The 144,179-nt window shown below is 41.4% G+C and overlaps 4 protein-coding genes across 4 annotated transcripts in view; 2 read left to right on the top strand and 2 right to left on the bottom strand.

The window, feature by feature from the left end:
• Window positions 1-11,591, top strand: part of LOC143283429 (putative ATP-dependent RNA helicase DDX10) — a 54,833-nt gene extending 43,242 nt beyond the window's left edge. The window contains exons 16-20 of the mRNA XM_076589665.1: window positions 1,264-1,419; window positions 7,651-7,704; window positions 8,474-8,577; window positions 9,489-9,656; window positions 10,784-11,591. Of these exons, the coding sequence (XP_076445780.1) occupies window positions 1,264-1,419; window positions 7,651-7,704; window positions 8,474-8,577; window positions 9,489-9,656; window positions 10,784-10,838 (537 nt within the window). The 3' untranslated portion in view covers window positions 10,839-11,591. The remainder of the gene's footprint in view (window positions 1-1,263; window positions 1,420-7,650; window positions 7,705-8,473; window positions 8,578-9,488; window positions 9,657-10,783) is intronic.
• Window positions 11,592-38,358: 26,767 nt separating this feature from the next.
• Window positions 38,359-65,266, bottom strand: LOC143283551 (uncharacterized). Its single transcript, XM_076589796.1, has 3 exons — window positions 65,024-65,266; window positions 40,518-40,806; window positions 38,359-39,767 (listed from the first exon to the last, which is right to left on the bottom strand). The coding sequence occupies exons 1-3, from the start codon at window positions 65,264-65,266 to the stop codon at window positions 38,359-38,361; spliced, it is 1,941 nt and encodes a 646-aa protein (XP_076445911.1).
• Window positions 65,267-99,259: 33,993 nt separating this feature from the next.
• LOC143283122 (radial spoke head protein 3 homolog) lies at window positions 99,260-119,506 on the bottom strand. The gene is made up of 7 exons (XM_076589259.1): window positions 119,293-119,506; window positions 116,496-116,592; window positions 115,729-116,016; window positions 114,683-114,886; window positions 113,564-113,726; window positions 110,645-110,883; window positions 99,260-103,270 (listed from the first exon to the last, which is right to left on the bottom strand). Exons 1-7 carry the CDS (start codon window positions 119,394-119,396, stop codon window positions 103,130-103,132), a joined length of 1,236 nt encoding a protein of 411 aa, XP_076445374.1. The 5' UTR covers window positions 119,397-119,506; the 3' UTR covers window positions 99,260-103,129.
• Window positions 119,507-119,753: 247 nt separating this feature from the next.
• Window positions 119,754-135,985, top strand: LOC143283121 (guanine nucleotide-binding protein subunit beta-like protein 1). Its single transcript, XM_076589258.1, has 3 exons — window positions 119,754-119,785; window positions 123,430-123,723; window positions 131,752-135,985. The coding sequence occupies exons 1-3, from the start codon at window positions 119,758-119,760 to the stop codon at window positions 132,420-132,422; spliced, it is 993 nt and encodes a 330-aa protein (XP_076445373.1). The 5' UTR covers window positions 119,754-119,757; the 3' UTR covers window positions 132,423-135,985.
• The last annotated feature ends 8,194 nt before the right edge of the window (window positions 135,986-144,179 follow it).

The following is a 144,179-nucleotide window of genomic DNA, read 5'->3' as shown; positions in this document are numbered from 1 at the left end:
TCCCCTCCCAGTAGAGTGATGTCCCCTCCTTGGACTGATGTAACTTCCTGCACAATATCCCCTCCTTGGACAGAGTCACAGAGCAATGTCCCCTCCCTGCACTGAGTCATGGATGTCCCTACCTCCACTGATGTCACCACCTTGGATAGAGTGATGTCCCCTCCCAGCACAGAGTAATGTCCCCTCCTTGCACTGATGTCCCTCCCTGTGCAGAATAATATCCCCTACTTGGACATAGTAATGTTCACATCCACTAGTCTAAGAATAGATGGTTAGCTCATTGGCCAGGAAAGCTGAAGCCATACTGACAATTATATCTGGCTGTCAGTCCATTGAGAAGTTGTCTGCTAACTGGTAGTAGTCTCTGAGCAGTAACCATGCATCTTTGATGAAATTGTGTTCTGCTTGCACCCACAACATGCCATATGTTGTGTCTTGATTGATATCTGCCGATGGTTCACTTAAGTAGTTATTTCAGGAAAACAGTACAGTAACACGTAGCGCAAACTTGCTGAGGAGGCACACAGGAATGTCAGCTTAACTAACACTGCAAGCAAGTGAAAGCTTGCCGTGAAGCAGTCATCATAGCCAGCTGAGTGCTTGGCAACATACATGAAGTTACTGCTTCGTGCTTTACTGACACGAGTAGCAAAATGGCTGATTGAACACTTCCACTGGCTTCAGTTAGCAAAGGGGCTCAAAGAAGGCATGCGCTATCCACCTATTTTTAGAACAGTGGTTCACACCCTGCACAGAGTGATGTCCCCTCCCAACACATAGTGTGTACCCTCTTCTGTGTGTCTGAGGTTGACAGATGTCTTTTCGGGGTGAGGATAGAGGGTGGGACGTTACTGGGGTCAGTATTTCATGTGTGAGAGAAAAATACATGCACACAGAGACTCACTCACACACACACACACGTGCACACAGACACGGACACAAACACACGCACATGCACACGCACACAGACACAGTCACACACACACACACGCTCAGCGACTCATACACTCAGAGACAAACACACACTCAGTGACTCACACACACACACACACATTAATTTCAGCTTTTTGTTTTGTTTTGATCAATTATTTTGTCTCATTTTATGATAATGTTTTACACAAACCTAGGGTAGGCTGTCAAGTCCTGACCAGCACTTTAGCTTATTCAAAGGTCAAGCATCACTACTCCTTTTTTTTTCTTTCTTTTTTCTTTTTCTTTCTTTTTTTTTTGACACCTCCTGGAAACTAAAACTGATACTTTCAGCCCATCAAAGACGTGTACAAACGACGCCACGTTGATGATGATGAGGAGGAGGAGGAGGAAGGGGGCATCAACGTGCAGGCAGCATCCAAACGTCTGCGCCTGGAAGACTCCATAGACAAACAGATTGAAAAAGAAAGAGTCAAGCAGAAACACAGGGTGAGTTTGATGATTGTTTGGCGAGTGGTGAAACTGAACTGTTTGATCCTACATGTGTGTAGTTGGGAAGGAAGAGAGGACTGGCTTGAGGCCCGGGGCTCTTTCCTGGGTTCACACAGTCACGGAAGCCTGGAAAAGTCTTGGGAAAATGACAGAACTGTTTGCAGGGCTGGAAAAGACTTTGGAAAAACATGTTTTGCCCTTCAGGTTTTGGAAAAATCTTGGAATAAAAAAAAAAAATCCTGATTCAACATTCAACAAACGGTGTAGTACATTAAAAAAAAGAAGGAAAAAAAGATGAAAACTGAATATGGATACAGATAAGTTTTTGATTCAGTTTGGCTTTGTGTTTGGTATGGAAAATGATCAGTCTGGTATGGAAAAGGTCAGGAACAAGTCTGGAAAGTGATCAGTCTGGTATGGAAAGTGATCAGTGTGGTATGGAAAGTGATCAGTCTGGTATGGAAGGTGATCAGTGTGGTATGGAAAAGGTCAGGAACGAGTCTGGAAAGTGATCTGTGTGGTATGGAAAGTGATTTGTGTGGTATGGAAAGTGATTTGTGTGGTATGGAAAGTGATCTGTGTGGTATGGAAAGTGATTTGTGTGGTATGGAAAGTGATCAGTGTGGTATGGAAAAGGTCAGGAACAAGTCTGGAAAGTGATCAGTGTGGTATGGAAACTGATCAGTCTGGTATGGAAAGTGATCAGTGTGGTATGGAAAGTGATCAGTCTGGAATGGAAAGTGATCAGTGTGGATCAGTCTGGTATGGAAAGTGATCAGTCTGGAATGGAAAGTGATCAGTCTGGTATGGAAAGTGATCAGTCTGGAATGGAAAGTGATCAGTGTGGTATGGAAAGTGATCAGTGTGGAATGGAAAAAGGTCAGGAACAAGTCTGGAAAGTGATCAGTTTGGTATGGAAAGTGATCAGTGTGGATCAGTCTGGTATGGAAAGTGATCAGACTGGAATGGAAACTGATCAGTCTGGAATGGAAAGTGATCAGTGTGGTATGGAAAAAGGTCAGGAACAAGTCTGGAAAGTGATCAGTTTGGTATGGAAAGTGATCAGTGTGGATCAGTCTGGTATGGAAAGTGATCAGTCTGGAATGGAAAGTGATCAGTGTGGATCAGTCTGGTATGGAAAGTGATCAGTCTGGAATGGAAAAGGTCAGGAACAAGTCTGGAAAGTGATCAGTCTGGAATGGAAAGTGATCAGTCTGGTATAGAAGGTGATCAGTGTGGTATGGAAAAAGGTCAGGAACAAGTCTGGAAAGTGATCAGTATGGTATGGAAAGTGATCAGTCTGGAATGGAAAAGGTCAGGAACAAGTGTGGAAAGTGATCAGTCGTATGGAAAGTGATCAGTGTGGTATGGAAAAGGTCGGGAACAAGTCTGGAAAGTGATCATTCTGGTATGGAAAGTGATCATTCTGGTATGGAAAGTGATCAGTGTGGTATGGAAAGTGATCAGTGTGGATCAGTCTGGTATGGAAAGCGATCAGTCTGGAATGGAAAGTGATCAGTGTGGTATGGAAAGTGATCAGACTGGAATGGAAACTGATCAGTCTGGTATGGAAGGTGATCAGTGTGGTATGGAAAAAGGTCAGGAACAAGTCTGGAAAGTGATCAGTGTGGTATGGAAAGTGATCAGTGTGGATCAGTCTGGTATGGAAAGTGATCAGTCTGGAATGGAAAAGGTCAGGAACAAGTCTGGAAAGTGATCAGTCGTATGGAAAGTGATCAATGTGGTATGGTGGTATGGAAAGTGATCAGTCTGGTATGGAAGGTGATCAGTGTGGTATGGAAAAGGTCAGGAACAAGTCTGGAAAGTGATCAGTGTGGTATGGAAAGTAATCAGTCAGTGTGTTATGTGTGTGTTTTGGTAAGTGTGTGTTTATGTGTGTATATGCATGATGAGTGTGTTGGGGTATATGTGTATGCAGGGCTTGACATTAACTTTTTTTCCCACTTGCCCAGTCGGGCAAGTCACTGGAAAATTCACTTGCCCGGACAGGATTTGCACTTGCCCAACTTTCAGAAACTTTCATGCATCACCAAATGCTCACATGCACGCGCACACACAAACACACGCACATTGATGGCTTGATGTAAAAAAAAAAGCAATTATTGCTTATTCAGTTTACCATCATGAAATAAAATCTTGACTTGACTTTACACAAAGAAGTAGTCAAACCCTTTTCTTTAACTGATGTTTGTTTTGTTGGGTTTCACCAAAGATAACAAGTTTTATCTCAGTCTCACTTGACAAAACACTGCCTTTGGCATAATTTTGCAGATGACTGTCAGCCACAGAAATTATTTCTATTTTTAACCTCCAGTGCAAACAGCAACATGCAGAGTTAACACCTTTCGCTGTCAGGAAAATAAGATTTAAGTGAAATCTATTTGCCAGGGTTTTTTTTCACAAAAAACGGGTATAAATTTTCAAAAAATTCTGTGCTCTTTGTTATTGGAAAAAGACCCATAAAAGTATATATTTTCTGAAAGTGAAATGAATAAAGAATACAAAACACATGATGTTTTCCCATTTTATGTATTTTTAGTGACATGCTGTTGTTTTGAAAACAGTGTTTTGTTTTTTGTCACATTTTCAACTTGTTCATTACAAACATTAGTCAGGTAATTTGCACTAAAATATAATATTTTTTGGACAAATGGATATCTGCACACACAAAATCATACTAGAACAACCACAATATAAAAAAAACTGAAAATGAAATAGATACATAATGCATTGTGACTTCTGCAAGTGATAATATGGATGTGAGGCCACGCCCCCTCAGTCTCCACCCCCCCTCCTCTTCACCCCTCTCACATGGTCACTTCATCTAGTTCTCATCAGACCGCGTTGGCTGAGTGCCAAGAAAATAGCTCACACTGCTAAAAATTCGGTGACTTCTGTCGTCTGCTAGAGCTGAACAGCCGGAATCACTCACTGATAGTCGAATCTTGGCCACTCTCTTGATTGCTCCCTTTATTTTCTATCAAATAGTCCTATAAATGTTCACCACTGTCTTCTCCTTCAAATTTATGCTTCAATTCTTTCTGAGCATCAGCTAAAGAAAGTAATCTTGGTTGATTTAGTTCACCACAATCGCATATCTTGAGCACGGAGTCAGTCGGACATTTTGTTGAGTGAGCGAGGAGAGGAGCCAGGCAAAGACTGCGGCCAGTAACCCAACCAAAACGTTCAAATAAATTATGACGCAGATGGTGTTTCTAGCTATGAATAGAATCTAGAAAGATTGCCCAAGCTAAAGCTACCATCATTTTTGTCAACGAACTGAATGTAAAGCAGGGAAAAGTCAGAATATTTCGATGACGAGTTATCTCGTCATTGTGGCAGCAAAGCATACATGCTTTCCATGACGAGTTATCTCATCATATAGGCAGCCTAGGGGTTAAAAAGAAAAGTCAGCATTTGCACTGTGAGACAATGTTAGGATTTGACAGATCCAAGTATGATTCTGTTAGATGGGGTCAACAGTTACTGTTTCTCACTTGCCTGGTATGGCAACTCTGTTGAAAATTCACTTTCCAGGAAGGCCACACCAGGATAGTTTTCAGTAGTTCTCACCCAGCATCAGAGACACAGAGAGAGAGAGAGAGTGTGTTTGTTTGTGTGTGTGAGTGAAAGGGGATGGTGAAGGGTCACAGTTCCAGAGAGGGAAGGTGGTACAGCTGTTCATCTACATGGATGTTGCTTTAGCTTAGCAACGGAGCTTTCCACAATGTCCTTTGATATGTGTTGATCCCCTCAGCAAAACTGGACTTTGACCCATACCCTGCCTCCATCCTTTCTGCTATTCCCAGTCTGACCATGTAAAAATAACAAAAGGGGGGGGGTAAGGGTAAGCAAGTCTGCGATATGGGATGTGGTCTCAGGAGGGGACAAAGAGAAAGTTAGGGGGGAGGGGGGTGAAGGAATGAGAAGGGGGAAGGGTTGTGGAGGTCATTGTTGACTTGGTTTAAGTTATGATTCTACAGAATAGCCGTTTCCTTTTGATTGACGAACTTGACCTTCACACTGAGATGTGAGGGAGAGAGAGTGAGAGACTGAATGAGACAGAAAGGCAGACAGATCATGGTCAAAGAAATGGAGGGGAGGGTGGTGAAGGGATAGCGCGGCAGTGATTTTGACAACCTTGCCAGTGGAGGGGTGAGGTTTACATGCAGGAAGAGGGGGGGGGAGGGCGGGGGGAGATGGGCACAGCCATCCATGTAAGTTGCCCTCTTGGACTGACTACAGACAGGCCTGGCTGGCTATCATGTAACACCAATGGGCAGGTGCCGGCAGTGAAGTTTTCACTTTCCTCCAAAGAACCCATTGCCAGGCAAGCAGCGTCATAACTCCCCATTTTGTTGTTGTGGACCCAGAACTCTGGTTGCCCAAAACATTTTTTAATTTCCTCATAAGTTGTACTGAAATCTATTTTCACATACTGGTGTATTCTAAGTCAAAATGATGTACAAATTACCCCAAAATGGTACTGGTAAACAGGTCTGTCATAGAAACAAACTGTATTCTCAGTCAAAATGATGTACAAATTACCCCCAAAATGGCACTGGTAAACAGGTCTGTCATAGAAACAAACTGTATTCTCAGTCAGAATGATGTACAAATTACCCCTCAGTCAAAATGATGTACAAATTACCCCCAAAATGGTACTGGTAAACAGGTCTGTCATAGAAACAAATTGTATTCTCAGTCAAAATGATGTACAAATTACCCCCAAAATGGTACTGGTAAACAGGTCTGTCATAGAAACAAACTGTATTCTCAGTCAAAATGATGTACAAATTACCCCCAAAATGGCACTGGTAAACAGGTCTGTCATAGAAACAAACTCTGTTGGGTTTTTTGTTTAACCTTCGCTGGCTGTTGCTTTGGACTACACACGGAAGCTCATGTGGGTCGTCCACAACCCATACCTTTTAAAGAAACAAAAACCTGTATATTCCTCCAAAGCTTGTGTGGATCGTGCACAACCCATACTTTGTAAAGAGACAAAAACCTGTATATTCCTCCAAAGCTTATAACAAAGTATAGAAAAGGAAAACATATCGTAACAAGAGTGAAGAGTAGTGAGGCTATTGAAAGTAAAACTTATTTATTTTCCTTCACTACTTGCAAATTAAACCTTCTGAAATCACTATTAAAAAGGTATGGGTCGTGCATGACCCACACGAGCTTTCGAGGGGTGACCACGTTTTTTCCTCTTTAAAAAGCATGGGTCATACACGACCCACACAAGAGTCCGTGTGTAGTTAAAACGCCACCTATAATTACTCATTAACTAATTAATGAATTTTTTTGGGCAAAAGTTGGCCTTTTAGGTGTAGGAAGGATTTCTGAAATTTCATAGAAAAATATTAAGAATTGGCTGAGATATTTGCGTTTTTGTACCTTTCTGGGTTGTGTACGACCCACGATAGCCAGCGAAGGTTAAAGTGGAATGACATTAGAGTACATTGCAATGTGATTTTTTTTTTTTGTGATGTGATGGGCAGAAGATGAACTACGCTATAATAAAAATTACCATTGGCTGTCCGAAAATAGAAACCAATGGCAAATCACCTTTTAGAGCTGCATGATAGCTCTCTTTTTCTGGTGACCACTTGTCAGTCAGACTCAAAACATCGTCTGCTAGAGGAAGAGTGTCAGACGATCGGGAGCATGATGGATATTTTTGAAAACATGCTAGTCTTGGAAAATATAACTTGCCCAGTCGGGCAAGTTCGGTAAGGGCAATACTTACGATGATCTACTTGCCCCGGGGTGTCAGGCAACCGTTAATGTCAAGCCCTGGTATGTGTTACATGTCTGCATGTTGCTTTGTTTTCAACTGTGGTGATGTGAGGATGCTGTTATATGCTGAAAAGAAGTGATGGAGGGAAGACAGAACACAGAGAATAAACATGAGGTGGAAAAAGTCAAATGTACATCGCTGCACATCCTGTGATTGAAGAAAGTTATTACCTTGTCAAATAAAGTGTGGGGTTAACTCAGTTCTCTCACTCTCTCTCTCACACACACATGCAGTCTCTCTCTCTCTCTCTCCACACACACACACACACACACACTGTCTCATACTGTCATCCCCCACCCCAACCTCACACCCACACTAACACCCAATGGGCATTTGTGGGGCATTGGTGAAGAGCAGAGGACAGAGAAGTGACTAACGAGGGGTGGTGTCTCTGTGTGCAGGAAGAACGACTCAAACGAAAGGAGAAGAAGCGTGCAGCCCAGCAGCAGAGGAGGGTGAGTTCTGTTGTGTGCTGATTCATCTGTCTGTGTGTCTATTTGGTGTGTCTTTTTGTCTTAAAAAATTCAAGCAGATCTTGTGTGGCATGATTTATATGGATCAGTCTGCATGCTTTGACACATCCTTGAGACTGAAACTAAAATGGTGTGAATGATGGAGAATATTGTAGAAATGCCTTAACCTGAACAACCCACTATCTTGGAAGGATTTATTTTCAAGATCTGTAAAAATCTGACATTCACAACCCACTTTCTGGGAAGGGATTTGTTTTTGTACACACCCAGTATAGTTCCGTGACTTTCACAAACCACCATCTGGGAAAGGTTAATTTTTCAGATTGAACTTTTTCAAGACAATATACTTAGGTTTTTTGTTCAGGGTGCACTTACTGCACGTTAAAGACCCCATGGCAACAAAAGGCTTGTCCCTGGCAAAATGTTAAAAAAATCCACTTTGATAGGAAAATAAATACACTTGCAGAGAGAAAAAAGGAATGTTGGTGCTACACTGTAATGACGCGCTCTTCCCACGGAGAGCAGCCTGAATTCCCCACAGATAAATGTGTTGTGACCAAAAACTGATACATTGCAGTGCAGCACAACACAATACAGTACAGTATGATATAATACAATACAATGCAGTGCAATCAATACAATATACAACACAATGTATTTGTGTATGATTATATGAAAGAGTTATGTTAATAATTCCTTTTCTCAAGTGTTCCCTCGTTCATTTTGTTCACTGAAATGTGTTTGTTTCCAGGCGGCAGATGAAGAGGAGGAGGAGGAAGAGGGGGCAGTGCTGGAAGGTGGGGAAGATGACGATCCCTTCCAGTACATTCCGGATCCTGACAAGCTGGCTGCAAGGTGAGTGCAGGGGTGGTGTGTGGAAGTCATACAGGATAGAGGAGAGGGAGGGGGGTGTACAGTGGTGTGTGGAAGTCATACAGGATAGGGGAGAGGGAGGGGGTGTACAGTGGTGTGTGGAAGTCAGACAGGATAGGGGAGAGGGAGGGTGGGGGTGTTTTGGGGGAGGCGTGTGCAGTGGTGTATGGATGTCACATAGAATAGATATATGATAATGTATTAACTTATGGCAGCGAAACTGGGTTGAGTGTGCTCGTAAGAAATTTAAAAAATGATTTATCCTCAGATTGGAAATACATAACACCAAAAAAAACCACCCCAACCTTTTTCATTTATTGCATTGTCAATTATTGTCATATCATTGTCAGTTGGACAACAGTTAACAGCAGATACTGAATTATTTGATGAACCAAATAAAAAGGAGAAGATTTGCCTGTGCCAAGCCCTAGACACAGTGGACATGAATTCACTGCCCACATGACAGCAAAAGGTTATGGGATCTTGAACTTTTTAACCTTTTTTCACAGAGTTTTCATGTAAATGTTTTTTTTCCTCATTTACAAAAACAGCCAAATTTGGTTAACATAGTGTTTCACCACTTTTGATATGCTGTTCATGTCAAGAAAGTGGGAAAAAAACTGAAGAGATTTTTAAGTATCAGTCTTGTCATTAAACCGTGTCAGCCCCCACCCTGCCTGCTGGCACTCCATGCCCCACCTGCAGTCACATGATGTGTGCCAGACTTTGGGCTGTGGAGACACTTGCCTGTCCACCACTGATGGCACAACGCATCATCATTCTCCGTTTCTAAGAGACAACCATGGTGATGTCATTAAACTTGATTTGTCATCAATATGCAAATATTCATGTGGAATGTGGCAATAATTTGTCATACTGTTTATCGCTGACAGAAACGAAGATGAGTCTGATGATGATGTTGACGGTGACAGCAGTGATGATGACGATAGCGATGACGATGATGACCATTTTGACAACAACCCTGGTGATGATGAAAGTGAGGCAGACGAAAGCAGTGACAATGACACTGATGAGGAGCATGATAACCAGGAACATCGAAGGTTAGTATGCTTGTATTGTGTTATATTGTGTTGTACTGTATTGCATTGTATTGGATTGCATTGCATTGTATTTTGTTCTATTGTAACATTGTTTTGTCACAACATGTTTGCCTGTGTGAAGTTGCTAATCCGCCCAGGGAGAGCTCATCGCCACAGTGTAGTGCAGCCCTTTTGTATCTGTCTGTAAGTGTAGTTGTTCTTTTCAAAACAGAATTTTGCCACGGAGCAACCCTTTTGTTGATGTGGATTCTTTTACATCAGTTAAATGCATGCTGTCCTATCTGGATGATTGAGATATTTATTGCATGTTCATTTTTAAATGTAGGTGCTTTGGCATTGTTGGTTAAGCACTGGACTGTCACTTCTGATCCACTGGTCACCAGTGATCAGGGTTCGAGGCCCCGTTCTAGCATGGTGCTGTGTCCTTTGCATTTTACTGCGGTTCTCTTCAGCCCACCCAGCTGACTGTGGTGTGAATGGGTGCCTGACTTGGTTGGGAAAGGTTGAAACAGCAAAAAGAGAGGATATGGCTGCACCTTGCTGTGCTCACTGCTACACACAAAGGATAGGAATTCACTGTCATTGTGGATTTAAAATGCTTTGGGACCTTTAACCTTAATGGATTTTTAGAAAAGAACAACATTGTTAATGCAGAGAAGGTGATTGTGTTTGTCCATTTATAAACACTTTGCTTTGCAGGCTGGTGCGGTATACCAAAACCATGATCTTCACCTGCTCAAAAGTTGCATTTCAGCCAACAGAAAATTAATTCCATACTTTAAAAAACTTAGGAGAAATAATTCTCTTGCAATCTTAACTGTTGCTTACTTGTTTTGTTTGGTTTTTGGATTGGTTTTTTTTTTGGGTGGGGGGTGGGGGGGGCGGGGTTAGTTATCGACATGCCTTTTGAGTGTCTCGTTTGTATATTGCTTTGTTTTTAAGGTTCTTTTGTGAGATTTGTTGCATTCATTGGGCATCTTAAACCCTTACCTGAATCAGTGCTTTCTGAGTTTTGGTATGTTAGCTTTATCCCATGTCATGCATTTTATGTATGCGTGTGACAGATTTTCTTTCTCTTTTTATAAAATGTTGAATTTTTCAAAATGTTTTGTTTGTTTTTATTTCAGATGTTTGGAAGATGCAGCCATGAGAATTTTAAAGGGTGGCAGATTGAAGACATGAGAGAGGAAAAAAGAACATAGGAAAGAGAGAAAAAGATGTTGAAACTGCTACAACCAAACACCACAGAGGCACATTGCCTGTGTTGATATGAACAGAGTGAAAGGATCATTAGTGTGTATGCATTGTGTGTACATGTGTTTTGTGTGTGAATGTGCAAGCATATATGCATGTGTGCGCATGTATGTGTGTGTGTCATGTACATTCTTGCATTGTAAGCTAATTTTAACATGTTGGACAGAAGATCGACCACTGTACATAGCCCAGTAAGCGTGCATGCAAACGTGATATTTTGGAAGTGGGGTTGGGAGTGGGTCAAAGTGCACAGTGAATGGACAAAGAATCAGGACAGGGTTGTGTCCCTTCGATGTTGGTTGAACTGGTTGTGCATCACCAAATAAATCGACTGGAAAAAAAAAGTGTGGTTGAACGGTATCTGTGTATGTCTGTCTTTACTGTACTTACGTATTTATTTATCATGTTTATTTTACTTTCATTTCATGTTAACGTTTTGTACAAACCTAGGGTAGGCTCTTGAGGCCTGACCATATGTTAGGTGTACGTGAAGGTCAGGTAAATGCCCCTTTTGGAAAAGTCTGTGTGTGTGTGTTGTTTTAATACTTTTTTTTTAATTCATATTTTACATTACAGCATGCATACACATACATACATACATACATAATACATACATACATGGGGAACACACACACACACACACACACACACACACACAGGAAGCTGGCAAAAGTACCTCAAAAAGTACCTCAAATGAAAACTGATATACATATATATGTCAGACACAATTCTGAAAGTGTGGTTGATCACAGTTGCATGTCACAAATAATATAACATGCAACTGTGATCTACCAGTACCACACTTTCAGAACTGTGTCTGACAGCACAGATATGCACTGAGATCCAAGATACAGAATAAAGTTATATCAATATCACAATTGCAGAATGTATTGAAAACTTATTACTGACTTTAATTTCTATTCATAAACAGGGCTGTATATGGTCTGGAGACCATCTAGCAACAAAATCATTATAAACAAAGTTTGTCTGAGCAATATATTCCTTGATTGTGTATAGATCTGTGTTTCAATCTATTATTAAAACATTGTAGATCAGGTATTGTTTTGTTTAACTTGCATTGGTACAAGTATTGTTTCACAAATAACATACAGTTTGTATTTTCAATGCTTTGGTTATTTTCAAACATTATTCATCTAATCGTTGCCTGTTCTTTGATTGCTTGAATGAGGTGATTCCTCGTTATTCCATAGATTTCTGAAAAATTCTTCCTGGTTTCTTCTTCTGGTTCGTCAGACTTCCTGGCTTAAAAACTGGCAGTTCACTTTTGTAACATGTGAAATGCTTCTTTTTCTGACTAATCTTTAGAAAAAGAATAGACTTATGTTCATTTTGAATTTGCTGTTAAATTAAAGAAAATAGGTACATCTGTTTATCATCTAGTAGTTCAGTATAATCATTCATATTTTCCTGAGTCTTGAATATGTAGTTTCAGAATGGATTATATTTATGAATGAATGATATGGATACTTATATAGCGCTTATCCTCAATTGGAGACCAAGCTCTAAGCGCTTTACAAACATGGAGTCATTTGCACAACAGGCTGCCTACCTGGGTAGAACAACTGACAGCTGCCATTTGGCACTCATCATTAATTTCCTGTGTCATTCAGTCAGGATAAGTCACGTTCACATACACACTCGTGTAACATATTATGTGTATGACCCTTTTGATTCCTTTCCCTGTTATGCAGGCAGCCACACTCCATTTGCGGGGGCGTGCATGCTGAGCATGTTCTTGTTTCCATAACCCACCAAATGCTGGTATGGATTACAGGGCCTTTTATGTATGTATTTGATTGTCTGCGTGCCTATATTGTTACACACCAAGGGGGTTCAGGTACTAGCAGGTCTGCATATATGTTGACCTGGGAGATTGGGAAAAATCTCTACCCTTTTACCCACCAGGCGCCTTTACCGAGATTTGAACCCTGGACCCTTAGATTGAAAGTCCAATGCTTTAACCACTCAGTAATTGCACCTTTTCTACTGATAAACTTATATAGAATAGAGATAGAATAACATGAAATAAAAAAGTGAAAATGTAACATGGTGAAAATTAGACTGATAACAAAAAGAAACTGCAGAGCATATCATAAAGTAAAATTGTTTCCTTATAACTACTCACCTCTGAATGCTTATAACTACATATCGCCCAATTGGTGATTTGCTTTGATTAAATCTGTGACTAAACTGTGTTGCACGGGCATGAATGTAATTCATGTCACCATTAAAAAAGAATGAAAAATTTGATATAAAAAAACCATAAGTGTATCATCGTCATTCTCATTATCAACACAAGTGACAAAGTATATGCTGACCAACTGGCCTGCACAGAACATACATATCATTTTATTATATCACGCTGGTCTTTCATGAACTGAGGATGATGCGTTGTCATTATCAGTGGACATCATCAATGGACAGGCATGTGGCTCGGAGCCCCAAGTCCGATGCAGACAAACAGTTGCAGGTCGGGCATGGAACGCCAGCAGGCAGGGCACGCCTTCTGCAGTGCAGCACTCCTACAACCATAGCAGGTTTCAGGACCTGTGACTGACGGTGACTCCCACATCATCTTCTGCATCCTCAGACATTTTTCTCTGTTCTCACATTTAGCTGTGATATCACTGTCCACTAACAGTCATCTTTTGCTCTTTCCATGGTCAGTTCTCTGTGGTCACTTTGTCATCACAGGACAGAGCAATGGAAGTATGTTATTTGTTTTTATGTTGATTTTCAGGCTTCTGCGTTTTATCTGCCCAGGTTTTTACTCATCAAAATCAACTGTAAAAAATGTGCGCGTGTGTGTGTGAATGTCCATGCACATCTGTGTGTGAATGCATGCGCGCGCGCGCCGTGTGTGTGTGTGTGGCTGAAGAGAGTCAGAGAGAGATGGAGAGATCTGACATTTTTACACCTGAATATCATTAGCCATAAGATAGTTACGAGTGGGTGAATGCATCAACATAATTATTTCTTTGCATAACCAAACATTAGAATAAATGAATGAATATGGTGGAAGCGAAATTTCGTTACGAGTGGGTGAATGCATCAACATAATTATTTCTTTGCTTAACCAAACATTAGAATAAATGAATGAATATGGTGGAAGCGAATTTTGAAACAAAACAAAAAGAAAGTTCTTCCCTCAAAGGAAAAGAGAGTGTAGTCTGATGGATCTTTCCACTCCCAGTAACATTGAACGTAGTTGTCGTGAGTACGAAAGGCACAAAAGCCAAAAACCATCACTGAAGATCCATTTCAATTTACTGTATTATAATATGACTGTGGCGGTACAGCTAGTCGCCACTGATGTCAGCCAGGCCTATCACGTCACCAGGACCACGTAAATATGGCGGCATCTCTTTTGACATGGAACAACTAGCCGCTTGAAGTGGAGGGGGACATTGGACGTCAAACAACGGGTTGACACACCAGTTCAGTTTGGCAACACAAACTGAGGCGAATAGCAAGACTTACTGTGTATCCATTTTTATATCCGCTGTCGCCAGTAAGACCTGCTAATCTGCCCACACATGTCCAGCACTTCATGGAATCAGTGAAAAAATTCTGTCAGAGCTGACATTTGATGACTTTAACTCTTTCACCGCCAAATATCCGTGTGAAAAGCACTCCCCAACGCCAAATATTTTAGAAACGATGCTCTCAGTCACAGGCTTGGGTTCATGTCAAACAACACATTGGACTTGTTTACTTCAAACTCTGTCAGGGGGCAAAGGTTAGTCATTGTTCTATTGGTGGGAAACTGGTTGCAGCTGTCAAGCTTTGTTACAATGTGAAAAATGGTCTCATCAACATGACCCGTCGATGTCAACAAAGTCGCCTACAGCTGTGAATTAGTTAAGATTAAATAAATCTCAAACTAACGCTGAGCTTACGATGGTCGAGTCAAAAATGCGAAAAATGGTGTTAAGTGCCAGTAAATCAACACTGTGTGGTCATTCTAATTAGTTGTTTATGTCATTCATTCAGTGGAATGGCACAGATCTGCTTGATTAGTCACGTTTGCAAACTAAAATCGATCTCAAGTAACACACACACACACACACACACACACACACAAATACGAAGGTTTATCATCTGCGTGTAAAACGCACACAGAGAAGAAAATAGTGCTTTATACAGTGATCCCTTTCCGCAAAATGACTTGTGGTTTAATGCTCCTATTACATATGAGGAGTTACAAACCGCTATAGCTTCCCTTAGCAATAATTTAAAAAAAAGTTCAGTTGGCATCAATGCACTGTCTAATGAGATGCTAAAACACATTCCCCAAAAATGTATCGTTTTCCTACACAAAATATATCTGAAATGTTGGATATCTGGAACTGTACCACAAATACGGAAAACATCAATAGTTGTACTGGTTTTAAAAGCAGGAAAACCTAAACGTAATAAAAATAGCTATAGGCCTATTGCTTTGACCTAGCATGTCGGTAAACTAATGGAAAAAAATGTGAAAAATACAATATCATTCCAGTGAACCAGGCTGGCTTTAGAAAAGATTACAACTCAAATAAAACGTCAGTTTGCCCACAGAAAAAGTGTCCTTGCAACATTTTTTGACGTGAAAAAAGCCTACGATCAGGTTTGGGACAAACGTCTGTTATACAAACTGAAATCAGTTGGAATATCTGGTAATCTATATGGGTATATAAAAGGCTTTTTATCTAATAGAATTATTCAAGCAAGGGTGGGAACACATTATTCTTTGCCACATAAACTTGACATGGGATTTCCACAGGGCTCAGTCATAGCCTCTATTCTCTTTGATATTCAGGATCTCCCAAAGGCATTGTCAAATCGTGTAGTTTTAGTACAGTATGCTGATGATATATGTATGTGGATGGGTGTCAATCTTAAAAAGTCAACCCCACAAAGAGCACAGAATTATGTACGTAGTTTGTATCAATCTGATCTTGATAACTATATGTTTGAAAATGGTCTAGCTTTGTCAACTGAAACAACATGTATGATGATGTTTAATTCAGGTGGTAACCCATCTAGCATACCCATTTTAAAATTACTTGGTGACGTCATTGATTATAAAGAGGTGGTGAAGTTTTTAGGTGTTTATCTTACTTCAAAGCTGACATGGAACATTCACTTTAATTACATCTTCAGTCTTAACAAAGGCAAGGAAAAGTATCAATTTTATTAAAATTATAAGCCGCTTACCCTGGAGAATGGATACAAAAACACTGATTCATCTTTCCATGGTCCTTGTAAGATCTAAGATAGCCTATGCACAAGAAATATTTTTCAGTGCACCTAAATATCTATTACAAAAGATTCAAAGTGTAAACTGTAAGCCTATCAAAACTGCCCTCGGAGTGCCCTCTCATGCATCCAACCAGGAAACATACAAAACAGCCGGAGTTCTTCCCTTAAATGAACATCGTGAGTCAGCAACAGCAAAATTCGCTGTGAGATACACTTCAATGACAAAAAATTTCATTGCTGATGAACTGATAGTAAGATCTGACATTGATTTTCCTAAAAGAAACAGTTGCAACTTACGTTTCAAATTTGGTAAAAGAACCTGATGTTAACATGAAAGAGTTAGCTGCAAAACCACATCATACTCCTGTTCCTTTTTGGGAAATGTTGAGAGCAGATTTTTATATCAGTTATTCTGAAACAAAAAAAGGAAGAAAACATCAATATCACGACAAGTACTGCCAGAATTCATACAGCAGAAAAATATCAGAATCATCTCCATATATTTACACATAGATCTGTTCTTGATGACAAAAATGCTGGCGCGGCTTTCTATATTCCTGCCTTTAAAGTTGAAAAGTCTTACTTTAGTGGAAAACATCTTTCCGTATTCACGGCTGAGCTAATTGCTATTATACAAGCTTTGAACTATTTAGTGAGCCATCAAATAGTTTTCTCGAAAATAGCATTCTTTGATTCCAAATCAGTACTTTATGTTCTAGAATTATTTAGCCTTGAAACAAGACCTGACTTAGTTACTGAGGCAAATCATTTGGTACATTGAGGATTAAAGGGACTGAGGTCAGTTTTTGTTGGGTGCCTTCTCATGTGGGCATTCATGGCAATGAAACTGCTGATAAAGCCGCTAAAAGAGCAGCACAAGATTCAGAAAAATCGACAAAAACACATGTTCGTCTTTCCGTAAAAGAGGCATACACTCTGTTAGAAAAATCAGCATGGGGTCGATTTCATAACCGGTGGAAGCAAAAGTTTTTGAAATATAAAGGGACATTATTCCCCGAGAATATTATTAAAGAAAAGATACCGAATCCATCAGCTTGCTAAACAAAATTAATAACCTCTACTTTCTTCCATATAATACTTGATGCGCTGAAGACAAAGTATAGTATAAAAAAATTAAAAAAATAAATTAAAAAACACACACACATAAAAATAAAAATGTTGCATGCATCTGTGGCATGCAGTTCAACTTGTATCATTGTTTCACTGTCAGCAGTTACGTACCTTCTTGCCCAAGTATTTCAAGGAGAACAACAACTCTGCAGATGATTTGCAACAGTGGCAAGCAGTTCAACTTGTATCACTGTTTCACTGTCAGCAGTTACGTAGCTTCTTGCCCAAGTATTTCAAGGAGAACAAAAACTCTGCAGATGATTTTTGGAAAGTTATTTCTGACGAGGTTCTTATGGTCGAACTTTCACAGGCATTAGTTCATAGCCCTATTTCTACATTCCTTTAATGTACTTCAGAATTGTGTTCATGGTTTCTGATTATTATTATCATTATTGAATTGTTACTGTTAAATGTAATTGCATGTCAGTTATACAATTTTTGGTAGTTTTCTACCTTTTCTGTTTTCCTCTTTCCTCTCCCTCCCCTAATTGCAAACTACAAAACTCCCCTTGTTTTGGTGACGTTGAGTGACTGATTGACACAGTCACCACTCCATTCTGATTCACTCTTTCCAACACTGCTTGATCCGATTCGCTACAATTTAAAACCTAATTCTGTACACATTATGTGACGACAACACATTCACATTACGTCACAAGGAGAGCAAAGGGGGGGGAGGAAAGGTGTGTGGAGGGATAGGGGGACAGCGGTTTTGGGACTTTGGAGACAGACAAGCCCACGGTAAATGTTTAAACTATAGTCTACATTTGCATAGGGTTTCCAACATGCCGACATCTACAAACGAAAGCGGGAATCCCGAGGATAGAAAGGCGGCAAGTTAAAATTTCAATGCCACTTTTTCAGGCCAAGCATAAGGTTTTAATTTGTTTGGGGGGAAGATGTATTTTAGTACTTGTTTTAGAGGCTAAGTGTTTTGTCTGACCTGATCAATGAGGCATCTGGATCCCAGGGACTCTGCTACCATCATTCCTGGGGGCCTCAGACCACCTGCACAGGGTCAGTGTGATGCTGCACACTTATCAGATCAGCATTGCTACACATAAACTAAAAGGGCAGGAATACCTTCCAGTCATAATCATTTAGGTTTCTGGATCAAGAAGGGCCGGAGGAAACAGACCCTAGCACACACTAGAGTCAGACTGAAGCACCAGTCTACACTGTTCACTCTCTTATGTGTTTGTTAAAATATTTTTAAACATCCCAAGGATCTGTTTAATGAATGTGCAGTGCGTCCTTTCCTTTTTCAAAATGTCTGGGATACACACACGCACACACACACACACACACACACACACACACAGTTGGTTCGCTGTTATAGTTGTTAGTTCTTCATTAGAAATATATTATGTTGGTTTTTGTTGTTGTTGTTTTTTAAACAAAACTTAAATCAATCATTTTCTATATGTAACACACACACACACACACACACACACACACACACACGCACACACGCACACACACTTTCACTTACTCGCATGCGTACACAGTAATTCCCCCCCCCCCCTCCTCCCACTCGATTTTTTTTCCTACCCTCGTCTAATATCACTTACAGTGAAAAGACGTTAAACTAAAGAACAAACACACACACACACACACAAACACACACACACACACACACACACACACACACACACACACACACACACATATATATATATATATATATATATTCAATAGTTCATGCTTTAATAATAGTATTTGATATTTTATTTTTATATACAGCTATGATACAAGCATAAGCAAGCTCTAAGCGCTTTACAATCCAGTACCTAAAGTGAAACAAGAAAGCATATAAAAAGTAGCAGAAACATAAAACAAGATCATTAATATTATTAAAACACAATGCATAAAACTCACAAAGTAACATACTATCAATACTACAACTGTTACACTCCAACACTCACACTAACACACACGCACAGACACACACATGATTTAACGGCTGAGATGACAGCAATTTTCACTTAAAATACATACATGTAAAAAGGAACATAATTGTAATCTGCATGCCACAGATTTTGTAAAAATTGTAAAATAAAATTTTGGGTAGAAAAGGTAAAAGGGGTAAAAATCGGGTCATTCTCCCTTTCGAACCACACCACCACCATCCATCTACCCACCCCCATTCTCTCTACTCTCCCATCACACACACTCACATTGCCATGGGCCTGGGACAACAGCACTGTTTGAGTTATGACAAGTATTTTTTAAAGAGATAAGTTTTAAGATTTGCTTTAAAGGTAGATAGATGAGTTGTTTGTCTGAGAGCAATAGGCAGAGAATTCCAAGTTGTTGGGCCGAAGACGGAAAATGACCTCTTTCCACAGGAGTTAAGGAAGTATCGGGGAACAGTTAGCTGGGAGGAATCAAGAGATCTCAATGTTCTGTTTGGCAAGTACGGGTTAATAAACTCAGAAAGATATGAGGGTGTGGTATCACAATTCAGGCACTGAAAGCATAGGCAGGCAACTTTATATTCAATTCTGGCTCGAACAGGCAACCAATAAAGTGTCCCCAGGTGAGCAGTAGCGCTCTCTCTCCTCGACTTTTTAAGGACGAGTCGAGCTGCACTATTCTGTACTTTCTGGAGCTTGTAGAGTTTATCATTGGGAAGGCCAGCTAAGAGAGAATTACAATAATCTAGGCGGGATAAAATGAAGGCAACAGCAAGTTTGTTGGCGGCATCAACAGACAGGAAGGGGCGGATTTTACTAATCTTACGAAGCTGAAAGTAAAGAACTTTACACAGGTGGTTCACATGAGTTTCCATCGTGAGGGATGAATCGAGGTAAACAACAAGATTGTGGACAGAACTAGAAAAAGAAATTTCTATGCCAGATCAAATGATAGACGTTGTATTTGTCTGCTTGAGCTTATTTTTTATTACCAGTCTTTATGAGTTCTGTTTTGTCGTCATTCGTTTTTTTAGTTTGTTTTGTTTCATCCACTTTGCTACATTTTCCATACCAGTTTTAAATTTAGAAGCTAAACATGGAATTTCAGAGGGAATAGTAAAATCATGCAGTTGAGAATCATCAGCAAACAGATGATAGTGAGGTACAGACTGTTGAATGATCAAACTTAGACATTGTGTGTACATTGTAAAGAGTACAGGTCCCAGGACGGAACCTTGTGGTACCCCATATCTGAGCACAGACGGAACAGACTGGTTTCCATTTACAAGGACATAGTGTGTGCGACCTGATAAGCAGGAATGAAACCATTTCAGAACAGTACCATTGAGTCCGAACATAGCACACAAACTTCTGACCATAATTTCATGGTCTATCATGTCAAATGCTGCAGAAAGATCCAGCAGTGACAGAATGGATACCTTGCCTGCATCAGATGCTAGCAACAGGTCATTGACCACACGTAATAAGGCCGTTTCCTTGCTGTGTCCCCTTCTGTACGCTGACTGAAATGGCTCCAGGAGACTGTGCATCTCAAGGTGTTTCATAAGCTGGCCAAGCACAATACGTTCTAAAACTTTAGACAGAAATGGGAGGTTTGATACTGGTCTATAGTTTTTCAGGTTTTCGGGATCAAGACTAGCTTTCTTCAAAAGGGGACACACCAAGGCATGCTTGAAGGACTGTGGGACAACACCTGAGGTCAAGGACATATTCATGATATTGGTTATGATAGATAGTAATTCTTCTAAACATTGGTCAAATATATAATGTGGGATAGGATCGAGACTGCATGATTTCTTTGGCATCTTGAGGATGACATCTTTGACCTGTTCCTTGGTAACTGTCTGGAATGTAGTGAACTGTGTTCCATTAAAAGTATCAGATTCACCAAAATCAGTCGGAGAAACGAAGCTACTTCTAATCATCTCTATTTTAGTAGTGAAATAATCAATAAATTGCTAGGCAGAACAGTTCGGACATCCTTCCCCATCATCTGACTGGCCAAACGAAACAGAACTCTGGAGGAATCAGCGTCAGTAATTCTGTCGCACACGTATTTCTTTTTCGCATCGCGGATCATTTGATTTACAACATTGCGTAAGTGAGCATATATCTGCTTGAAAATTTCCAGACCAAACTTTCGCCATTTTCGCTCAGCGGAGCGATGCTGCTGTTTTGCCATCTTGATTTCAAGAGACATCCAGAGTGCACATAAACGATCAAACACAACACGCATTGTGAGAGGGGCATGCTTATCAAGCAGTTCCTGGAGGGAAGCGTTGTAAAATGTGATCCGGTCACTGGTATACAGACTGGTGGCAAATACTTTTTCAACATCAGCTTTTTTTTTTTAACCCCCCCTCCTCCGCCCCCCATGCGGGTAGCCATACTCCGTTTTCGGAGGTGTGCATGCTGGATAAGTTCTTGTTTCCATAACCCACAGAACGCTGACGTGGATTACAGGATCTTTAACGTGCGTATTTGATCTTCTGCTTGCGTGTACACACAAAGGGGGTTCAGGCACAAGCAGGTCTGCACACATGTTGACCTGGGAGATCGGAAAAGTCTCCACCTTTTTATAATAATAATAATAATGGTATTTATATAGCGCTGGATCTTGTGCAGAGACAAATCAAAGCGCTTTCGCACCAGTCATTCACACGCATGCATAACTCTAATACTGTAGAAACTAAAGACAAGGAAGGGCAGGCAAGGGAGGCTATTTTGGGAAGAGGTGGGTTTTAAGGCCAGACTTGAAAGAGCTGAGTGTGGAGACTTGACGAAGCGAAAAAGGAAGTTCATTCCAATCGCAAGGTCCAGAAACAGAGAAAGAACGGCGGCCAACAGTCGAGTGTTTGAATCTGGGTATGCGTAAACAGAGTGGATCCGAGGCCGATCGTAGTGAGCGAGATGGAGTGTAGAGGTGAAGGCAGCCGCAGAGATAGGAAGGGGCAGTTTTGTGAATGCATCTATAACATAGAGTGCTGATCTTGTACTTTATTCGGTGTGAGACAGGGAGCCAGTGGAGATGTTGCAAAAGAGGAGTGATGTGCTCAGATCTTTTCTTTCTGAGGACGAGTCGGGCAGCAGAGTTTTGTATGCGCTGAAGGGACTGAATGGATGAAGCAGGCATACCAGACAATAGAGAGTTACAGTAGTCAAGGCGAGAGAGAATGAGAGAAACGACAAGTCTAGATGTTGCGTCAGTGGACAGATATTTCCGGATGGCACTGATGCGTCGCAGTTGACAGTAGCAGGACTGACATGTCTGACTGATAAATTTTTGCATGGACAGTGTATTGTCAAGGACAACACCGAGGTTCCTGACTGACGTGGAAAGAGGGATGGATGTACTGCCAAGTTTGATTGTGTCAATTGTGATGGAAGAGAGTTTTTGTTTAGTTCCTATGATCATTGCTTCAGTTTTGTCCGCGTTCAATTGTAACTTATTTCGAGTCATCCAGTTTTGAATGTCCAGGAAGCAGTTGGATGTTTCTTGCAAGAGCGACAACAATTTTTCAGGGGTATCACTCTTCTGGAGTTGAGTGTCATCAGCATAAGAATGATGACTGATATTATGGCGGTTGATAATTTCAGCGAGAGGAGCAGTGTACAGTGTGAAGAGCACTGGGCCTAAAACAGATCCCTGTGGGACTCCATGTTCGATTTTAACGGGTTCAGATTGGAAATGATCAACAATGACAGATTGGAATCGATCAGTGAGATAAGATTTGAACCAGTTTAAAACAGTGCCGTTGATACCAAATGTAAAATGAAGACGGGAAAGAAGGATTGAATGGTCTATCATATCAAAGGCGGCTGACAAGTCGAGAAGAGTGAGAAGGGAAATTTTTCCTGAGTCGGACGCTATCAGTAGATTGTTCAGAATGTGGAGGACGCCATTACTGAGATTCGAACCCAGGACTCTCAGATTGAAAGTCCAACATTTTAACCACTTGGTTATTGCGCCCATCGATTAGTCTTTTGAGACACTGAACTTTCATCAACACACAGGCACATCACAGTCACACACACACACACACACACACACACACACACACACACACACAGAGAGAGAGAGAGAGAGAGAGAGAGAGAGACAGAGAGAGGTAAATCAATACAACATTCTATATTCCTGAAATAATGGAAATAATGCCAGCACATCATGTGTCTTGTGTTTTGGAGGATGCATTGATTTAAAAAAAAAATATATACAGAATCTGAAAATGAGTGTCTTGTGTTTTGGAGGAAGCATTGATAAAAAAAAAAAAAAAAAAATCCATCTCTTTAATCTGTAGTTTCAGTTTCAGTTTCAATGAGGTGTCAAAGCGCGCAGACATGCTGTACCACATCTGCTTTTGAACAATCAGACAATAAAACAAGCTTTGCTTCTTCATTTAAAAAAAAATCTTTAATTACAGTTGATTGCAGCATGGAAACTCAGCTAAAGTGTTGATGTAAAAAGCAGATCATTTGACACCATAGGGTGTTAATGCTAGTGCTGTTTGATGTATACTGTGTTATGTCCACCTGCCTCACCAGTCCCGGAAGGGAGCAGTGGGAGTGCCGGTTTAGTCGCCGGCAACCCGACCCTGAACAGGTTGTACTAGATTACAGGTTACCAGTAGCAGATCTAATGACCTGACCTGACCTGACCTGCACTTGTCAGCAAGCTAGCTGGAATCCCAAAGGGAGTCAACGATAGGCTTATGACCATGAAACTCCCACTGGCATCTGGCCAGAAGCACCTCACCATTGTCAGTGCCTACGCCCCAACCATGACCAACCCGGATGAAGTGAAGGCGAAGTTCTACGAGGACCTTCACTCTGTCATTGCTGCTATCCCTAAAGCAGACAAGCTCATCATTCTTGGGGACTTCAATGCTAGAGTTGGCTCTGACTACATCTCCTGGGATGGAGTGATTGGAAAGCACGGTGTGGGCCACTGCAACCCAAATGGATTGCTTTTGCTTCATACTTGTGCAGAGCACGAACTGCTGATAACCAACACAGTTTTCTGCCTCCCTACCCGTAACAGGACGTCATGGATGCACCCTCGCTCAAAGCATTGGCATCTCATCGATTACGTCATCATCAGGAAAAGGGATAGGCAAGATGTACGTGTAACAAAGACCATGTGCGGCGCCGAGTGTTGGACAGACCATCGCCTTGTAGTCTCGAAGCTGAATATTCGAATCCAGCCCAAGAGACGCCCCCAAGGCCAGAAGGCTCCAAAACGGCCCAACATCGCTAAGCTGAATAACATCACCATCAAACAGTCCTTTGTGGAGCTGCTGGAAGATCGTCTGGAATCGGCCTCTCTGGACAACCAGAATGTGGAGTCTGACTGGAGGACCCTGCGTGAGCTGATCTATAGTACAGCTTCAGAGACCCTGGGACCCATGACCAGAAAGCACAAAGACTGGTTTGATGAAAACTGTGATGAAATCAAGCAGCTTCTGGATGAGAAACGCCGTCTGCATCAAGCCTACCTGAGCAACCCAAAGTCCACATCAAAAAAGGATGTGTACGATGCCATCCGCAGGACTGTTCAGCAAAAGTTACGCCAGATGCAGGATAAGTGGCTGAGTGACAAAGCTGATGAGATCCAGGGATATGCTGACAGGCACGATATGAAGAGGTTCTATGATGCCTTAAAAGAAGTCTACGGCCCCATATCCTCAGGATCATCCCCCCTCCTCAGTGCAGATGGGAATACCTTGATCACCGAGAAGGAGAAAATTCTCGAACGCTGGGCTGAGCACTTCAACAGTGTCTTAAATCGCCCTTCCTCCATAAATGATGAAGCCATAGACCGTCTCCCACAAGTCCCCATCAACGAAGCACTGGACGATCCGCCAACACTTCTTGAGACCCAGAAAGCAATCCGTCTGCTATCCAGTGGCAAAGCACCTGGCTCAGACTCCATACCAGCAGAGGTCTACAAGGATGGAGGCACTGTGCTGACTGAGAAGCTCCATCAGCTGTACTCACTCATGTGGAAAGAAGAGACGATCCCCCAGGATTTCAAAGATGCATCTATCATTCACTTGTACAAGCGAAAGGGGAACCGGCAAGTCTGTGATAACCATCGGGGCATTTCCTTGCTCTCCATCACAGCCAAGATACTTGCCAGGATCCTACTAAACCGCCTCACAGCACACCTTGACCAAGGTCATTTGCCTGAGAGCCAATGTGGATTCCGGAAAGAGCGCGGAACCACCGACATGGTGTTTGCTGCAAGGCAGCTGCAAGAGAAATGTCAGGAGCAAAATGCTGATCTGTTCTCCACCTATGTCGACCTCACTAAGGCCTTCGACACCGTGAGTAGAGAGGGACTGTGGAAGATCATGGCCAAGTACGGATGCCCTCGGAAATTTATTTCCTTGGTCAGCCAATTCCATGAAGGCATGCAAGCTCGAGTCCAGGACAATGGCGAAACATCTGCTCCTTTTGCTGTCACAAATGGTGTCAAGCAAGGCTGCGTCCTGGCTCCAACGCTGTTCAGCCTCATGTTCTCTGCAATGCTTACTGATGCCTTCAGAGATGGCGATGTTGGAATCGGCCTAAAGTACCGAACAGATGGTAAGTTGTTTAACCTCAGAAGGCTTCAAGCAAAAACGAAGGTCATGACAGACATCATCAGAGACTTTTTGTTTGCTGATGATTGTGCCCTCAACGCTGGATCTGAAGCTGACATGCAACTCAGCGTCGACAAGTTTGCCACTGCCAGCAGGAACTTCGGCCTTACCATCAGCACGAGGAAAACTGAAGTTCTCCATCAGCCAGCCCCAGGGAAACCCTACGTTAAGCCCAACATCACAGTCAACGGTCAGAGACTCAGTGCGGTGGAGCGGTTCACATACCTTGGCAGCACACTGTCACGAAATGCGACCATCGACGATGAAGTGAACGTCAGGATTGCAAGAGCAAGTGCAACTTTTGGCAGACTCAGTGCAAATGTCTGGAACAGAAGAGGCATTAGTCTTGAGACCAAGCTAAAGGTCTACAGAGCAGTAGTTCTCCCCACACTACTGTACGCCTGCGAAACTTGGATAGTGTACCAACGACATGCCAAGAAGCTGAACCACTTCCACACAACATGCCTCAGGAAGCTACTGAACATCAAGTGGCAAGACAGGACCCCAGACACAGAGGTGCTCGCAAAAGCCACCCTTCCCAGCATCTTCACCATCCTGATGCAGTCCCAGCTTCGCTGGGCTGGACACGTGGCGCGCATGCCAGACCATCGGCTGCCCAAAAGGCTCTTCTATGGCGAGCTGCAACAAGGGAAGAGATCACACGGAGGTCAGAAGAAGCGCTTCAGAGATACTCTGAAAGTCTCTCTGAAAGCGTTTGATATCAACCCTGACTCCTGGGAGGAATCTGCAGTGGACCGTGACAAATGGCGCGCTGCTGTGCACAAAGGCGCCAAGTTGTGCGAGGCCAACATGACTGCAGCAGCTGTTCAGAAGAGGCAGGCCAGAAAGTCACGGGCAAACAAGCTCCCTGACAATGATATGCCTGTCTTTGTCTGCCCCAACTGTCAGCGAACATTTCGTGCGCAGATTGGACTATTCAGCCATCTGCGCATTCACAGATAGATTCATGAGCATACTCCCCCACACCCCACCACCACCCTCCCCCCATCCCCCAGCTGGATGACAACGATGGTCATCATCGATCTCGATGGACACACCACCATTATGTCCAAATACTAAAACACATTTGTTTCACTCAGCATGAAAGGTCGACTGGTAAGCAAGAAGAATTGACAATTTCACTCCATTGATCTTCTGGGTGTGGGATGGTGGTGAAGTAGATGTGACTTTGTGTAAATGTGTCACAGTGACTGAGAGGGGCGAGGTGCATTGTGACTTGTTTTCTGTGTGTTTGTGTGCGTGTTACGAATAAATTGATGGGAGTATTTATGATCAAATGTGTGCGTGTATGACTGTGTGTGGGAAATGTATTATCTTCTGTGAAGATTGTAATTATTATTCTTTCTGTGAGTATCCATAGTTTTTTTTGTTTGTTTGTTGTTGTTGTTGTTTTGGTGTGTTTTTTTTTTGCTGTTTTTTTTAGCTGTTCAACAAAGAAGAAAATACTGTTATACATACCTTTTTTTGCAAATGTGTTTTCACTTCCATGAATGCAGCATGGTACATATGAATTATATACATGGTATATTGTACATAATTATAAATATCTAAAAAAAAATTGTATGCTATCTTAAACAGTTTAGCAGGTATTAGTGAACTAAGCATGGTATTTGATTTTTTTAACAATATCTCACCGTACGTAATTGTAAATTTGTTAGCTGTGAAAGTGTTATTGAATCCTTGAAATTCAAAAAACCAGACATAAAAAATGAAAGGCATCCTCAGATCCTGACTTTGTCTTGGGTCACTGAAAGAGTATAGCACTGGGGTTTGTTTGGTTATGGAATGTGGTATGTCATGACTACATTTTGTACTATTTAAGATATGTAGCTATGGTTGAAGGTAACAGTTGAACAAAGGTCACGGTAACTAGGAAAGGATAATCACGAAAAGTGGAAAGAATGAAAGACTGGCCAGTAAGTAAACACACACACACACACACACGCGCGCGCGCGCACGCACACACACACACACACACCAACAACAACCCAACAACAACAACAACAACAAAACAGCATAATGTGATTTTATGTTTTTGTCTTGCCTTTAAATCAATTTTCTCATTTGTATGATTACAGAGAAAAGGTTTGTTGACAGACCATCACAAAAAGATCACTGCAGCAAGACAAGAATGAAGGAAGTAATGGGGAAAAGTATGAATCCTTGCACTGACAGTTCAACTGAATGCTCAGAACAAAGTTACAGTGACAGTTTCTGTGAACACTCTGAACATACTGAGAGAACTGTAAATTTGAAAACAGAAGAGAGCATGGATCCTCTTGGCGAAAGCTCTGAGTTTTCAGTTCACATGGATTATGATTGCAAACCAAATAATTTGCTGGAAAGTCATCATCCAGAAGGCAAAGATTTGCTGCCCATACAATGTACAGAAGATAATTTGCAGACATGTCATGATACAAAAATTTCTAGGTCTGAGCCTGAAAGCTTTCGACAATCACGGCATTCACAAATTGCTGTTTTTGCCGATGACAATGATTTACCACACAATACATCTGAAATACAAGCATCAGAGAATAGCGGTTCATGCAGCAAAGTATCTAGATTGAAGTGTGTGACTAACACTGAAAAGTTCGTTGACAAAGAGGATCTGAAATTAAATATACTGCAGAGGAAAACAAGGATAGAAAACTGTCCATTCCAATTCAGATGGGTAGTGACGAACCAAGTCCTTTGGACAGACTTCCTGTATCAAAAATACACCATGACAGATTTCCCTGGTGCCCATTGAAGCGAGGAAAGGGTTGTGGAAATTTGCTATTGCCCAGGATGGATGGAAATGGTCCTGGTTCAGATGACCCAAGTCATGGAACCAGCAGCAGAATGAACACAGTCAGATCTGACGGTGACTGATGGATCCCTTGGCAGTCATGAGGAAAGACAAGAGAATTCAAGCTACCATGCTGGTGACGCCGTTTTGCAGCCCTCACCTGTCATTCACCATCAGCCCTCACCTGTCATTCACCATCAGCCCTCACCTGTCATTCACCATCAGCCCTCACTCACCACTGACAGCGTGGCCTGACTTCCACAGGGACAGGCACAACCCTCACCTGCACCAAAAAAACACTGACAATGGTGTTCAGCAGTCAAGGCTTCAAGAAGTGACCCTTTCACCAACTGCATCATCAACAAGATCCACTGACACTGCTGCTTTGCTGGGTGCAGCTGCAACGGTGAATATAGACAGCCCCAATAATGGAAACAGAAGCAACACAAATGGGCCCAGCAATTCACCCCCTAGTTCTGAGCAAAGAGGGGCATCAGCTTCTGCCACCAGTCCACCCAAAACCTCCAAATTCAAGAAAACAAAGGCTGTTAAAAAAAGCAGAAGCTGCGGCTCAAAAGTCATCTACAAGTTCACAAGCACGTGCTGCCAGCAGTTCAGCTCCAGCACAGCCTTCTTTAGACAAAAGTAATGGAAATTCATCCTGGGACCAAAGCAGGACAGTGTAAACCTGACCTGTTTAGTAGATCAAAGCAAGGAAAAGATAAAACTGAACTATGCAGATCTTAAGTCCATAAGAGTAAACCAAAACATCCGGACATGGCCTCTCCAAAGAAGCGAATGGCATCTTTCAAAGGAAAGTGGAAACCATCGTGTGCAATGACCCCACAGGTGCTGGTAGAATGTGGCTTCTTTTAAGCAGGTTAGTATTATATTGTGCTGTGTTGTTTTGCTTATGTTGTATAGACTGTGATTGTACCATATATTTTTATATGTTATTTATTTTAATGAATATTCACAAGATAGTGCATGCCAACATTGTTTTCTTCACTTCATTTTACTTTCGTTAATGTGTGACTCAGCATGTATGAACAAGATGAATATTGATTTTGTTTCTTATTAACAAAATAAAAATCAGCATTCTTTCTGTTTTCATCACATTGTTTCTATAGTTGTTAGGTGTGACCTTACAGTGGTGACGTTGTGTCAGCAAAAGAGATCAGGAAATCTGGTTTCCCCTACCCACCCCCAGATGAAATTAGTTATGACAACTGCAGAGAAAAGTAACAAAGATGTGGAAAACTTCCGAAAAGAACCATTTTTGAAAAAAAAAAGTTAAGTAAGAGAGAAAGGAAAGAATCAAATGACAATAATGTTGTGGCTTTCAGATCAAAGTGAAGGATGCTATGGAAGAAATGAAGAAGATGGGATTCACAGATGGTAAGTAAAGTTTAAATGTGTTGTGTTGTGAGAAAGGAAAGAATCTAATGACAATAATGTTGTGGCTTTCAGATCAAAGTGAAGGATGTTGTGGAAGAAATGAAGAAGATGGGATTCACAGATGGTAAGTAAAGTTTAAATGTGTTGTGTTGTGTCTTTGTACATGCTTCTCTACATACATGTTTCAATGCCTATGGATGTGTGTATGTGGAGGGTGGCATTGTAACATACTGTTGGGTGCATGTGTGTCTTTGTGTATCTATACATTGTGATACATGTATAGATCTATATATAATTATGTGTTTATCATACTTTGCTGTGTTGACATGTTTTTTAGTTGGATGCGTTGAAATCACAGTTCATGAATTGTTTATGTGCTGTGTAGACTTGGTCAAGAAGAATTGTTTTTATCATCCTTTCATGAAGTGCCAAGTGGAAAAAAAGGTTGTTTATCACAACTAGTTTTAATCTCTTCAGTGCCGGGTGTTAGTTTGGCTTATGCTTCCTGTTTGTGGTTTTTGGTTATGAAGGGTAGTAATTAAAAAAAAAATTAAAAAAAATAAAAAATTCTAGCATGCAAACTGCTGTAAGGAAGTATACATAACCCATACTTTTTGAAAGGAAAATGAACAGACTATCAATTTCTGATAGTTTTAAAGCTTACATAACACACTGGTTAGCAATGAGTAAACCATAAATGTGAGAAAGTATTTCACATACTTTCTGAATATATGTGACAATGTTAGTAACAGCAGCTGAAATGAACCTAGAAAATATATGAAAACTAAAAACAAATTGTGTTGCCATACATTATGTACACACAGATTCTTGAATTGTTATCCAAATTTCTGGAATTTTACACATTTTCAACCCATCATTCACTCAAAGTTCCTTGGCAACGGCAGTAGAAATCTAGTTAGCAAACTGTTTTAGCTTAATTATTTCAAGAGAAATAGAAATTACAAACACACACACACACACACTCTCTCTCTCTCTCTCTCTCTCACACACACACACACACACACAAGTTTACACAAGTGAGTCAACAAATAGATCAGAAATACCAACAAGTATTCTGGTATTGCATTCAAATTCCTTACGAGTGCTAACAAATATTCAAATGTTCCGTTCTGTCCAGGCTCATTTGGAGCACCATAATTGTGCAAGCCACACACGGCCCAATAGTTTCAGACTCAGTTATGAAGTCCTGTTCCTTGTCCTTCCTTTGTGTAAGGGAAGTGTCTCCACATCAAAAAGGTTAGGTTAAATATTGCCTCACATTATATTGACATCTGCCAAGTGAACACCACCGTCCACCTGCGTATGCTAGCTGGATGAGTGAAAGAAGGTATGAAGGATAGGAAAGATGGAGAAGATGAAGCTGACTTGAGACAAACAGCAGAGGTTGTCTCCGCCCTGTTAAGACTTAATTACTAACAGCAGGGTTCGAAACCGAAGATCTCACTAAAAATCTAACATTTTGATTCAATACACATTTTTCTGATTCTGACTTGGGTGAACTTTGAAATAAAACAACTGAAAATAGAAATAATAAACTTTGAATACAATCATTGAATTTGTTTTCAAGACAAAAGTTTTCTTATGCGATCCAAGGCACCAGATATATTATAAGTTCACTTACTGAATCAGCTGGCAATGCTCAACCTTAACGGGGTGGAGACCACGACTTTCGTCAACAGACGATCTCAACACACTGTGCTCTAACATTTCAAAAAAAGAAAAGCCTCAATTTCTTTAATCAAACTCACTCTACAAAACAACACAAATTCGCGTGCAACTCATAATTTTATAACTTTTGAAAGAAGCGAAGGCCACACACCAAAATCAAAACTTTCTAAAACATCACTTCTTGACATTTTATATATATATATATATATGTGTGTGTGTGTGTGTGTGTGTGTGTGTGTGTGTGTGTGTTGCTTTATGCTGTTATCAAGCATCTGTGTAACAGATAGAGTATCTGAACACAGTGACACCTCCTTGAAAAACTGAAGCTGAAAACTAGACCTTCATTGAAGACAAACTGCAAGTGATCGTTCATGACTTTGCTTGAGCACTTCAGTCTGTGTTTTAGTATCGTTTCTCAATACAAGACAGCAAAGTGCACTTGACTTGACTCAACTTTTCTGTATTTTGCACAGCATCAACCGTCAGCCTCCCGGCGATTAAAGGTCCCAGACCAAGTGAGATACTAGAATCATTCACTAGGTTCATGCAGCAGTAAACTTGATACGTACTGATTTAACCCTTTGTCTTACAGACTTACTGATCTGTTTCTCAAAGTGTGATTATTTTAATATCGCATTTTACCATCTTAATGTGTGCTTAAAAGTAGCTTGACTGACATATGACATGCATTTTTATCTGGAAGACATTTTCATGCCAAAGCTGTGAATCAATTAAAAAAGTTAAGAAAGAAAGAACGAGCCAGATGTTCTCTGCCACCGTCTGCCCATTTGTGCAACCGAATAAACAGTAATGTGCGCTTATGATGACTGGCATGAAATTGTTACGGTGAATTTTCCCTTTTATGTTGCATAGTCTCCAATGTCCAGGTACAAGGGGAATTATGCATGCTTTCACTGTACCCATATCAACCTGTATACTAGCTGATGGATAGTGCAAGCAGCAAGTTGAATTATTCGCCTTTGTCCTATAAAGAGTGTCAGTTTGTTTTCTTTGTTTGATAATCGAATTACTCGTTATTGAAACATCTGGGGTCACACATGCACACAAGCATGCATGTATGCAGATATGTACATACACACAAGAGTAAAGAGCACATGATTGCGTTGATGATGAAGTTTGTATAATGGATTGTCTGCTTAAAATGTTACAATAATATTCCACCTCAGTAAGTTATTGATCTTTTCGTGAAATCCCTCCAGAACTTTTGGCGCCAGTACTATTGTGTGTCACTCCTTTCCAACCTTCAGGGACACCGTGCAGGGAAACAGCCAGCCATCAGGACAGAAGACTGAAGAAATGACCCCTCCGCTAACAGTGATGTCTCTTTCAGCACCAGGTCTGCAGGAGCTGGAGGAGGAGCATGAGGAGCTGACGAACCTGTTGACCTGCAAGATCTGCATGGAAAAGAGGAGCACTGTGGTGTTCCTGCCCTTTGGTCACATGGTGGCCTGCACCGACTGTGTCGTGTTGATGAAGAAGTGCCCTCTGTGCAGGGCCGACATCCACGCCAATGTCAGGGCACACATGGACTTTTGATGGGCTTCCACAACCTGCTGGGAAGTGGGTGGTGCTAGCTCACTAATGAAAGTTCCAATACATGTGGGGAATACAGAAATTCATGTCCATTCTTTCAACAAGCAGGTAATATTTTTTCACCTGGTGCACTAAGACGTGTGTGTGTTACCTGCTAGCATTTTTTGGTGTATGCACCTGTTTTTATCATACTTTTGTGTATTATGTGTGTTTGTGCTAAGGATATTTGTTTGTTTGTTTGTTTGTTTTTTGTTTGTTTTGTGGGGTTTTTTTGTGGGTTTTTTTTCTTCTGTCCAAAAAATGAAGTGATAATCAACATGCCGGGCATGTCCTTGGTTTATATGTGTGACCATGACTGTACTGGTTGATCATTTTATTGACTCACTTGTGTAAACAAAGTGAGTCTATGTTTTAACCCGGTGTTCGGTTGCCTGTGTGTATGTGTGTGTGTGTGTGTGTGTGTGTGTGTGTGTGTGTGTGTGTCTGTGTGTGTGTGTGTGTGTGTCCGTGGTAAACTTTAACATTGCCATTTTCTCTGCAAATACTTTGTCAGTTGACACCAGATTAGGCATAAAAATAGGAAAAATTCAGTTCTTTCCAGTCATCTTGTTTAAAACAATATCGCACCTCTGGGATGGGCACAAAAAAATAAAAAATGAAGCCTAATTATATGCAAACTGCATTTACTGTTATATTTATATTTTTTGTATTCTCTAAACTTGGCACTTTGATCTGATATTCTGACCCAACAACAAGAGCAGTCATTATTATCATTTTTTGTTCAAACAGGAACTTCTTTTACTAAGCATACAAGTTTTATTTATTTTGCAAACGTTTTGGTGCAGATAGTAAAAAAGGGAAATTACTCTGTAATTAATGGTAGGGGACTTAATTCGCTTTAAACTGATCTTTCTCATCTTAAACATTACATTTTGAAATTATACTCAATACATAAAAAGCTTGGATTTTTTTTTTTAAAGTGTATCACAAGTGAGTCTTGAAAACCTTGCCTCTCTTGTTTTCCACGTTTTCTTTCTTAGTAATTTCAGTCCACTAGCTTAGTATTGTTTTGAATTATTTTAATGATTTCCTGCCCAGTAGAAATACTTGCACATATCTGTCTTACTCCCAGAATCAAACTACCCTTTGAAACTGAAGACATGGACTGACATAACATTAACACTTAATAATAACCATACAGCAAATAGTTCCCTGTGGGATGCCAGTGCTGAGACTAGCAGACGAACCTGAGTGTGTCTGTCTGGGATGCAGTCAGAATGAGCAGTCTGGTAGTAGTGTCACTGAAAACTGTGTAGTTATCACAACAACAAAATGTTACCTATTGAATACTTTCTTTTTTTGTGTTCTGAATTTGACTGTATATCTGCACTGTGGATGATATATATGGTGACAGTTTAAATTGTTTTGGCAAAAATTGATTTCAGTGTATTTTTAATCATTCCGATAATCCAGGGTAATAATTTATGTTTCTTCACAACAGCTTTATTTCATTGTATCGTCTCTGGTGTATGTAAATTCAGTTTCTTAAAGAAGAAGACTGTTTAGTTTATGTTATATATATATATATATATATATATATATATATATATATATATATATATATATATATATATATAGGGATGTCTTTTATTCTTGATGTTTGATTTTTATGTTACAAGGAAATGTGTATGCACCAATGGACTTGGGATGTTCATGGGTTTGCTATCATTCTTTTTTATGACTTTCTGTTGTTGGTTTTTTTTCTTAATATTTGACTCTTTGTCCTTTTTTCTTTATGCACATTTTGAATGGTTCATCCTGTTCAGTTCAGTGTTTCATGCCATCATGATTCTGTGCTTAGATCTTGAGCATTTCATTCAGTTGTGCTTATGTTCTGTTAAGAATTTCTTGCAATTTGATATCCTGTGTGTCATTGTTAGGTATTACTGTAAATACTTAAATGTCTGTCTGGAGCTTTTAATTTGATTTGCCAAAGGACATGCTGTTTTTTAATCATGATATCCCAAAGAACTCCAAATTTGAGTGCGCACAAAGAGGACTGCTTGACATGTTTCTGAAAAGTGTCAGTTCATCTTCTGTTGTCCAGGAAGAGTTACTTCCCTCTTATCATTTCTCCTGCGCCTCCCTGCCAGTCCTCAAATGCAGAATCAGTGCAGAACACAATATACTCCATGTTTCAGGTAAGGCGGCATGCAGTGCCTACCAACAGATGCTGCTGTTCAGTAACCTAAAACAAATCCCAGTCATTAGTTTCTGTATAACATGATTTTATGGAAATGCCATGCAGTCGGGTGCATCTTGCCCCCTCATATCTCGCTCCTTCTCATATTTGTCTCAGAACTCACAGATCTGTGTTGGGTAATTTCTCTTGAAATATAAGTAGTCCATTGATTATGCTTGCTTCAGTACTCCCATTCATGATCTGTTTTGAAACTTATCTACAATTGTGTTCAGGCTTTTGATAATAAATATTTTGATCAATGAGATCAATATTGTCTCTGGTATCCTTCTGTGCAGGTATTGATATAGATTTTTACGGTCTCTCTTTTCATGTTTTGGTTTTGGGTCATTACTTTTTGTGGTGGTGGTGGTGGTATAGATTTGTATTATTATTTACTTTTCTAAACTGGAAGATTGGAAAGGTGTTCAGTTCTTTAGTTTGATTGTGCAACTGTTTTGGGAAGAATTATGACTCATCTTTAAGATATCTATATACTGGTTACATATAACATAGAGTGAATTAAGACACTAACATGCATCTTTGTAGCAAAAACAATTTTTACCAATACCACTGTACACAACTAAAATTGCTTTGATCACAAACCACAGGGCCGTTTTGCCCATTAGTTGGTTCTGAGGAAAATACCAGAATAGTCTTTGATATTGTAATATTTGGAAAAATGTCCAAGTATAACATGTTTATATTTAAACGCTATGAGCACCGTGTGCCTTGTTGATTTACTTTCAGCTCACTCAGGACCAGTTGGTTTTTATTTGCTTGTTTGTGTGTCAGTGTGTCAATTGTTTTTCTATTTGCTTTTTTGTGTGTGTCAATTGGTCAGCTTTTTTTTTTGTTTTTGTTTTTTTGCTTTTTTGTGTCAGTGTGTCAGTTGTTTTTTCTGTTTTTGTATGTCAGTGTGCTTTCTGTTTTGCTATGTTGTCATGAATGTTGTGCTTCTTTTTTCAATACAAAGAAAAAGAAAAAACCACAAAAACTAAACATAAAAAAAACGAAAAACGTTTTGTCAAGTTTTGATGCTCCGAGACTGGATTTTTAAATTTTTATTTATTTATTAATTTATCTATTTTACGTATTAGGAGTTAAATATCCTGAAAAGAGAGACACAGAAAGTAAGCATTAAAATTCATTTGGGCCTTTGTTGTTGCGAACAATGTTTGTTGTCACAAAGTGTTCCTGAGATGGAAGTGTGTGTAGTTCATTATGCAATACATATCTTTTTGTGAGGAAGTTAAACGTCTTGATCTGGATTATGTTTTTATATGCGGAAATGGGGGATCAGTTAACAATACATTTTCCTATTTCAGGTCTGATTTGGCTTCTTTATTTTTAATGCATGTCTGACATGCTTTTTTTCAATCTGGTGTGCTTCTTGTGATGCTCACAATAACGTATTATCATTATCCAGGCCTGAAATGGCCCAAATAGTCTATTTTTTAAGAAAGGATGATTTCTACTGCAATCTTGGATTATACTTTATCCTGGATGGATATTAACCATGTGAGTCAGAGGTATTGATATTTTTTTTAAGTGAACACACTGCAATAATAATAATAATAATAATAATACTGTACATTTATATAGTGCCCTTTCTCACTAAGAGCTCAGGGCGCTTTACATGGAAGAAAAACATTACAAGTAACATAAAACATTCATGGCCACTCTTTCTCAAAAAACCCTCCCCCCACTCACACTCTCCCTTTCCCACTCTACATACATCCAAAGTGAGCTGACATGGGTGGTGTTGGAGAAAAGGAAGCTGAGAGTACTTATAGATAGGTTTTAAAAAGATGAGTCTTTAGTGATGAGCGAAAAGCAGAAATAGAATCAGATGCACGGATATGATAAGGAAAGTTGTTCCAGATGTGAGGAGCAGCAAAGAAGAAAGAACGTTCACCATAGGTTCTTGTATTGACGCGAGGAAGTTTCAAAAGGTAACCGTCAGAGGAAGAGCGGAGATTTCTTGTGGTAGTGTAAACACTGATAAGGTCAGAAAGATAAGTAGGTCCTGCGGAGTGGAAAGCAGAGTAGCAGAGACATGCAACTTTGTATTTAATTCTCGCTTCAATGGGGAGCCAATGCAGAGTGCGGAGGTGAGGAGAAATGTGATCAGTACGTGGGACACTGGGAGTCAGACGGGCAGCATTGTTTTGAAGTTTTTGAATTCGCTGAAGAATATTATGTTGACAGCCTATGAGAAGAGAATTACAGTAGTCGATTCGTGACAGCACAAAAGCAGAAAAAAGAGTTTTAGTAGTTTCAACAGAAAAGTACTGACGGATAGAGCTGATGCGACGAAGTTCACAATTGACTATGTGTATCAGATTTACTACCTGAGCATGCATGCTGAGGTTTGAGTCAAGAATGACTCCAAGGTTCCTTGCTGATTTAGAAAACTGAACTGTGACATCACCAACCATAATAGAGGTAGGAAAAGAAGTAGATGCATGCATTCATGTGTGTTAGTTTGTGATCATGGGCAGATACAGACAAGGTTGGTGTTTGTGTGTGTGTGTGGGGGGGGGGGGGGGGGGGGGGGGGGAGTTGAAGGGGGGGGGGGAGAGTAGGTGCACATGCCCGCGTATGTGTATAAGAAAGAGAGAGAGTAGATGACACACAATATTGTTCCTTTCGGCAATGGACAGAGCGTTTCACGTATGTCGCTCGATGGACTGAGCTCCAGGGACAACAGTGGGTAAATATCTCTACATCTTAACTGGGGTGGAAAAAAAAATTCATGGTAAATCAGCTGCTTCACGTCACTTCAAGTGACTTCAATTTCTTGCTCTCCCCCATCCAGAGTGGACTCTGTGTCTGACGTCACGTCCACCTCAGAGTCCTGGCACTCTGTGCTGACGTCATCTTCTTCCTTCGTCTCCGTCACAGACGGGTGTCTGGAGCGGATGTGACGTTCAAGGTCACGCCTGCGCACCAAGACTTTGCCGCAATAGTCACAGCGATAAGGGGTGTCACCCTCGGCGTGAAGACGCACGTGCTTATTGAGATTGCTCGGATCTCCGAAAGGACGAAGACAGACCTTGCACTTGAGAGGTTTATAGCCTGTGTGCGTTCTCAGATGGATTTTGAGCCCATATTTGCGGGAATACAACTTGCCGCAGTACAGACACAGATGGCCTTTGCGGGACTTGTTGGCGAAGAAGGAAGCTGGCAACAGATCCAGCGGCTCCCCCTCTTTTTCTGACGGTACGGTAAGAAGAGGGACCCTCGTCTTGGAACTGGAGCTGGGGATGGTGGCTGTGAGAGAACTGCTGGCACTGTGCGTCATGTTTCCAGACAACGCGTCGCGGGGCACGTCCGGCCTGGTTGTGGGCATCGTTCCTCTGGGGCTGACAGGGGGAGGTTTGGCCGTGGAGGTCATCAACAGAGACTGATGATCGGGACCTGGAGAGACAAAGTGAGGGAACATAAAGCTCCTGTTTTGAGGATGGCAGCTGAAGTGATGGCGGGTGTCTAGAAAAGTTGGGTGTGCGGGCACAGGTGCACAGAGGAGCTTGGTGGGGTTAGGGTCAGGCAGAGCAGCAAGCCAGGGATAGTATAGTCTCCAGGCCATGTGCTGATCAAGAGGAAGGGGCAGGGCTGGCAAACCAGGAGGGTGGATGTGGTTGAAGATCTGGATAGGCTGACCCGTGGCAGGCACGCTTCCCGTCACTGCGGGATTGCTCGGTGCGCTGTGCCGGACGTCGGAACACGCTGGACTGGTCACAGTGGGTACATTAGACGAGCACGCCAACCTTCTGGTGCTTAGATTGAGGGCTGAGGCGTCATCCGTTGAAGAGTCTGGAGTCATAGATCTCTTGTCCGTCAAGGTCTTTTTGTTGCCGCCTTCAGACCGGTACGTTCTGTGCGGACTCTGGGAGCTGTGGTCCCAGTCACACTTCCCTGTGGAAGACATAGAAGGGGCGTCCCGCATTCTGACCGTAGAATATGGTGTCGATCTGGAAGAGGAGGAAGATCTGTGAAAGGCGCTGGGACCTGACCCCAGAATCAGGGAAGGTGGGGTGGACATGGCAAAGCTGAATGCTGACGGGGTGGTCAGAGAGGGGCTGGCAGTTCGGGTGGCGATGGCCTTACACTTGAAGAGGATGTGTGCCTTCAGGGTGTTGGGGTACAGGAAGCTAGTATGGCACGATGTGCACGTGTACTGCTGATTGCCTGAAATCAGTATAACTGTCATGTTGATATTGTGGTATGGCAATATTTACACGAATAAACATGTTAACATTAATCATTGAACACACACACACTGAAACAAATCAAAGTTTCAAAGTTAATGTGTTTTTTACAAGTAAGTTTGATATATGGCAGGAAAAAATGTCAACATTTTTATTATCTTGATTTTCCAGACCTTCTCAAATTCGTCTGGTTTCTTTTCTTCTTTCTTTTTTGTCTTCATACAATGTATTCGTTGTTTTGTGTGTGTGTTTTTTGTGGGTTTTTTTTTCAATGACTCGAATCGACCGACTTATTGTGTACATTTCATAATATTTATATAATTTGCATGGAAACTAATTATTTTTAGTTTGTGTGTTAACCTATGTAAAAGCTGCATACGAAATTTTCTGAATACTGCACATAGTCATAACTCTTCGACCTTTGAACACAACGCAAATAAGCGGCTCATGGACAGAAATGTTGCAGTTTTTAATCTGTTAAAATACCGTAAAAGTTGTGTAATGGTATAAGTAGAAAATATCCAATTACTTTACTCCTAATCTGAATCTCTGATGGTCATATTGCTACCTTTAAATCATTTGGCAAGGGCGTGATGGCGGGCCATCAAAACTAATCGCTAAGTCATTATACTGTGACTAGAGAGGCACAAAAATAAACACACGTATGAACAAACGTTACGGCACAGTCCTCTCGGGATGCAGAGTGGGCAGGGACGCTGACAGCTCTCACCTCTAATATGTGCCGGGGTCAGGAAGGGAACGCCAAAGACGCGGGCCAGGGAGTCGCTGTACCACATCAGGAGGCGTTCCCCGCGCGGGATGGCCTTCAGCACGCGCAGCACGAGACAGCCTCCCTCCGCCAACACTTCCACGTTCTGCTCATACCGGTCACGTGCAGGCTTTAGTGCCATCATCCACCTTTGGCTCTTGTCCGGCACGGGGTGAAGCTTACAACTGGCGCCGTGGGTAAACGGGTGGTTGTCGTTGTCGGCTGACAGACGGTGTTCTCGCCATCCCACCTGGAAGGCCACAAAACAGGATTCGTATATATGGTTGTTTATAATAATAATGACAATAATAGCAATAATCATAATGAACACTTGCTCCTTTTTTCTCAGAGTTCAAAGCACTTTGCGACAGAACTCTCCAGCTGAATTTCTTGTTTAGAAAAGAACAAAGGTTTGGGTTACAAACGGGATGCTTAAAGTACTTTGTGACAGAACTCTCGAGTGAAAATTATTGTTTGGAAAAGGACAAAGGTTTGGGTTACAAACGGGATGCTTAAAGTACTTTGTGACAGAACTCTCGAGTGAAAATTATTGTTTGGAAAAGAACAAAGGTTTGGGTTACAAACGGGATGCTTAAAGTACTTTGTGACAGAACTCTCGAGTGAAAATTATTGTTTGGAAAAGGACAAAGGTTTGGGTTACAAACGGGATGCTTAAAGTACTTTGTGACAGAACTCTCGAGTGAAAATTATTGTTTGGAAAAGGACAAAGGTTTGGGTTACAAACGGGATTAAGAACGGAATTAAACTAGTGATTGGGCTCAAGTTCAGAGGTTAGGTATGTGCATACTTGATAGGTCGCATAACAAAATTCACTCTTCTGAATTCGGTCGTACGAAAACTTTAAATTGATCTCTCATTAGTAATCTAATAGCCATATCACTTCGTGTAATACCCTATGAACAAGAGAACAAGAAAGATTGTTTTCGCAGTTGCATTATTCACTGCGTACGGAAAAAACAACAACGTTGGTAGTCTGTTATTGTGTATTCATTCATCCAAACTGGGAACACCGGCTGATAGTCTGTACCTTATGCAGATCTCCGCAAAGATATAGACTGCATGATAAAGTACTACCTCCCTCAAACCTTGGAGCCATCAAAACAATAACAGATAAAGGCTTCATTGACTGGTATAAGTTCGTTTCTATTTGTTTCCTCGGATATGCATGTAGAAGACCCTTGGAATGAAACGCATCGCTTCTTTGTTTTGTGTTGTAACATGTGTTTGTGTTTCCATTCGTGAAGTCTCTGGCAAGAAGTGAGTACACTACCATTTTTTTCGTCGATCGTTCGTTCACTCTTCGCCCGCAGTCAACCTGCGCCCCACCCACTCCTTCCCTCTCAGTTCCACCTTTTATATTAAGAAATACTTTATATAATGATAACGTGCACATTTTAAGGCTTCGTAAATGAGAAGCATAGTCGTTACCTCAGTATTCCTTGAAACTACGGGCGTATTGACTGATCGACTGATTAACCAGCAACTGCTCGTTTACTTTGTTGTTAAAAGTAATATGAACTCATTCCGACGACTCCATTAAATTCTAACACAGCCGGGTTAAGTTAATAGGAGCACGAGGTAGGTAGCCACCTGCACTCCGTGCATTCCGTCAGACAGACACGGCTGCTCCATGTTCTCTATCTTCATCCAGTGGCTCATTACTATCCGGGCGCCTTTTAGTAGCTGATCACCAGCGCGCCTACCACGACTGAGAAGTGGACGATTGGGAAAGTTACTTCATCTAAGGTGTTGATCTAAACGCTTTGCTTCCAGGTCCTTTTGAAGAGCCAAAAGGCAAACAGAGTGACATTTATCTCTGACTGTGAAAATTAGTGGGAAGACACACAAGGTCCATAATCTGAGAGTGGGCTGTGGAGGATTGGAAACACTCTTCTCACAGAAGGTCTCATGTTTCATTCTCCGTCAGCCAAAACATGCACACAGATTTCCTTTCCGTGGTTGTTACCAGCTCCGGAGGCGGTGAGCCGGTGAGTTTAAAGTGGTGTATTATGGTCCTGAAGGACCCTCAGGTCTTGTTGGCACCTCAGTAGTTGGTCCCGATTTCATGATCACTTCAGCTCTGGTCGGTTACTACTAGTTCTTTGCAGGTCACGCCCCCAGTCACAACTGACCCCACCTTTCTCGTCCATTAAGGATCGATTACAAGCTTTCGCGGTGTGTATTTCGCAGAAAATGTCATTCTCGGTTCTGTCAAATGATCAAGAAATTTTATGAGAAAAAGAAATAAATGATTCCTGCTGCGTAGAACTTCATAAAAACTCTATTTTTCATAACTATCCTCAGTGGTTTGTTTTGTTTGTTGTTGTTTGTTCCCAAACATTCGCCATCCATCATTACCAGACTGTCCAATCTACAATACAGATTTGATGAACATGACATATTTTACTTTAACTGCTGGCTAGACATATTTCGTTTGTTCGTTCATTTGTTTGTTTTTGTGCTCGTTTTACCGGTTGATTTTTCTTAACTTGTTAGTACATAGGGGTTGGAGTATATATTGTTTCGATCGAACCAAAACGTATAAAAAAAGGGGGGTGGGGGTGGGGTTCAAGTTGGGGGGAATATTAGTGCCTGTCGGCTGGCGAGAAGGTCAAGTTATGTCATGGTGTCGTTAGCATACTGCCAAGGCAGGGCAGACCTGCTACAGTACAACCAGCTGATCGTAAAACACACAGTGTTATTAAACAGAGGTGCTCCACCGTCTTATGCTCCCACTGTTCACAGACCCGAGGTGGCCTGGAGAGGTGCGGCGTCTGGGTGGCACTCTAGTCAAGCAGGTCCCGGACAAAGGCGGCACCACTCCAGCCGTCCGCCTCCCAGTGGACATGGAGTGTGTCAGTCCCCGGGCCAGGACCTTTGCCCTGTTTGCCCAGCTCATCGTCTGGTGTGGAAATGTCATGGCGAGGGAGTCGAGAGAAGGGCCTTTCCGTGGCTTAAGCAGCAGGCAGGGGTTTCCACCGACTGGGAAAGTAGCCACTGCTTCCGTGGCTAATGAGGTGTGGACAAACACTAAAGCTGGTGACAGTCCTCTCCGACCAGTGCTTGGCCACCCAACTGACTTGACCGCTACGTTATGGCTGATCATACGCTGATGCCAAATTGGCCAGCTCTCCATGCGGAGTGACTGGTGTGATTTACAGATCCGCACACAAAAGAAGCTGGCCAGTGAAAAGGTCTCCTGTGACGCTCTGTTTTCTTTTATTATTGTATGACGATATAAGAATAATAATGATAATAATGAGAAGAAGAAGAAAAAGATAAAAGAAGAAAACTATACCAACTCTTAACGCCAATGACTCGAAGAGCTTAATCCGAGATTCAAGCCACGTACCTGCAGGGCGGGTCATATGTATAACCCCGACAACGGCGTATGGCTGCCTTTTCGGCGTGGTCAAAACGGCCATACACATAAAAGCCCACTCGCACAACTGCGAACGTGGAGTTGCAGCCCGACCGGTGAAGTCCACATACGACGATCATATACTATAATTATACAGAAGACATACACACACATCACCACCACCACCTGTCCAACGACACACTACACACACATCAATATTACCTATTCAAATGCACACACATACACATACCACCACCATTACCACACACGCGCGCGCGCGCGCGCGCGCCACAATGTACCTGCTCTGTTTTTTGTCTTGTTCAATAAGAAATGAAAAGAAAAACCAGCTTGAAATTTGCGTGATGAACTCTCCGTGCACTTATCGCACGAACATGGGAACATGTTAATGCAAGTTAAATAGAGATTGGTTCGTTCCTATTGCTCTTTCTCGCCGATCGTGTTTGTTTACTCGTCACAGAAAACGTCACCTGAACACAGAACATGCCACAAATATCAGGTATTTAGGTTGAAGAGTGTGAAAACAGGTTGTGCCTAAGAGAGAGAGAGGTGGGGGTGGGTGGGGGGCTTGTGGAAACAGGTGATGTGACTGCAACAATCTTCAGGTAAAACGTTCTGTCTGTGTCCTCCAATCAAGTCTTGGTACAGGTTGATTGAAAACAGAAGGGGGTGCAGTGGTAACACACTTTGAACCCCGAACAAAGCATGCCGCTCACATCCCATGTACCTGGTCACAGCACAACAAATCTTCTGTGCACACTCCAAATACTGTCGAGTACACCCCCCTCGCCCCCCCCCCGCCCCCACGCCCCTCCTCCTCCCGCCCCCCACCTTACCTTCTTCTCTCCCTCTTTTCTACCTCTATTCTGTTTCAACAGCCCCTCAGAGTGAGTGATTTGTTTGACGAGATTTAAACGTACAAACCGTCACCAAGAAACACGACGTTGACCACACAGCCCCCGGGAAAGGGCCCCTTGTCCCCAGACTGTCCAGCTAACGGTTTGTAACCGTTATCAGTGTAGGCCACGCGCCACAGCAGACGGAGCGCTGAGGCTTTTGAGCCCGGAGAGAAAAAGCTTTCAGGGTGGATGATCGTTGTCCGCTACCTGATCATCCCAATGCCCAGGTAACACGGCTTTAAGAGCCACTGCCGATGCTTCAGGTTTGAATGTGGACGCGGCATCGTGACTTATCAGCCTGCTTGCTACCGTTTAGTCTCCGAAGATGTTGTCCTCAATGAGGGCTCCGAGTGGCCCCGTTTCCGAGTCAAGTGAATGCATAGCATTCTGATTCTGATTGGTCGGCGCAAACAGAGATGACCAAATAGAGTTTCCTTTGGCGAAACACACGACCGAGAGCCCTCTGTGCCGGGGTGAAGTGGCACGGCGGCGACACGGCGACACAAGGGCAGGACGGCTCCACGTTTCAGACAACAAACTCTCTGGCAACAGAGCTTGCATTGTGATGTCGATGTCTTAATTGCTTCTCTGTCGTGTCTTCTTGTTTTCACTTTTTGCGAACTGAAAAGAAAATGGAAAGATGTGACGCGAGCGCGCTTGTGTGTGTGTGTGTGTGTGTGTGCGTGTGTGTGTGTGTGTGTGTGTGTGTGTGTGTGTGTGTGTGTGTGTGTGTGTGTGTGTGTGTGTGTGTGAGTGCGCGTGCGTGTGTGTGTGTGTGTGTGTGTGTGTGTAGAGGAGGGTATCGGTCTATATGTCTGTTGGTTCATGGCCAGTGATTTCCCACCTCAGTAGGTATGTAGCTTGGATCAACCCATACATAAATCGAGAAATCCTTTAATTGATTATGATCAATTACTAATTCTAGCGTTTTTTCCTTTTTTTTCTTTTTTCAGTTTCAAAGAGGTGTCAAAGCGTGCGGACTCGTCCATACATACTACACCACATCTATTAAAATGAGCAGATGCTTGATCTTCGTCTAGGTTTGTGTAAAACATTAACATAGAATGGGGGGAAATGTAATTACAATAAAGTATAGAAAGTGTAGAGGGCAAATGATAGAAATATTTATGGTCTTGGTTTCTTTCATTATCAGATGCTGAGTTTCAGTAACGTTTCAGCCGGGCGGGGCGACTATCCCCAAACCGGCGGGTCCCCAGGTGGCGGATAGGGGAACGGCCCCTAGATATGAGGGTTAGCTGCGAAATAAGTCAGGCTTGTCTGGTCGAATAAGCAGTCCCGGACAAAATGGCGATGTTCCTACATAGACGGGGCGGGGTACCAGGTGGCACTGTCACACCATATCAAATTCCTCATGTGTCCTATCACAGGACGGGGCGGGGTAACAGGTGGCACTGTCACACCATATCAAGTTCATCTTGTGTCCTATCACAGGACGGGGCGGGGCAACAGGTGGCACTGTTACACCATATCAAGTTCATCTTGTGTCCTATGACAGGACGGGGCGGGGTAACAGGTGGCACTGTTACACCATATCAAGTTCATCTTGTGTCCTATCACAGGACGGGGCGGGGTAACAGGTGGCACTGTTACACCATATCAAGTTCATCTTGTGTCCTATCACAGGACGGGGCGGGGTAACAGGTGGCACTGTTACACCATATCAAGTTCATCTTGTGTCCTATCACAGGACGGGGCGGGGTACCAGGTGGCACTGTCACACCATATCAAATTCCTCATGTGTCCTATGACGGGTTCATCATGCCATTAAGAGGCGCATAAAAACCTCTAGCCCCGGGGAAGGAAAACCTGGGAGAAACAAACCAGGGTAGCGGATGCTCATAAGCCTTGGTCGGCAAGTCGCCAACGAGAGGGAAACTCCGACAAGAAAACCAACACCGAAGACGTATGTACTGGGCCCCTGGCGCGTAGCGGCAGTACAACGCATCTACGTCATGGATGGACAACCTCAGTACCGTTTCAGTATTATCATTATATTTCTAAAAACAAATGATAAAAAATATAAATGATAATTAGACAGATTTACGTCATACAATCATAAATGTCAACTTCCCGACGAATGCTACATGTCATGTGGATGCATAATTCCAAAATATGTAAAAATCATTAAACATCTGGATCTTGTGAAAGGGTTGGTTCATTGGGTGTGTTCGTTCTGAAATCAACAGCCCTTTTTGCCTTGTGTAAGGCATGTTCTAGTGCTGAATAACCAATACTAATGTGTGTGCGAGTGTGAACAGGGTGTGTTGTGAGTGTGTGTACATGCGTGGGTGTGCATGCGTGCGTGTGTGTGTGTGTGTGTGTGTGTGTGTGTGTGTGTGTGTGTGCGTGCTTGCGTGTCTACTTTGTCTTCAGGTGAAGCTGTATGTTCAATATGAATTAAACAAAATATGTTCCATGTTTACGAAGTCATCTCACAGGGCGAATTGGGTTTTAGCCTGCACTGAGAAACAAAGAAATAATGAAAATAAGAGGACACAGATGCAAATGTAGGTCGCACAGATAACACCATTAATCAGTCAATGGCCATATTGTATTATTGTTTGTAATCATCAATATAATCCAGTTGGAAAAACAGGTTCACACAGGAAACACTGGTCTATTTGCTCTGACAGGTAGTGTTAAAAATATGGGGCAGAAGACCTGACTACTTTCCTTGTTGGAGCATGATTACATCCCTTGCTTCCTTTTTATTTTATTCTTAAAAAAAAAATATTACTATTATTTTTTCTTCATTATATATATATATTTCAAAAAAGATATTTATTTATTTAATAAACAAATTTACCTTGTTTTCTTCTTATTTATTCATATCCTCCTCCTTTCCATGGCAGTTTTCATTTGTCAGTTGACAATATTATCATGTTACCACTGTGATGGAGTATGTGAGTTTGTTTTTTTTAATAATAAAATACATAATGATTTAAGTATGATTGTACCATAAATGTTTTTGTGTCTAAAAACGACGCAATTATAATGAGGCTTTGTTCTGACATGGAGAAACTTAGCTGAGAGAAATGTTTGAAACCAGATGTAGTTTTACTTTAGTTTGTGCTAATCTGCATAGTGCTAATGTTGTAATTGATAGTACTGTGCAAGTTTCCACAGGCTGTAACATGGTTTCAGCAACCTGTTTTTTTGATTTTGTGATTTAAAATTGGACACTAATTACCTGTTGATTGTATGTATGTATGTATGTATAGATCATGTGTGTATATGTATATGTAGCTGTGTGTAATGTGTATGTATATGAAAGTATGCATGTATATGTGTATGTAGTTATATGTCTGTGTATGTGTATATGTATGTGTATGTATGTGCACATGTGTGTGTGTGTGTGTGTGTGTGTGTGTGTGAATTTATATATATATATGTGCGTGTGTGTGTGTGTGTGTGTGTGTGTGTGTGTGTATATATCTGTGTGTGTGTGTGTGTGTGTGTGTGTGTGTGGACAGGTTTATGTAAGTTTAAAATGTGTGACTTTCCGATGTCCATTCAAGGTGATTGATGGGTTTCCAACCAATGTGTGGGTGGGTGAGTGTATGAGTTGGTATGAATGTGGGTTTGTTATGAGTTCTTTAGCTAGTTTAATAGTATACGAAGCATTAATCTTGTTACATCGTACAAAAAAGAAAAAGAAAAAAAGTGCACAATCAATTACTGACTGCAGTAGGAGTGTAAAATGCCTTACTATGTCAGTTTCACTCTTTTGGTCACTTCTTGTTTTTATGTCATTATTTATGGGAAATACGTTTCCTTGTAAATATTCATTCTTGCCTTTTCTTTACTCAGGTTGTAAACTGTCTTTTTTGATTGATAATTTTATATGTTTTTGTGGTAATTATTTAAGTTACCTTCTGTTTACAGAGAGGGGGGAGTTTTCAAATAACCCATACCTACCGACCCTAGTCACATTCATGTTTTCTGTTTTACAGAATTCGATTACATAAATACCTGTAGATTTGAACATATACCGTGCTAGGGTTGGTTTGTATTTTACAACAGCTTTGGTCAAAACTAGACATTTATCTTTTGTAAACAAGTCAGTCATTTTACAGTTCTTCATAATGTCTTTTCTGGAGTACCCACACAGTATAACTCTTTCTGTTTTTTCTCATTTTCTTATTTCAGAATGTAATATAAGCGAGTATAGCAATCTTCTAAAGAAAAACTTCGCTTCTTGTGACATGAGCCAGCCAAGAAGTAATGACAGTCTATTTAAATGTTTTACTCTGGTCCACCAGTTGCTGCTGCTTTTGTCTGGTGACATAGAAACCAATCCAGGCCCAAACAATAACACGGACCTCAGTATCATGCATGTAAATACCCGCAGTATGAAAAATAAGACTGATTTATTAGAAGCTGAGTATGTTAACTTTGATATCATCACAGTATCTGAAACATGGCTTTCAGATTTAGACAGCAATAGTTCCATCCACATTACAAACTTCCATCCACCTGTTAGATGTGACAGAACAAACGATCCACATGGCGGTGTTGCTATTTATGTGAAAAATAATTTATATTGTAAACCTCGCAATGACCTTCTTGTAAACGGTTTAGAGGCTTATGGGCTGAGACAAAATTAGATCAAATAAGTTTATTAGTTGGATCTTTTTATCGTCCACCTAACTCCAATGCTAATTACTGGAATTTGATCGAAGAAAGCATACGTAGAGCCAATGACACCACAAACAAATTCTTGATTCTTGGTGATTTTAATACTGATTTCCTAACAATACCATCACCCCACTTAGTAGATATTTTGAATCGCTACCATATTAAGCAGTTAATAAATGAACCAACGAGGATTACCGAAGTAACAAGTTCATGCTTAGATCTTATACTTACTCAAAGCCCCAGTATGATCAAATCAACGGATGTCCTGCCTGCTATCTGCAGTGACCATAGTGTATCTTATGTGGTTGTCAAGAATACAGTAGTTAGAGAACAGTCATTTAAAAGAACAATTTTTAATTACAATAATTTAGATATAAATTTTGCAATCTCCTACACCAGGTTAATTGGGACGAAGTGACTAATACTAAAACAATTGACGAAAGTGCGGAAACGTTTTCAAATATTATAATGGATAAAGCTAAGCAATGTATGCCAATGAAGACTATCACTGTACGTTCAAATGATGTCCCTTGGATGACAGATGAAATTAGGCTGCTAATAGAGGAACATAAAATAATTCATAAATTAGCTAAACAAATTAACAAACCAGAAGACTGGCTACAATTTCGGCGTTTTAGGAACTATGTTACATATAGAGAAAAACAACTTGAGTATATCACCAATTTAGAAAATAAGAGAACAACTTCATCCAATTTTGGAACAAAAGAATGGTGGAAACTTGTCAAGTCATTTTTGAGAAAGAAAGGTGTTGGGTCAGATGAAATCCCCCCTATTATATCTAATGGTATTGTCTATTATAAAAACAAAGATAAAGCTGAAGTTTTTAACAACTTTTTCATTTCACAATCCACTCTTGAAGACAGCGAAAAAGATTTACCTGATATTCCATTCCTAGACTTAGAACTTACAGACATAGCGCTTACTACTTCTGATGTTGAAGGTGTTATTCTAAATCTAAATAAAAATAAGGCAGTGGGGCCAGATCTTGTCCATAATAGATTGTGAATCGCCTCATTGCCAGCCATTCTAGACCCACTAATTATGATTTTCAACAAAAGCCTTCATGAATCAAAATTTCCTCTGATATGGAAAACAGCACATGTAAATCCTTTGCATAAAAAAAGCTTCGAAGGAACTTGTAGTAATTACCGTCCAATCTCTTTACTTAGCTGTGTTGAGATGCATCCATAAGCAAGTTTACGAGGGTTTTTTTCTTCATCAAATCATATTTTATCTCCTTCCCAGTCAGGGTTGATTCCTGGTGATTCGACAGTAAATCAGTTGCTCTGTATTTATAATGACTTATGCTCATCTTTTGATAATGGAGTCACAACCCAGGCTGTGTACTTTGATATATCTAAAGCTTTTGATCGAGTTTGGCATAAGGGACTTCTTCTGAAGTTAAGAGCGAATGGCATACGAGGCAAATTACTTGACTGGTTTTCCGATTACCTCTCTAACCGTATCCAAGCAGTTGTTATAAAGAGTGATGAATCTGATTACAAAGGAATACCCGCAGGTGTTCCTCAAGGCTCTGTACTTGGTCCACTATTATTCCCGTCAACTTCAAGAAAGTTCTCCTTCAGTCTGGCCGTACAGAAAACAACAACCGTCCTGAAGACGTGGGGTCCTTCCTCAGGTCACAGGGATGGAGGGAGATCCCCGCACGTCAGCAGTGAATCAGCTTCCTCACGCTGGTCCCAGCACTCAGACCTTGCAGATGCAGGCTCTCCTCCCTTATCATCCACTGCCCATTTTCCCCCTCTGCCGTCCCGGAGTGACCGGCGTGTCACCTTCAGTGAGTCTCGTCCACCTCAGCGAGTCCAGCCCCAGGACGGCACACCTACAGACCGTTTGGCAGATGGTGAAGGGGACGAATTACCTCCCCCTCTAGCCAGACGATCCCATGAAAATGCAAGTCTGTACCCCCCACCACATACCTTTTCATCCTTCCCATATGCCCCCCTCCTTACCTCTTCCCACGTCCAGTGATTCCCTACACCCAGCATCCCCGATGCCCAGACCCATTCCCTTACCCTCCCCTCAGTGTCCACAGAGGAGGGTTCTCACAGTCTCAGTACCCAGTCCCAGGTGCCCAAAACTTCACACCTACCCCACAGGGCTCCATCTATGACAATCACAACTGGCTTCCACCCAGCCCTGTTGGCCAGTGTGCACAACAGCTCGTCAACCTGGCATCTCACCTGGTTTACGACCGTGACCGTCAGCGACCGATGCCATCGTGGTAGACACGGTGTATTGCTTCGCCAGATCATCCCAGTGCCATGCCACACTGCTAACCTGTATTATGTGCAGCTGGTCCATATTGTTGTCATGTAATATGTGGCTGTGGCTATGTTGCTTCTTCATCTTTTTGTCTCCATATATGGTATAAATGATCTGGTATACATAAACCTACCGTAAGCTTGCCATTGCTTTAAACATATTGTCATTTAATGCTTTGTTTCATATTTTGTTTCAAGATATTCGTGATAAAACTATGTAAATTATAATTAAAATGCATCACAGTTAATTGATATGTTCTGATTACTCATTGTCAAATCAGGCCATATTGTATACTCGGATGGGGACGTTTAAACCATAATTGTTAATTTACTGTCTTATTCACGGAAGTTGCGTGGATATATCTAAACAAATTCATTTCAACTTGATTTGATTTGCACAGATGTAAGTGTGGTATTCTGTATTTCTAATTAGTGTTGTGTCGTAAGTGTTATCTTTGTCTTAAGGGACATTAACTATCTTGCTTTATTCCCTGCGAGCATATTACTTGAACATGGAGAAATGCCCCACTACCCCGAGGTGGTTGACAAAAACTGGATTTAAAATTGGTTATCTGAATACTTGTCATATGTTGAACAAGATGTCAGACATTCCCTCCATTTTATCAAACTCTGGCGATTGCTTTCACACTTTTGGCTTCTCTGAATCACGATTATCTGATTTAGTTTCTGATAATGTTATAGCCGCTCCTGGATACCATCTCGTCAGGCGAGATGCCACATTAAAACTAGAAACAGGATTGGTTGCCTATGTTTATCAGTCAGTTAATTATAAACAAGTTAGTTGTTTTGATCAATATAGAATAGAGTATATTTGGTTAGAGATTCATTTCAAAGGGACAAAGCCAATCCTTGTGTGTTTTCTTTTCAGAAACCCCGAAGAACGGGTTGAATGGCAAGATCGCTTTGAACTGATGATGGAAGATGCTTTGAACTATTCCACAGAAGTAATTGTGCGAGGTGATTTTAATATAGATTTGTTAAAACCACAGGATAAATGGAGACGCACTTTTGAATCATACAACTTAACACAGATTGTAAATACCCCAACAAGAAAGACGCTGCTCTCAGAAACGTTAATTGATCACATTTATGTAACTAACCCTAACAGTGTTGTAGAAACATCTGTTCCCGTATTCGGCCTTAGCGATCACTTTCCTGTTTGTGTAACATGGTCAAAGAAAGGAATAAAAATCCCCAGGTGCAGTCACAAGTATATATCGTTCCGCAGCTACAAAAAGTTTGATACAGAGGGATTTCTGTCAGATTTATGTGTGGTTGATTTTTCTAATGTTTACCAGTGTACCGATCCTGATAGTGCTCTTGCAACTTGGTATAGTAACTTTCTTTCTGTCTTTAACAAGCATGCTCCCTTAAGGACTAAACGTGTCAAACATGAAGAAAAGCCTTCTTGGTTAACTGAAGATATTAAATTAGAAATAGAGTATCGTGATCTGTTACTGAAAACTACAGGAAAAGATGAGAAATTTAAGAAACAGAGAAACAAAGTAACTGCAATGAAACGGGCTGCCCAAAAGAAATATTTCAGTGACTTGATAATAAATAAAAAGGATTCAAAATCCATCTGGAAAGCTATCAACCAACTGTCGAGGAAAAATTCAACTTCTACTACTGGAAATGAACTATCTCCTGAAATCCTAAATAAACATTTTACTACTATCGCCGAAAGAATTGTCAAGGTTGATAACACACAGTCCAATGACTTGCAGTTACTAAAATGTTTCTGTGATACCAAACACATACAATCTAACCTTTATCTAACATATATTAGCGTACATGACGTGTTCAAGGAATTATCTTCATTAAAACTGTCCAGATCCCGAGGTTTGGATGGCATAGATAGTAAAATATTAAAAATTTCAGCACCTATTATCTCTGAACACATTACATACATCTATAACCTCTGCATTGATAAATCCTCCTATCCTCAAGCTTTTAAAAATGCTAAAATGTTCCCTGTCTTTAAAGCTGGTGATCCATCCGACCCTGCAAACTATAGGCCTATATCAATATTATCCACATTATCCAAACCCCTCGAAAAACATATTAAACTTAATCTTCAAGCACATTTCAGCAAACATGATTTATTTCATCCCAACCAAAGTGGCTTTAGAAAAAATCATTCCTGTCACACCGCACTAACAAATCTCGTAGAAGAATGGCATTTAAACATAAACAACGACTTATTTACTGGTTCTGTTTTCATTGATTTTGCTAAAGCTTTTGATACTATTGATCACAATCTTCTCTCAAAAAAAATTACTCATGTATGGATTATCCACTGAATCTGTCGAACTTGTATCTTCCTTTCTAATAGTAGGAAACAAATTGTCTTCCAAGATTCTAAAGTATCCCCTCTTATGCCAATCAATTATGGAATTCCTCAGGGATCAGTGTTGGGGCCTGTTTTATTTTCAATATATATAAATGACCTTCCACTTTTCGTTTCATCTTCTTGTGAACTTTTCGCTGATGACACAACCCTCCATAAAAAAGACAAATGTCGATGCCGTATGTACTCAGTTGCAGAGTGATATTGATAAACTCGTAAAATGGACCGAAATTAATCACATGGCTATTCATCCACACAAATCAAAATTTATGCTAGTGACAACCAGACAAACGCCAAAACATCAAATCTAGATCACTCGGACCAAAGGTACTTGGCAGTGAGTTGGGGGTAGTTAATTCTTACAAATTACTTGGTCTTACTATTGATAATAACCTGTCATGGTCTAATCATGTTTCTGCTTTATGTAAAAAAGCTATCGAAAAAATTATATCAGCTCAACAGAATTAAACATTTCCTTGATCAACATACACGCAAGTTATTTTTTCACGCATACATTCAACCTGACATCGACTATGCCTCAACATGCTGGGACTTAGCAAGCAAAAATTGCTTGAAACCACTCATAAGCATATACAGACGTTCTCTCAAGATTGTTCTCCTCAAATCTTCTATCTATACTAACGACTACAAAGAACTAAACATCCTTCCTTTCCATCTCAAATGCATCTTTAATAAAGGTGTTTTTATATACAAAATTAAAAAGAAATTAGCACCATCCTACCTTCAGAGGAAATTTCCTGAAAAAAACTGTTCGTGGCAAAAATACCATTTCTATCCCTCGTCCGAGAACTAACCTTTTCATGACATCTCTCATGTATTCTGGTGGTAAACTATGGAATGAAATTCCCGACTATCTGAAAAATAAATCCACCTTGGTATCATTCAAAAAAAGAGTACCAAAAATATCTCATGAAACAATTATAAATAATTCTTATATACCGTGTTTTGTTTGAGCTTCATGAGAGAGCTTCTACACAATAACATTTTTTTCGTTGCTCTCTGATAATGTGAACAGGGAAAGGAGCTCAGAAGATTAGTGTATACCAGTCCGTGTATACATGCGTGCGTAAGCTGGTGCGTGTTTGTGTGTGTTTGTGTGTGTGTGTGTGTGTGTGTGTGTGTGTGTGTGTGTGTGTGTGTGTGTGTGTGCGTGTGTGAGTTATATTCCATGCTATTTTTTATGTTTCGTGATTAACTCTTGTTGTTGTAGTTGTTGTTGTTACTGTCTACACCGAGTGTCCGTACCGATTTTCTTTTTTTCTTTTTTTCTTCTTCTTTTTTTTTTTCCTTTTTCATCTTTTGTGCGTGTGAGTGGGTGTGTGTGTTTGTGTGTGACGGAGGGCATGGTGAAAAGAAGCTTCCAGCTTATCCAGTTACCCTCAAGATCTATCATTTGCTCATATCTATATCAATGATATTGTATACGACATCCATTCAAACATTAAGCTATTTGCAGATGATACAAGTATGTCCTTAGCACTAAACAACCCAAACATCCGTGCACAAACACTCAGTTCTGACTTAGAAAAGATAGATTCTTGGGCTAAGCGATGGAAAGTCAAATTTAATGAGGGGAAAACAGTTATTAAATTTTTCTCGAAACACTGACACAATTTTACCTCTTACTTTTGGCATCACACCATTACAAAGTACAGACACACATAAACGTCTAGGCGTCATACTCCAAAACAACTGCAAATGGGAGGAACATATTAAAAGTATAATCAATGCTGTAACTATGTTGGTTTCTTGTTTTAAGACGTATAAGTACAAGTTAAATAGGAGAGCATTAGAAATCATGTACAAATCATTCAAATTACCACATTTTGACTATGCTGATATTGTTTGGGATAATTGCACAGATGCACAATCAGATTCTCTGGAAAATTTACAGCTTGAAGCATTAAGAACCATAACTGGAGCTGTTCGTGAGACAAGTCACCAAAAAATATACCAAGAATTAGGGTTCTGTACACTTAAGGAAAGAAGGAAAAGACACAAACTTGTGCATTATTTCAAGATGGTTAACGGTCTGTTCCCTAATTACCTAAATGATCTTGTTCCTGGTCTTGTTTCAGACAATAACCCTTACCATAGACACAGGTCATTGGAACGCACTGTACCAAGATTTCACACCGAACTCTATCGGAAATCATTAATACCATCTACTACTTATCTCTGGAATTCTCTACCTGATTATGTTAAAACCAGCAATTCCTCAAGCCAGCTTAAACATTACCTGTGTGCTAACGATGCTGTAGTGCCTAGCTATTATTACTTTGGTAAACGGAAGGAACAAATCATTCACTGTCGACTTCGTCTAGGGATTAGTGACTTAAGATATGTCCAACAGACATTTAATAAACGACACACTTTGTGCTTGTGGCACTGCAAGCGAAACTGCTGAACATTATTTATTATTTTGTCAAGACTTTCATATGGCTCGGGCAAACACAATCTTAATTTATCTCCAAACTACATTCACGTTAAAACTCTGTTGCATGGAGAGCCTGTTCTCCAAAATCATACAAATATATTCATATTTCAAACTGTTCACCAGTTTATCTCCGATTCAAATAGATTTTAGCTTAGAAAGTATTGTGAAGAAAGGGTACAACATGATTCTATTCGTAAAATATATGTTGGATTTATTTGACTGACCAAATATTCAAAGTTGAATGGATTGGCCAATGATCTGTCAGAATTTCTCCTCTCCCCTCTGTTCCCCCTCCCCCACCACCTTACCCACCATTCTTCTAAATTTTCTTCTTCTTTTTTTCTTTCGTGTTTCTCTTCTATCAGGCCGATTACTCTGGTGATAATAAATTTAATCTCATGTTAATATTGATATTAGCATTATTTTACTACATTATGTACTGTTTGTGTATTTGTTTTATTAATTATTTCATTACTTACTGTTTATGAATGTTATTTGATACAATTGATAATATGGTTCATCAGCCGTCATGATAAAATTGAAGTGCAACGTTGTGAGCACAGTGTAAGCTTTAAGCTGGTTGATGCTCTTTTCTTCATTGCATTGTAATCATGTGTATTGTTGAGACAGTGGGGGAGAGAAGTGTAGGGAACGAAACAAACGAAGACAAGGTGTGTTTGGATGCAGAAACTCCCACCGCTGTAAGGGTTTCTTGTACAACCCCGCCTTTGCGCCTTTGCAGCACCGACTTTCTGTCAACACCTTTGCACTGGAATGAAGTTGACAGAACCATGACCGGGCAACGACCAATGGGATATGATAAAACGGAACTGGCAGACTGTGAAAAACTATGCGTTCAGACAGTTAATTCGTTTCACCGGCAGTAAAGGAGCCTGATGTTCAAGTCGCCACGGAGAGAAGCAATGGGTGTCGGGAAGTCAGAACTCCACCACACCACACCTTCACCCCACCCTACCTCCATTTCACGCACCCCGCCAGCACAGCCCGTTTGAATAGTGAGAATTAAGCTTGTTCCCTGTTTCAGAAGGCATCATTCTTCCCTGAGCACAAAGGGCAGATACGTGTTCTCGGGTACCGGCTGAGAAGCGTCACAGGGGAAATGGTGGTTTCAGGAGTGATAGACTGAGTAAGGTCTGTGGGCTGAAACTGTTAATCTCTACATACGCACACACCTCCTGTGTCCTTTACCTTCGCTCGGTCCCTCGCCCCCACCACTGTTCAGAAGAGGTAAAAAGTCATTCATCATAACCACATCTATACTGTCATTGCAGAACACCCTACAAGGTGAAAAGCCGGCACAGTCTGGACAGCCCCCCGCCGTGACACAGTCAGCCCCTCACCAGCTGGCAAAGACCCGTCCCTGGTGGTGACAACAGCCAGAAATATACCGTGAAATAAGATGGCAAATGCCCACTCCCCACTTGGCCCGGCCCTCTCAGGTCTGGGTCAGATTTCTCATCAACGGGCAGCGGGTACCCGTCCTCGCCGGAGTCCTCCGTGTCCCCGACATCGCCGCCCCACTGCGAGACGAAACAGAGGGAGAGCTACAGGGCAAAGGCGGAGAAACGGTCGTTGAAAGACACGTCAAGTCTTGCTTCACTGACTCGAGAGAAGGCGTGCTCACGGGACGACCCGTCGAGGTGTTTGGAACTCCACGGGACAGTGTCACAACCGTCAGCCATACATGAGTGATGATCTTGTGGCCAAACCTGACTTTTCTCCATCGGTCCCGACACCAGTGTTTACCATTGTGCAGACGAAATCTCTGACAACATCCACCGGTGAAGGCTTGGGTCGACGACAGGTGACAGTGAGAGCGTCCAAACAAGCTGCAGTTCTATGATGAATTACTCGCAACAAATGTGGGACACCGCAATTTTAATACAAGAAAGACAAAACCAACATAAAAAAAGAAATAACACTTGGTTTTCGAATTCTGATGAGAACTGTGATTCTATACTTTTATCGTCTTCTTCTTTTAAAAATACAACAAACTTTTTTTGTTTTTCGTGACGAAAATTCGAAACGAGGGGTTGACTGTGTTCCACCCCAAGTGCTGCCCCACTCCCTCTTGTTACCCTCCTTCCTCTCCAGAAAAGCACAACACAGAGAACCGCCCTACTCCCTCTTGTTACCCTCCTTCCTCTCCAGAAAAGCACAACACAGAGAACCGCCCTACTCCCTCTTGTTACCCTCCTTCCTCTCCAGAAAAGCACAACACAGAGAACCGAACGACAACGGTGACTCAGTCCAAATGAACTGTAAACACAACAAAAAGAAAAACAAAACGACGGCTATCCATCCTGCTAGATCCACCCCCGCCCTTTAATCCCCACCTTCATCCTTCTCTTCCCCAATCCCTCAGAGCACAAACGCATTTTTATTTTAGAAAACAAAAGAATAAAAACTGCGAACGGCAGACAAGATTAACGATCTTTGGGCTTTCGCCTCCGAGATCGTGGTGTTCCTCGGCTAGGGTAGAAAAAAAGCAGCTTGAGAGAGAGAGAGAGAGAGAGAGAGAGAGAGAGAGAAGAAAAATGAACTTATACAGATGATTTTTTAAACCGTCACCTGCCAGTCCTCACGCATGACCTGCGGTTGACTGTCACGTGATTGTCAGTTTGGCAATGCCTCACCATTCACGCTTTATCACACATGTACAGCCCTCTACTGTAACCCGACGCGAGCTGCCAACAGCTTTCAACGTGCACTGCTGGATTTCAGGTGATGATTCTTTGTTGTGGTTGTTGTTTTGTTTTTAATGTCAAACCGACTCGCACGTTTTATATACCACCGATCAAGCATCGAACAATGCTCGACAGTATGTTTCACCTACCAGAAAAGTTCACGGGTCCAATGGTGGTGGAGGGACAAATGATATTAAGGGTAATGGGGATGTCAGCCCACAACTCAAAGTAAGAGAAACCGTGGGATTGCCAGAAATTATGGTCGTTCCCCTCCACGTTTTCTCTCAATTGCGAAAAATCGTGGGGGGCGGCCCGACGATTTATAATAATAATAATAATAATGTACATTTATATAGCGCCCTTTCTCACTAAGAGCTCAGGGCGCTTTACATGAAAGAAAAATTTTACAAGTAACATAAAACATTTATGGCCACTCTTTCTCAAAAAACCCTCCCCCCGCTCACACTCTCCCTTTCCCACTCTGCATACATCCAAAGTGAGCTGACATGGGTGGTGTTGGAGAAAAGGAAGCTGAGAGTACTTATTGATAGGTTTTAAAAAGATGAGTCTTTAGTGATGAGCGAAAAGCAGAAATAGAATCAGATGCACGGATATGATAAGGAAGGTTGTTCCAGATGTGAGGAGCAGCAAAGAAGAAAGAACGTTCACCATAACTTCTTGAATTGACACGAGGAAGTTTCAAAAGGAGGAAGAGCGGAGATTTCTTGTGGTAGTGTAGACACTGATAAGGTCAGAAAGATATGTAGGTCCTGCGGAGTGGAAAGCAGAATAGCAGAGACACGCAACTTTGTATTTAATTCTCGCTTCAATGGGGAGCCAATGCAGAGTGCGGAGGTGAGGAGAGATGTGATCAGTACGTGGGACTCAGAGTCAGACGGGCAGCATTGTTTTGAAGTTTTTGAATTCGCTGAATATTTTGTGGACAACCTATGAGAAGAGAATTACAGTTGGCACTTCGTGACAGTACAGAAGCAGAAATAAGAGTTTTAGTAGATTCAACAGAAAGGTACTGACAGAGTTGATGCGACGAAGTTCACAATTGACTATGCGCATCAGATTTACTACCTGAGGTTTGAGTCAAGAATGACTCCAAGGTTCCTTGCACAATGTGTGAGAAAGCTTGGAAAGTCCCCCTTATTTTTATTTATTTATTTATTTTTAATATATATTTCCTTTGTCATCGGAGTTGGTTTGTTGTCTTTTCCTAATGCAAATCTAAGAGAAAAATGATAGAGAAAAAAAAAAGAAACGAGAAATGGGGCAAGGACAACGACTTCTGATCAGAATGACAGTGGCGTTTGTGAAGACATCAACAATACACGGTGAAGGTGATGGCACAGTACCGGTATTTAAAAAAAGTGTGAATGTATGTGCATGTCAGTGTGTGTGTGTGTGTGTGTGTGTGTGTGTGTGTGTGTGTGTGTGTGTTTCCTTTTGTGTGTTTACTTGGCTGGTTGATTTATTTTTTCTTTCACTCTGTTTTTAAAACTATTTTCATGTTCAGAGTGGTCTTCTATGAAACCGAAAATCTATTTACAGTGCAATCTTGCATGCGAAAGGATGCTGACAAAGAGATAAAGAAATGAGCAAGCAGGAAATAAAGAACATTGTGAATAGATGTGACAGAAAAGGCTGCATCACAGCAAACATCAAAACTATTTGGTCATGTTTTCACGCTTCCTACATGAGGGTAAAGCATTGTGAAAAAGCTTTTTATCTATTCCATTTATGTAGAAAGTTTGAATGATTTTGATGTTATTCCCAACATCCCTCGGGAAAGATTCGGTTCAAGTCGTTATATCATATTTCATCGTAATGCATTACATTGCATTATATTTAATTTCTGTTTATTTTTACACATTGCCTCAATTTCGTTGTTTGCTATTGATTCCCATGTTGAATTTGAGGTCAATGCATTCCGATCATGTTATATGATATATCATACAATATGATATATCAAATTATATTAAATCATATATGATATGTGATATGATATTTCTGTTTGAATTATGCATATTGCCTTTATTTCGTTGTTTGCTATCGATTCCGATGTTGAATTTGAGGTCGATGCATTGCAGTGATCCATCTTATGTGGAATGCAACAAACAGATGTGTTTCAGTGTCATTACTGTTGATGTCTTTGTTAACGCCGTATTTACTTTTCTTCTTGTTCTCTTTTACTTCTTCTCCCATGTCTACAGGATTTGTAGTGTTGGTTTAAACAGTATTTTATTTAGAACATGTCACAACTCACCACGGTTAATGATAAACAGAACACTAACAAAAATCATGTCTACCCTACAAAGGCCTGTTCTGATAAATGTACATCTTAAGTAGTGTTATTTTAGTTTCATGCCGATGTTTCTTCAGAAAACAGTATAAGTTCATCAGAAAATACGCCTTTTATATGTGGAGCTTTGCAAAACTCGTTTGAACTCAGGAAAATTGAGACACTGTTTACTTGTTGGAATTTGTGATATGACAGTGGGGCAGATCTCTACGATGTCTCTAATTCCATGCTGCACACACCACACCGTGTTCATTGGATAAAAAACCGTGTGTCACTCTGCGGTCATCAATTGTCTGAGAAGGTAACTGCACCTGTCCTTTTCGGCTGAGATACATACCGGGACATTAGCGAACTGACGACACACGAAGCGTCCTCAATCACTGAAAACGCGCTCAATTCTCTTCCATCACACACACTTGACACACACAAACACACACACACACACACACACACACACACACACACACACAAAGTACACACACACATACAGATTACTCTTTACACCATTTTGCTCAAACCATACTCAATGATCTCTTTGTCACTGTTCAGCCCGAACTGCAGATGATGAATCATAAATTATATTCCTCAAAAGAAATAACTGTATGAGTATATGACTGTGATTGTGTGGTTATACGTCAGTATAGAAAATGAATTAAAAAATGGTGTTATCAATTTAAACTGCCAAAAACTTACCGAGTTTGCACTATAAAGTTAGGCGCTAAGGCATGACAAGGGATGCATAATATGCCAACAGATTCTGAGCCAAGAGCTTCTGCTTTACGCACATGAAAAACAAGTACGAACAGCATATTATTAGTTACATAATACTTTGTATTGTCTTGTTATGAGATACACCGACACAAATACAGAATATCGAAACGAAATACATTCTTAAATATTAATCTGCAATGAACATAAATTCTGAACATGTGAAACATTTTGGCTTTTGAGTACCATCACGAATCGGTTCTTCAGTTAATAAACCTAACAAAAACATCACTGAAAATTCAAGTATATGAGCAAATCAAGTAAGCAAAACACAAAGATCTCTCTGGTCTTTGTCCCGCCCAATTCTCTCATTCATGTAATTCCAGTTATATCGTTCCGCTTGTTCATGAAGACTAACAAAAGAATTAATACATACGATGAAAAGTAAATAAGAGCTTTCGTTATTGGCTACTTATTTTCCATATAAATTTTTATTTCTTTTTACACAAATTCAACTATATATTGTACACCTTGGTATGATCAAAAGTCGGCGCTTTCATTCTCATACCCAAGCAAAATATAGTCTTCACTGTCGATATGGCCCAAACATCGCACAATTGTTGAACAGGATCGCCTAAACATACCTCCGTGCATAAAGACACGCGTATATTCATTATCATTATTATCATCATCATCACTAGTATCAGTAGCAGCAGTCTTCGTAAAAAACCGGAGAGGTCATGACAATGAGCGATGTAATGTGATAACCGATGTGTGTGTGTGTGTGTGTGTGTGTGTGTGTGTGTGTGTGTGTGTGTGTGTGTGTGTGTGTGTGGATACGGCGAAGAATGGGGAGCACATGCTTTTTTTTGATGAAGTTTCATTTTGTTTTGATGGTCTGGGTCCAGAGCTACCCAGGCGTCTTTTATTATTACGCCGGCAGATGAAAGGACTAATTACTAAAGAAGTATCTTAGAACCAGATATTAACTATCATTTTATACAAATATATTCAAAACAACACGGAGTTTATAAACATGGGGCGTAAATGTGTGTTATGGTAAACACAGACATACAACAAAGGCGGATAGGAATGAGCAAACATCAGCCTTGATATGGCCTCCCGTGGTCTACAAGCCAAATGAATGAATGAAGAACAAAAACATGACAAACCCGACAAAAAAATAAAAAGGAGCGAGAAGTGTCAAAGAAATTAATCAAAATCTGGAAATGGACCTACACATATGGAATGAGCGTTCTGATTTCTAAAGACATGTTCCGTAAATGATTGCTTGGTTATGGTATTTTTTCCCATCCCCGTTATGGTAAGTATTTTCCCCCATCCCCGTTATGGTAAGTATTTTCCCCAATCGCCAACATTGTGACATTTGAGATAAAACAAGAAATGCATGCGTTGAAAATGGCTGCAATTCACTTTGCCGTTCTGTATTTATTTATATATTTATTTGTTTATTCATTTATTTATCTGTTTGCCCTACACATAAAATCGTTCACTTTTTTTTCTATACACTATCACTGCTTTGATGACTGCAGTACCAATAAATGTTTAGATAACGATTCAAGAATAAAAATTTTTTTGTGAAACACGTTACATCCGAATAATTTCTGGAGATATGTTGTGGACTTCTGTATAAAGTCGTCTAATTTTGGTGCATCCACAGAACACTCTCCCTATATTTCGAAACAGAAGGTTCCTGATTTCCCACGACAGTAGCAAACTGAAATTCAATCAGAAAAAAAGGATTTTTCCTCCGAGTCCTAACCCAAACAACTAGCACAGTCTGGGACACTTAGCGTGATCACCCCGCACAGGACCAAATTGTCCCATTTCTGTCTGTTGCTGTCAAACACTGTACCTAATGAAAGACATAAGTAAAGCTGAACGCTGTTGGCATTATTCATCCTTTTCCCTGCTTTTTTTATTTATTTTTTAATATTTTATTTATTTTCATTCTTCTCAAACTATTTCATTTCTCATTGTCTCTACTCATCAAACTGAGTCAGTTGTAAATGCTCCGGTTAGAGTTGAGAATTAATTGTGATAATTATTACAACGCATACAACAGAATATGAAGATTTTCCACAACAACAACAAAATTGTATCCTAATTATCCATTGTCAAATCATGTGAAATTGCAATTAGCACTCTTCCAGAAAGTTACAAGGCTAATATTTTTATGTATGTTTTTCAGTGGACAGACATACAGCGTGCTGAAAGTTTTAATAGTAGCAAACCTTGCTCACTTCTCAGTAGGGCCAAAGGCCTGTCTATTATTTAGTGGTTCTAAATAACGAGTTCTTAATTGTTTTAAAAATCATTATACAATAATCGCTGCTGTGTTTTCATCGTTGTTTTAGATCAATTATGGTGCAAAGACGAAGAAACTTCTATCTTGTGTGTGTGTGTGTGTGTGTGTGTGTGTGTGTGTGTGTGTGTGTTGCTTCGGAATAGAATTAATACCGCCCATAAAAAGAAAAAAATTGATTTGTACTTGTATTCATTGCAACAATTTGCTGCTTTAAAAAGACATGCGTGTTTATCAAACTATGTCTTGTTCTGAATGGACCGATTTTTTTCACACCTGTAACAAATCAGTTGTCAACAAAACTGTCATAAAAGCACTGACCTTTACAACAGTCGTCACAGCATGAATATCAGACGTCCGAGCAGCGAAGTCCAGTCCCCCGGGGTAAGGCCCTGCAGTGACATCAGCTGGAATATCGGTGGAGGCCACTACACTCATCTCCCCGTCACAGCAGCTCCACCGCCACGCTTTCACTGTCTTGGCGCCGTTTTCTCCGTGTCTCCAAGTGTCTGCTTCTCTTCCAGTCGAGCTGGTCATGGCTGCTCGTTTGTGTCTGACAGTCATTGACTCTGACTTTGCTCTGAATGACGATGCCTGGTCATGCTGACGGTCTTTTTAAAGACTTGGAGAGCCCCCAGGGCTTGTTGCCAAACGGGTGGGGAAAAGAACAGAAAAGTCACTGTTCCCCAGCTGGGCAAGTTCCCATACGCAGCCGAAGCTTGCCGTCACAACAGCCCCCTGCTCTGCCTGAGACCCGCCCCGCCCATTCACACGGTGCTGCCATTCACACGATACATTTCACATGCTCCGCACGCGCGCGAACGACGTCGCGTGCGGATCGGGGAGAGGGGCGGAGAGAAAGGGGGGAAAAAAAGGGGGAAATTGGGGGGGGGGGGGGGGGAAAGGAAAAAAGTTCCTAGTGGGCGGTGGGGGGGCGGAAGGGGAGACATGTTTCAAATTACCGTCTAAGTTGACGATCAGTTTCTTAGTCTTGAACCCCGCATCCCCCGTACCCCCCCTCCCCCCACCCCTTAACACACACACAAAACTCACCTTCATTCAAATAGTAAATAAATAAAATGCCAGTTCAAATGATTTTCAGTCTGCCGGAGACTGCTTATAGACCAATGAACTGTTATAAATATATCACTCCTTTCCATTTTTTCCGCTATCTATACTATTTTTTTTGCGTTGTTTTTCTTTTGAGTAAAAAAATACGTTACAAAGTACTAACATAAACCTGAAGAGATACCCGTCACATATATACATAAATATTAGCATCATTTCCAAACCAGACTTCTTCCAAATTTAGCAAGCCTTTCTCGGCCTTTCGAAATTCAGCAGACTGCATGCATTTGTCTCCTTTGTTTGTGGGATCGACATAAAATGCGTACGTACGTGCGTGCGTATGCGTCATGTGTATGCGCGCTCGCACTGGCACTTGCGTAATTTCGTTGAGTGATACCATTGTGAGTGAGGATGTGTGTGTGTGTGTGTGTGCGTGTGTGTGTGTGTGTGTGTGTGTGTGTGTGTGTGTGTGTGCGCGCGCACGTCCATGTTTTGTGACTGAGTATGCACGCGTGTGTGGGTGTGCACAAGTTCGCTAAACGTGGCTTGTTTTTTGTTGTTGTTTCTTCAATCCTTCTATGTGTTATCTATTTTGAATATTTTGCAATGTATCTGGGTGTTGTTGTTTTTTGTATTTTTTGTATTTTATTTTTGTTGTTTTTCTTCTTCTTTTTTTTTTTTTTAACTATGTTTTATTTCATTTAACGTTATTGTTTTATACGTACCTGTGGTAGGCACTCTTTAAAAAAAACAACAACTCCTCTTTAACTAAAATATATCGACTGGAGTAAGTTTCATAAACACAATGCTTTCTCATGTCGGACATGTTGGTCTTTGTGCTTGCAAATCATTTACAATCTACTGACGTGAAATTGTGTTGCTGGTTTAGTCATTTGTCTCTCTCCGATGATATCTACATGTCGTGAATGGTTGGACCCATCCCCCATCCCACACATTTTTTGTTTTTTGTGGCGGTTTTTAATGGAATTGTTCTGAGATTCGATTAGACAGGATAGTATCAAAACCAGATACTAAAATCAAAATTATGAAAGCAACACATTACCTGCCAGCGCAGTTAATTGCTACATGCTTTGTTAATTTTTTCACTTTCCTGGCTGTGAAAATCCTGCACTGAGAATCATGGATTTTCACCATGAAAGTCACTTCTCTGGTAGTCTACAAAGACGTTGATATTGTGGCAATGTCAGAAAAGCCATGGTGGGAAAACCGCCAACGCGATTGGCTGCTTAGAGATCGGAGGGTGTGACAAATTAATCAATGTTTTCTTTTCCGAGCCCGAATGCACCCGCCCAAGTTAAAGTGTAATTTGAACGATATTCACTTCCCTGACTGGCACACGCTCCGGTTAGATCACGGCCTCTAATGATGAAATTGGTTTCAGTAACAGAAACGACAATCGGGACGAGTTCTTCACGGGTTGTAGAGAGTGTAGTCCTCACATTCCACATGAACACGACACGGGGAGGCGGACTGGCTAGCCCTGTATCAAACCATGTTGCCATTTCAGACCATTTCAGGACTGGGCCACTCGTCGGTGCAACTCTCTTGTTGCCACGAGTTCTTTTACGTGATCGGAGTGCTTGTTTCTTGCATCCACACTATCATTTGGAGTCTGTGGCGGAGAAAATAAAAACAACTGTAACTCGTGGATATTCCAGCCACCCACTTCTCGATGTCTGCGTGGGTGCATATGGTCAGCATGTCAGCACCGCGACTTAGACGATAGCAAACACAATGTGACTACACACTGTCCTATTTCAATTAGAAAATGCTGCAGTAGACCCCCTGACCCGTCCCACACTTATTAAAAAAGAAAAAAAGAAAAATGAATGAAATATAAAAGAGGGAAATTCCAAATTCCGAACGAAAATCATGTCATGAATCAAAGTCGAGGCCTATGTGCTTTTTTTTTTATTATATAAAATATATAAATGAAGTTTGTGATGCTCTTTGTTTTGTTTTGTTTGCTTTGTTATGTGTATGCGTGCACCTTGTTTGTTGTTCTTGTTTTGTGTGTTTTTTTTCTTATATATTTATTTGAAAAATGAATAAGGTTTTTTTTCTAAATCCCGAAAGAAAAGAACAGACAAAATGTACAGCTCTTTAAGCTCTGCTTGTAGCCTGTCAAGGTCATCAGTGTCAGCGGAGACGTGGTGGGAAGAACGTGATTATGGTCTGTTCATTATAAATAACTGGTAATTTTTCTACGAGACTGCTTTCAAACTGCGCGCGCGCGCGCGCGCACGCACGCACACACACACACACACACACACACACACACACACATTTGCTGTAATCCATGGACATACCAAACTACAAGGCAATAAATAAGTTCGTAAATTAATATAGAAGTAAAGTAAACAGGATTTGATACCATAAACGCAAATGAAATTAAAAAAATTTCACATAACTGAATATTCCTACACCGAACATGCACAGTACTTCACAAGAATCTTCATCAGTTGACCAGCCGCCGTGGCGAAGTGGTTAGCGTCGCGGACTGACGGCTGGGAGGACGCGGGTTCGAATCCCAGCGGAGGTGGGTTTTTCGGCCCGTGGCCGGCTCCTACCCAGAGTTGAGTGTGCTGTGGGCTTAAATGGGGAGACTGGGACCACACAGTCGAGTGTCATCCACTTCAAGGATGCGTCTTTGGGTGTGTTGCTCTAATTACCTGACCAACACTGCAAGTATCTATATCTCTCGGGCCTGGTTAACGCCGGGATATCATTATGACAGGAAGCGTAGAGTACAGCCTTGTCACGCAGTCCCAAACCAAAATGGACCTCCATCATCATCGTCATCATCATCGTCATCCACCTCCTCCTTCATCGTCATCAGTATAAACAAAATAGTCTCAAAGTCTGTGGCCTTTCATGCCCTGCTCTCATGGTGACCTCAGTTTCGATACCCCTCCACTTCCGTGCTTGGGGTGAGTCCTGTCAATGTCGTCAGTGTCGGCAGATTCATGGGGGGCTGTTGTTTGAGGGACGTGGTGGCGGTCTCCACTCTGGGAGGGACGCTCACTCAGTCTGGCTCAGTCTGGCTCCGCGACTAAGCTTAGTAGGGGGCTTAGTAGGTGGTGTCCTAAGTACGTTAAAATAGAACAGGCACCACTGAACAACACCGAAGTGACTCAGCAGCAGTGCAAGGTCTCCTCTGGTGTGTGGCCTCCTGGCGACCTAACATCGATGGTTCCCTGTGGACTGCCAACGCTGGAACTGCGACGGACGAACCCGGGTGTGGCTGTGTATGGGGGAATCTAAATGAGCGGCGTGGGAGTAATGCCACTGAAACGGTGCAGGTGATGGGGCAGAAGAAAAAAGAATAAGAAAAAAAAAATCATCAGTTGTGTATCAAATAATGATTATCATAACAATAACATCGACATAAAAGGATGTAATGATGATGATGATGATAATAATAATAATTGCGACAACAACAATGATAATATCGACAGGGGTTTTCCTGAGTGGTTTCCCATTGCTCAAAGCGCATGACATTTAAAATAAACTGTAACGGACAACGAGAAGATTTTTTTAAAAATTACCATACACATACTACACCACAGAGAGTGAGGGGAGGGGGTGGGAGAGAGGGGGGGTGTGCAGACAGTACGCACGCACGATCGCAGAGTCTGGGCCAAAGACAGACTTTGTAAAATGACGGAGATATTATAGAAACCGAGATTGTGCTGAGTTAAGGACATGACGGAGCCCACTAAATACTATTTTCTTTGTAACAAATTGTAAGAAAACACCAACAATCAGCACACGATGTTTTAGTATAGGCGGAAGATGGGAAATGGAGCTGATCACTATTAAAGTCAACAGCAAAGGCATGTAGCCCTCCTTCTGACAGTCATGTTACATATGATTCACATGACACAACAGGAAAATGACCCTAGCCAGCAGGCAAACATGGACTGAATTCAGGGTCGGGGCCCGCACGTAGCATGAATGAACTCTCTTTAAATAACAGAACTGTGTTTGGTATGCACAGAATTACTGACTTGTATTTGCTTGAGATTAGAATTATAAAAGGAATAAAGATTTAAGATATGTAATGTAAATCAGTCAGTTTGACGACGACAGATATGTAATGAAAATCAGTCAGTTTGACGATGACTGGGGCCTACGTCTTTCTGTCTTTAATGTGATAAAGATTCTCAAGAAGAAGAGTTGAGTGCTTGGCGAATTGCAATCAATCTCAGAACTTAAACCACATTGCGAGAAAACAAGCACGTGATGAACGACGGGAAAATAAATTTAATTATGAACAGTGTAATTTCTTTAAAATCAAACTTCGAAAATGATTTGGAATCCAATTCAGATTCAGAATTCCGAGGCTTTGGTTTCTCTATGACCCAAGAAGCTATGACAGAATCGAATGTGGTATGTTTAGCAAAACAAAAACAAAACAAAGTAGCTAATGTTTCGGTGGAACGGTATATAACACCACAAGAATGAGTAGCTGTTATCATGTTGCTCACATTGTCCTAACAGACGTATGAATTGTGCTTCCAATCGTTTGATAACAAAATTAAAAAATGCAAAAAATGTGTTTCAATCTTATATGGGACACACACACACACACACACACACACACACACACACACACATATATATATATATATTAATTAACTTAAAAGAACAGCAGCAGTGCACAGTTCTCAAAATGGTAATGGAAATATTCCATACATTTCATCATTTTGAAAAACCCATAAAATTCGAATTGTTGAAAAAAAATGTTGCATTCATTTATATTGCCCAAAGTGGGAATTATTATCAAAAGAACAGGAATATGGCCTAAATAGCGTTGACAATTGGTGGGTGTTTTTTTTTTTTTTTTTTTTTTTTTTTTTAAGTGAAACATGTATTTCGTAATTATTCAGAACTTCAAGACAAAGTTCAAATAAATGACGAACAAAAAATATGTTGTGCTAGAACCCCCTTTCTTAAGTTTCAAGAGTCTTTGCACTTAAAGACTGTGTTAGAAGAAAACACCTTTTTTAACACTTTCTGAAGGAAAGCGGAATCTTTTTGAACATTTAAAAATTCTACAAACAATATCATCCGAAGCTTTTTAAAGAAAAATTGATACTGCATTGAAAACAATTGTATAAACCAGCATAGAAAACATAGGCCTGGTATAATTGTAAAAGTTCCGAAAGGAACAAACATTTTATAACATATAAATGGGAAAACCAGCACTGTCAAATGTCTAAAAACTTGGAATTAAAAAAACAACAACTGAATTTGATTGGAAAAACTCTGTGTGTGTGTGTGTGTGTGTGTGTGTGTGTGTGTGTGTGTGTGTGTGTGTGTGTGTGTTTACAAAACAAAACAAAACAAAACAAAATCCAGATGTAAAATCGAAACAGTTTAAGATTAAAATGTGCAGTATTGTTCTTGTGTCAAATTCTTTGGTGATGAACATGGGATTGTTCTCAGATAACAAGATCAATGCTTGGAAAGGTGAAAAAGACAAACCCTACATTTTGTAGTGAGTGTAACACTCGGCTTATATCACATATGGACATAAGCTTACAGCTGGGCCAACAGCAAAATGGGAGCTGTATGATCAATGGTTTCTCCACTGTAATTTACACCTTAGTCTTTTATGAAGGATTATAATTCTGAAATTAGGAGGCAAGATTGCACTGGCTCTTAGTGCTGAAGTCTTGGGGGTAAGGTGGCCTTTGGGAACCATCCCAACGCCAACTGTCCTAAAACCCACATGGCCGAGAGAGTGGAGTTGTAACTTGGGCAGACACTGTCCACTTCAATCAAATTCTAGCCCAGATAGTCAGGACAGCATATGCCTCCTCTGCTATTTTTTGTGGGGTAAGTCCTTATTCTCTCTCTATTTCTCTCATAAGAGGTCGAAGGTAACGGCTCTAGCGCTTGCAGCGTCCGTCAAACCTACGATGTGAAATGTGATTTCCATTCGTCCCAGGAACCATTTACATCACGGCAGATTGTCGAGTGATTACAGATGAGGGCTCATGTGCGTGCCAGCACACGCGTGCAGCACGTACCTTTTCATACACACTGACGAACAAACGCACGTGCACACAGAGATATATTCGTAATAATCTCTCTCTGTCTCTCTCTCACCCATCTGTTAATCAGCGCGCGCGCGCGCGCGTGTGTGTGTTTGTGTGTCTGTCTGTGTGTGTGTGTGTCTGTGTACGTGTGTCTGTGGCTGTGTTAGGTGTAAGAGTGGACGTGCGAAGAAATTTATAGCAACTATTGTTCCAGCTTTCAAAAGTAGGTAGGTATATATATATATATATATATATATATATATATATATATATATATATATATATATATATATATATATGTGTGTGTGTGTGTGTGTGTGTGTGTGTGTGATTACTCTGTCTTTAACCAGTATGTTATGCTTATATAATCATTTAAAATAATCTTTTACATCTAACATATTATCATTTGCAATGTATGGAGTGAAACGACGCATGCAATCTTTTTTACATTGGTGTCTTCGTGTGTCTTAATGTATAATTTTTTGCAACTATGTTTTCATGTTGTTTTCCTGGTACTTGTCTATGTTGTGATGATGCACCTGACCAAAATTCTCTAATATTAGATAATAAAGTTATTCTTATCTTATCTTATCGGGTCCATCTCGTGTATCAATTCTTTCAGTTTTCCAACCTGCGTAAGTGTTCCTATGTTCCAGATGGCGATTGTAATTGTGTTTCTTCTACGGATATTCTGTGGTTTTCCCCGGTACCACATCTTTCGGGTCCGCCCTGGTGGAGGTCGACGTATGGCGCTGTCATGGGCTTTGACCGGTATGATCCCTGCAATCCTTTTTTTCGGGATTTGGTATCTTGTGTTGTATTGTATTGTATTGTATTGGTTGTATTGTATTGTATTACTCTTTTTGTCACAACATATTTCTCTGTGTGAAATTCGGGCTGCTCTCCCCAGGGAGAGCGCCAACCTTTTTTCGTGTTTTTTTCTGCCTGCAATTTTATTTGCTTTTCTATCGAAGTAGATTTTTGCCAAGGACAACCTTTTTGTTGCCGTGGGTTTATCGTATCATCCGAATGACCAGCGTCGAGACCACAACTCAAGATCTAATGGAAGGGAGAAAATACTGTACTGAACTGATTTTGAATTCCTGCAACTGTGCTGGACACGAGAATAAAATCGTCTGCAAACGTAACACATTCTATAAAGGTATTTCGGATCACAGAGTCGAAAGCTTTCCGAAAGTCCATGAAGGCAGCATACGATTTTTCAATGAATATGTTTGATTAATCCATATGATATGAAAATAATTATGGTCTATGATGCTGTAACCTGATAGAAAATCAGCTCGCTCTTCAATAATGTTTTCTTCCCTTTTCATTTTGCCTATCAAATATTAAGATATATTCTACTGATTAAATCATACTCGAGTTCGCGACTCCACGATTATCGTTGGGTTGTTGGGTCTCCCTTTCTATGAATGGGAATGATAATTGATTTAGCTCATTCTGCAGGAATGATTCCATCATTCGAATATCTGTTGAAATAATAACACAACAAAAAGATCAACAGCTGAATTTGCCTGATTTAATATTTAACTTAAATGCCTATCTGTGCCAGTACTTTTACCCGCTTTAAATTTCTCATGCCATGGATCACGTCTTGTCTGCAAAATGGATGATTTGACAACGGTTATTCAAAGTCACCACATCCTCCAGAACAACATCCACACTCCTGGTCAGTATTGTCATTGGATTTAACACACAATAAAAGTGATCATGTCACTGTGGGGAAGTAATGTAAACAAATGCCTTTCCATCAATAGATCTGTTGACCAAAAACAACTTTGAACCTTTTAATTCGAATCTTTTAATTTTTGTAACCTCAGTTCCTGATATTTTCTTCTTCTTTTTCTCTTCAAATGGATGACACACTGTTTTTCAGACTCGTGTTTTTAGCGTCTTAAGGACTGAAACACAGTGCCCTCTGAACTGGAGCAGCAGATGAGTGCTGAAGTGTAGATGTTCTACGTGCTTGTTGTAGTGTGTGGTTGAATAACCAGCCTGTAATTGCACAAATTAATTTCCATATGGACTAATAAAGTATATTTGATTTGGTTAGAGAGAGACAGACAGAGACAGAGACAGAGAGACAGACAGAGAGACAGACAGAGACAGAGAGACAGACAGAGAGACAGACAGAGACAGAGAGACAGACAGAGAGACAGAGACAGAGACAGAAAGACAGACAGAGAGACAGACAGAGACAGAGAGACAGACAAAGAGACAGAGACAGAGACAGACAGAGAGACAGACAGACAGACAGAGACAGAGAGACAGAGACAGACAGACAGACAGACCATGCCCTGGTGTTTTTAGAATCTCTTTTGAGAGGTATGAAAGGTAAAAAGATATGAATCACGTTTAACAACAATCAACATATTTTTTTTCTGTTTTCTGGAAGGGTATTAAAAGTTGCCCCCTCCTCTTTCCACTGCCCCCCTCTCCCCGCTCCCCCCCCCCCCAACCCCCCCCCCTCCTCCCCTCCCCTGATCATTTTCATCGTTTCCACAAACTGCACACGGCATTTTCCCACACTTTTTAAAGTGTAAAAACAGGCCAGAGCTAATGACAACGTGCGGTGGGCGACTGTCGGTGTGGGTCTGTCTGCCTTCACAAGTGTGCTGCCGTCGCTGTCATCGGCACCCTTAGGCCTTGCTTAGAATGAAGAGCCCTGCCTCCTCCACCCTCCTCCCAGGGCCCTGGAGTTCCTGGGTTCTCCCTCCGCACCCCCTCCCACACACACACACACATACCCTCCTCCCTTTCCCCAACACCACAGTGTCTGACATGAGACAGGTGCGACTCTGCGCCTCTCCGGGCCCCGTTCGGGCTTGCTGCCCATAATGCAGTAAACAGTTTGCTGCGACGACGATCACGCGTCCTCGACAAAACATGCGCGCGTGCAGCGCACGTGCGTCCAGGGCCCTTGGCCACGCGCGTCCGCGGAAGAGGAAGGGGCATGAATTTCATGGCATCTTCTCCCCCTCTTGTCGAGGCTTTGACTGGCTTGCGCGGCTGATGAGGGGGGTGGCGGTGTGGGGCTGAAAGGGAGTTGAGGCTGGGAAGAGGAAAACCTGTGCTCCCCAGCCCCTTTTGTGGGCACGTTGGCTGATGACAAATCATCGGAGGGTGCTTCAATGGGACCCGGGCGACTGGCACCCACTTGAGAGGTCTGGCTTGTGTCGTTCAGCCACGAGGGCAGAAAGTCTTGCAGGAGACAGGGGTCTGGGCGCGTATGAAGCATCCAGTCCCACACCCTTGCTCTTAAATGAGTGAACGAGGTACGCGCACGCACCGATCATGCACTCGCACGTGCATGGAGGTACACAGAATGTGCATCAATGTACTCATGTGTACGAGCTTACTCGCACGCTTCGTGACATGCAAAGGATTAGAATTTTATCGTGATACTACCAACACGTGACCTACAGTCCAGCTAGTGATAGTACTTGTACCGGTAGCAGTGGAAGTAGTACAGGAGTGTCGGTCTCATGAGAACGAGGATCTGCGTGTGTTCTGTATGTGTGGCTGCATCACGGTATGTATTGTGACAGGACAAGCGGTGTGTCGACGGCACGCTCTGTTCTGTATGATCACGGTATGTATTGTGACAGGACAAGCGGTGTGTCGACGGCACGCTCTGTTCTGTATGTGTGGCTGCATCACGGTGTGTGTTGTGACAGGACAAGCGGTGTGTTGACGGCACCCTCTGTTCTGATTGATGCTCTCTGCAATGTCTGCCTCTTTGTGTTCTGCTTTTTCCAACAGCACATCCTCAACAAACTTTTCTTCTCTTATTTCACAGATCTGTCAACAGCACCGTGGCGCCAGCGACCAGAGGAAACCCCGCACTGCTGCTGAGTCAGTTCTTAGTACCCAGTAGTGCCTGTTCTGATTCAACATACGCAGGACACTTGCCATCTTCCAAATCCCTTTCTGACGTAAATAATAGCTTGATTAGTCGCGGAGCCAGACTGGGTGAGCATTGCTCACCGCGTCTCTTGAATGAAGCCATGGACTTGTCTCTAGAATGAAACCATGGACTTGTCTCTTGGATGAACCCATGGACTTGTCTCTTGAATGAACCCATGGACTTGTCTCTTGGATGAACCCATGGACTTGTCTCTTGGATGAACCCATGGACTTGTCTCTTGAATGAACCCATGGACTTGTCTCTTGGATGAACCCATGGACTTGTCTCTTGAATGAACCCATGTACTTGTCTCTTGGATGAACCCATGGACTTGTCTCTTGAATGAACCCATGGACTTGTCTCTTGGATGAACCCATGGACTTGTCTCTTGGATGAACCCATGGACTTGTCTCTTGAATGAACCCATGGACATGTCTCTTGAACGAACCCATGGACTTGTCTCTTGGATGAACCCATGGACTTGTCTCTTGAATGAAACCATGGACTTGTCTCTTGAATGAACCCATGGACTTGTCTCTTGGATGAACCCATGGACTTGTCTCTTGAATGAAACCATGGACTTGTCTCTTGAATGAACCCATGGACTTGTCTCTTGAATGAACCCATGGACTTGTCTCTTGGATGAACCCATGGACTTGTCTCTTGGATGAACCCATGGACATGCAAACACCAACACGTCGCAAACATGGACGTGGGAGGGAAATAGAAAATATTACCCCTGAAGAGAAAAAATATGTATATACATATAAACATGTCGTGCTCTGAATAGCGATAATTGTCAATTACCGGTAGCGTGCAAAATCATTGCACATTACCGGCAATCAGCAACAATGTTGCGCATCACCGGTAACCGGAAGGACAACCTGTGTGCGTTAGTGGTAATGAGCAGGAAGTGGGCAATGTCAGTCAATGTTCTCTCTCTCTCTCTCTCTCTCTCTCTCTCTCTCTCTATATATATATATATATATATATATATATATATATATAATCATGTGTGTGTGTGTGTGTGTGTGTGTGGTGCTCAATAGAGTAATGTGCGAATTACCACAACAGTTTTTGCCCATTATCGGTAACGAGCAAAGTTGTTTACTCATTACCAGTAGTGGGCAAAGTTTTGCGCATTCATTACCGATGATAGACATGCGTTCAATGTTGCGCATTACGGGTAGCTGGCATACGGTGTACAAGAGATAGCGAAGTCAGCTGACAGACGTTCAGTCTCATGATTCTTTCGGCAAGGTGAGCTCGGATCGGCAAGACATCCAAGTTCAATGCTTGGCATTATATGACCTTTAACCGCGAAACAAGAAAGAAAAGATGCGTTTGTTTTCATGAATAAGTCGTCAAAATGAAAATGATTCCGACATCCTAATCATTACTGAGTACATATCTCTCTGAACACGAAATTAGCTAACGAGATTTTCATTCTCAGTATTGTTTTCTCACAGCTGTCAGCATGGATCGGTGTAGCCGACTCAGGTTTGAAGACGCCACTGCCAACGAAGTGAGAATAGTAAACACCGTCTTTGGTTCACTGACACAAGATGTAGGCGTTAATAGACAAAGTGAAATTTTCAAAGAAGAAAACCAGAAAGATCGAAAAGCTTTAAGTTGCTAGCTCCAATGTCGATCCATTCAAGTGTTTTCGTCACGCTGGAACATATATTGTACGGAGTTTAAAAAAAATATTTTAAAATGCTCACATTGCATGTAGACATGGTTGTGAGTGGGGGGTGGGTGTGGGGCTATTGACAGGAAAGAGCCATAAAAAAGTAAACTAATCATATACAAATGAGACAAGGAAGCACACCCACATGTTAGGACAATGAACAGAACCACACAAAAAAAGAAGAAGCAGAACAAATGTGGTGTTGTAAAACAAAGAATAACGTCGAACTTTCACTCGCTTGGACAGGTGGACCTGATGGCTGTACATTGTCCACCAGATGGAATGTTGGAGGAGGTTTATGTTCCACCCACTCCCTCTGTTTCAGTTTCATGTCATTAACAATCAATCACCCGTATCAAGACGCGCGCGCGCGCGCACACACACACACACACACATACACACACACACGCGCACGCACACACACACAGTGGCAGACATTAGCACACACACACACACACACACACACACACACACACACACACACACACAGTTCAGTTCTACAAAATCATTTTTTATTTCTATCACTCTTTCTCAATCCTTGTTTTTATTGTTGATCCACAGAAAAAGGACACACAGACACGCGCGCGCATTGAGAGAGAAAGAGAGAGAAAGCGCTTGTGACGGACATTGCCCACTCCCTGTCCATTTATACAAACAAGGAGGGCTTTTGCATTTCTTAAAAATAGATGAAAATGACGACGATGCTGCAGTAGAGACCCCCCGCCCCCCGGCCCTTTTTAATTTTTTTTTATAGACCACGTGACAATGATGTGTAACTCACTTCCTTTCATTATGTCTCCCATTGTCAACCAGACTCGTAGATATGGATACCTGGATTGTTTTCAGTAACTTTGAACAACTCACTGAATGATACATACATGAAGTGGATGACCGTCGACTGTGTGGTCCCAGTCTTCACAACCCGAAGATGATGATGACAATGACGACTACGATGATGATGATGACAGTGATGATTGTGTGTGTGGAGTTAATCCAATGACTTTATTAAGCGCGAATCCAGAAGGCTGCTCAAATAATTCGGCTTCGAATCTTTCACCTTTTTTCTCATTTACTTATTTGTCTCATTCGCTTCTTCGTGAACAAATGCCGGCACCGCAACCTGAAGAAAAGGCACACCTCTTTCCAATGACTCCAAATTAAAAAAAAAAAAAAAAAAAAAAAAGACCTTCAAGAGAGACAAAGCCTTCATGGCTCATATGATTCACACTGTTTTGGTTTTAGGTTATTTTTTATTCTTTTTTTATTCTTTTCTTTTTTTCAAGGATAAAGGACATTTCACCCACAATTAAGAAAATATTGTTAGCCAACTGCTAAACTAGGAGGCAATATTGCAGTGGCTCTTACTGCTGTAGCCTTGGGGGCTGGTTGGCCTTTGGGATCCATCCCAACGCCGACTGTCATAAAACCCACCTGTCCGAGGGAGTGGAGATGTAACTTGGACAATTCATTCTCCACTAAAATCAAATTCTAACCCAGATAGTTCAGGCGGTAGTTGCCTCCTCTGTTGTTCTGATGGTCATAGTTGGACACGACTATCATACATATACCACTGCACCTGTATTGGGAAGTATGTGTCCTTACTCCTTACTACTGTTCACTTTACGGGTATTAAACCTGTACCTGGACTCTTTGAGACCCTCGAGAGTACCGGCGTCTCTGGAGGCATGTGGTTTTGCGACAGCACTGATAAGCGCTCATTCATTTGCACAGCAGTACAATTGGTTGTGTCGGGAGTGAACAACCAGTAAAATAAAGAAATGGTGGCCCGTTTTCCGACATAATAGACACAATCATTTCTCCCAAGGAGTGTAGTTCTTTCGATAGAATTATGAACGGTGACTGGGACAGTCCCCCACTCCGAATATTTTGATTATGTCACCTTCTCTGTGAGCGGTCACCAGAAGTATGCAGACTACTAAAGTCACTTGGTGTAAAATCAGAACTTGTTATAATCTCTCTTTGTTCTCTACCTTCCATACTAAAGCCTAAAAACGAGCGGCTCCTCATTGTCAGAATCAGTGAAAGCGCCCATGAGTGTAAAACAACGAATTTTTCTCTGCAAGTGATCGCTGAAATTCGTCTTTCTTTTAGGTGTACCTTTCATTTCTTCATTCAGAAACCGGTAGTGGCGTTCGATTTGGGATATTTTGAGAGAATATCGTGAACTGCATGATATTCCATTGCAGACGTTTTCGGGGTGCGGTGGGGGTTGCCCTGGGCCGTTAACTCCTTTCAATAACATTTTATCGGACTGAACTATCTGTACGATCTCCATCCAGATCTCAGAACTGAACTCGTTGCCGATATTGATTCAGGCATTGGCACTTACTGGTTGGTGTCACAATGACAATTGTATTGTGTAGTATTGTATTGTCTTGTAGCCTATTGTATGGTATTGCGTTGTACTTTATTACATTTTGTCACAACAGATTTCTCTGCCTCTCACACCTAATGCGCAAAAGAAATGCGAAAACGATCACTGAGCACTCTGCTTTTCCGACAAAACAATCAATGGGACGAATGTAAACAGAGTAAGGCTTTCACAGTTAACAAGTTGGAAGGTTGTTCCAGACATGAGGAGCAGCAAAGAAGAAAGTGAGTTTATCATTGGTTCGTGTAATGACACGAGGAATTTTTAGTACAGATCGCGTGTATACAAACAGTTTTCTATTCTGGGGCAGTTGTTTAAAAAAAAAATTAAGGGCTACTGTAGATCGTTGTTTTCATGTCGTTTTTATATGCACGGTGTTCACGTACAGTACACAATTGTCTACTTTGAAGAAGAAAAAAAAAACCGTGTCGTCAAGGGAATCTCTCTCTCCCTCTCTCTCTCTCTCTCTGAGAACTTGGGATGCAGATCCCTTTCAGGATTAAGAGAGAACCAGTCATTACCTTGTCACCAAACACCCGGTGGTGAAAAAAGTCAGCCCGCCAGCCCACCGCGCTAATGACCCCTGATGACGGCCACAACACACAGGCCGCAGTTGGGACAGCAGGAGGGGGGGAGCGGATGAATGTAGAAGAGCAGGAGTGAAAGTCGGGAAGAAAAAAAAAAGAAAAAAAAAAAGATTGATAAAATCTCATTCTGTCAAACTCTTAGCGAAAATCACAGAGAGCGACGCACAGGGGCTGAGGAGGAACAGGGGTGGGGAGGCACGATCGGATGGAGTGTGAGAAAAGCTGCCCCCATTACACACATGTTGTCCTATCGCCTCCAAAGGGGCGGGGCCAGAGCAGGGCGAGAGAAAAGCGCGTGCGCGCTGGCTTACACGTGACGTGTGTGTGGCAGGGAGGTGGCGGGGTATCCGTCCGCCTGTGGAAAGTGTGAGGCGTCGTGTGACTCGCCTGCTTGTTGACTCAAGGCCACTTGTTCGGGGCTGGCCCCCTCTTTAAAAGCTGTTTTGTCGCTGTTGTTAGGGTTTGTACTTTGTTGTTCAGGACCGTTTCCTCTCACACAAAACTACTTCCTTGCCTTTCATTGACATTTGTGTTCGGTCTGTTAGTAGGTTCCGTTTAATACCGTCCCCAATTAATAAAATGCTATGTGTGTTGAGCCGGGTAGATTCTCTCTCTCTCTCTCTCTCTCTCTCTCTCTCTCTCTCTCTATATATATATATATATATATATATATAAATTATATATATATATGGTGTGTGTGTGTGTGTGTGTGTGTGTGCCCAGTTGTTTTCCGGCACTTGTTCCTCCATTATGAGATCACTACTCACAGCTGTCCACTTATGATTCAAAGTTTCGCCCATCGGTCCAGGTTTCATTCACTGATATTCTCCCAATAAAGCGTTGACAGACCGCAGCGAAACTTTGACGGAAAGTGATAGGAAGCAGAAGAAAGAAGACTATACGAAAGAAAGAAAAGTGTATGTTGATCTAAAGAGAGATAAAAAACGAGCGTTTGAACAAGAAAGATTAAAAAGACTAAAAAATAATGTTCATGACCCAAAGATGTTTTGGTCAATTATAAGATCGGTTAATAAGAAAGTAGTGATCTATAATGATATCAGCACACAGCAGTGGTATAATCACTTTTTTAATGTTTTTAACGCAGCTGGGGATAGTTTTGAACAAGAAGAAATTTTGTTTGAAGACGAAGAGAACAGGGAAGAGCAACCTTTATTCGATGACCCAATAACTAAGCAGGAAGTTATTAATAGTATAAAGAATTTAAAAGCTGGTAAAAGTTCTGGTCCAGATTTTATTGTAAGTGAAATGTTAAAAAATGCAAATAACTCTGTTATAGAATTCTTAGTTTCTTTATTCAATAAATTGTTTGAAGATGGGACATTTCCTTATGATTGGTCGAAATCCATTATTATCCCCATACATAAAAAAGGCAACACGAATGATCCGGATAACTACAGGGGAGTAGCATTGACAAGTGTAATCAGTAAAGTTTATACTCATATTTTGAATAAAAGACTTACGAAGTGGGCAGAAACAGAAGAGAAAAACATTGAGCAGCAGGCGGGTTTTAGAGCGGGTTATAGCACGATAGATCACATATTCACACTGTATTCTTTGGTACAAAATTATCTCTTACGAAATTCTAAATTATATGTAGCATTTGTGGATTTCAGAAAAGCGTTCGACTCTGTAAATCGTAATATTTTGTGGGATATTTTGAGAAAAACTGGTGTACATGGTAAGCTTTATACGGCCCTTAAGAGCATATATGATTCTGTCCTTGTGTGTGTACGTGATAAATGTAATTATTCTGATTTTTTCGAATGTCCATATGGTGTTAAACAGGGTTGTCTGCTAAGTCCCTTGTTGTTTTCGTTTTTCATTAATGAACTTGCTGTTGAAATATCAAAAAAGGGCAGACATGGAATTCAGATGATTCCAGGACCAGTAGAATTGTTTTTGATGTTATTTGCAGATGATATTGTGCTTTTGTCTGATACGGCCATTGGATTACAGAATCAACTAACTGTTTTAAAGCAAGAAGCAGACAGATTGCGGCTAACTGTAAATCTTGGAAAAACTAATGTTATAGTTTTTCGAAATGGGGGCCACCTTTCAGCACATGAAAAATGGTTTTATGGCGATAAAGAGTTAATAGTGACGAATTCCTATAAGTATCTGGGGATGTTATTTACCACGAAATTGAGTCTGTCGTCTGCTTGGGCTGAAACGAGCAAAAAAGGGAAAAAAGGGGTAATAGAAATTATCAAATCTTTTCGGAAGCTACATTCCATTGATATGAGCCTTTTCTGGAAATTGTTTGACACACAAGTTGAACCGGTTTTGACCTATGCAGCAGAAATTTTGGGGACTTTTGATTAATAGTCAACTCGAAAGGGTGCACACATTTGCTATTAAACGTTTTCTCGGCGTTCCACTACACTCATCAAACACAGCACTATATGGGGAAACCGGCAGATATCCATTGTATATTAAGACTTTCGTAAAATGTGTAAAGTATTGGATTAAGTTGACAAGGCTACCGGCTTCCAGATTATGTAAGCAAGCGTATGAGATGATGTTACTGCAAGAAGAAAGAGGCAAACAAAACTGGGTTTATCAAACCAAAAAAACTCTAACTGAACATGGATTTGGACTTGTTTGGATGTGTCAAGGAGTGAGTTACGAAAATGTGTTTATCTCAGAATTTAAAGATAGATTGATAGCGTGCTATAAACAAAATTGGCATGGAGAAATGGAAAGTAATGACAAATATAGCTGGTTCTTTTCCTTCAAGACAGCATTTCAGACAGAAAGATATATTTCAATCAAAACAAACAGGTGGCACAGAGTAAATCTTGCTAGATTTAGATTGAGAACGGTCGGGCTGAATGCTAATAAAAGATGGTTTGAGACAGGTGGATTAACATCTCCTTGTCCAATGTGTGGCGAGAGTAAAGAAGATGAGATACATTTCATGTTCAGTTGCAAAGGATACGAGGAGGTTCGGGAAAACTGTACACTCTTTAAAACAGCTGCAGCAAAGAGGAAAGACCTGGTCAGTGTCTTAACATCAAATGACGAAAATATTATCCTCTCAGTTGCAAAATACGTCTCAGAGGCAGTAGATACACGGAAAAAGAAAATAAATGATCAAAATGCCCGTTAATTCAAAATATATACAAACATTAATGGTTTCCAAAATGATTTCTTTGAGGGTAAAATAGAAGCAGATAGAATTAGTATTTGGATGGTCAATCTGATGATGATGATGTTGTTATTTTTTTGTGTGCAATTGTTGGCTGTTGTTTATTGATATAACCTTTGTAACATTAGGTGCGTTAGTTTTTGTTTTTGTTTTGTTTTGTTTTACTTTTCAAATGATTGGATAAAACGACACTGTAACTTCCCCTGTACCCCCCTGTCACATGGGCTGTTAAGCTGATGACAGTAAAGAGTCAAAGTGTCAAAGTCTCTCTCTCTCTCTCTCTCTCTCTATATATATATATATATATAAATTATATATATATATGGTGTGTGTGTGTGTGTGTGTGTGTGTGTGCCCAGTTGTTTTCCGGCACTTGTTCCTCCATTATGAGATCACTACTCACAGCTGTCCACTTATGATTCAAAGTTTCGCCCATCGGTCCAGGTTTCATTGACTGATATTCTCCCAATAAAGCGTTGACAGACCGCAGCGAAACTTTGAGAATGAGTAGACCGCTGTGAGTGCCCAGATAATCACATGTGTTCATTTTACGATGAAAACTACATAATATATAACCTGAACAAGTGTACTGGTAGCCAGCGATGACTAACCCTTCAGTTGGGTTGGGTTGCGAGCTAAGGCCGCTTATCAACACACACACACATGAACATGGACACACATTCTCTCTCTCTCTCTCTCATCGCCATGCCCTTTGTGTGCATTCAGAGCTGATGAAGAAATACATTTCCCGTTTCAGTGAAAGTCATATAATGAACTGAGATATAAAAAAAATAATAATAATAAAAACTGCATTCTTTGAATTAGATGTTGCTAAAAGACATGATCTCATTGCTGCTTTATCGTCTGATAATGAATTTATAATACAGTCAATAGCGAAGTTCATTGCAGAAGCATGCACTTAAGGCATAACCTTATTAACGATAACAATAACGGAAATAACGAGGAAAATAATCAGGTGTAGTATCTATTTATGTGTGTGCTCTGATGTTAAAGTAAATACTGATAAATTAACAACACAATAGAATGGGTGGCTGAGTTTGGTTATATAGTGAACGAGCGATGACGTCACGAAACAAGGATTGTCAGAGTTATTTCCCTTCATTTCGGTCCCGGCTTCACTTTTGTTGAGTCTACTGACGATCCGACTTGCTCGAACATCTCGTGATCTACATTGATTAACAAGTGTAAAACGGAAAAGCAGAGAAACTTGAAATAGGAAGAACGTTGACAAGCTTGATCTTGAGGCAAGGTGTCCATACATCGATAAACTTAGCTTTGTGAATGGCTTCAGTCGACCAGTACGATTCAGTTGAGAGTGATTGTGTCTGTCAGTGTGTCACTTTCACTAAGTTGTGTGCGTGTGTGGTTTTTCTTCGCCGGATTTTACGCCTGTTCACTGAGACGGAAAAAAGTTCGCACGCACGCACGTTCTGTTAGTGTGCTGTCAGTATGTGTGCTTGTATGCGGCACAGTGATCAAAACAAAATTTAGATCAGTGGCTTGAGAGCAAGTGTGTGTGTGTGTTTCTGAGTGGTGTGTGAATGTGTCTAGTGTGTGTGTGTTAGTGTGTGTGTGAATGATTCACTGCGTGCTTTGTGTGTGTGTTGTGTCATTGTGTGTGTCTGTGTGTGTGGGTTGGTGAACGTGTGCCACTCTGTACGTGAGAGAGAGAGTGTGTGTGTGTGTTGTGTTAGAGATAGAGGGAAGGAGAGAGAGAGAGAGAGAGTGCATGTCTGGTCCGGTCAGGTCATTAGATCTGCTACTGGTAACCTGTAATCCAGTACAACCTGTTCAGGGTCGGGTTGCCGGCGACTAAACCGGCACTCCCACCGCTCCCTTCCGGGACTGGTGAGGCGGGTGGCTAGACACCCTTATGGAATTAAAAACGAGATCCATAAAAGGGCGTCGGCTCAGGAGAGCCACCGACGGCCATCTAGCTCCACTGTGCTGTGTGCATGCCACACGCAGTTGGCCCCCGGGGTGTGTCTACCCATGCACGCGAAGTCTGGATCCGGCAGAATCTGCGGAAGAAACCTATCGGTTCAACGGAGAGGAAGGCGGTTACAGCAACGCACTGTGGAGTGCAGAGAGCAAGATGAGACACCGAAAGGATATCTTGGTCATCCACTGCATCTGTGCTCATCCTCCAGTCGTCTCGACTTAGTCTTGCCACTGGAAACTGGTGGACCCGGACGAGAGAGTGAGGTCGACGTTGCGCAACTCCTCTTCACTTCAAACAAACTCATCGCGCAAGTCATCAGTCATCCTTAATGACCTTTCATCCTTCATCATTTCATCACCCCCAAGTCCTGTGGCGACAGGCGAGCGACGAAACGACAGGTGTGGTTACACTGGCAGTCGCAGCCGCAGACCTGCACGCAGGCGGCTCAGGCCATAGGGTCGTTCTTCATCGACAGGAGCAGCGATGGAGCTCGGCAGCCGTCTGAGCAGCCCTCTTTAGGAATGCACTGCTCACCTCCCTGGCATGAGGAAGGGGCTAGAAAAGGCGCCCTAAAAATTGCCTGCTCCATATCACCCTGGCCAGCATACCGCGGCTGGCGGGGACCCTACATCAGCGGTCGAAACAAAGAGAAAGAAAAGAAAAAAACAAGGATCGTTCCTCTCACCATTGGTGCTTGGAACATAAGGACTCTCCTGGATAGAGATAACGCGGACAGACCCCATAGGAGAACAGCACTAGTTGCATCCGAACTCGCCAGATACAACATCGACATCGCAGCCTTGAGTGAGACTCGGCTTGCAGGCGAAGGCGAGCTCTATGAACGGGGATCTGGTTACAACTTCTGGAGTGGACGAGGAAGCGAAGAGCGACGTGAGGCCAGCGTTGGTTTTGCAGTAAAAACAGCACTTGTCAGCAAGCTAGCTGGAATCCCAAAGGGAGTCAACGATAGGCTTATGACCATGAAACTCCCACTGGCATCTGGCCAGAAGCACCTCACCATTGTTGGTGCCTACGCCCCAACCATGACCAACCCAGATGAAGTGAAGGCGAAGTTCTACGAGGACCTTCACTCTGTCATTGCTGCTATCCCTAAAGCAGACAAGCTCATCATTCTTGGGGACTTCAATGCTAGAGTTGGCTCTGACTACATCTCCTGGGATGGAGTGATTGGAAAGCACGGCATGGGCCACTGCAACCCAAATGGATTGTTTTTGCTTCAGACCAGTGCAGAGCACGAACTGCTGATAACCAACACAGTTTTCTGCCTCCCTACCCGCAACAGGACGTCATGGATGCACCCTCGCTCAAAGCATTGGCATCTCATCGATTACATCATCGTCAGGAAAAGAGATAGGCAAGATGTACGTGTGACAAAGATCATGTGCGGCGCCGAGTGTTGGACAGCTCCCAAGGCCAGAAGGCTCCAAAACGCTCAACATCGCTAAGCTGAAAAACATCACCATCAAACAGTCCTTTGTGGAGCTGCTGGAAGATCGTCTGGAATCCGCCTCTCTGGACAACCAGAATGTGGAGTCTGACTGTAGGACCCTGCGCGAGCTGATCTATAGTACAGCTTCAGAGACCCTGGGACCCATGACCAGAAAGCACAAAGGCTGGTTTGATGAAAACTGTGATGAAATCAAGCAGCTTCTGGATGAGAAACGCCGTCTGCATCAAGCCTACCTGAGCAACCCAAAGTCCACATCAAAAAAGGATGCATACAATGCCATCCGCAGGACTGTTCAGCAAAAGTTACGTCAGATGCAGGATAAGTGGCTGAGTGACAAAGCTGATGAGATCCAGGGATATGCTGACAGGCACGATATGAAGTTCTATGATGCCTTAAAAGAAGTCTACGGCCCCACATCCTCAGGATCATCCCCCCTCCTCAGTGCAGATGGGAATACCTTGATCACCGAGAAGGAGAAAATTCTCGAACGCTGGGCTGAGCACTTCAACAGTGTCTTAAATCGTCCTTCCTCCATAAATGATGAAGCCATAGACCGTCTCCCACAAGTCCCCATCAACGAAGCACTGGACGATCCGCCAACACTTCTTGAGACCGAGAAAGCAATCCATCTGCTATCCAGTGGCAAAGCACCTGGCTCAGACTCCATACCAGCAGAGGTCTACAAGGATGGAGGCACTGTGCTGACTGAGAAGCTCCATCAGCTGTACTCACTCATGTGGAAAGAAGAGACGATCCCCCAGGATTTCAAAGATGCATCTATCATTCACTTGTACAAGCGAAAGGGGAACCGGCAAGTCTGCGATAACCATCAGGGAATTTCCTTGCTCTCCATCGCAGGCAAGATACTTGCCAGGATCCTACTAAACCGCCTCACAGCACACCTTGACCAAGGTCATTTGCCTGAGAGCCAGTGTGGATTCCGGAAAGAGCGCGGAACAACCGACATGGTGTTTGGTGCAAGGCAGCTGCAAGAGAAATGTCAGGAGCAAAATGCTGATCTGTTCTCCACCTATGTCGACCTCACTAAGGCCTTCGACACCGTGAGTAGAGAGGGACTGTGGAAGATCATGGCCAAGTACGGATGCCCTCGGAAATTTATTTCCTTGGTCAGCCAATTCCATGAAGGCATGCAGGCTCGAGTCCAGGACAATGGCGAAACATCTTCTCCTTTTCCTGTCACAAATGGTGTCAAGCAAGGCTGCGTCCTGGCTCCAACACTGTTTAGCCTCATGTTCTCTGCAATGCTTACTGATGCCTTCAGAGATGGCGATGTTGGAATAGGCCTAAAGTACCGAACAGATAGCAAGCTGTTTAACCTCAGAAGGCTTCAAGCAAAAACGAAGGTCATGACAGACATCATCAGAGACTTTTTGTTTGCTGATGATTGTGCCCTCAACGCTGGATCTGAAGCTGACATGCAACTCAGCGTTGACAAGTTTGCCACTGCCAGCAGGAACTTCGGCCTTACCATCAGCACGAGGAAAACTGAAGTTCTCCATCAGCCAGCCCCAGGGAAACCCCACGTTGAGCCCAACATCACAGTCAAAGGTCAGAGACTCAGTGCGGTGGAGCGGTTCACATACCTTGGCAGCACACTGTCACGAAATGCGACCATCGACGATGAAGTGAACGTCAGGATTGCAAGAGCAAGCGCAACTTTTGGTAGACTCTATGCAAATGTCTGGAACAGAAGAGGCATTGGTCTTGAGACCAAGCTAAAGGTCTACAGAGCAGTAGTTCTCCCCACACTACTGTACGCCTGCGAAACTTGGACAGTGTACCAACGACATGCCAAGAAGCTGAACCACTTCCATACAACATGCCTCAGGAAGCTACTGAACATCAAGTGGCAAGACAGAACCCCAGACACGGAGGTGCTTGCAAAAGCCACCCTTCCCAGCATCTTCGCCATCCTGATGCAGTCCCGGCTTCGCTGGGCTGGACACGTGGCGCACATGCCAGACCATCGGCTGCCCAAAAGGCTCTTCTATGGCGAGCTGCAACAAGGGAAGAGATCACACGGAGGTCAGAAGAAGCGCTTCAGAGATACTCTGAAAGTCTCTCTGAAAGCGTTTGATATCAACCCTGACTCCTGGGAGGAATCTGCAGTGGACCGTGACAAATGGCGCGCTGCTGTGCACAAAGGCGCCAGGTTGTGTGAGGCCAACAGGACTGCTGCAGCTGTTCAGAAGAGGCAGGCCAGAACGTCACGGGCAAACAAGCTCCCTGACAATGATATGCCTGTCTTTGTCTGCCCCAACTGTCAGCTAACATTTCGTGCGCAGATTGGACTATTCAGCCATCTGCACATTCACAGATAAATTCATGAGCATCCCCCCCCACCACCACCACCCTCCCCCGATCCCCCAGCTGGATGACAACGATGGTCATCATCGATCTCGATGGACACACACCACCAGGTGTTGAGGTTGGTTTCAAGCTGTGTGAGCCAACAGCTCAAGCATACATATACATACCCACACTATCACAGCACAAAGCAAATACATACTGACACTGCACACACACACACACACACACACACACACACACACACACACACACACACAGAGTACAGGGCAAAATTCACACAATTTTACCTCAGTATCTGATAACGGTAAGATGCTGTTCCCCCCACCCAAACACACACACACACACACACACACATACACACACACACAGGTTTCCAATTACTCTTTTTGCATACATTCAGTTTTCATGTACGTTCTATGTCCTTTGTATGCATCTGACATTTGCCTTCGGTGAAGGATGGAATTTTCACTTCAGCACACATTAGCCCCACTTTTTCTCCAATATTGAATCCACAGTCAGCAAGAAAGGATCCCCAACAGAAGTTGATATTTAAATCCACTTTCCTCTGTTATGTGCTTACAAGACACTTGTTCACCCACCCCAGCCTTTTAGTATTACACCTACATATCACTGTATGATTGTGTTTGTAATGAGAATCTGTCATGTCCCTGCATGAAGATTAGATGGTCTTTTCATGAAAATTTCAAAGCAACCAACTATTGCTGCTACTTTTTACCCAAAGGATTCCACAAATTGATGAGGCATACATGATTGTAGACACAGTCTCACTTAAGTCATGATCAGCATCTGGCGACAAGAGGCGCCTCTTCCCTTGTGGCAGAGAGGCAGTAAAAACTGTTATACTGTCAGGAAAATCGCAAAATGAGTAAAATTTTTATTTTTCAATAGTTCCTCCCTATTCTTCACTTTTTTGTGATGGGTGTTTTCTGTTATTTTCACTCTGCTGTGCCCAAGGTGAAGAGATAGGGCCCAGTAAGGTGAGACTTCAACATATCACAGGCAGGCCTACTTGAAAACATAATTAAACCTTTTATGGTGACCTTTTCAGTTAATCTCTTTCTCACAAACTCATCACTCACACACGCGCGCACACACAGAGACTTACACTCTTTCTCTCTTTCTCTCTTATTTATTGTTGGATAACATCTTATTTTTTAGGCAAAGTCCTATAGTGAAGCCATATGATAAGCCGGCAGAATGTGGGCCTTCATCTGAACACGGGTCAGAATTCACTTGAAAACCTCGTGTTAGCCAAAGCTTCAACACGTGTAATGAAAAGTAGCCTGTTTGGAGAGAACACTTCAGAATTCACTTTATTTCGTAGCTAACAACATTGTGTTATCTCCACAGAAATGTCTTGAACAAACACGCAAATGTTCACTGGTATTTGCAAACGTCACTGTGGTGCGCCGGATAGCTGCGATACATGCCTGCCTCCTTGTTCTGTGACTGCTTCCTGCTGTAGTTTCAACTGTGGGAAATCGTTAAAAATCGATACCCAGTGGGTCTCGATTCAGTATTGTATCCTCAACTTGTACAGCCGATAATGCAGCAAGTGAGTGGCATTGCTCAGTATCTTTGTGGAGACGATCGTAGTTTAGCAGCGCGTCACGTAATTTCGTTTTCGTTCGTTGCGCCTAACCGGCAAAATGGCATCCCGTCCCACTGACAATGCACCGCGCGTGACGTCATCTTCCCAAGCCCTATTATTCCTTTTTCATTCTTATTTTATTTTTTAAGTGTTTATTTCATTTGTTTAATTTTGAGGAACTTTGAAAAGATTGTGAGAGGGTATGGGAGAGGTACTGCTGGAACGGGCAGATTGTGTTCTGCTATACTTGTGTTAAACAAAAAAATAATCCGTCTCCCCCTTGTCAATGGACCCTTGCAGGTAATGACAATAAAGTGTCAAAGTGTCAACTCTCTCTCTCTCTCTCTCTCTCTCTCTCTCTCTCTCTCTCACCAAAACGCCTTGTTGCAGACCACGAGCTTCACCTCGCCATCACCTTCACCTCCCCGCCATTGCAGGCTACTTCTTGGGACAAGTGAAAGGATAAGGTAACGTACTTAAGTAAGTATGTAAAGTGGATATTTCTAGACATTTTTAACAGGGTCTCTCTCATGTACACTTGTAAGGGCTCTTGTGTGTGCTTCAAGTGCACGTGCACTGGGGATCTCGTCTCACCCGAAAGACTAACACCCGGACCACCATTCAGAGTGTAAATGTCGGAAGTCGTGCGTGACTGGGTTCAGAGAGTCTCCTGGAGGAGGCGTGTGGTGTACTGAGCCACCCTTCGCCTCGCCAGTTACCGCTGTTTTCATGCCGCTGACATTAAGTTAAATTTCACACGCTGGTTTTCGTCTTGAAAAACCTGGCATGGCCTTTCTAATTGATTGGACGTATAACAGTACGGTTTGACATTCCCTACCGTACGACCTTTACGGATTTTTTTAATTTAATTTTTTTTTTTTTTTTAATAATAATGCATCTTTTCACTCTGCCGTGTAGCCATACACACTTAAACGCCCACTCGCAGAAACGATTAATGTGGTAATTGCAGCGAGTGATTGCCGCAGGAGAAAAGACGGAAGCACCATTTTGACATTTGAGTAATTTGTCGGTCCTAAAAATATCAACACCATTTTCGATTATGTTTAAAAGAAAAACAGCTGTTTTCAAACTAATTGCTGACGAATCAACAATTGATGACTGGCAGTCACGTGGAGCTTTCTTCTTTTTTTTTTTATATTCCTTTTGATGCACGGTCAAATGTAGCTCAGTCTGAGGTTACAGGAGGGATAAATCAAGCATTTTTTTAAATGTACCTGGCTCATACTGAACTGAAATCTTCCAAACCAAGCCAGTTTCTTGCATATTAGTTTTTCGTTTTCACTTCTTGATTTGCGCAGGCTGCAAGAGATGGAGCCAATAGCCAATGAGAAACACAGCAACAAAACAATTCAATGTTGCCACTCTTTGAACACTTGTGTTGTATGCTGATATTTCTAATGAATAAATCTAATTGCCAGTTACACGTTGATGTACAATCATGACATAAAATAGTTTCTGTATATCACTGTTTATATACAAAGTATGGGAGACAGAGGGAGAACAACAACAAATGCACTGAGGCTGCACACGTGGAGGGGCACGGGGCGGAGAAACAGGTGCTCTCAATGATTCCTTTCTTTTGCAGAACAGCAATACGGAAGTGGCCATGGACCATTCCACCAATCACAGCCGGCGCGCCGGATGTCATCTGCGCATACTCAGAACCCTCCAACATGTGTTTCTCATCTGTGGAGGGACGGAGCTCACGTGCGGTAACCACAGGCGTACACGATACTGGTCAAACAGGACTGGGTGAGGTCCAGCAGGCCTTGTGTCTATATGACCAGTCTGACTTCAGCTGCCCACGGTCCACACCCTGTGTCTGCATTACGAGACAAACCGGACCTGCAAACAATCCTAATCTCTGACGTCTCTTTCCTGAACTCAGGGTCTCAACAGGGGGAGGTCATGCTGAACAACGCGTGCGCCAGCTGATCATCCATCCTACTGGTCGGGACTTATCGAACGTGCCACGCGCAACAGGTGTGAACCGTGACGCTGTGGAGAGGAGGGAAAACACGTTGGTTAATGATCACCCTATCCCCACAAACGCGCGAGAGAGGGAGGGGTGTCAAAACCCAAACGTTAGAAAGGAACCTCCTGATTTGTCTGGTCACGCCTTGCCTGTCAGCGTATTGGATTTGTGGGATTGAAGAAACCTGACACTGTCTGACGCGTGTGTTAAGTTCTAAAGCTGCAGCCGTTATACGATTCAAGTTTAAAGAGGGAGTAGAAAGAGCCTGACAGGATTGAAGGGTTGGTGGTGAGCGCCGCTACACCCTGAGTGGTTCGGTTCACTCTGCGAAGACTTGGGGAGGTGGTGGGGACAGTTTTTCTTTATTTGTATTTTTCTCTTGTATGAGGAGTTGAGATAGTTACTTTGAGGGAGGATTTTTAAACGAAATTTGTTAAAGTGTCAATCAATATTTTCGTCCAGAGGACTTTCTTTTCTGCCCTTTCTCTTGGTTAGGATTTGCCCTTGTTATTGCTGATATACATATGTGGACAGACTCAAGTCTAACATCGCAGGTTATCTACAAAGCTGGCTGTTCGCGCGAACTTGCATGGCCCCAAACTGACACACGTGAATTATGCAGTGGCTTATATTCCTTTTACAAATACCAGAGGTGGTAGACTATTGCTACTGTTTGTGTGTAGTGTCCTGCCCGTTGCCGCTGTTTGTGTGTTTGTGTGTAGTGTTGTGTGTAGGCCATTGCCACTGTTTGTGTGTAGTGTCCTGTCCATTGCCACTGTTTGTGTGTAATGTCCTGCCCATTGCCACTGTTTGTGTGTTTGTGTGTAGTGTCCTGCCCATTGCCACTGTTTGTGTGTTTGTGTGTACTGTCCTGCCCATTGCCACTGTTTGTGTGTAGTGTCCTGCCCATTGCCACTGTTTGTGTGTTTGTGTGTAGTGTCCTGCCCATTGCCACTGTTTGTGTGTTTGTGTGTTGTGTCCTGCCCATTGCCACTGTTCGTGTATCATTGCCAACTGTTTGTGTGTTTGTGTGTAGTGTCCTGCCCATTGCCACTGTTTGTGTGTTTGTGTGTTGTGTCCTGCCCATTGCCACTGTTCGTGTATCAGTTTCAGTTTCAGTAGCTCAAGGAGGCGTCACTGCGTTCGGACAAATCCATATACGCTACACCACATCTGCCAAGCAGATGCCTGACCAGCAGCGTAACCCAACGCGCTTAGCCAGGCCTTGTGTGTAGTGTCCTGGCAATCATTATTCACGGGTTTATTTCTGGAGCCAAGCTTGAATCATGCGAGCGAAGGGTAAAAAAAAAATCAGACAACAACAACAGCAGCAACAGTAACAACAAGCCTTTATTTAGAAAGTGAATAATACGCTTGAAATAACTGAATAAAGAAAAGAAAGAAAGAAAGAGGTATAACAGAAGGTGTGGAGGGATTGTGGAACAAAGAGGCATGGAACTTTTACAACACTCTTTATAGAAGAGCAGCTTATTCCCGAAAAAAATTACATCTTTTTTTTAAATTTTAGCACAGTAATACAAATTTTTTTTTTATATAGCATCTATCAAGAAAACTGATTTAGGTGCTTTACAAAACACATCATATTTTGCAGAATACATTACATCAATGTTACATATACATACCAAAACGTACACAGCCAATCTTCTTCTTCTTCTTTTTCATTCGTGGGCTGCAACTCCCACGTTCACTCGCATGTACACGAGTGGGCTTTTACGTGTATGACCGTTTTCGGGGATACATAGCAAATTATACACACATAAACACAGTACATACTTCCATAAAAGCGTATATTCAATCATGCATACATACATACATATATACATACATACCCGTCCACACATGCATAATACATATATATATATATATGTGTGTGTGTGTGTGTGTGTGTGTACATAGTCAAGCACTGTTTACACACAGTCAATAATACTACATGTACAGGAGTTGTTACTTTTTGGAAGGACATGCCACAAGATGTATTGCTGAGAGAAGAGATGTGTTTTGAGGCCCGATTTAAAAAGAGGCGAGGGAGTCAGAGTGTCGGAGGTTGTCAGGAGTCTGTTCCACGTTTTTTAGGCTTGTTTGCTGTCCATAGGTCATAGTACTGACTAAGTTTCCTTAGAAGTCGAGTATTAGAAGAGGAAAGCTGTCGAGATGGAGTATAGATATGGAGAAACTCAGGAAGATACCCTGGTATCGACTGACTGTAGAAAAGGTTTTAAGTGGATAGCTTGTACTCTATTCGATCGAAAACAGGCAACCAGTGAAGAAATTCAAGGAGAGGGGAAACAGAGTCAGATTTAGAAGCTCTGTGAATGAAACCGGCACCGTCATTTTGGATTCATTGAAGTATGTCTCGTAAATATTTGGGAAGGCCCGCCAAATAAGAATTTCAGTGATCCATTCTTGAGAGAACGAAAAGCGCACACATTAAGTGTTTTAGTTGCATCAATGCATCAGCAGAGATATACTGACGGATATAACTGATCCTACGCAGTAAAATATTCATACTCTGGCTGTAGCTGGACTGGTCAGCCTCTTGCTTTGGGTCTGTTGTCTGTATGACAACATGGGTCGCACCTGGACATTAGGGTTCACACACTTTCAAATTCAATGCAACCGTCGTCTGAAGAAGCCTGAAAAAAGAAGAAAAAAATTCTGCTTCTCCTGGGTGGTCTTAGAATAAAAGTACCGGTAATCACCAAAATATGAATCCTTTGGTAAATTCCCCTTTATCCTCTCTCTTTAAATTGTACACCATCTTGTTACCAAGTCCTGAATTTGAGGGGATCTTAGTGATGATTTTCAAATGCACGAAGTGCATCAAATGTTATGCTTTATGGCAACGTATCGTTTTCAGGTTCTGTTGTTGAACAAATCACTTTTTCTCGCAGATAGATTCTTCTTACTGGTAGACAGTGACATTGATGAAGAATACATGACAATGATGAAGAATACATGACATTGATGAAGAATACATTTCAAACTTCATCCCAAAATGAATGGCACACTTTCAACAAGACTCGCTGTAAGCACGCGGCTTATTCCCTAGATTATAATGATTACTTGAATATATAACAATAATGGATACTTATACAGCATTTTATCCAGAAAAACTTTTTTTTTCTTTCTTTTTGTTGTTGTTGTTGTTGCTGTTGTTGTTGACTAAACGTGCATAAGTATTCGCGCTTCATGAACTACCCTCTCTGTCTGTCTGTCTCTGTCTCTCTCTCTCTGTCTCTCTCTTTCAACAGAAATTCACTTTATTTTTGAGTGTCCAAAGTATGAAGATTTAAGATCTAAGTATTTGCAGAATATTGTCAATTTCGAAAATCACAATCTGGAATTTACGAGTTTCAGAAGAGAGTATTTTTGTTTTTGCAAAGTTTCTGTTTTATGCCTTCGAGTTCAGATTTCAGATCTTGAATGCAGACCAAAATATACAAAGGTGAAGCAGCGTATTAAACAAACCGGTTAATCTAGGTATACCTATCACGAAAATAATTCTCTCCGTGAATTTGCTATGTACTCATGTATTTTGTTTTGATTTTTTTCTCTTGTGTAAATAGTAATACATCTGTTGACTGTGAAACCCCACTGAAAGGGGCTGTGGCCTATTCAATAAACTAGTGTCAGTGTCTCTCTCTCTCTCTCTCTCTCTCTCTCTCTCTCTTTTCTTCTTTCCCTCTTTTTTTTGTGTGTATGGAGTGGGGGAGTGGGGGTGGAGTGGGAGGTGTGTGTGTGGGGGGGGGTGGGGGTGGGGGGTGGGGGGACACACAAACACAAAAGTGCACGTGTGTGAGAAAGAGCACAAGGTCACGATGTCCTCGTCCATTTAAAAACAAAGATGCACGCTCATCAGAACGCCTGACGGTGCACGATGAAGCAAGGGACAAATTATGTTTTAGACAGTGGGGCATTGACAGGCAGCCTGTCTGGCAAGATGGTCAGCAGATAAAGTCCACCAGGCCGGCCAGTGGCCGCCGCTCTGCACAAACAGTTATCAACAGCATCTGGTCATCCACAGCGCACACACCACCTGAACAGCCCCTGCCGGCCACTGCTCGGCACTCCACCACCCTCCCGATTTGCTTTCCGCTTGATGACGGTCACCCTCCCCAAGGTTCCCCAACAGAAGGGTACAAGTCTCCACCGACTGGAAAGCAAACGGAGCGTTTGATAAACACACTGTCCAGCCATAGCAGGCGTCCGTTTCAATCGAGTGACCATGGTGACAAACGCCGGAAGCGGACATGAGGTCGCGTGTCTGGCGCGTGCGCTGTGGACACAGACAGCGGAGGGAGACGGGGGAACGTTTGAAGACTGGGACAAAGGAAAGTCGGTGACTTTGTTGTGCTCTGAGACGTGATCGCCAGCCTGGCGTGCACAATGAGGTGGCTTTCAAAGGGGAACTTCATCTAACGTGAACCGATAGTTTATCGACCTTTTGTTGGCCCTGATTAGCTTCTCTGGTCAACTATGGACATGTTTGATGGGGCGAGGGGGGGGGGGGGGGGGGGGGGGGAAGAGGATTCACCGAGCGGTAGACATCCAGTTGGCCAGGGCAACGCACTCTTGGCGACGCTATGTGTACAGTTTCTTCTTGATGTACAAAATGGCCACTCAAACTTTCTCATTTGCCTTGTCTTTCTAACTAACGACACTGAATGCTTTCATTACCACTGCCTATTTTCATGCTAGTTTCTTTTCATCAGATAGACCGTTTACATGTTTACACGTTTGTTTTCTTCTGATGGTTACAATGTGGATCTCCAGTGTAACAGGCCAGACTCTACCCTGTGCAGTGTTGCAAAAAAAAAAAAAAAAAAAGCATTATTATCCTCACTGACAAATGAAAAACGGACAAAAGTGACCTATCCTATTTCTAGACCAATACCCTCTCAATTAATGCTGATTTCAAACAAAAAATGGTGAGCGTTTTCGGAACTCATACTTGCAATAAACGTGTGTGTGTGTGTGTGTGTGTGTGTGTGTGTGTGGTGTGTGTGTGTGTGAGGGGACAGTGGAGAACCCAATCATGTGTGTCAGTGTGTTTGTGCGAGCGCGTGCGTTCGCTCGTTGGTGCGTGTGTGTGTGTGTGTGTGTGTGTTATACGTTATTACTTCTTCTTTCAGTTCGTTGCACCCTGTTTGAAGTTGACTTTCTTTTTTTATATATCTTTTGTACATGTTTGCTAGTAGGTTTTTGTGTTATACACAATATCATATTATTGCTCCTTTGCTATTACTTTTTTGCAATCATTGGAAAGCTCATTGAGCGTCAGGAGGCGCTATATAAAATTCCGTTCTTCTTTTTCTTTCTTTCTTCTTCATATTCTTGTTCTTCTTCTTACTGTTATTATCATTATTGACATAAATGTGATAGACTGGTTAGGTGAGCGGAGTGCACACATGGGGTATATTCCGGCCAGGAGGGGTATGACATGGCCTAGGCTGACTTAAAACCCCGGGGTGAAAGTAGCCTTGGCTACTTTGTACCGGGATATAAAACTAGCCATGGGTTGAGTTCGGCCTGTTACACTGGAGACCGGTTGACTCATTGAGGACGCACCAGCCAGGTACGATATAACAAAGTACGCGCGCGTGTGTGTGTGTGTATGTTACGTAGGTCTTTCGATGTATTTTGAACATTGTCGTTTTTTCACGGTGTTGAGTTCGTGCTTTGGGAAACCAAAAGTAGACACGTTCTCTGTTCAGTGTGAATGATAAGAGACTGAAGACTTATGTAATTTAACTGGTTTGTGTACCCAATATATCAGTCCTAACATTAAAAAGAATATGCACGCATAGATTCCCTTCAATGTTTCATTAAGGTCCAGCTGCTTTGCCAAAACTTGTCTTATTGCTAAATCAATGATTTTAAATAACCAAATGTTTAGAGATAAGAACTATCGTGTATAGCTTGCGATGCGACCTTAAACAAATCATTATGAATATTGACGTACTCAGTACCAGAATCACATTGAATGCCCTGTGGTTGCTATTGTCTGCCCATTTCGTTGATATGACCACGTGTCTTGTGACCTGTAAAAAAAGATAACTTTTTTTTCGGTCTGCATTTTGAATTTTACACACACACACACACACACACACACACACACACACACACAACTGAATGGCATTTAAAGTCCGATCGAATGGATCTCATGGCCTGTAAACACATGATAATTTTTCTTTTTCTTTACATTTTGTATTTTGTACACACACACACACACACACACACACACACACACACACAAATATGTTATACTTCCACAGTTTAATCTTCATATCAAACAACTTCAGCCCTTTATGCCGATGAACCGTCAAAACTAAGTTGAAAATATCAAGCAATCGCCTCGTTGGAAAAATATAATAAAAGTGTATGAAGAGTATCAGATTTTTTTTTCTTGGCACGGAGCTGCTTCTTTCTTATTCAAAAGTAAATGACAGTTAAGAAAATAAAAAATGACATAAATAAAATATTTCAAATAAATAAAAATTGATAAAAGATAAAGAGAATGAGGGAGGGTTACAAGATGTAAGATGCAGGGAAGGGATTTCTGTACATATATCACAGCGTATGTTGATTTCTTTCGTTTTATTTTGTTTTGTTTTTTTTCTTGCACAGCAACGTACATGTCAATTCCAAAGTATAGGAAAACCAATGATACAAAAAATCTTAACAGTGAACAACATTACTCATAATAGTCATATCGGGAATAAATCTTCAAGAGATGCAGTATTCCGGCACAGCATCACAGGCAATCTTAGCCATGATCATCATTTCAGAATAAGGGCTATGAAGTGGAATCAACTAAACATTAACATCCCGGTGTGTGTGTGGGGGGGGGGGGGGGGAGAACGGAAAAGAGAATGCGAGAGTGGAGATGGATGAGTACAAATATTTAAGAAGAAAAAGAAGAAATGGAAACAGATGAAAGAAAAACAGTGTATCAAACATCAGACTGCATTGTGTTGTAGGCCTGTGGACGGACAAAGCATGGGTGGGAATCGCAACAAACAGACAATCATATAAAAGTTGACCACTGATTTGAATAAACATACAAAGAGAGCTGGTTGTAAAATGGATGCGACGAAATGAGACACAAGTGTGGCAACGATGTAATTGCTGATAACTTAAATCCTATACCTTGTGAAAATTAAAACCTTAATTCTTTACCACATTCTCGTGCTCTCTCTTTTTGCTTTTCTTTTAGCACACCGAACAAATCAACTTAGACATGGATGTCTCCGGAAAATAAGAGACCTGCTAAGCTTCAAACAATGATTTTCAGGTGACATTTTCCCATCCCCATACCCCCTTTTCATTATTATCATCATCATCATCATTTTTTAATCACAAGGCCCATATGTCCTGTTTGGATGATCACAATTAGGTGCATCATTATTATATGCAAACCGTGCTTCCGAAAGTGGTTCAGTTAGTCTGTGATGAAAGTCCACCTTGTTAGTACTCGAAATGTCCTCCTTCATCATACCAGTTCCCATCCTACAATGGTCACTATGACCTTCATTGGGCAGCAAACATCGCAGTTGGCCCCCAGTCACACTACAGTCCTGACCCCGCTCCTTGCAGCTGTTGCCTGTTTCACGTTCTGAAGGAGAAGCTGACAGGACAAGTTTTCACAGATATAACACTTGTCAAAAGCTGTATTTTCACAGCTCTGAGCCTTGGGTAAATTGGACTATCATTTGAAAACAAGGCGACAGAAACTGAGCTAACAAGATCGTGGAGAGTACTTTGAGGGGACATGAAAATATCAAACAAATCAAACCGTTAGTTTCCGCTTGATAGAGTCAGTGCCATGGATTTTGCAAGATCCCCCCCCCCCGCCCCCCGCACACACACACACACACACTGAATGAATGAAAAGATGCTGTCCTTCACGTCACGAGAATGTGGGTGATATAGCTTTCCACATCCTCACTGTAAACTCAATTCCAAATCTTATCAAGCCCTTTGATTTGTCTCTGCACTAGATTCAGCGCTGTATACATATCAATATTATTATTATTATCATTATGGTTACTTCAAACCTTTAAAAAAAAAGAAAGCGACCAATCTGAACATAAACAATATGAAAGCAGAGATGGAAGGAATCAAACACAAGAGTGAACAACATATATCAAATATGGAGCGTTTCTATTTCCACAAAAACAAGCAATGAGAGACTCTTACACGGCATCATGGTACATCATTACAGGCACCATGTGAAACGCTGGAACGATTTTTTTTTTCAGGATTATAAAACTAAATGTGGACACAGACAAAAGCAAGCGCTCCTGAGAACAGAGAGATACCATCTTGCGAATTTGTTCTTCCTTGATAAGCAATGCTAAAACATACACTGTGTGTGTGTGTGTGTGTGTGTGTGTGTGTGTGTACCTACGTATGCGTGTGTGTGTGTGTGTGTGTGTGTGTGTGTGTGTGTGCCTGCGTACGTGTGTGTATGCGTGTGTGGATATACAGTGTAATATACCCATATAAAAAGGTTAATGTATTTTAACGTCTGTGAGCATATATAAAACATGAATAAGCATACTCTGGTTGCCATAATACATTTTTTTTACAGAGCTGGTGGATGAATATGTCAGTGGTAAGTACTCCCAGATCAAGAAATGAAGAATTCACACACAAGCACAACAAAAATTCACACATGCACAAAAGATAAAAATGTGGTGCAATGTCAATCCCATAAAATGATTTCCTTATCACACTTTTACAATATTTTATAAACATCAACAAACAAACAACAACAAAGAAAAAAAAGCGTGCATTTTCAGCCTAATACTGCATGCAGTCTCTGACATTTTCATCCATGCTGAACCGACAAAAAAGATGGTAAATGGCAATATGTTGATTTTGTGTGTTTACAACAGTTGGTGTTTATTAATCATGATTATCATATCATGTACATAATCATGATTATCATATCATGTACATAATCATGATTATCATATCACAGACCCCACAAAATCACTCTTAAGTCAAGCACATGTTGTTACCCATGAAGAATATTGCCCTGTAAGATCAGAAGTTATAATAATGTCAGTTTGTGTAACTGACGATTCCTGTACTTTATGTCGGATCCAGTACTACAAGTGAAAAAATAAAGCTTAGGTCCGTTTCCATGTAAGCGCTGACCTAGAAAGAAAAAGAAAATCGTGATTGTGGAAAAATGAAATGACAGAAATATATCAGTGGCATAACTCCAGTCAACGCAAATAATAAGAAGTGGTGACGACCCTGAAATGTATTCTGATTTTACTGGAAAAGGGAATGCAATGAGACGACAGCTTGTAGTAAAAATGATTTTGTATCGTTGTGGCGGCATGTCAGTGTTTCGTGGGCCAGAATTTTCTGATAAAACATGCGCTCAATCCGGCCGCTATTTTCCGGGGGCTTCTGCATTGGATAATGCTGTAAACAGCATGCACATGCGTTTGTTCAGTTTACTAAATTAGTATCTCTTTTTTTAAGCGATACATCACACAGTTCCAGTAAAAATAAATGTAACTGAAACACTACAAGAAAACAATCTACGGTACAAACATTTGGTAGAGCTGAACTCGCATTCTTTTCCTTGAAATTAAACTATTGAAAACGGTCACTAGATTTTTCTTCACTTCCATATTCAAATTAGTAGTTTCATAATTAGCGCAGAACAGTTACAAAATAAGTCACAATACACATCACCAGAAGATACCTCGAAAATATTCTTTGCCATATTCGATGAACTGATATCAAACTAGGGACAGAGAGGGAAGGAATCAATTAGAAGTCAACCCATTGTGTCAGTAGGCTCTTTTGACACAAAGAGATGTAAGCTCTGTCGGAGATGGAACATAAAAATGTTGGTTTTCGAGCGAAGCAGCCCGGGCAGCGAATCCGGATCATGATACTTGCTGCCCGCTCTGCTTCTCAAAAACGGACACTTGACGCCCGATCTGCGACAGGCTTAAACTCTTTATCCTCCGAACAAGGGGCCAACCCTTAGGCAGAGGAGGCTGTCCGTTGCAATGATGCCAGACGGGTGTGAGCGTCTGATCACCTAGAGTATCGATAGTACAGGAAACCAAGCTACATGACAGTGGTGACTACACGTGTCATTTATTCGTCGGCGGCGGTCTCCTCCTCAGCGGCGGGCTCCGTGGCCTCCACGCTCTCCCCGCCTTCCTCCGTGCTCTGTGCCGTCGGCTGTGGCTGCTCCTCGGCTGCTGTCTTCTCGCCTGATGTCACCGCGTCCTCGCTCTGTCAACCAATCAACCAACCAACCAATGAACCTGCGGACATGCCTTTTTTTCCTTCCCCCCCCCCCCTCGCCTCCCCCCCTTCCTCCAACATTTCCAAATCTTAACCGCATCCTCTGAAAATTATCTTAAAGAATTTGTCTTTTCTATTGCCGTGTTCCTTTCCTTTTGACTGTGTGATATCCAGTCCTCTTCATTTGGATCCAGTTAAATTTGTTTTGCATCCAAGAAACAATTTTGGCGGTTTTTTTTTTTCTTCTTTCTTTCTTTCTTCTGTGTGTTGTTTTTGTTTTTGTGTGGATTCTTTTTGTTTATTTTTTACATTAGGCTTTGGGGTAGGGTTAACATATATTCTTTTCGCTTTTTACATAATCGTTTTGCAAAATATACTGTTTACAGCCCATTTATTCTTTCTGTCATTTGGTTTCACTTTTCGCCATGTTCTTACCATTGCCGGTGTTTTTGGTGCCTTTCTGTCTTATATCTGTATAGTCTTGACATGTCGCTGTGGTCGATTGGGCAATCGATAAACAGACTGACTGGTAATAATTACCCGTCAGTCAGTCAATAAATAATCAGTCGAACAATCGATCAGTACGTCAGCCGAACAACTGGTCAAACCCTCATTCAATCAACTGGTCAAACCCTCATTCAGTCAACAAGGAAAAACATAATTTTCTCCGTTTCGTTTTGCAGTTGTTCCATTCTGTTTTGTTGTGTTCTGATCTAGTAAATAAAAATAATGATAATAATATATAAAACATTACAGCCTGCTGATTCTGTTCTTGTACATAGTGCTACGAAATAAAGCACATTTTCCAGATCATCAACACATAATAAGGCATTATCAAGTATTGATTTTTCTTCTTTCGTTCGGTTATTTGACCAACAATCCAGAACCCCACTCTCCCTCACACACACGCACACACACACACACACACACACACAGACAGGCAGACACACACACACACACACACTCCCCCACTCTTTCTCTCTCTCTTGATTGCAAATTCACACACGCACGCATGCGCCACACCCCTCCCCTCTACACATACACCCAAGCATAGGCTTTTGCCCTAATCACACTTAAAAAAACAAAACAAAACAAAAACCTACACAAAAAACGGACACTATATATCACATGAATGTCATGCTGATGGTTTAATTGGCTTTGAACCCGAAACCCGACTCCCTCTCCCCCACGCACCTCTCTCTCTCTGTGTGTGTGTGTGTGTGTGTGTGTGTGTGTTTCTCTGGGTCATGTTTTCTATTTTGTTCGTCGTGAGAATTACGCGTCTATTCGCCATGTTTTCAGTAGGAGAGAGCTTTTGTTAGTCGATTGTTAATGAATTTTATAAGGAGCCTATCAAGTGGGTGTTGACAAGCATTCCTGGCTGTTTCCACGTTCTCCTTTCGCTGCAAGCGCCTCCCACCTTTTCTTTGTTACAGCTGCTTGCGTCTTTGATCTCTCCCTCTGCCTCCTCCTTCTATCCCCCCCCCCCCCTCTCTCTCTCTTTCTCTCTCTCGGAACACAACGGCGTCGGGCCAAGTGGCATGGATGCTGCAGCCGCGAGTGCGCCGATCATCACAATGGCGTTTCACGGCTCAGGAGTTTTTGCTAGTTGTTCACCAATACCCCGTTAAGTTTGGAAAAGACCCTAATCCCTTTCATATATCAGCAGGCATCTTAATGAATATTAAATCTGATGGGCTCGTCGCGATTCATGGCGACTTGCAAATCATAAAACAGCATCTCGGGAAGGTAGGAGGGAAAGGGAGAGGAAGAGAAAACCTGTTTCTTTCCCACCGTTTCATTGTCTTGGTGGTCTGGGGCTTTTCATTGGGGCTCAAAGAAACATGGCAAGTTTACCCAGCTCCCCTTTTGAACGAGGGTCTAATAAACATGGGAGCTTACCACACACTGGGTTTTATAATTATCATTAATTCATTTGGGTTCCTGTCAAGAGTTCGAGGGCAACGGCTCTGGCGCTTACAGCGTCCGTCAAACCTACGATGTGAAGCGTGATTTCCATTAGTCCCAGAAACCATTTACATCACGGCAGATTGTCGAGTGATTACAGATGAGGGCTCATGTGCGTGCCAGCACACGCGTGCAGCACGTATCCTTTCATACACACTGACGAACAAACGCACGCGCACACACACGTAATTCTCTCTCTCTCTCTCTCTCTCTCTCTCTCTCTCTCTCGTAAAAAACAGTTTGATGCTTCATTGAATGTACACCGCAAGTTATTATTGGTCATCAAATAATCATGAATATTGATGGCATAATTAGAGTTAAGCACCCACCCCATCCTCTCTCTCTCTCTCTCTCTCTCTCTCTCTCTCTCTGATGTCACTTGAAAAAAGAGAAGCATTTCCCCTGTATGTTGTGCATACCTCCGATAACGGAGCATGGCTTCCCAAACGGCGGAGTTCAAACACTTGTACACGTATAAGCCAAGTCGTAGACACAAATGGACACGGGACTTTGCAGAACACGAAAACAGAAGAATATGAAAGAATCTGAAAATATCTTTGTGAACGTGACTGGTTTTCTTAAGAACATGTCACCAGCGCCTCCCTCCCTCTCTCTTTGTGATAAAATCAACACAGCAGCTGGCCTGACAATTAGAAGAAAAAAAAAGCTGTTGTGTTTCCACCACCACAGCCATCGTGTCCTGTCATCATCTTCCCTTTCCGACCCCACCCCCACCCCCGAGTAACGTGCAGCCAGCAGAAGCGATGGTTTACAACAGGACTCATCCTGAAAGAACACCAGAATGGTTTCAGTTTTTCTCACTCCGGGTATCCCTTCCCCAAACAAAATCTAGAGTGGTCGATGAAGAAAAGCGAAGAGGAGGGGACGAAGAAAAAAAGGCAAGGCAGTGCGGGGACCACAAAAGCGGCTGATGAGCCCTGACTAATGAGGCAGTATTAATGACGACCCTCGCAGGCTGCTAGCGGGTCTGATGCCCGTTAACAAGGATGGAGAACAGAGGGGGAGGGGTGGGAAAACAGCGACTTGTGTCTCCACCCGGCCTTAAAAGATCGGCGCGGCCGACTTTTGTCGCACCCGACTTTCGCCGTACATTCTTTCTTTTACCGTCGTTTCTTCTTCTTCTTTTAATCTTTGTTTCCTCCGGTCACCTCTTGTCATGCAGTGCTGACTTTCACCTTCGCCTTTCCATACTCGCACACTGCCTGGTGTGTCAATCCACCATGTAATGGACGGATTATGCTATTCTGACGGAGATGTCCTAACTGGGAACATCAACTACATAATTTATACGCTTACAGCAAAGCAAAGAATATCAAGCAAGACAAGCAATACATAGGATTTTAGGACAGGGGAACTATGTGTGGACAAGAAAAGAAGGCAGTAGCTTGTACGGACAGACAACAATAATCAAGTGTTTGATAAATGGATCCTTGTATCGGTCTTTGTAGTCACAATAGACCTGCGCCAGACACGGGCAATGAGTGTAGAATTTTTTTTAATTTATAAAAAGAACTTGTAGGGAATGCATCTAAACAAAGAACGTAAAAGAAAAAAAAAGAAGATAACAAAACACAAAGAAAACAATTTCGCCGTTAAACAAACACGCCAAAGACATTCTTCCAATAACTAATATCTGCGACCCCTATTTTGAGATGACAAGAAAAGAATGCATAACATGATGCTGAGCATTCACAGCCAAACCAAAGCAAATCAAATCCAAACACACCCATTGCATCGGGGATGCAGATGAATTAATAATTGCTCAAGGAGATGATGTCAAGTTCTGTTTTTCTTTTTGCTTCATATTTATTCATTTGATGTCTGTCTGAACCGCCGCAGCAGCCATTCACTGGATTCATTTGTGGCAAACCGAAGTCAGTCCGTCGGCCATAACAGCGTCTATAATTAGACTCGGGAAGAGAGGGAGGGGGTAAAACTGGAGGAGATGTGGTGATTTACAGGATGAAAAAAGTCAGCTATTGTGAACGCTGATGCGAAACACACACACACACACACACACACACACAAAGAAAAAGAAAAGAAAAAAAGCAGGAGGGGTTGGGTGGCGTTTGGGGTGGCTGAGTAGTCACCTGTTCCACCCCGTCAAATACCCAAGGCTGCGAAAAACATGGTGGAGGGAGAGGGGCCTCACCACGCCGCAGGGTGCTCCAAGCCTCTCTGTGTGGAAGGGGGACGGGAGGGGGTGGGGACCCACGATGGTCGGGTGGCGCTGAAGGGGAAAGGGTAGATGGTAAGATGGTGGGGGCAAAAGCGACCCGCAGGGGTGGGGATGAGTGGCGTGGGAAAGAGCCGGCTGACAAATCTGAGCGAGGGGTGGGGGGAATGGAGTAGAAGCCGTTTTCAGAAAGAACAAGATAGCATCTAAAAACAAACAAACAAACTACGATTTAAAAAAAAAAAAGAAAAAAAGAAGAAAAAACCCACAGTAATTATTCTGTTATTACTTCTTTTCATCAACCACTGTCCCCCATTCCTTGTACAACGCACGTGTCATCTATGTGCATCGCTGATAAATGTAATACCGGTTACAGCTCTGCACTGACTTGCGATATGACCATTTGAATGCTATGCATTTTTGTTCAGTCGTTATGTTATGATTTCGGCGTGTGTAAGGTTGGATGAACGTAAAAACGTGAAAAACTGACAGAAAAATGTAAATGGATTAAATGTCTGACTGCCTTCGGTTTCCAGAAGACGGCGGAAGAAGCACCTAAAATAGGGAATTACTGACAGTATGGCCCATGTAGTAAATGACAAATTATTGTTCTGTTGCTGATGCCCATAAATGTAGTCCTCAGCCGTTGGTCAGAGGAAGAGGAGCGGTAACTGTTTTCTGGACTGGGTTTGAGTGTGTTGTTCATGGGTCATGTCAAGGTCATGTTGCATACTGTGGTCTCTGATGATATCAAAAACATGTTGATTACAGGTCATACTGATCACAGATCATGTTGACCACAGGTGATTTGGTTCACAAGTCATACTGATCACAGGTGGTCTTGATCACAAATCGCGTTGTTTGCATGTGATATTGAGGTATTGTTCACAGGTGATACTGAGACCCTGTTGGTGATGCTGCAGTCATGTTCACAGGTGATTCTGAAATCATGCTGATGATTTCCAGGTCATGTTCACAGGTGATGCCGAGATCATGGTGATGATTTCCAGGTCATGTTCACAGGTGATGCTGAGATCATGGTGATGATTTCCAGGTCATGTTCACAGGTGATGCTGAGATCATGCTGATGATTTCCAGGTCATGTTCACAGGTGATGCCGAGATCATGGTGATGATTTCCAGGTCATGTTCACAGGTGATGCCAAGATCATGGTGATGATTTCCAGGTCATGTTCACAGGTGATGCCGAGATCATGGTGATGATTTCCAGGTCATGTTCACAGGTGATGCTGAGATCATGGTGATGATTTCCAGGTCATGTTCACAGGTGATGCTGAGATCATGGTGATGATTTCTACATCATGTTCACAGGTGATGCTGAGGTCATGTTGATGATTTCTAGGTCATGTTCAAAGGTGATGCTGAGGTCATGTTGATGATTTTTAGGTCAGTTCAAAAGTGATGCTGAAGTCATGTTGATGATTTCTAGGTCATGTTTGCAGGTCGTGCTGAGGTCATGTTGATGATTTCTAGGTCATGTTCACAGGTCATACTGAGGTCATGTTGATGACTATCTGAAGGTCAAGACCACATAGAACCCTCTTTCTGTTTTTTAGACAACCATTTTGCTTAATTTTGTTTTTCTTGAAAAAATAATGCAACACGCATAATTCTCAAGAACCTGTTGACTAATCTTCCTGAAACCTTTTTTTTTTTTTTTTTTTTTTTGTAGCTGGCTCATCTGTTGTAATTTCTTAAGAAGATGCAAGGTATTTAAGACTTTTGAAAATCATAACATGACTGATGAGGATATCAAAATGATGATGCCACTGGAATCTGTTAATACGTCAGACTGCATGGCAGGACTCCACACTATATATTGTGGTATCAGCTTGGCCTGAGAGTTAAAACACTTGAAGCATTAACCAGGAAATCTGAAGAGCACTTTAAAAAAAATCCATAAATTTGAAGACACTGGGTATGTAGTTCCAGTCTTCCCATTTACTGATTTAATCCACAGCACAATCAACCATGGTTAGAAATGGCGAGGGATGAAGTATTCCACAACATTTAATCTCCTGTAAATAACTAGTCATGGTTCATTTTATTACCCACAGTGCCTGGCAATCTTGTGTACTTTGACAAACTGATCAATATTAATAATAACACTCAAGTGTTGCATTTCTATGCAATCTAGAATGATTGTATCGGACACAAGTGTAGGTGACTGTCAAGGTGAAAAGTACAGGTATTTTGTGAGCATAAACCTGCATCAAATACATTAAAAACTATATGTAGAATGAACATCTTGATGTGTGTGTGTGTGCATGTGTGTTTGAGTGTGTGTGTGTGTGTGTGTGTGTGTGTGTGTGTGTGTGTGTGTGTGTGTGTGTGTGTGTGTGTGTGTGACTGTGTGTGTGTTGTCTGTGCATATGTATGCATGCATATGTCCAAGACTGACATTCACAGGATTTCATTAATTCAAATCTAATATCAAAAATTAAAAAAATATCAAATGTATTATGCGTGTGCATCCATCAATGCAACGAATGTACAAACATATGCATGATTTCTCCCTCTCTCTGTTTGTCAAGCACTCACACGTGTGTGAGAGTGTGTATGCATCCATGTGCACATGTGTGTGTGTGTGTGCATGAGTGCATGTGTGTGTGTGTGTGTGTGTGTGTGTGTGTGTGTGTGTGTGTGTGAAAGTTCTTGCTGCTGTGTATTACTCATATTCTCTTTATGAATTCACAAGCAATGCTATTTCTCTCATATTCATTCTGCATTATTCTCATACAAGCATGCATGCTATATGTTTGTGTGTCAAATCAACAGCAGATATCTATGTTGGCCTATGTGATATTTCTACTTTCAGAAAATAAAGATTTTTATTAATTCATTGTCTTTTTCAAACTTACCATACTGTATATTTTAATGTGTCATTTATTCATTTTGATGGAAGCTGTAGGCTGATGGCAATAAAAATGTCTTATTTATGTTCTTCTTGTTCTCTCTCAAACCTTTGTCTTCCTTATCCTTTCAAAATGCACAGGCATATGCAAAACGTCACTCACACATACATTGAGACATACACACAGTGGCACACACACAAACACAAAAAGACACACATTCAAACATGCCACACACTCAATCATTCATTCAAGCACACACACACACACACACACACACACACACATGACCACAGAGGCAGACAGAGCCACAGCAAACCCTGACCTCTGTGGTGGTGGCAGGGGCAGGAGGTTCTACAGTGGACTGCTCTCTCTGCATGCTGCTGGCCGTGCGGGATGCTCGGCCCACACTGGACGCCACGTCATCCAGCTTGCTGTACAGCTCCATGCGCTTGGCCACCACCTCTCTCAGCATGCCGTCCAGCACCATGCGGCCCTGTTCATTACGATCCAGCTGATCCACCACCTGGTCCATCAGCCACGGCAGGAAGCCCTGCTCCACATCTGTCAATGCATAAACACTTTTGTGTGTATTTGTTGGAATGCAGTCAGTTTACTTCAATTCAAAATATTTTCTTCATCCATGGGGGCAGTTACATGACTAAAATGCCGGTGGGTGTATGCATGTATGCATTTATGTTTCCATGAATGGACATAAGTGAGAATGAGCATTTGCTCCCATTTAGTTTAGAATCTTCTTTTCAGTGTTTCTAAAATGGAACATTTGGGAAATGAATCAACTACCAAAGGCACCGATCTTTACCAATGCTCTAACTGGAACTGATCAGTTTCTAATATCTGAGAACTAAAACTGACAAATGTGACTACCAGAAACATACTGTTTACTGATACAGCTTCAGATAGACCACATGAATATCATCAGTATGTGACAGGTTCCAATTCCGTAAAGATCTTTTAGACTGACCAACAGCTTCAAAAACATCAATATGATAGGTCACACGATCATACATTTTCCAGCTTTTGCCATCAACACCAATGAGCTGGATTTTGTCTATCACTGTACATGTACATAATTTACATCTCAGGTCAACAAAGACAAGGAATGAAAAACTGAATTCCAAGATATCTGACATGGAGGGAACTCATGATGAACTGAGAGCAGATCAATGCACCACCATCACATAAATGGCTTCATAACTGTGAGTATAACATGAATACCAAAAATATAAGTATTGTTATTTTCAAGAATGATTTATGGCCACATCTTTCTACTGAGACTTTCCATGTCACCCTGGATGAAAATCATGGTCACTATGATAGATCAATGTGTACATACTGAGAGCACAGAAATGGAAATATATTTATATTACTGGGTTAAGTTTTTATTATCATTAACTTTCAGTCCATTCACTGAAACAGAAGTGAATGAAATCCTGAAAGAAATGACAATAAAATCCTGTAAACTTGATCCTATACCAGCCTGCCTTTTCCCAGTGTGTCTCACAGCTTCTCCCCACAATCACCAATACTGTCTACTCATCCCTTCTTACTGGAAAGTTTCCATCCACTTTCAAAACTGCAATCGTCCGGCCTCTTCTGAAGAAACCCAACCTTGATGCAAATATTTTGAAAAATTATCAACCAGTTTCTAACCTTCCTTTCCTGTCCAAACTCCTTGAAAAAGCTGTCCTGAAGCAGCTCAACAACCACCTTTGTTTCAACAATCTCCTTCACCCTTTTCAGTCTGCATATCGTGCCAACCACAGCACCAAAACCACTCTCCTTCACATCCTGAACAATCTACTGCTAGCGTCCGACTCAGGAAAAATTTCCCTTCTCACTCTTCTTGACTTGTCAGCCGCCTTTGATATGATAGACCATTCAATCCTTCTTTCCTGTCTTCATTTTACATTTGGCATCAATGGCACTGTTCTCAACTGGTTCAAATCTTATCTCACTGATTGATTCCAGTCTGTCATCATCGATAATTTCCCGTCTCAACCTGTTAAAATCAAACACGGAGTCCCACAGGGATCTGTTTTACACCCAGTTCTCTTCACAATGTACACTGCTCCTCTTGCTGAAATTATCAACCACCACAATGTTAGTCATCATTCCTATGCTGATGACACTCAACTTCAGAAGAGTGATACCCCTGAAAAATTGTTGTCGCTCTTGCAAGAAACATTTGAATGCTTCCTGGACATTCAAAACTGGATGACTCTAAATAAATTACAATTGAACGCAGACAAAAGTGAAGCAATGATCATAGGAACTAAACAAAAACTCTCTTCCATCACAGCTGACAAAATCAAACTTGGCAGTACATCCATCCCTCTTTCCAGCTCAGTCACGAACCTTGGCCTTGTCCTTGAAACACACTGTCCATGCAAAAATTTATCAGTCAGACATGTCAATCCTGCTACAGTCAATTGTGATGCATCAGTTCCATTTGGAAATATCTGTCCACCGATGCAACATCTAGACTTGTCGTTTCTCTCATTCTCTCTCGCCTTGACTACTATAACTCCCTATTGTCTGGTTTGCCTGCTTCATCCATTCAGTCCCTTCAGCGCATACAAAACTCTGCTGCCCGACTCGTCCTCAGAAAGAAAAGATCTGAGCACATCACTCCTCTTTTGCAACATCTCCATTGGCTCCCTGTCTCACACAGAATAAAGTATAAGATCAGCACTCTATGTTATAAATATATTCACAAATCTGCCCCTTCCTATCTTTGTGGCTGACTTCACCTCTACACTCCATCTCGCTCTCTACAATCGGCTTCGGATCCACTCTGTTTACGCATACCCAGATTCAAACACTCCACTGTTGGACGCCGTTCTTTCTCTGTTTCTGGACCTTGTATTTGGAATGAACATCCTCTTTCGCTTCGTCAGGTCTCAGCACTCAACTCTTTCAAGTCTGGCCTTAAAACCCACCTCTTCACAAGATAGCCTCCCTCCCCTACCTCTTCCTTGTCTTCAGTTTCTTCAGTTTTAGAGTTACGCATGCGTGTGAATGACTGGTGTGAAAGCGCTTAGATTTGTCTCTGCACAAGATTCAGCGCTATATAAATACCATCATTACAATTATCATTAACTTCGTGTACACAGACAAGCATGCTTGCAAAAATAAAAACATCACAAGTACTCTTACATCCATCACCCCCTGTCCAGTTACCTTGCCCCCTCTCCCTCACACATACAATACAGTAACCTACCTCTTTCTACAGGATCAAAGAAATAACCATTGTCAGACAAAGTGCCAAAGACAGAGGGCACCAGATCAGCCAGGTAGCTTTGGGCAAAGGCACGTGCAGCAATCTTCTCTGCTGTCTCTTTCTCCTTCCTCACCACCTCTCTCTGCTGCTTCATTCGTCTTTCCTGAATACAGAGCAGATCCCAAGATAAAACAATGTCTTCACATACTGTGAGTAAGAATATTTGTGACAAATATTTGTTTTACTGTATTGTTTTGTATTTCAATGCATTGCATTGCACTGTATTGAATAGGAATCACAAGAAGTGATGGATGAGTAATTCCCCATGTCAGCAGTCACAGATTACATGACTGCTGACTCATTACTCCTCTGTGATATGTGGTGTTGGAAAAGAGAGACCTGGATATTTCTGGTGGTATAGTGATGTATAAATGTACTTTGTATTTTGTTCATAAAATTTTTGTTTGAAAATTTTATGTTTTGTTCAGAATCATTTCTTTGTGATGTTTGTTTGTTCAAATTACTTTTTGTCACAATGGATTTCTTTGTGTTCAATTCAATCTGCTCTAAAAGGGATAGTGTTTTGCCACAATGCAGTGCCAACCCTTTTTAAAAACTTTCTGTTTGCAAGTGTATTTGTCACGCTATCAAAGTGGATTCTCTGCAGATTTGTCCTGGGAAAACGATCCTGTTCCAAGGGTTCTTTCATGTGCACTAAGAGCATGCTGCACACGTGACCTTGGTTTACCATCTACAGGACTAGCACCCAGACCAACACTCAAGGTCTAGAGAGTGGGGAGTAAAAATCCTGGTCTGTATGTGAGATTCATTTCCTAGTCAGATACATCACCACCTGGCCACAATTTCACATGTATCTCCACTTTCTTTGAAAAAAAACCCCAAAAGAAGTCAATATCAGTATCAGCTAGCAACTGGGATACCAATAATAAGCACAAGCATTTTGATGTTATATATATACAGATAAACTCAGGAACATAAATGAATACGTTCACACACCCACACACACACACAAGCATGTTCTTCCACTAATCAATCCTCCTCCCCACCACCTGCTCACACACTACAACTCACCCACTGACACACACACCTTCCTCTTACCTTTTCTTCCCGGTGTCGGCGTTCCTGTTCCTCCAGCCTTTGCTGCTCCACCAGCTCAGCATTGCGGAGTTCTTCAAAGGCACGCTGCTGCTGACGGAGATTGGCCAGCTCCTCCTCCTCCATCACCTCCAACAGGGACTGTTCGATGGTCTTGCCCACGATCACTTCCAAGATGGGCTTCACCTCCACATCAAAGTCAAACAGCTGCAAACGGAAAAATGAGGGCCTGATTTTTAAACAGTTATATGCTGCTTACACGATGTCTGAGTCACAATTTATCCTGATACTGCAGCAGAAAAAGGGTTGTTTTTAAAAACAATCATATCCCATGTATTTGATTATGAGACTATGCATATGCTGATGTCCTTCAACATTGCACTAATTGTAAATGAATGACATATATGAATGTTGTCACAAACAGGGAACTCTACCAGCAAGGAAAAAATCAAAGAAATGAATAGCAATTTTATAAAATGCTGATATCTTTACCATTGATGTTTCAAGGAAAAAGTATCTATTTATTTATTTATTCATATATATATATATATATATATATATATATATATATATATATATATATATATATATATATATATTAATTTATCTATTCACACCCAGACACACACACACACACACACACACAGATACATATATATAGAGAGAGAGACAAACAGACAGACAGAGACAGAGACAAAGATATACATAGATAGATTGATAGATAGATAGATATATGGAGTCATTTTTTTTATTTGCCTTCCTTTGAACATTTATTTTCCATCTCTCCTGTGTTATAACTCTTTTTTTTCTTCTTCTTTTTTTTTTACAGGAAACACTTGAAATCTGTCTGGCTTTTATACAACTCATTTCAAATAATGAAAAAAACCCTTCAAATTTAAAGTATAAAATAATATAACAAGCAACTATCAAATGCCAAATGATTTATCTCTTTTTTCCTTTTGTTAAATGAGCATTTGTCAATGTAATAACCATTATTTCCAACACAAGTGAAAACAGTAGGAGTCAAAACAGTAGGCAACAAAACTTACATCTCCCTCTAAAATCTGTGTTGCAATATCAATGCCAGTCTTGGCAGGCACGAATTGCGGTGATGGGGGACGGTCCAGGAATCCATCTGTCTGGCATTCCACATCAGCCTCCTCTACCCGGTCACTGAGTTCCTCCAGGTACAGCTCAGTCTGCACGTCAATGTGCTTGCGTCCATCCACAGGGTCTGGGGACCTGGGCCTCAGCTGATCTTTTGCCCGTTTACGAGCAATGGCTCTGCGTCGGTTCTCTTGCTGCCTCTGGATTTCAATTGGGTCTGGCTGAGCATGCTGTGGACAGAAGTCATGAAAAACTGCAGCAAGGGATAGGTTTATTTTATAACAAAAACTCTGATACTCCAGATTTTTCACAGTATATTTCATTGTGTTTGTTCATTCCTTTGTGCTTCTGTTTTCACTTTTAAGTAATATTAGACATGTTAAGGTGTGTGTGTGTGTGTGTGTGTGTGTGTGTGTGTGTGTGTGTGTGTGTGTAAGAGAGTGTGTGTGTGTGTAAGAGAGTGTGTGTATGTATGCATGCTTGTGTGTACAAATGTGTGCATGTGTGTGTATGTGTGTGCGTAGTCACACGCATGCACATGTGTGTGTGCGTGTGTGCGTGTGTGTGTGTGTGCGCGCATACATATATGAGCACGCATGTGTGGGGGGGACGGGGAGAAAGGTGGCAGGACTGAGATGGAATGTGGGCATAAGCCTAAATACGAGTTTGAATCAATGCATCTGCAACCACAAAAAAAACATGTACTTACAGCAGGCAATGTATGCTGGGCATAAGTATTTCCTCGCACAATGCGCCTATCGTACATGATGTTGCCATAGTTCACAAGTCCCTCCTGAGCTTCTGCTCTGAAAAACCAAAAAGGATCTCAATCAAATATCATTTTAGTGTTTAAGCTTATGTACACTCACATTATGTTCACCTACGTGTTAAAATAACACACACACACACACACACACATAATCTGTCCACATACACAAGTTGAAACATTTGGACATATGCATGTCATACGGAGAGAGAGACAGACAGACAGACACACACACACACACACACAGACACACACACAGACACACAGAGACAGAAACAGAGACAGAGGCAGTGACAGAGACATACAGACAGACAGAGACTGTAAGTGACCTGTACCTCTGTTTTGTGTACAGAGTGCCAGCAGAGCAATGGAGTATATATGATACAAACTGTGGCGTCGCACCTCTGAAAGTGGATGGTAAGCTTGTGACGGATCCCACCGCCAAGGCTGAGGCTCTCAACAAGCAGTTCCAGTCAGTGTTCAGTGAGGGGCGTGAGTACACAGACGTGGAGTTTCGCGCTAAATGCAAGATGTCTGACATCTCCCCCAGCTCAACCCTCTCTGACATCTTGATTACTGAAGAAGGCATTCGCAAACTCCTCTCCAAACTTAACCCCCATAAAACCTGCAGCCCTGACAAGATCAGTCCTCTCATCCTGAAAAACCTTGCCCCTGAAATATCTCCAGTCCTTACAATGATCTATCAGTCCTCTCTTGACACTGGTTATGTCCCTTCTGACTGGAGATATGCAAACGTTGCACCAATATACAAGAAAGGAGAACACTACAACCCAGCTAATTACCGCCCAGTCTCTCTGACCTCTATCCCCTGCAAAATTCTGGAACATGTCATCGTCAGTGCTCTCATGTCTCACCTAGAATCCAACGAAATCTTATGTCAAGAACAACATGGCTTTCGCAAGTTTCGGTCCTGCGAGACACAACTACTCAATTTTACAGAAGAACTGTTTGGTACTGTAGAGAAAGGAAATCAGGCGGACGTCATCATTATGGACTTTGCGAAGGCCTTCGATAAAGTAAACCACAGCCTCCTCATCCACAAACTGAAACATTACGGCGTCCAAGGAAAGATCAACAAATGGATAGGAGCTTTTCTGAAAGACCGGCAACAATCGGTGGTAGTGGAGGGCGCAGCTTTCAGCCGGGTCAGTGTGAAGTCTGGGGTCCCACAAGGCTCTGTCTTAGGGCCAGCGCTATTTTTGGCGTACATCAATGACTTGCCAGAAGAACTCTCCTCACTGACACGTATGTTTGCTGATGACACCGCTGTCTACCGTTTAAAGGCCTCCAAAACTGATCAAAACTTACTTCAGAAAGACCTCAAGAAGCTAGAAGCATTGGAGCACAGCTGGGACATGGCTTTCCATCCTGGAAAATGTACTATTCTCCCAGTCACAAAATCATCCTGCCCTGCAAAATCCGACTATACCCTCCACAACCATATCCTAGAAACTGTTTCTACCTCAAAATACCTAGGCGTTACCATCACAAGTGATCTCAGCTGGGACCTGCACATTAACACCATTTGTGCAAAAGCCAATAAGACCCTCGGCCTCCTCAGAAGAAACCTGAAGATCCCAGCAGTGTGCCTCAAAGAAACAGCGTATAAGACTTTCGTCAGACCAATCTTGGAGTACACGTGCACCGTATGGGACCCGCATACCCAAGACAACATCAAGAAGATCGAAGCTGTCCAGAGACGAGCAGCACGGTTTGTGGTCAACCGGTACCACAACACATCTAGTGTCACCGCAATGATCGACAGACTGCAATGGCCGACTCTGCAGCACAGATGGAAGGTAGCTAGGCTTGCCATGCTACGGAAAATAATGGACGATGAGGCGATCGTCAACAAAAGCTGCATCGTGCCAGCCCCACTCAGACAAAGAAGGAAACATTCTCGCCAGCTCAACCAGATCCGGTGTAAAACCCAATACAGGCAATATTCCTTCTTCCCCAGAACGATACGTGACTGGAACAACCTGCCTGAAACAGCTATAGCAGCAGACACCTTGGACACCTTTAAGTCTAGGGTGCCCCCCAATCAGTAGTTAATTAGATAATAGGTCCCCTACCCCCCCCCCCCCCTCTTCCCCACCCCCTCTCTTACCCTAATATTTTTGGGGTTTTTTAATTTATTTTTGGGACCCTGCTGTCTTAGATCAGCAAGGGACCGGCTAGCTCGGAAGGGCGAAAAGTGAAGTGATAGTAGCCTGCCGGAGAACCCACTTAGAGTAGGACTAAGTTTTCATCCTCACTAATAGGTCTGTCACTTTCTGTAGCTTGTTTTTATTTCATCGCAACCCAACAAAAACGGCGTAAAAATCAAATTGATGATTGTGGCCGTCAACGCAGTGAAAGTGAAATGTAATTTTCTAACATGTTTTAAGTGTAAATATATCATCCTAGATGTGGCAACTACATAATGACAACTTTCTCATGTATACCAACCATGATCATTTCAAACTGAATTGACCTGCGTGTCATAACATGTATTTGAAATATTCAGATAAATATAGTAATACTGAACAAGTGCCTACAACATACGAATCTAAAAAAGAAAACAACCCACATATAATAAAGAAGGAGAACATAGTCAAATCTTTAACACTTTAGGGAATGATTACATGCAACGGAACTCTCTTCTTCTTCTTTTTTTTTTTTTTCTTTTTTCTTCAGCAATGATGAATGGATGAAAATTAAAATCAATTCAACTCACTGTTGGACTGGATCACGATACTTTTTCCTCTGTTTCAAAGCTCTGGGTTGACTAGCGAATGTGTAAGTGCCAGCATCTGGCCGCTGAGGGAGTACAGCTGCCATTTTTGTTTGTTTCACAGCTAGATCAACGCGGGCACTTGTCGCCTGGCATCCACGGTAACGCAAACCTCAACCAAGATGGACTCCAGCTTGCTTAGCGCTCCTAAATATTTACGTAGGTGTTGCTGCGGTAACAGCACCAGGGTGCGCAATCAGCAGTGAATGAATTTTTCCAATGTAAATAGTTTACTAGAATTTCTTAAGCAAAATATCTAGGGGATTATTTGCTCGTGTATTTTAAATTGCGGTGAATGCAATAATATATTTTATTTTGTTTAAACGACAATTCGTTATTGCGTGTCTGCTCGTTAAAGAAAGATAACCACGCGCCGTGCTTACATTAATTTTGGTTTCAAAATCCAAAATGGCGGCAGACAACAAGGCAAACACAGGTTGATTAACAAAAACTGTAGCGTATATGGATTTGACTTGAGCTACTGGTACTGACACTAACACAAAATAAGATTGATCGAATATGGTAATCAAAGCATTGATAGTAAACATTTTTGACAAACTGAACCATCTAATGGGTGTAGACATTGCACTGATATTAATAAAAATTAAAAAAAAAGTGAGAGTGAAAGGGCCATGTTGCTAAATATCATGGAGATAAATTTAGTCAAGCAAGACTACTCTTCATCAGATTGGAGACCGTCTCAGTTGCACTCTCAGATATAATGTAGATGCGTTTTGGTCATATGTATCTCTCAGATATAATGTAAATGTGTTTTGATTATATGTATCATAATATTCAAGAGACTTGCTGTAACTGTCTAAAGCACTCAGTTCACTTAATACTTTTTGCAAATGACCCTGACTGAAAGTGACAAATGGTCAGCTTGTGGTCAGTCAATTGAGGGAAAGAAGACTAGAATGGGCAGTAGTACTAGTACTGGGAGTTGCTAGCAGCTATTTGGAGGGGATGCCAATATTTAGGTTTTCGTTCAGCATATGATGGGTCATTTGACCTGTTCACCACAAATCAGATGGTCATTTTCAAAATCCTCCACACCCCTTCCCCACCATACAATTTGTATTTTCATTTGTACACTGTCACACTTTTATACACACACACACACACACACACACACAGTGACACACACACACAAACATAATGCACACACACACACACACACACACACACACACACACACATGTGGAATGGTTTAAATGTTTGTGTGTGTGTGTGTGTTTCCTTGTTACTGTTGTTGTTGCTGTCTTGTTGACTGCCTAAAGGAAATGTTTCCTGTTCAACTTCAAGCATACATGCATGTTTGCTTACACACTATTCTGGATCAGGGAATAATTTCCCTGGAAATTACCCAGAGATAGTCAACAATTTCACACATACACACACACACACACACACACACACACACACATATACATCCACACAAGCATACACACACACACGCACACGCACGCACACACAGCCTAACACTTTCATAAAAAAATTGTCTTAACGCCTCCTGACACAAATATCGACACACCCATCACATGATGATAAATGTGCAGCCTATTCAGAATTGCTTATAGTAATTTGGATCAGTATAAAACAGTTGAACAGGTTTCAGACAAAGGTCACCAGCTCAAATTTCAAGGACATTTGCACAGGTCCAGTTGATGGCATTTAAAATCATCACAGAAACTCTCTCTACGCCACTGATATAATGTGGATTTGTTAGATAAGCAAAACTGGTGAAACAAAAACAACGAAAGCACGTTGTCATAGGTTCGCAGTCACAATGTTGATTACCTGAAAGTGGTGACCACGTTGATGCATAAACTCCTTAAATCTTCAGAGTTTTTTACTCAGATTCTGAAATGATGTTTAGTGCACTGGCACTGGCAAAAAAACCAGATTGCTTAAGACGAGGGTGGAACATATTTTGTTTTTGTTTTCATTGTCAGTGATGATGGTGCATTCCGGAGAGTTGTGTCAACAATCACAACTGTTTTGTCCAACATGTGTAATTGTGCATGCATAATGCATGGGGAGCAGCCACGTGGATGCTGTGCCTACAGACAGATGTCAGGAATCAGTGTGTTTCTTCTTCTTCGTTCATAGGCTGCAACTCCCACATTCACTTGTATGTACACAAGTGGGCTTTTACATATATGATCGTTTTTACCCTGCCATGTAGGCAGCCATACTCCATTTTCAGGAGTGTGCATGCTGGGTATGTTCTTGTTACCATAACCCACCAAATGCTGACATGGATTACTGGATCTTTAATGTGCATATTCGATCTTCTGCTTGCATATACACATGAAGGGGGTTCAGGCACAAGCAGGTCTGCACATATATTGACCTGGGAGATCAGAAAAATCTCCACCCTTTATCCACCGGGCACCGTTACCAAGATACGAACCCGGACCCTCAGACTGAAAGTCCAACACTTTAACGACTTGGCTACTGCGCCCGTCAAACAGTGTGATAAAATGCAGTGAGTGTTCTTGAGGAAATCCATCTTCATGATAGACCATTGTGTGAGCCTACAAGTCTTTTGCGATGTGAAAGCCAGCAAGAATGGCCTCCAAGTTGAGTAGGGTGGTAGATTTGCTGAGATTTGCCACTTCTTGGTTAAGCATTCATGTATGTCTAAGTGACAAGAAGTAGTGTGTGTGTGTGGATAACTTAAGTTGCATATGTACCCCTGTGTTAGCGAGCACCACAGATCACTGACACACATGCTCTGAGCCAGATATTGGCTCTCTATCGTATCATTCTCTGTGTCACACATTCCTTAATGCATGCACCTACACACACACACACACACACACACACACTATAGCGCTATTTTCCACTGCAGTTCACATAATATAAATGATGATGGTTTTGTGTAAGCGTCATAGCTGACTTTGTGTGCAAGTTTTGAGGTTGTTTGCAATGTTCATCTGCTCAACATCAAACTGCAAAGGAACAACAATAAGGCCTTTTTTTCTTCTTTTTTTTCTTCATTTTTTCAGAGCTTGAAACTGCACAATTATTTTGCAGGAGATTGAGAGAAACCTACAAAAGGCCTTTGGGTCTGAAAAATGAATAAGTCAAGTGACCAACTGGCTGCCACATCATTGGGTCATTTCAAATTTGTATCCATCAATGACCGTTGACCAACTCAGAATCTAAACCCTGGGATACTCTCTCAGTTTTGCTCTGTGACTAAGTAATTATTGCTATCTGTAGGGGGCTTTGTAGATGGTGTGTTATGTGTGTTGAACCAGAACAGGCATTACTGAACTGTGGTAGATGAACCAGGGTTGGCTGTGTATTGGGACACTGAATGGATTGCATGGGAGTAATGCTACTAAAATGTTACAGATGTTGGGGCAGTAAAAAATTGATAAATGAATAGCAGTAATAGCAGTTGTTGAGACAATCAGTATATTATTAAGGAAACTTAACACACTGCCAGAAAATTATTTAGCCTTTGACTGCAAAGTAATCATTCCAATCTTTGGTTCATTACAAGTCGGATGGGTTTTCACACACACACACACGCACACATGCACGCACACACATGCACATGCACACGCACATGTTTGTATGTATGTACAGTATAGGTTATATTTATTATTATTAAGTTTGTTAATATCAGTTCATCTGTTATGATTTTAAGTTTCAATGGCCTGTTTTATTCTGTCAGCTAGACATGGTTCACATGATCCAAAGACTGGATCAGTGTCTTCATACTGTGATAACCTTTCCCTGTGATATCATTAGAGATTTTCATCACACATGCCTGAGTGAACACACACACACACACACACACATCTACTATCAGGCATATATGCACACCTGTGCCATGGTGTACAGAGCTGTTATGTATTGACTGTTGTTGTATACTATAACTGTACTTTAACATACTCTGCAATGTTGATTGTGTTAAGTTATATTGTACTGTTATGGAAAGTTGTTTCTTTTTTTTTTTTAAATCAGGAGGTATTGCATAAAAACAATTATTCTTGCTTGTACTAGTAATACTGATTGAAATCAAAATTATTTATACTTTCTTGTTGTTTTGTTTGTTCTTAGGTTTATGTGCTCCCCCACCACCTAGTCCTGTATACATTTTGCATGGGTCAGGAAGCCCAGTGACAGTGCTGGAATTCTCTGATCATGCTGATGGGTCACTGCTGTCAGGATGTCAGAATGGACAGGTTCACCTCTGGGACCTCTCTACAAGACGCAGTCATCACTCATTTGATGCCCATGATGGTCAGCCAGTCCTGTTTGTGACGTCAGCTGCATCAGACATGTTGATGACCCATGGCAGAGATGGTTATTTCAAGATGTGGAAGTGTACTGGATCCAGTTATATTTTACATGGTATGTGTATGTTTGACATAGACTGATAGAGTGTTCACGAGTATGTGCAAGAGAGAGAGTGTAACTAAGTTTATGGTGTAGAATGTTTTTTCATTTGTTTGGTTTCTTAGTTGACAGATTAACCTTTACCGGATGTCGTTTTTGACTACACAGTCTCGATCGTGCGGGTCGCCCAAGACCCACACATTTTAAAGAGGCTTTTCCGTGCTTATCCCTATTCTGATCGTGTGGGTCTTCCAAGACCCACACCTACTAAAGAATGGTTCAACAGTTTATTCCTGACCCGATGGCGTGGGTCGTGGTGGCCAGGTCAAGGATGTTCGAGAACATGACCGTTGGCCACCGCTGCGTTTTTCGTTTTACAGTGAAGGCATGTGCCATTTTATCCAGGGTATCAACTGCACCCTTTGATTATAGAAGAGTATAATTTCCGGTTTTTTCTTTGGCATGCTTTCCTTCACAACACCAGTACTGTGCATTGTGCTGAGTGCCACTGTGCTCTTTAGTTGCTTGCTTTGATAATTTACGAGCGCGACAGCACCATTGCAGGCAAATTTGCTGTCATATAAAGCAAGCCTCTTCTTCTCTTTGAAGGAGTTTGGAAGGAACGTCTTGTTGGCTCTGACAGTCCCCACCAAGGTCAGGTCATTCTTCAAAAGTGTCTCTGCAAGAGCGAGATCTGTGAAGAAATTGTCACATGTGACGTTCCTCCCACTCTTGAAGAATGGCCTTGCAAGCTCCAGGGCAACACTGCGACCAAGATTGACCTGTCTCTCCTGACCGGCTGGCCGACCAAGGTAGGGAATGCCATAGAGCGGGTAGTTTTTCTCGGCATCTGCTACCCAGAAGACTTTGATGCCATATCTATCTGGCTTTGATGGCAAGTACTGCAGAAAGCTGCACCGCCCTCTAAAGGGCACCAACCGCTCATCAGTTGTGAGCAGTGGACCCGGGATGTAATGTGCTTGAAGATTCTTCATGAAATCATCCCAAATGTCCCTGAAGGGGGCAAATGCATCTTTCTGCCTTCTGACACTGCGTGTAGCTTTGTCATCAAAGCGCAGATAGGTGAGTAGAGTCTGAAATCGTTTACGACTCACACAGGCTCTGACGATTGCACTCCCATACACAGTATCCCACAGGTCTTCAGTGGAAACCATGTTTTGTTTCCTAGTGCCCAGAAAGAGTAGTAGGCCTAAGAAACCCTCCATCTCGACGGGATCAGTTTTAAGCCATGCCCCTCCCAGGACTCTGTGGCCTTCGATGTTGGTGAATTTCACCAGATCAGATATCATTTTTGAATTGACAAAAAGAGAAAAGGCATCTGAGGGGTCATTGACATTCTGACATCCTATAATTTGACTTGGGGGGACTTTAAAAATATTTCTAGAAGGGGTTTTTGATTTTGAAGCCATTGGATTTTGGCTCCATTTTGTGCCATCCTTGGCTGTCTCAAACGAGTCGAAGACAGCTTGAGAAGTTGATGCCTCACCATTATCTTGGTCATCAAATTCCATCAACTCATCTGGGGAGTCATCATCGGAAGGTGGAGCAGGCTCATCCTCACTGGTGTTGTCATCACCACTCAGAGGAAGGTCTGGCTCTATAGTGCTTGGATGTTCTTCCAACTGCACTGCAACACACACAACAGAAAGGCCATAATAATAAACATCAAACACACAATTAGACATCAACGACTGCATATGTTCTTACAAGTGTCCAAAGAGGCAAATGAGCAAGTGTTGTAAAGTAACACACGCACACACACACACACACACACACACACACACACACACACACACACAATCACACACAATCGCATGCACATATATGCACGCTGGCACCTAAGCACACAAGACGGCACACACACACACACAAGCACTACAAACACTAAACGCAAACACACACGCACACACACTGACACGTATGCAGACACGCACGCACACACATACAAGCGCACACTCAAACACATGCTCACGATCAGAGATTGACACACCAGTCATATCAAAACCAATGAAATTGACAACATACACGACAGCGCCTCAGCTCCACATCCATGTGCTTCCACGATCGCATCAAACAGGTTTGGTCTCTCCATTTTACCTGAAATAATACAGAACGATATTACATCGATTATAATGATAATAATTTTTGCACAGTAAATGTTTCGTTCTGTCCCTCCCTCCCTCTCTCTCTCTCTCTCTCTCTCTGGCATGGCGGAAATCACAACAATACATTTTTTAAAATTTTGTATCTTTCAGTTGTAATTAAAAATTTCTTTCTTAATTATGTGATGAAACTAATACGTAGGCCTACTGGTGGTTACAAAGCAAAGTTGTTTGTTGTGTTTCATTGTGAAAAGTATACTAATTGATTTTCAACAAAATTCTTGGTTCGATTACATTCTAACCTGGGTGCAAAATGAATGGGGAACCATTTGCTGTTTGGTAGCAAACAGTATCAGTGCGGATCTAAGTATAATCCGATATGGTCACTCATCATATTATATGCATCTTCTATTGAAATAGCAGGCAAATCGTACAAAATTATCTTTGGAAGCTTTCTGACATAGCAAATTCTTACCTGCCGTTTCTTTCCCACTGGCTGCAGAAGAAAAACAGAAAAATCCGCCGATGGTGCTGCTGTTTAGTAGTAGAGAGAAGCTGGTTCGCCCTGAATTGTCTGCTAGAGTGTTGCAAAGAAAAGGCGGGTGTGCCGGCATTCCTTTCCCCTGGTATCACCCTATATTGTTGCAAAGAAAAAGCGCGAGCGCCCCCCCCCCCCCCCCCTACACCCCCTCCTCCCCCCGCCCCTCCCCCAGGCTCGGCTGGCATCTCTTGAACTACGTCCGGTGTACCTCCAAAGTCAGTAGGCCACTGGATACTTCCACTGTACTGGGTCGTGCACGACCTACGTGATCCGAATCAGAATAAACACACTTGTGCCTCTTTGGTAAGTATGGGTCTTCCATGACCCGCGCCATCCGAATAGGAAGAACCACTTTCGTCCTCTTACAATTGTATGGGTCCTGGAGGACCCGTGACATCGTGTCTGTGTAGTTAAAATTACGTAATTAATTACGCTGGTAATTGATTACACCCATATACGAAATTTATGTGACGAAAGGGTCTTTGGGTTGCTGACAAACTCCTAAAATTTCATGTGCATAGCTCTATCCGTTCCCAAGATATGATAGTTTTATTGAGTCACTGGGTCCTAGAAGACCCAGGAAGCACGGTAAAGGTTAAGGGAGCAAGGTTGCAGAATGGATAAGATGCTTGTCTGTGGGGGTCTGGGTTTGAATCCCGCTCTTGCCCTTTCTTCCACATTTGACCAGCAAATTAAACTGAGTATCTAGTCATTTGGATGAGACTGTAAATCGAGGGCCCATATGCAGCATGCACTTGGCGCACTGAAAAAGAACCCATGGCAACAAAAGTGTTGCCTTCTGGCAAAATTCTGTAAAAGAAATCCACTCTGATAGGTACACAGATATATGTACATGCACTCAAGGCCTGACAAGTGTGTTGGGTTATGCTGCTGTCAGGCATCTGTTTAGCAGATGGGATGTAGCGGATATGGATGTCTGAATGCAGTGACACTTCCTTGAGAAACTGAAACTGATAGACAGAAAAAGAGAGCAGGTAGTCCCCTATTACATTTGTTGGGATGCCCTGTTTTATTTGACACTGATCTTCTCATGCTGAGAGATCTATCAATGGGTCTTTCTTCAACTGATAAAAGTACAGATAATTTTTATTTAATGGCAGTGACTTTATCATGTACATCAGGCTACAATGAAACTCCATACAAACTCTTTCAAAATCTCTATTACCTTAAAATGTATGCAGGCTTGAGATTCCTGCAAGGAAAAAATTATGAGTTTAACTGTTTTCAAAATTCTCCATTTAAAAAAAGGAAAGTTGATTACAAAAAATTACTGATTTGAATAAAAATTTTCTGTTAAGCAATTTTTCATTTGAGATAAATTATGTCCTTACTGGTTTGTTCTGTTTGGAAAACAATTTGCGGCAACTCATTGATAAGACGTCTCACTATTAGTCTGCTGTCTGCTAGCCAATCAAACACCTTGTCCAGCTGGAGCTGATTACTCATTCACAAATCTTGTTGTTCTGTCTTTGTCAACCTTTTATAGATTAGAAATGTTATTTTCTTGCATGCTTGTTGTTTGATGCAGCTTTCTGGGATGTTTTTGTTCAGAATTAATGTCATTTACATTGTTTGAGTCAGTTCTTGACTTCTAATTCAATGTTTTTGTAGCGCTCCTTTTTCTTTTTTCTTTTTGTTTGTAGGCTTGTCGCAATTCTTGTGTAATTGCTTGTCCTGATCGCTATGCCTCACACGCCACCATGCAATGGCTGGACCAATGAGGCCGGGATAGTGCTCTCTTGGGAGATCATCTCAGGTGCTGGGGCCCATGGGTTCTCCTGTTTGATCAGGCCAATGCATCTTTGCAGACATCAAGGTGGGATAGCTCAACCTCCTAACGTAGTCTGGAAGGGGATTGGGGAGAAGGGCCTGACCACAAGGTAACCCAAGTGGAAGGTGGTTTTGTTAATGTGGCTATCACTGGCATGGAGCCTGACATGTCCTCACAAGGGGATTTGGTGTCAACCCTCTATACTCGGTTCACTGAGAAGGTTCTCAGTGGTGACACTGCTCTCTCTGTTCCTCTCTCCCATGCCAAGTCCCCTTCCCCACCTCCCTCAGTGTGAGGGAAAGCCATGGCTTTGGGAGGGTGGGGGTGTTCTGTGGGAGGGGATTCTGGTTGTGTGACCCTTGCGTGTTTGTCAGGCAACCCTGCTATCTGGCAGGTCTCCCCTGCTGAGGGAACCCCGCGCATGTCAGGCAGTCCCAGGCTATCAGATTGTCGGTCTGCCAGCAGTCTGACACTCAGGTTGGACTGGCTATTGCAGGTCCCTCCAACCTGGTCAAGTTTTTCTCTCCTTTTTTTACCCCTTCTTGAAAGTCAAGACACAAGTGATCCTTGGGGATGGGCTTACAGGGTGGTTGGCACCCATGGGTAGATTGCCCCATTATACCCATACAGAGATGTGCCTCTTGCGCATGCTGGACTGCCAGGAGGGCGGGGGTTAACCCTCAGTCCTACCCTCCCTGGACTCAGCCCAGCACCCCTTACCCACTACCACTGGTGTGGGAGGATGTGCACACCCTCAGCTGAAGGGACCGAGCTGGTGTTGGTCAGGGTGACCTACATGATCACCAGCGCATCCCATTCAGAACATTGCACCTCTGGGTCAGCTGAACCAGGTTGGGGAAGCTTGCAGTTTCCCCTCCCTCAGCCATGGTTCTGTTAGATCAGTAGTGGCATGTGCCCTTCCAGCACTTATGGGTCCTTACCTCTTTTCATGAGGCACTACATGAGAAGCTTTGGCACCCTCCCTCTCAGGTGTGGCTGAAACTGTTTTCCCCTGGCTGGCGCCCACAGGTGGATTTCCCCCATTTCTACCTCTATGGGGGTTCGCCCCCGGGACACACTGGCTGAGCAGAGGGCTATGCCTTCTCCCTCACCTGGTCTTAGCCCAGCACTGCTTACCCCTTGGTAGTAAATGTCCCTATAGGCACTTACACTACTGAGGGTGGAGGGACTGAGTATTTGTTGATCATGACAACATCCACTGTTACCAGCATCTCCCATATTGGCCCTTGCATCTCCCAGGCCACTTTCAACACACGAAGCAAGGAGTTTCTGCTGCCTCTTGGGAGTTGACAGGGTGCTTTCGCCCCTGGGACACACTGGACTTAGTAAGGGACCAGACCCCCTGCCCCTTCCACCTGGTCTCAGCCAGCGCTGCTTTGCCCCCAGTATTTGGTCCCCCACTCCCACCCCCTGTGACTCAAACACTGCTGAGGGGGAAGGGACTGAACACTTGTCAGTCCGGATAACCTCCACTGCTGCCAGTGCCTCCCTTACAGGCCCCTGCATCTTCACAGGAGGGGATATTGCATGTGTGACCCTAGCCTGTGCATCAGGTGATGGCCCCACAACAGTGGCATTGAGCTCTCAAGGAGACACATAGCAGGCAGTGTCACAAGGTCACCCTTTAGGGGAGTAGGGGGTGTTTGTGGTTTCCATTCATGGTGGTCTTCTTTGCTAGTGGGGGGTGTTTGTGGTTTCCATTCATGGTGGTCTTCTTTGCCAGTGGGGGGTGTTTGTGGTTTCCATTCATGGTGGTCTTCTTTGCCAGTGGGGGGTGTTTGTGGTTTCCATTCATGGTGGTCTTCTTTGCCATGAGGTCAACAGAAGACACACCCAGAAGCTTGGGAAGTTCTGGACTAGAGCAACCTGATTGCTTATGCTTTTTTTCCCTTCCGATTCAGTGAAGGTGGTTCTGAAAGCCTGGTTAGAAGGCCCGCAGATCAGAGCCTAAGACACTTTCGGTTCCTTAGCTGCTTGATTCCAAGAGCACACGAGGTGCACACTGTTACCACTTCAGCCACCTTTCAGCACTCTGTGTCTCTTTGACTTGTTTTGGAGGCAGCCTTCTGCCATTAGGAGATTCCCTTCATCAATTTCCACATCAGGGAATTCCGTATGATAATGATGGATGGTTCCAAGGGGTTTCCTTTGTCGTGGCTAACACAGCTGTTACTATTACAAGAGCTTACATGCGAACCAATAGGCATTATCTTCCTACTTTTGCTTTGAATTCTGCATCAGTTTGACATGGTTCAGTATATGACTCCAAAATGGGAAATTTGTATTATACTCCCGGTTTGGTTAAATACACTTACATTGTTAAATTCAGGCATTCTTTGCGGGCATTAGAATGAGTAATCAGCTCCAGCTTGAAACTGCATTTGATTGGCTAACAAATGGCAGACTAAATGGGTGACCTTTTACCTCTGAGTTGCCACAAATTTTGGCCAAACAGAGCAAATCGATAGCCCTAGTCTGATCAGTTTGACATGGTAAATATGTTTAACCAAATTCGGAATTTATTACAAACTCCCCTTTTCAAGATTATACAAACTCCCCTTTTCGCAAACTCCCCATTCCAAGATGATGCAAACTCCCCTTTTCAAGAGTATTTACAGGTCAGTGTCACAGATCAAGGCTATTTCACACATACATTCTGGTTGTTGTTTTCTTTTTGTTTTTGATTTTTTCTTTAATTAAGAAAGATAAACAGCAAAGGAAAAGATAGGGACAAATGTCTGTAAGAATGAAATGGATCTTTCTCAGACTTCTCAACTTTTCCTGAAAAGTGAAATCAGCATCCTAATTTGTCACATGCAAGATGTTCTTTTTTGATCATTGTCTTGAGTTTTTTGAAAACGGAGTATGGCTGTGGGGTAAAAACGGTCATACAAGTAAAAGCCCACATACGAGTGAACATGGGAGCACAGCCCACAAACAAAGAGGAAGAAGATTTTTTGCCCCCACCCTTTCACTCCTCCCAATTTTCATATTTAAACAAAATCTGGAAAACCAAGATATGCTTGACGAAATATTTTTTGTTTAAAGGGACCATCCAAAATATTTGCCAAAAAGAATAACAGAAGAGTGGTTGAACACAGTTGAACACAATGACAAAAGTAGCCAGGCCACAAAAAAAGCAACTTTGTGACTTGATTTGTTTAAAGAAAATAGCCGATCAAAGTATTGTGTAGAAGGGTTGCAACCCTTGACAGAATTTATTCTTTGTCTGTATGCATAAGCATTTTGTTTTTGTGTGAATTTCGACTTTCATGTATATTTTAAAGATCTTTAAATGTACTTTACAGCCAAGCAAATTTGCATAGAAATTGGTCACGATGAGGACAATATTTATATTTTGTGCTGCTGACATCTGTTCTTGTAATTTGTGTTGAAATTTCTTCTTCTTTTTTCTTGTTGTTGTTATCTGAATGCATTGAATAGAGGTGCTTTTGTTGTTTTACAGCTTAGTTATTCGCCATAATTTTAAGAATAACATTTCTCTCCAAATAATATTTTTGTTATGATGATTGTGATTTCACTGTCTCAAAATATTTCTTGTGCAGGCAAGCTAGAAGCAGATGGGGATGGTTTCTGCACAGCGAGGGTACTGACTCAGGAAAATACTTCACCACTTGTAGCTATTCCAAGCAAAAACTCCACCATCCAACTGTTTGATTTAAACAGTCAGTCACCTGTGCGGACATTGACTCCACAGTCTGGTTGTGATGAACTAGGACTTTGCATGTGCATGTGTGTCATCCCAAATCAGACAGGCTTTGGAACATGTCTAGTGGCAGGATATGAAAGTGGAAAGATGATTCTTTGGGATGTTTGCTCTGGAAAAGCTCTTCATGAGTGTTGTGTTCATGATGATGCTGTGATGTGTTTGTCTTTCTCATCTGCTAAAATGAACAAAGGGTTGTCAGGTTCTGTGGATGAAAGACTTGTTGTTTGGAGAATTTCAAATGAGGGCAAGATTGAAATCATCCGTAAAATAGAATGTATAAATCCAGGTTTTAATGATATTTCCCTTCGATCTGATGACCGAATCGTAGCAACAGCAGGTTGGGATAAGCAGGTTCGTCTTTTCAGCATGAAGTCTATGCGTCCTCTTGCCATTTTAGCCTATCACCGGGAAAGTGTGCGATGCGTCAGATTCTCAAAGGACTGTCTTCTGGCTGCGGGTTCAAATGATCACCTCATCTCCTTGTGGGATGTCTACAGGAGAGCGTAAGTTGATAGTTTCATCATGCACTTTGAACCCACACACATACACATGCTCACACACATGCACATATGCATGCACTCACACACACACACACACACACACACTTCAGGACATTTAAAATACAAATTTCCATGTGAGACTATACACTGTTATAAATTTTTTTTAATTTAGTGGAGAGAGGATGCAACTTTTTGAACGTCTTGAGTCAGGACACCTCTGCCAATTTTTTTTTTTTTTTTCCTCAGACAATTTTTCTCACATCGTTGCTGACTGTGACCAATAAATCTTCATCTTCATTGATTGTTATGCATCTCATTTGTCTGAGAATTCCTGATGTTCCATCCACACCCATCAATATATCATATTTTGCTCTTGCATTATTGACATTGCAAATTGAATCATATTTTTTACACACACACACACACACACACATCAAAAGGTGAGAAGATCTGGCCAGAAGTTAACCGCAGTAATCAAGGCGAAGAAGAATCATGGAAGTGAAGAGATTTTTGGTTGCTTCACTGGTGAGTCCAGGTATTAGGGCATATCTGTCTGTCTCTTGCTTTCATCTTCAAGTTGTAACAGAGGCCATTGACTGCCTTTCAACAGTTATTCATTTTAGTGTACGTAAGTCTCTTGCATTTTAGCATTTCAAATTTTTCTCTCTGTAAATTCTACTCCACCCGCCTTTATCCAACTTGTCCGGGAGTCTCTCTTTCTCACTCTCTCTCTCTTTGCAAAAGAGAAAGCGAAAGCAGTTTAATGATATATTGTTGACAGAATTAATTGCTTCTATCAAAAGTCAGAAAGAATTTTGGAACAATGTTGGTAAAATGTCACTTAAAAGAAAACAGCCAGCTAACAACATTACTGATGATGTTTGGTTTGACCACTTTAAAACCCTTCTAACAAAAGATGTAAATTCTGATAACGTACTGCAATGGGAACAAGATGAAGATGAAGAAGATTATTTAAATCGTCCAATCTCGGTAGAAGAAGTGATGTTTGCATTAAGGAAAATTAAGAACCGTAAAGCTGCAGGACCTGATAGTATAATTGGAGAATTGTTAAAATATGTCACTGAATCTGACTTGATTTTGAATTTCTTTGTAACTTTTTTTAACTCGTTATTTGACAGAGGAATCTATCCTGAAAAAATGGACTGAATCTATTGTTTTCCACTGTATAAAAAGGGCGATATGAACAATCCGAATAACTATAGAGAAATTTTTCTTTGTGATGCAAGTAGCAAGTTGTATAGTACAATTATAAATCAGAGACTGCAAGAATGGGTAGAAGAAAACAATATTACAGGTGAATACCAGGCAGGATTTAAACACAACTACTCAACTGTTCATCATATGTTTACTTTGATGGCCTTTATTCAAAAACAGTTTTCTTTTAATCGTAAATTGTATGTGGCTTTTATAGATTTTGAGAAAGCCTTCAATTCCATAAACAGAACAATTCTATGGCCTATTCTTTTAAAAACTGGTGTTTGTGGAAAGTTGTTGAAATGTATTATGAGTATGTATGCGGGTGTGAAAGGAAGGGTTAGATGTGGGGGGAAGATGACTATTATATTCAATGCACTTCTGGCGTGAAACAAGGTGATGTGTGCAGCCCTGTATTATTTTCTCTTTTTATTAATGAACTAACTTCAGAAGTTGTCAGAAACGGAAAACATGGTGCACAATTTACTGGTGAGATTCTAGAGTTATTCATTCTCCTCTTAGCTGATGATGTTGTGTTGATATCTGAAACTGTGATTGGTTTACAAACACAATTAAATAGTCTATCTAGAGCTGCAAAATCACTTCAGTTGAAAGTAAATATGTCAAAAAGTAACATAATTGTATTTAGAAAAGGTGGATATTTAGGAATTAGGGAAAAATGAACTTATAATGGAATAATGATGCCAGTAGTGAATGTGTATAAATACTTAGGAATATAATAAATTTTTTCAACAAAATTGAGTTTCACAGTTGCATGTAAAAATCTTGCAAGTAGAGCTAAACAAGCATTACTTTGTATTATGAAAAAACTGTCAAGTTTAGAAAATCAATCTTTTGATCTGTTTATTAAATTGTTTGATTCCCAGGTACAACCTATTGTACAATATGGAGCAGAAATTTGGGGTCTCTCTAATGCTGCAGTTTGCTGCGAGAGTATTCATTTATTTGCACAGAAAAAGTTTCTTGGAGTTACCATGAAAACGCCTAATGATTTAATTTATGGGGAGACAAAAAGATATCCGATATATCTCAATTCTGCAGTAAGATGTATTCGCTATTGGTTGAAAATAACACAAATGGAAGATTCAAGGTTGCCGAAAAAAGCATTTAACATGTTATATGATTTAGATTTGAGGGGCAAAGTAAACTGGGTATCAAAGGTTAGGGTTAGATTATATGAACTGGGATTTGGTTATGTTTGGTTACAGCAGGGGGTAGGGGACATAAAGGGGTTTATTAGTGCACTCCGAACAAGATTAATTGACTGTAGATGGCAAGAATGGTCTTATCATGTTCAAGATAGCGATAGGTTTGAGTTTTACAGACAGTTCATTTCTATGCACTCTATTCCTACTTATCTGTCAATGAAAATGGATAAGCATTTGAAACATATCACAACCAGGTTCCGATTTGGAATTTCTGACATATTTCTTCATCATTATCGTTATCGAAAGTCCAGTGTCTCTGATCTTAGTTGTCCTTTATGCAGACGTGCTGAAGAAAACGAACTTCACTTTGTGTTGTGTTGCCCTGCTTTGAATGACCTTAGACATGAGTGGATTCCACAAAAATATTATAGACACCCTACTTTATTTCGACTTGCCATGGCAAGCATGTCATCAACTAACGAAACTATTATAAAACAGTTTGCTATTTACTTATATAAGGCTTTTAAGTCTCGCAGTGTATTATGTAGTTAATTATTATTAGTTTTGCATTATCCAATTTGTGGATTATCATTTGCAGCTTATCATTTACATTTGTAATTTGTAATGTTTTAATTTTGAATGTTGATTCACTGTACCCCCTTCATGAGGGGCCATGGCCTTTATTGAATAAACTATCCGTATCCGTATCTCTCTCTCTCTCTTGGTAACACCGAGTCCAATGACTTACATTTGCTCAAATGTTTTTGTAACACTAAAAGAATACATTCTAACTTTCAGCTAGCATACATTAGTATACGTGATGTTTTCAAAGAATTATGCTCATTAAACAATCCAGATCCCGAGGTTTAGATGGTATTACAGTGGAACTCGGATATATGCAAGTGCTCGGGACCGGCAAAATCGCTTGCATATATCCGAGTTGCATATATACGAAAACTCGCTTATATGCAAATCTGAGCGTCAGACTTGCATATATCCGAAACTCGCTTATAAGCAAATAAATTTGCATATATCCGATTTTTTTTTTCATTTTTTTTTTTTTTCATTTTTAACTCTTCCACTAAACTGCATGTTGCCATAAAAACTTTGTGCTTTATTTTGTAGGGTAAACGACAGTGTTGTTTGTCAGCATACATGATGTTAAAAAAATAAATAAATAAAAAAAGCCTTGCACTCGTTGGATCTATTGTGATGCGTTTATGTTCCAGTTGGCAAAAGTTGTGTCAGTGTATCCATTCAAGCATCCCCTCACACACACACACACACACACGCACACGTGCACGCGCGCGAGCACGCACGCACATAAGCACCAACGAGAAAATGAACAAATATTGCTTTTATATAAACTGAAAATTATTTGTTGGATACTGACTGTACCACACGGCAACACAACACAAAACTATTAATCTTCCAATAATACTGTTACATCATGGCACCAACCTGGAAGCACAACGTATTATGAAAACAGGACAAAACTTAAAACAAGGGGGGTGGAGGAGTGGGGGGAGAAAATGAGTTTCTGGAATCAGCACTATTTAAATGAACAGAAATGATTTTTGATGAATTGCATTGCCACAGAAGCATAATTTTTACTGAATTTAGCAACCCAAGACTTGTTTGAATAGATTTCACTCATCCACATGTTCAATTGGAAAATAAAAATTCCCGCAAATGATAGTAATAATAATAATAAAAACCAAAAACAAAAACAGAACAAAAGTAAAGAAAACAAAACAAAACAACAACAACAAATAACAACAATAACAACAACAAACTTAGGATGAACTTAACTGGCCAGCCAAAAGGACAAACTGTGGCCAAAAGGACAAACAAACAAACAAACAAGGGGAACGTTACTTAGCTGGCATCATCAAGAAAACTTTTTTTCTCTCTCTCATTTCTTCAATCATGCACTTTTTTTTTTTTTTTTTTTTTTTTTTTTTTTACCGGCGAATCATTCTTACGCAGACTTAAAGACAATGACGAAAAAAAAAAGGTGATCAGAAGCGCATCAAAGAATGCTACACGGCATCCTGTGGCACACACACAACAAAATGGTTCATCTTCCATTCTTTCGGAGTTTGTTGTGTGCCGTCGAGGGATGTCCACATGATGGCTGTTGGAGCGGTGGGGATGTCTTCCACGGGCACATCTGTCGACAGTCTAGGCACAACCATGCGATGGAGATGTTCTCGCACTGTAGCCCTGAATTTTCCGCTGCATGATACTTGCAACGGCGTGGATTTCCCATATGCCCATATACTGTGACATTTGAATTACTTCCCTTATGCATGTTATCATTGTTTATCTAAAATATGATTGGTTGGGGACCAGACAGAAAGATGGCAACTTAACGTTCTCTTCAATAAATAGATCTTGTTAATCCACATTTAGTTTCTTATGTGTATATATTGATACAATGAAAGAAACACAACATGGTGTCAGAAGTGGGATCCAGTAACAAGATCGTGAGTTTTTAAACGGAAAATTATCGTTGCGAAATAAAAACGAAGCTGTAAAACCGTTGTTGCTGGAAGCTGCTAGCACGTTGTGACGTTAGTGACCAAGGACGCTAGAACGATCGTTCAGGAATCGATTGAAGATTTAAAAGAAAAGCAATGTCTGAAGAAGAAGACTATCGAACAGCGAGCAGCTCATCAAGATCAAGAAGACGACAGGTTACATGTAATGTTCCTCCACCAGCAAAATTAGCTATTAAGAATGGATCGTCCATCAAAGAATGGAAACGTTTCAAAAGAGCGTGGAAAAACTTCGAAGTCGCCACAAGATTGCAAAACGAAACTCCGCAATACAGATGTGCAGTTTTTCTGTCATGCGTTGGTGAAGAAGCAGCCGAACTTATTGACGGTTTCTCGTTTGTGAACGACGATGAAAAAGAAAATAATCATTCAGTCTTGCAGGCATTTTCACATTTCTACCACTCTTTGTTGTTTTGTGTCTGGTGTCTTGCTTTTCTGGTGAATTTTCTTCACATGTTTTGTTTGTTTGCTGGGGAACAAATCGATTGTTTCTGTCATCATCATTGTCACTATCACTTTCTTCTAAATGAGTATAGTATTTGTCATGTTTTGTTTGTGAGCTATTCTTTTGTGTGCTTTCATGTGTGGTTGACATTGTCTTTTGTTTGGAGTTGTCTGGGTTCATACTCATTTTCTCATTTACCTTTATCAGATCTCTTCTGTTTCTTCTCAATGTACTTTTCTCTGTTTGAACATAATATGATCTGGGTGTTTTTGCTGCTTTTACAACTCTTCCTGGTATCCAACCATTGTCATTCACATAGACTTTATCATCTGGTTTGAGTTTTGATAACTCCTTTGCTCCTTTGTCATAGTAGTCTTTTTGTTTCTTTTGTTTTTCTTTCAACTCTTTCTTGACTTTGTTTGATTTTTTCCTTTTGTGTTGCTTTGTTGGAACACTGAGTCTTGTTCTGAGTGTTCTGTTCATGAGTATCTCTGCTGGCGATGGAAGTGTACTGTTTATTGGTGTGGATCTGTAGTTCAGTACTGCCAGATACACATCTTGTCCACTGTCCCTAGCCTTTTTGAACAATTTTTTTAGTGTTTGTACCATTCTTTCTGCAAATCCATTTGATTGAGGATATTTGGGACTAGATGTAACATGTTTGAATTCCCATTTTTGTGCAAACATGTGAAACTCCTCACTTGTATACTGTGGACCATTGTCTGAGACTACTTCTTCAGGTATGCCTTGTCTGCTGAATATGGATTTCATGTATGTAATGACAGTTTTGCTTTTTGTGTCTGGAAGTAGTGCAAATTCAATGAATTTTGAATGATAATCTGCAATAAGCAAATAATCATGTCCTTCCCAAGTGAACAGATCTGTTCCTACTTTTTGCCATGGCTTTTCTGGTATATCATGATTCAGCAAAGGTTCTTTTTGTTGTTTGTTTCTGTACTTTATGCATGTTGCACACGTTGTGACAATGTTTTCAATTTGTTTATTCATGCCTGGCCAAAACATGTTTCTTCTTGCTCTGTTTTTACATTTCTCTATGCCTAAATGGCCCTCATGAATCCTTTCAAGCATTTCTGACTGCATTGATTTTGGAATTAGGATTCTGTTTGCCTTGAAAATTAGACCATCAAGGACAGTTAGTTCTTCATTGTACTGAAAGTACTGTCTGATTTCTGCTGGTATATTTATTTTATTTGCAGGCCATCCTTTGTATATTTGTTCTTTGAGCATGACAAATTCAGGATCTTTGTTTGTTTCTTGTCTCATTTCTTCCAGTTTGTAATCTTTCACTTTTATATTTTCCAAAAGTGTGTTTACATGTATTCTGAGAAATGTGAGAGTGCCTGACAGTGACAGAATGAATGATTTTTTAAATTTTTATTTGGAGTACAGTATAAATTCTTTGGTTTCTGTTCAAGATCCAAATATTTATTATCATCCGATATTTTACTGTGTTTAAAAAAAAAAAAAAAAAAAAAAAAGGAAAGCAAAGCAATATCAAATGTATGTCATTATAAAAATTGCCATTTCAGCAATACCTTATAAAAGAATAATGAATGTTATAATAGTTCAAAATTTATTCATAAGCATAGTAGAAATGTTTATATTAATTTGTTCAAAAGTATAAAAAGAATGGAGATGTGACATTGATGAACATTATACTGAAGAATGGAGATGTGACATTGATGATCATTATATTGAAGAATGGATATGTGACATTGATGAACATTATACTGAAGAATGGAGATGTGAAATTGATGAACATTATACTGAAGAATGGAAATGTGACATTGATGAACATTATACTGAAGAAGGGAGATGTAGATTTAATGAACATTATACTGAAGAAGGGAGATGTGACATTTGAATTACTTCCCTTATGCATGTTATCATTGTTTATCTAAAATATGATTGGTTGGGGACCAGACAGAAAGATGGCAACTTAACGTTCTCTTCAATAAATAGATCTTGTTAATCCACATTTAGTTTCTTATGTGTATATATTGATACAATGAAAGAAACACAACATATACCACGCTGGTTTGGAAATTTCTTCAATCTCCTTGCACAGCATTCCGCGTAGTTCCGTTTTGAACACATGCTTGCCTCTGAAGTGATTGCCACTGTACATAGCATAGATTGTTGGCAAGTAGTCCTCGCATTCATGGCCTGACTTGAGAAATTCATCGTCCAGGTATGTATCCAGGTTCAGTGCTAATTCCATGACGATTCTTGTCCTCAGTTCGACGTGATTATCCTGATGTCCAAACGCCAAAATTGACGCACAGCGAGGGAGGCAATTTCCATCCCCATAGATTTTCAGAGGCGTCAGTGGTTGTGAATATTTCGGGAACCAAGTTAAGGCGTCTTCATCCACCTGACTTGCTTCAAAGAAATGTGCATCACCTGTTATTTTATACTTTGACACGACATCACTGTACAAGGCAGATGTGCAAAGTATTTTATCAAAACTTGCACCATTGAGTTCATGTTGGATCTGTCGGAACAGTTCAGATCTTTCGACATCACATGGATTCTCATTTTCAGAACTTGTTCCTTCAGAGCGTTCTGTGCTTCCTGTGTACAAACTATGATCCTGACAATACCCTTCAGTGTCGTCTTCGATATTTTCTTGAAGGTTGTCGGATAGAAGTGTGTCATCCTGACGATACTCTTCAGTATCTTCTTAGATGTTTTCTTCAAGGTCGTCTGACGGAAGGGTGTTTTCTTCAGCTGAACTGCTTGAGCACATCTGAAAAAAGCGATCATCTTCATCAGTGTGTCCTTCAGAACTGTAACTGTGTACGCTGTCTCCCTCCATGTCCATCTGGGGGCTTTCCTGTTCACTGTCTGGATTGTGTCGCTCATCAGGTTTCACATCATCACATCCCATGTAGGTTTTCCGACGTTCTTTTTCAAAAAAGGATGTGATCGTGGATTATTCTTTTGGCATTCCATGTGCTTTTCAAGTTCACCAGCAAACACACGAAAAGACTCTGCGACACTGTCGGTGCATGATGTTTGCATCTCAGTCGAGCTACATATTGATAATAATTTCATATGGAATATTATCTTGTCGTGGGGGTTGTGTAATGATTATTCCGCTCGACACTTTAATTACTACTCCCTCAGAAGGTAGGTGTGACCTGTACTATTATTTGACGCAACACAAAATGACGTCAATGTCGTATATCGTGCTGTGCAGAATAAAGATTTCATTGTTTGCATTTAAGCGAGTTAAATGGGCGGGTGGGACCGTAAAAGTACTTGCATATAAGCGAATTTGCATATATGCGAGTTGCTTTTAACCGAGTTTTTACAAGTGAAACAAAGAAGGCTCTCGGCCGGGACCCCCAAAATCGCTTGCATATAGCCGAGTTTTCTTTTAAGCGAGTTGCATATATCCGAGTTATACTGTAATAGTAAAATTTTGAAGATAGCAGCACCTATCGTCTCTAAACACATCGCGTATACCAAAAACCTCAGCATCGAAAAACGCTCCTATCCACAGGCTTTTACAAATGCTAAAGTGTTACCTGTCTTTATATATGGTGATCCATCTGACCCAATTAACTATAGACCCATATCAATATTGTCCACATTATCCAAACCTCTCGAAAAACATATCAAACTTAATCTTCAGTCACATTTCAACAAATATGATTTATTTCACCCCAGTCAAAGCGGCTTTAGAAAGAATTATTCCGGTCATACTGCACTGACTAATCTTGTTGAGGAATGGCACTTAAATATTAATGATAACTTATTTACTGGGTCCGTTTTTGTTGATTTCGCAAAAGCCTTTGATACAATAGATCATAAACTACTTTCGAAAAAGCTAGTCATGTATGGCTTATCATCTGATTCAGTTGAACTGATATCTTCTTTTCTTGATAATAGGAAACGGGTGGTTATCCAAGATTCTAAAATGTCCCCTCTTGTGTCAGTTAATTATGGTATTCCTCAGGGATCAGTTTTAGGGCTTGTTTTATTTTCAATTTATATAAATGATCGTCCACTTCATGTTTCATCCTCTTGTGAACTTTTCGCTGATGATACGACACTTCATCAAAAAGACACAAATGCGAAATATACAACATGCACTACGTTGCAGAGCGATATTGATAAACTTGTAAATTGGACTGAAATGAACCACATGACAATTCACCCACAGAAGTTCAAATTTATATTAATCACAACCAGACAGAAACGACAAATCTAAAATAAAAGGGCTCAAGGTACTTGACAATGATTTGCTGGAAGTTAGTTCTTATAGACTACTTGGTCTTACACTTGACAGTAACCTTCCCTGGTCTTATCATATCTCTGCTTTTTGCAAGAAATTATCGAAAAACGTATTTCAGCTCAATAGAATTTAAGCATTTCCTTTATCAACATGCTCGTAAATTATTTTTTCATGCATACGTCCAACCTGATATTGACTATGCATCAACATACTGGGACGGGGCAAGTAAAAATTGCTTAAAACCTCTCGAAAGTATATACGGACGTTCCCTTAAGCTCATTCTCTTTAAATCTTGTATTCAAGCAAATGACTATGTTGAACTAAATATTCTCCCCTTTCATCTTAAATGTCGCTTTAACAAGGGTGTTTTTATGTACAAAATTATGAAGAAAATTGCACCGCCCTATCTTTATAGGAAATTCCCGGAAAGAATCATTCGTAGGAAGAGTACCGTTTTTACCTCTCGTTCCAGAACTAACCTTTTCATGTCTTCTTTCACTTATTCTGGTGGTGAACTGTGGAATGAAATCCCCGAGTATCTTATAAATAGATCTACCATAGCATCTTTCAAAAAAGCGTATCAAAAATATCTGATGCTATACATGTAATTAGTTCCAGCAAAATCTAAGCATTCTGATGAGATCTTAGTAAGCCGACATAATTTTACGAATTGTTCTCCAACAATGTCTAAGCAAGGGAAAAGGTGCAGTGTAAGTATGCGTGTGCATGTCTATGTGCTTGTGTGTTCGAGTACATGTGTGTGATACCTGTGTGAGCACACACATGTGTGTGTTTGAAGATTTTCATGTGGCAATGTTTTGTATGATTTTCATGATGTTTCCGTAATTGTAGTCTTTGATTCATCCGTCTATGTATCTATCATTATCTATTGATTTGCTTATCATATTGTGAGTATGTATATGTATGCGTGTGTGAGGGCATGGTGTAGAGAAGCTTCCAGTTTATCCATTCTACCCTCAATAAACCATTTGTCAATGTCAGTGTTTCTCTTTCCCTGTATGCAGAGTACGGTAATAGAGGATGGATGTGGGTTTTTTCTGTATTTTCTTTTGTTTTTTATTACTAATTTTTTCGTTTGTGATTCATGCATATATGAATAAGCAGAACGAGATACACAGTCAATGTGATTGTATGGAGATGTGCAGTCCCAGAACTCACTTTGACAAACACCATCATGTCATTTAAAAATAATACTCAGTGACCAACAAGGCGTGGTGATGTTAGGCTTATATTTTCACACAAAAAATACTTGTAAAGAGGCTGTGAATTCTAATTCAAGATTTTCGCTTTTGGCAATAAAATGCTTTCTTCCGGAATTATAGCCTGACAAATAATATGTGTCACCTCCATCAGTGTCTGAGGCTGCTACTATAAATAGGTCCCGCTGCATTTGTAAAAAAGGTGTCCCCAGTAAAACTGTTTCCAAAATCTGGTTCATTATCATGAGCTTTGAAGACACTCACTGTTTCACGATAAGACTCGGACTGCCACTCCACCCTCCTTAACCTCTCCACCCCCTTACCCAACTTTATACCCCCCACACCCCCACCATGTCTGGAAATAATTCTGATGATGATCATATGGATACTTATATAGCGCCTTCGTCGGTCAGAGACCAAGCTCTTAGCGCTTTACATTCTCGGAGTCATTTGCACAACTGCCTTTGCCAGGTGCTCATCAATCGTTTCCTGTGTCATTCATTCGTGTTTCAGTCACCCACACATACATACTCACAGAGACATGTAACTTTTTACGTGTATGACCGTTCGTTTATTAACTCCGCCATGTCGACAGCCAAACTCCGTTTTCGGGGGTGTGCATGCTGGGTATGTTCTTGTTTCAATGACTGATATTGTCCGTCTTTTAGTTTCACAGATGACCACTACAATGACTTCAGTGTCCGATGGAGGATCTGTAACTGTGGGTCAGGAGGTGACTGGTGAGGCCAATCTGGGCCCGGAAAGCTCGCCCACATGTGCGACACATGTGGCGGGTAAGTGCTGGACTGGAAGCGGATGTAGTTTGTGCCTTTGCATGCAGCGTGTTTCTTTTGAGCCTCTGCGGTGCGTCTTTTGTCTGCTGCATACGC

Source organism: Babylonia areolata, chromosome 6 (genome assembly GCF_041734735.1).
Source record: "Babylonia areolata isolate BAREFJ2019XMU chromosome 6, ASM4173473v1, whole genome shotgun sequence".
In the NCBI taxonomy this organism is placed as follows: domain Eukaryota; kingdom Metazoa; phylum Mollusca; class Gastropoda; order Neogastropoda; family Buccinidae; genus Babylonia; species Babylonia areolata.
Note: the sequence above shows the minus strand (reverse complement) of the source record. Positions and strands in the feature narration are given on the sequence as shown.

What these genes read in the sequence shown, in the direction of transcription:
- LOC143283551 (XM_076589796.1), bottom strand. Translation starts at nt 65,266, where the DNA reads ATGACTGTCAGACACAAACGAGCAGCCATGACCAGCTCGACTGGAAGA. An exon ending in CTGTGACGACTGTTGTAAAG is followed by an intron (nt 40,807 to 65,023) that starts GTCAGTGCTTTT and finishes GTGGCCTTCCAG; the next exon opens with GTGGGATGGCGAGAACACCG. An exon ending in GACCCCGGCACATATTAGAG is followed by an intron (nt 39,768 to 40,517) that starts GTGAGAGCTGTC and finishes TACTGATTTCAG; the next exon opens with GCAATCAGCAGTACACGTGC.
- LOC143283122 (XM_076589259.1), bottom strand. Translation starts at nt 119,396, where the DNA reads ATGGCAGCTGTACTCCCTCAGCGGCCAGATGCTGGCACTTACACATTC. An exon ending in CACAGATTTTAGAGGGAGAT is followed by an intron (nt 114,887 to 115,728) that starts GTAAGTTTTGTT and finishes TTCCGTTTGCAG; the next exon opens with CTGTTTGACTTTGATGTGGA. An exon ending in CCCCTGCCACCACCACAGAG is followed by an intron (nt 103,271 to 110,644) that starts GTCAGGGTTTGC and finishes ATTGGTTGACAG; the next exon opens with AGCGAGGACGCGGTGACATC.
- LOC143283121 (XM_076589258.1), top strand. Translation starts at nt 119,758, where the DNA reads ATGGCGGCAGACAACAAGGCAAACACAG. An exon ending in AGACAACAAGGCAAACACAG is followed by an intron (nt 119,786 to 123,429) that starts GTTGATTAACAA and finishes GTTTGTTCTTAG; the next exon opens with GTTTATGTGCTCCCCCACCA. An exon ending in ATCCAGTTATATTTTACATG is followed by an intron (nt 123,724 to 131,751) that starts GTATGTGTATGT and finishes TTTCTTGTGCAG; the next exon opens with GCAAGCTAGAAGCAGATGGG.